We start from the raw sequence: 144179 nt of genomic DNA on the forward strand, positions 1-144179 counted from the left end.
TTAATTCGTACAAAACATAGTTCGCCTTAATTATCCGCTATGTGGTAAGTATTTTTGGCTCTTTTCTGACTTGGCTCTTGATATGTCGAAGCTGCTTCTAAGGTCGTTGTGGTGTCGTTGACTGTCGCTTCTGCCGTGGCTGGCGCCACATTTTATGACATTTCCCAAATATATGTATGCACAAGTATGTATGTATATCTTTGTGTGGAGATGGTTTTTATTTATTATTAAAAATAAGCGGCATTTGGCCACGCTCGTGGCCGTGTTCGCTGAGACGTATCTTATCAAACGGAAGAGAGTCTAACAGCCGGACGCGACGACAACGACAACGACGTTATAAAAGGCCATGCGTCATGGGCAGAACCGCATAAGAAGAAGGTTCGGAGAGGGGTGCACTGATTCGGCTGTCGGGCAGTCAGCCCGACTGTCTAATTGGTCTGTGGATGGAGTGTGGCGGGGGCAGAACTTAAATGGCTTTAAAAATGCCGAAAACGTACAAACCGAAGCCTTGGCCATAAAATTACTAATACGCGCCGCTGGCAGCTGCTGCCATACAACTTGCCACTCCACCTATTCTACTATCCTCGGTCCACTTAATTCCCCCTCCGCTGGTCAGCTGCCGCACGTTAAGCCAGCAGGCAGCGAAAGCAAATAAACAAAACGCCTCCCAGGCCAGGCCCCCCAGGGCAGTGCCACTTGATGCGAACGTGCCCCGTCAATGGTGTGGTCTGGCGCCGGATTCGGTGTAAACCACCTTCCCTTACCATCGCATCCCATGCAAGTCCATTCCCGAATCAAAGCTGGCTTTAAAGTTTTCAGCCAGAGTCCAAAGCAAGCAGACTGGCTGCCGAACTAAGCTGCGTTTTGATTTTGGGCAGGGACTGAATGGCTATGCTGGACCTCTCCTTGCACCTGGAACTGGACTGGCTCCCAAGTGCTGTCTGCTTTGATGTCACGGCGCCCGCTGACCACTTCCGCTCACGGCTTTGCCTCGAATAATGCAAATCCTATAAATGCGCCTAACGCTGCTGGCGGTCTCTTCGCGTGCGTTATTCACTCCAATGGAAAATGGCGGCAGGCACGTTTTGTTTTTAGATTGTACCCTAACTCGGGCTGCATCAACTGTTGACTGAAGTTGAGGAAAATACACATATGGTATTCTGTAAGGAATACCAAGTGTAAGTATTGTTGCAATACCCCAAAGGACTAATCCTGAATTATTCTTATTTTAGTTTACAGAGTCCCCAAAAGAATCCTATATGCTCTGTTTTGGAAAGAGCATCCAAAGAGCTGTTAATTGTTAGAGGCAAATGTTTTGCTTTGTTTCGTTTGATTTGCAGTTGCTTTGGTTGTCGTTGTCATTGCTGTCGCTGTGGATGTTGCTGTTGCTGGGGCTATTGTTGTTGCTCTTCCGCCTTCACACCTTGCCACGCCAGTGGCAGCTGCATTCAGGAATGGCCTGTACCCCAGATCATCCTCTGTCTCTGGTGGGACGCAAAGTCTGTTTGTTATTTAGTGTTCACGGAATCGTTTAGCCCTCCCCCGTCTGCTGCTGAATTTTGTATTGTTTGAAACTATTCTTTTTTCTTATTTTTGGCTCTGTTTGCACGCTTTTCACCTTATAAATGTTTACACATCACTGCGAATTCCCAGTGTTTTCGGGGAATATTTTGACAAATTGTGGCACTCCGATGTCTGATGCACGATGCACGATGCCCGATCCGACTCGACCCGTCTCTCCGCTCGCTCACTGCACGCGCAACTGTTTCGGCACGTTTAAAAATATTTTTCAATTTCAATCAAGTTTCGGGGAAAACTTTGGGCTGTCGGCATTGTCCGCCTCTGACAACGCCTCGTTGTGCGCTATTTTCGTTACGTTTTGTTGCCTCCGAGCACAATTTTCGAAATAATTTTTCCCGTTTTCCGCCGAGTTTTACCACGGCTGCAGGCGCAACATGAAGTCTGTGTGTTTACCTCGCTAAACTTCTTTGCGGGCTAATAATAAACCATGTTGTCCGGCCGGCAGAGGCCAGAAGCCATCATCAGCAGCCAGGAACCGGCATACAGCCTCATTCCATTCCAACTGCAACACAGCATTGGTCCATTAGCCCCAATTTGCTGGGAATGTGGGAGCTAATGGGAGTGGCGGTGGCCGTACGTGAGGAGAGGCAGGCAGGCAGGCACTGCGAGCAAAGAGCTCGGGGTTATTGCCACAGGTTGTTGCTGGCCAGAGGGAGAGCACAATTATAATTGTAATCTAAATCTGATAGCATGATCAAAAACTACTCTTTTTATGGCAATTAAAATTGTAATCTAAATATGATGATAAATAATGATACAAAAAATTACTAGAGCATGTAAATGTTCATCAGTGCTTTTTATATATCCAAACTAAGACTTAAGTCTCAAGAGTATTCGTTTTTAAAATATCTGCCTGCCCCTGCTGTTCTCTTTAGCTACAGGGAATAAATAATGCGCAACAATTTGGTTCGGAGTACTATATCCGAATCTGTTTTCTAAATCAAATGTCAGGTTGTACGTACAGTCACACCATTACTCCGATACCATCAATTTTAATCTAGAATCTATCAGATGTGATACACAAAAACTATGTTAATGAGCGCAGAACATGCTACCTTAGTTCCCCGTGGAGATTTGTATAAAAAGAGACACCGAAAGAAGTATTGAAAGTTGTAGATCATTATTTTCAAACCTATCAAGAGATGTTCTCGTTCTGGCTAAAGGCTCTTGTGCTCTTGCCCACATTGGTAGATCAATATTTATAATTTATAACATATAAATACGAAGCTAAGCCCTATTGCCTGCCAGTACTTTACAGCACAAAGCACCTACAAAGGGAGGTTCGAATCGATGGAGACCGTTCATGGAGTCGAAGAAACATTATTTGAATATAACCTAAAGCTGGTGGGACGCTAGCGGTTGGTAAATGGAACGATAATCCACCATGTTGATCTCAACGAGGACTATGAAATATGGATAGATATCTGGACATTTAAGAACGGAAATTGAACACCAAATAATATCAGTTTATGCCACAAGCCCTGCCACTTTATGAAGACCACTTTTGCGTCGTATTTCGAGCCATCCCTGCTTGACTCGAACATGCCCAAAGGCGACGACAAGTGTCCGTTCCGAAAGGGTGAATACTACGTGAAGAATGTTGAGCTCAACACTGAAAGCTGGTCAATATTTATAAACAGAGGTTTGAACAAATGCCGTGCTTCTATTAGGAGGAATGGCACAGTAGTTGGTGGCCTTACAGTGGTGATGGATCTTGTAGATCAAGGTACTTGATCTTGTAACAACTGATAAAGTAGGATACCGCATCGATCCTTTAATAAACATATGCAGACATTGTCTATATGATTCGATTTCCCACTGGGATTCCGCTTTCTCTCGTAGCCATCGACCTTGCTCTGCACATTCCACCCACACACAGACAGAACGATCGCGGATTGCTAGCTGCGATCGAGCAGTCTAGCATTTAGCCATCCTTCCAAATCAATTAGCTTGCCTTTCATCTCTGTGCTTTTAGTCATTCCATTTTTCAGCTGCTTGAGCTTGAGGCAGTTCTATTTTCTGGGTCATTAATGGAAAATGTGCAGAATGCGTAGACAAATGGCGGTATAAATTATTTAATTCGTACAAAACATAGTTCGCCTTAATTATCCGCTATGTGGTAAGTATTTTTGGCTCTTTTCTGACTTGGCTCTTGATATGTCGAAGCTGCTTCTAAGGTCGTTGTGGTGTCGTTGACTGTCGCTTCTGCCGTGGCTGGCGCCACATTTTATGACATTTCCCAAATATATGTATGCACAAGTATGTATGTATATCTTTGTGTGGAGATGGTTTTTATTTATTATTAAAAATAAGCGGCATTTGGCCTTTACACGGCTCGTTGACAACCGGAGATTAATGTTAGAGAGTGGCGGAAAGTGAGAATTTATAGTCGCAGGCCTTGCCGCTTGAACTTGTGTCAAAGTGGAACAATGACACTGCCGCTGATGAGATGCGATGATTAATCAGCTTAAGACCGAAGACTGGTGCCTCTCCCAAACAAATACATGAACATTCATGCTGATTAGATGATGCTGAGAGCGATGTTTGGCCCACTTCCAGCGAGACTTGTTTACGTCTAACTGACTGGTCGCGTAAACAAATGCACAGGTGAGTCCTTTTTATACCCAGACTCTGGCCAATTTGGATCCGATTGGAACTGATTTCGTGGCGTCAGTGTAGTGAGTGTTGTTCCGCCTAGTTCGCATCACTTGTAAATACATTTAATTGACATTTCTGCGCGGCAGCTGGGCACTCGGCTATCATCAAATTTAAAAATACACAAACATGTATTTCTGCTCAGCTTCTTTGACATTTGAACTGTGAAACGCTGACCAGGGAGCGGGACAGACTTGTGGAGAAAATGGAGAAGATGAAGTACTGTTGCGGCTAACCGCAAAACAATTAAATTTGATTGCCTTTTAAACCCTTTGAGAGGTTGGAACGTGCGTCGCAGGATGGGGTTGAGGTGGGGTTATATCCTCTGCCCTCGACTTCCTAATCCTTTTGGCAAGTTTTGTATCTCAGCACGTACGCTCCGCTCCCATCCACTGGTCCCACAGCTCTTCCGGACACCTCAGACCCAGCTGCGCTGCTGGAGCTGTCATGAGTTGCACAAAATTTATTTTACCGCAAGGATTGCTGTTTGATGCTGCTGCTCCCTCTGCTCCTGTTCTCCTTCCTGCTCCAGTTTTGGCCTGTTGTGGCTGCGGTTGGTAGGGATTGCGCCAACACAGACACCAACACAGCTTTATTTCTTTGTTTCGATTTAACTAAAAGGCGGTCCAAGCATTTCATTGATGAAAATTTCACATTGTTTAAAGGGAAAACGGCTCAATGTATTGGCATGCTATCTTCTCCCGGCTGCTGTGTACGCAAACAGGGAGAAATAAATATTTAAAGATTGCACACATGCCAGTTGATGACGTAACTCTCCACCCACACTCCCACGCACGGGCCTTGGTTGGCATGGCGTACGGAATATATGAGAGCCAGAGAGAACAAGGAGAGTGAGAGCACTAGAGCGAGCAAGATAAAGCGGAAACGACGCACAAAAGTATGCAGCAAAGAATGACTTGCCATTAAATAGTGCTGCAAAAGGGCATTGCATACTTTTCGGCGGGCGCGTTTAATATGGAAGAAAACATTTTATAAGGATTGCGTTGCACAACAAACTGAAGGATGGATGATTTCAATTGGAATGGTTAAACAGCTTTCATATATAATTAAATGAATACACAAATGTAAAAACCAGAAGACGACACAACCTTTTATGGCGTGAAAATGGGATTTCCATCTGAAATTCGTCTGCGTTTCTCCTTCTCAGGACCATTATTCTGCGGCAGCATATTTTAAATAATAGAAGCAGCACACAATTTAAGGCCAGTGCGGCAGTGCAGCAGAAAGCAGACAGCAGCGGAGCCATGAATATAATGCAAGGAAAACAATTTTAGCGTGGCGGTGCAGCAGCCTCGTGCCAGGGGAAAAAATCTCATCAACAAGGAGAGCAAAACGGGAAGAAATATTGAATGCAATTTTATTTGCCACACACTGTTACTGTGCTTTGGAGCAACTGCAGCAGACCGCTTGGCGAACTGCTGGGTGAATTATGGAAATGTTGCTGCTTCTGCCGCTACTCCTGTTCCTGGATAATACTACAAGGGGGAGTGTGTGAGAGCGTGCGTGTAACTATGCTACTTACTGTCTGTCTGTCTGATTATGTTTGCATAAGGGAAATCCACAGACAAACACACACACACACACACACACACACACAAAACCACTCTAGACAGCCACGTGGCAAACATTCTGTTCTTGGCCTGAAGAGATACTATACAGGAGAGGAAAATCCAGTGTTCCACCGCAGCCAGAGCATCGCGGGAGCCAGCCGCGACTTTTAGGGCAAACAATGCCATTCCAACACATCAGCGGAGCAGAGCAGAGATGCAACGCAGCAGTGGGAAAAATAACAGCATGGCTCACAGCGAACGGACTGTCTCTAGCGGAGAAGAAAACGAAGGCTGTGCTCATAAGTAGCAGGAAGGTGGTCGAACAGGCGTGCGTGATGGTTGGCAGCACTGCCATCAGGACCAAGCCCGCCCTAAAATACTTAGGGGTAGTACTCGACCAGCGACTTACATTCAAGGCGCACCTGGAGTACGTGAGCGCGAAGGCAGCCACAGCAACAGCGGCCATCAGTAGGATGATGGCCAGCACTGGAGGGCCAAGACAACGCAGCAGACAGCTCTTCGCCGGAGTGGTCACCTCCATAATCCTATATGGATCGGTTGTGTGGGCACCAGCAATGAGGGTGCCGTCATACAGCAGGGACAGCAGAGGCGCATACAGACGCTGCGCCCTCAGGGTTGCATGCTGCTTCCGGACGGTGTCAGAGGACGCCGCACTAGTGGTGGCTGGCATGGTCCCGCTGGACCTCCTGGCGGACGAGCGGCAGAGCGGCATTGCAGTCGGTAGCGAACGCCGCGAGGGCACTATAGCACGCTGGCAACGGCGATGGGACCAAGCCGAGAATGGAAGATGGACGAGACGGCTAATCCCCCAGCTGAGACCATGGATGCAGCGGAAGAGAGGCCAGATTGACCACTACCTCGGACAACTGCTAACGGGGCATGGCTGCTTCAAGCAATACCTATACCGCTTCAAGCACGCCGATGACCCGTACTGCAGCTACTGCGGGCCAGGAGTAGATGAAGACGCGGAGCACGTCTTCTGTTCCTGTCCCCGCTTTCGTCGGGAACGAGAGACGCTAGGAGAGGCGAGCCCAGGAGTAAGCGCAGACACCCTCACCGAGCGGATGGTAGCCGACGAGCAGACGTGTCACGCGGCTGCCAATATGGCAGCAAGCGTCATAAGGGAGCTGCGTAGGCTGGAGCGATGCCGAACCAACTAGAGCCATAGAAGACACGAAGCTCCGCACCGCGAAGTAATGCCTAGCGGCAGTCCCGCGGGAGCGGACCTACCCTCAACATTCCCATTCCAACAACCCATGCGTGCGAGAGAGACAGAAAATCAGTCTGAGCGTGACGTCGGGCGCTGCGTAGCCACTGCAAATCGATTTCTTGCTTATGGCTACAAAAATGATCCGATCTGATCCAGATTCAGCAATCAGATAGATATGGTCGTTATCTATGATTCTGCGTTTTTAGTTTTCTCGAATGTGCAATATTGTGGATGCAACAGATTTTCGTTCTTTGTGTGGGCGGAAGGGGGTGGGGCGAAATTTTGAGATACACGTTTTATAGTAAGATCTAACAGGAGTGCGGATACCAAATTTGGTTACTCTAGCCTTAATAGTCTCTGAGATTTTTGAATATCCCCAGATTTTCGTCCTTTGCGGGGGCGGAAGGGGGTGTGGCGAAATTTTGAAACAAACCCGTCACGGTCCGATATATTAGGAGTGTGGATACCAAATTTGGTTGCTCTAGCTTTTGTAGTCTCTGAGATCTAGGCGCTAATGTTTTACTCTAAGCAAAGCCGCCTATGCTACGTGTGTGTTAGAGAGAGACAGGGCGAGAAAAAATGAAATTGTTTTCTTGATGCTGGCTATAATAATAATACGATCCAATTCAGATTCCGCAGTCATAAAGATATGGTCATTCTCTACAGTTCTACGTTTTTGGTTTTCTCTTATCTTTAAAATTGTGAATGCCACAGATTTTCGTCCTTTGTGGGGGCGGAAGTGGGCGGGGCGAAGTTTTGACATATTTTTGTAGCAGTGACATATCACAGAAGTCTGGATCCAAGACATCGTTGCTCTAGCTTTTATAGTCTTTGAGCACTAGGCGCTGAAGGGGACGGACAGACGGACGGACGGACAGACGGACAGACGGACACACGGACAGACAGACAGACAGACAGGGCCCAATCGACTCGGCTATTGATGCTGATCAAGAATATATATACTTTATGGGGTCGGAAACGATTCCTTCTGGACGTTACACACATCCACTTTTACCACAAACCTAATATACCCCAATACTCATTTTGAGTATCGGGTATAAAAAAACAAAAAAAACGAGGGCGAACGTTGTGAGTTGCTGCGGACACCGCAACTCTACGGTTATACCCGATACTAAGTCAGTATGGCTCTCCTCCGGCAGACGCCGCTAATATTAAACGACACGACAAAGAGTGCGTGCGAGAGAGACAGAAAATCAGTCTGAGCGTGACGTCGGGCGCTGCGTAGCCACTGCAAATTGATTTGTTCCTATTGGCTATAAAAATGATCTGATCTGATCCAGATTCAGCAATCTGATAGATATGGTCATTATCTATGATTCTGCGTTTTTAGTTTTCTCGAATGTGCAATATTGTGGATGCCTTTGTGTGGGCGAAAGGGGGTGGGGCGAAATTTTGAGATACACGTTTTATAGTAAGATCTAACAGAAGAGCGGATACCAAATTTGGTTACTCTAGCTTTAATAGACTCTGAGATTTTTGAGTATCCCCAGATTTTCGTCCCTTGCGGGGGCGGAAGGGGGTGTGTCGAAATTTTGAAACAAACTCGTCTCGGTCCGATATATTAGGAGTGTGGATACCAAATTTGGTTGCTCTAGCTTTTATAGTCTCTGAGATCTAGGCGCTAATGTTTTACTCTAAGCAAAGCCGCCTATGCTACGTGTGTGTTAGAGAGAGACAGGGCGAGAAAAAATGAAATTGTTTTCTTGATGCTGGCTATAATAATAATACGATCCAATTCAGATTCCGCAGTCTTAAAGATATGGTCATTCTCTACAATTCTACGTTTTTGGTTTTCTCATATCTTTAAAATTGTGAATGCCACAGATATTCGTTCTTTGTGGGGGCGGAAGTGGGCGGGGCGAAGTTTTGAAATATTTTTGTAGCAGTGACATATCACAGAAGTCTGGATCCAAAACAGCGTTGCTCTAGCTCTTATAGTCTTTGAGCACTAGGCGCTGAAGGGGACGGACAGACGGACGAACGGACAGACGGACAGACAGACAGGGCTCAATCGACTCGGCTATTGATGCTGATCAAGAATATATATACTTTATGGGGTCGGAAACGATTCCTTCTGGACGTTACACACATCCACTTTTACCACAAATCTAATATACCCCAATACTCATTTTGAGTATCGGGTATAAAAACACATTTACGAGTATCTTTTTCCAGATCCATTCCTCCTCTCCACCTGAGGTCCATCGCTTTGGCAACCACATGCAGTTTGATAAAAGACACAGTCATGGCAACCCACCTGCCACTAAATGAGTTGGCCTGTGGCAGGAAAGTCTGGCACCACACCCGCACCACCGTCACTGCAGATATTTGTTTGTTTGGCTTTCCATGTTTTCGTGCAGTCATGCGAAGCTCCTGCCCCAACCCCGCCTCCATATGACGTTGGAAGGTGCTCCGATTGTTCGCTCTTACCCCTGCCATTCCCTTCCACCGTTTGGTCCTTTTTCTTTGTACGAATATCTCATCAAAATCCAGTTTGAGATTATTGATTTAATTTGGCTTGTTTTTACTGCTCATACCGGATGCAGACAGAGCTTACGTTTTGTTTAGCTTATGTTGGTGGTGGTCTGGCTTTTTGTCCTGTTGCTGGTACTGTTTACGCCTGTCAAAAGGCGCACTCTGCCAGAGACATAAACGCATACGAGCCACACCCACCGGCTGTGTGCTCTGTCCATCAATTTACAAATGGACTCGGAGCAGTGCAGTCCAGTAAAGTGTGCGAATGAAACCCAAATTGAATTTTTGTGGCAAATCAAAAGTGTTTGGCAGTACATATGACAAATAAAATGCAAAGAAATTAATTAAAGACCCTATATGAAATCATGTAAAATAAAAACAAAAACATACTTCCATTAATATTTTGCTAATACAGAGTAAATTAGTAATGAGAATTTAAGGGATCATAAAATGATTATGAAGTCATAGGTTTTTCCAACAGTGCACTGCAGCGTAAAGTATTTTGCAAATCAAATTGGGCAAAATGCAATAGGAAACAAAAACAGTGTGGCACGAAAACAAATTTATACAAAACGAAAAACAGTGTTTTTCAAAATTAAATTATAAACATTAGATGGGGGAACAAAATTAAATTTATGGACAACGCAGCACAAATCAAATCACAGCAAAATTAGTTATGATTCAATTGGCAACAGTCGCGCGCCCCTGTCCTAGTCAACTTTCCGCAACTTTCCACATGTTTGGGTCCTAATCCCCTTTAGAGAGCCATGCCACCAAAAGGCAAAAACTTGTTGATAGCCATGCGACCCCCAACAAGGGGCAGCGACGACTGTTGAACAGTTCTGCAATTCATAAAAACAGCGGACAGGGGGCTGGCCTGCAGGTGCTAGTACGAGTATATACTGGTGGGGACAACCTCCAGGTGTATCCATGCGCTGACAAATATTTGACGTTTTAGTCTAATTAAATTAGCCGCAACACCGCTGCCCGGCCTGGCCCTCGGGAAAGGTATAAATTTCCATGTGGCACGTTCTCTGTCGCGGTTCCCGTCTCGACATTGTCGCGCTGTGCCCCGCCGTGTTCGTCCCCAAAAATGGAATACTAATACAAAATATTACACTCGTACACAAAGAGCATAAAGAACGAGCAGTGCGCTTTGCCTTAACGTATGCAACGAGCGATTGTTATAAAATATATAAATTCATATTCAGAGTACCCTGCCTAAGCCGCGGCACATTCGTATACGTATGAAACTCCAGCGTCCATTGTGCGACCGTGCTGAACAATTGCACACGTTTTTATGCGCTGGAATGCAAGAAGTAAGTGGCTTAAGAGCAGTCCGAGAAGCCAACTGAGTTATGTGGCTATATCGCCCTGCCCGAAGGATAGGATCTGAGGGGGAGAGGAGACAGTGGCATTCATTTTGCTCCTTCCGTTCGGGAATGGCTGCAAAGTTATGCCAGGGCTTCCTCCCACTGAGAGTTGTCCGTGGAACTTGGCCACAATCAAGATTAGCACTTAGTCTCCAGATATTAGTTTATTTTTTGCATTTTTTATTAGTAAATTTATTTATTATAGTATTTATTCCACTCAACACTCTGCCTCAACGGATCTGACGCATCTGTATTTATATATCCTGAAAAGCGAACCACTATTAATACAAATTTAAACGCTGTGTATTTTTTCCTTCCCTTCCTTCCATCAACTGGCATGATAAAACCGAATTTATGGCGACACTTTTATGTCCGCTGTACACAATGGTATACCGCACAGGAAGGGAAGTGTTTTTGTGCCACAGCCCTCTCGATCGGGTCGGGTCGGGTCGGGACGGGTCAGTGCTTTTTTTCTGCTGCCTTAAGTCCGGCAGAATATGCAACGCGTATGCATTTTTTATGCGGACCGGACTACAAGCACTTTTAAATGCGTCTGAACATTTTAAGGCAAAAACATGTAGTGCGAATGACATTTTTTCCGATTGCGGCATTGGAAATACTTTATTTTCGCTCTGATGGAAAAATCCTCATTAAACATTCATTTCGCTGTGATCGCGAGATGGCAGGAGGGAACAGGAAGTGGGGAAAAATCCGACAATGAATTATAGAAATTATTTCCAATGGCCAACCGATTAAAGGGGCTGTAAACAATCAAATGAAAGCCAAAAGAAATATCAATCAAAATTACAGCAGCGGGAAATGCAAGAGAAAATCGTCGAGAGTGAGAAAATTTCAATGAAAACAAATGAAAATAATTCCGCTTGTAGGAAAAATAATAATAATTCGTGTGTACCTCTTCTGGAAATGAGTGAAATAAGTTCTTTGCTGAAATACATTCTGATGTTTGCTCTCCCGAGTAGTTCCGCGATTGATGCTGTCGGGGGCACGACGAGTGCGGAGTCCGATCTGATCCGGAGAGTTCTGTAATTAAGTTTGCAAATTCCTTAGTCGAGGCGGCCAACGAGAAAAACATTATAAACAGCTTAAATCGAAACTTTTTGCCAGCAACCAGAAACCATAAACCAAGACAAAAACATGCCCGACACAGTCGGACATAACTATAAAGGAAAAATCAACTTGAAAGTTGCATTTGCCGGGGCTTAGTGCTGGAGTTTTTTGGCCTAGCCTTTGTGTATTTAAATATATGTATTTAGCTCTGAATGGCTGTGTGGTAAGCCCCTGGCACTTGGCTGGAGCTGCAGTCTCGGATCTGGAACTTTGCCGACGACAGAAAACATTCAGGCTGCACACATGCACCGTATGGAATAGTAATTACAATCAGCTTTTTGTTAAGTGAATTATTAGCCAAAAATCACACAGAAAGAAAGACAGAGAGACCGATCCAGCATGGGGCGCATGAAGAAGAAGCTGCCGACAGGTGTAAGTACCAGCAGCAGATCAAATACTACTGCCTGCCAGTCGCCTTTTAAAGACGCCTTGGCATTAGTAGGCGCTAAGCTTAAATGTCGGAAATGGCGCATTTCATTTCCATGCCATTTAGTCGGCCGACTCTCGAGCCAGAGACAATCAGCCGCCGAGCAGCCGCCACTTTGCACTTAATTTTCTTGTAAAAGTGTGTTTATTTTTTATTTATTTGCAATTCCGTTTGCACGCACGCACACGAACAGCACCTACCCTTCTTACCCACCGCACTCACACCTGTATGTGTTTAAAATATGCCAGGTATCGTCTGGAGGCGCCACACGCAGTGGGAGCAGCTGCACTTCGGCCCCCAGGCTCTTGCCGTGGGTATAACAGGTGTCGACCGGGCCGGGCGGGCCATGTGGGTGGGGCAACATAAATCGCATCAATTGCTGCCGCTGAGGCATAGCGGGGTGGTTTCAATTATTTGCATAGCCGCCTGCCTAAGGGCCTCAAACGGTTACCTAATTTGTATATTACATGCCACTTAAAAAGTAATACGATGGGGTTCCAGCACATGTGCACATATGTACATACATTCATAAGTATATACGCTTGTTCGTTTACAGCATTATGACATTCACAATTAATGTCATTTCTCCCAATGTATTCAATGAAAGTTATTTTAAAAGCGTGGACCTCTCTACTTGATGGTCCGCCTCTGGGAACGTACTCCTGGAAGCCTTCGTCTTGGTCAATTTTGTTGATCCTACTTCAGGGTCTACCTCCAGCTGCAGATCCCCACACCTTTATGAAAGTGCGAGAATCGCATAAAAGCATGAGTCTCGCGCTTGCCACATAATATTAATCAATTCAATACAAAACTAGAAAACGAGAAGCGTGTGAAAATATTTGTTGTGCTCCTGTCAGCCAGGGCTGCCACACTCAGATTCCTATCGATTAATTGAATTCGTTGTCATTATTATTCTTATTATTATTTAATCGAAAGGGAAACGATGCATTTTCTATACGGCATTGGGTGGCAACCAAAAAGCACGGTTTGCTGTGTGTAGAGCCGGCATACGTGTGCTTTGGTGCGCTGATTTCTGGTCAAGCGTGGTATGGCTGTGTGGTTGTGGTGTGCTTCTGTATGGAGATGTCGAGTGTCGGTTTAATTTTCGTAATTGACTAAACGATAGGGATTGAGGCTCTTCATCTCCTCTAGAGTGTAGCGGTAGGGTGGCTGAAGTTCCTCCTTATCGGATGGCCCCGTCAAAAAGTGCTCGCGCAGCTGCAAGCATCCCAGACGGATTCCCTTCAAGCGGCAGGCCTGGCGGTAGAGCTGCTGCTCGCGGTGCATGTAAAACTGGCTCGACGACGATGATTGACGGGGCATGAATGCCTGGATAAGCCCCAAGGGCTGACCAGTGTAGCGCGGACCCACAGTCGGATAGGCTGCTACCTGGGGGAACCAGTTGATGGGGCACGGCTTCGCGGTCGTAGTCTGCGTCTCTGTTCGGAATGGAAGATGAGACTGTGGGTGAGGCGAGCCTATGCACCCACTGCTGTCCTTGCCAGTAGCTTACCCTTGTTCTTCTGGGTCATCTTAATGACTAGTTCTTTACCCTCGTCCACCTCCATCTTAAAATCAATTTGGAAAAATGGGTTACAACTAATTTAATCGCAAAAGGGTGTTTTTTTTTTAATTTCGTAGAAATTAATTTTTTTTTTTAGTTCCTCTGAATTTTTGACAACAATTTATGTTGACAAACGATCGTAAACTGAACATTTTCGTCTCCACAGCCTGAAGGGTAGACTCAAATTTTGACAGTCCAGAATCGTGGCTAACTTCGATTTCGGAAAAATTGTCTCTGCCAACAGTGTCGTCGGCAAACTTTGAATGGAAATGGGAGGGACTGTATTTCCACATACCCATATCGATTCCTTTGCTGGTTCTTTGCCCTGGGGCCCGCCCAGAGCTGATGGGAACTGAGCTGATTTTTTGGCACTCCATTAATTGGCAAAGTTTATTTTTGTTCCTGGACCAATGTCGAGAGCTCAGCCTCAAGGCCGTGCTAATTAGAAATTTTGGCTTCAACTTTGCAATGAAAAGAAAAACGAGGGGGAACGTTGTGAGTTGCTGCGGACACCGCAACTCTACAGTTATACCCGATACTAAGTCAGTATGGCTCTCTTCCGGCAGATGCCGCTAATATTAAACGACACGACAAAGAGTTCGTGCGAGAGAGACAGAAAATCAGTCTGAGCGTGACGTCGGGCGCTGCGTAGCCACTGAAAATTGATTTGTTCCTTTTGGCTATACAAATTATCTGATCTGATCCAGATTCAGCAATCTGATAGATATGGTCGTTATCTATGATTCTGCGATCTATCTATGATTTTTAGTTTTCTCTAATGTGCAATATTGTGGATGCAACAGATTTTCGTCCTTTGTGGGGGCGGAAAGGGGTGGGGCGAAATTCTGAGATATACGTTTTATAGTGAGATCTAACAGAAGTGCGGATACCAAATTTGGTTACTCTAGCCTTAATAGTCTCCGAGATTTGTGGATGCCCCAGATTTTCGTCCTTTGCGGGGCGGAAGGGGGTGTGGCGAAATTTGGACACGAAACGGTCAAGGTCCGATATCACAGGAGTGTGGATACCAAATTTGGTTGCTCTAGCTTTTATGGGTTTTGAGATCCTTGAACTCATATTTTGCAATTGGCAAAACCGACCATGAAACCTGTGTGGGAGAGAGAGACAGAGCGAGAAAGAATGAAATTGTTTTCTTGATTCTGGCTATAATAATAATACGATCTGGTTCAGATTTTGCACTCTAGAACATATAGTCATCCTCTACGATTCTGCGTTGTGGATGCCACAGATTTTCGCTTTTTGTGGGGGCGGAAGTGCGACACTTTTATGTCCGCTGTACACAATGGTAGACCGCACAGGAAGGGAAGTGTTTTTGTGCCACAGCCCTCTCGATCGGGTCGGGTCGGGTCGGGACGGGTCAGTGCTTTTTTTCTGATGCCTTAAGTCCGGCAGAATATGCAACGCGTATGCATTTTTTATGCGGACCGGACTACAAGCACTTTTAAATGCGTCTGAACATTTTAAGGCAAAAACATGTAGTGCGAATGACATTTTTTCCGATTGCGGCATTGGAAATACTTTATTTTCGCTCTGATGGAAAAATCCTCATTAAACATTCATTTCGCTGTGATCGCGAGATGGCAGGAGGGAACAGGAAGTGGGGAAAAATCCGACAATGAATTATAGAAATTATTTCCAATGGCCAACCGATTGAAGGGGCTGTAAAAAATCAAATGAAAGCCAAAAGAAATATCAATCAAAATTACAGCAGCGGGAAATGCAAGAGAAAATCGTCGAGAGTGAGAAAATTTCAATGAAAACAAATGAAAATAATTCCGCTTGTAGGAAAAATAATAATAATTCGTGCGTACCTCTTCTGGAAATGAGTGAAATAAGTTCTTTGCTGAAATACATTCTAATGTTTGCTCTTCCGAGTAGTTCCGCGATTGATGCTGTCGGGGGCACGACGAGTGCGGAGTCCGATCTGATCCGGAGAGTTCTGTAATTAAGTTTGCAAGTTCCTGAAAAGTTGGAGTGCCGAACTCAAAAAGGGCTTAGTCGAGGCGGCCAACGAGAAAAACATTATAAACAGCTTAAATCGAAACTTTTTGCCAGCAACCAGAAACCATAAACCAAGACAAAAACATGCCCGACACAGTCGGACATAACTATAAAGGCAAAATCAACTTGAAAGTTGCATTTGCCGGGGCTTAGTGCTGGAGTTTTTTGGTCTAGCCTTTGTGTATTTAAATATATGTATTTAGCTCTGAATGGCTGTGTGGAAAGCCCCTGACACTTGGCTGGAGCTGCAGTCTCGGATCTGGAACTTTGCCGACGACAGAAAACATTCAGGCTGCACACATGCATCGTATGGAATAGTAATTACAATCAGCTTTTTGTTAAGTGAATTATTAGCCAAAAATCACACAGAAAGAAAGACAGAGAGACCGATCCAGCATGGGTCGCATGAAGAAGAAGCTGCCGACAGGTGTAAGTACCAGCAGCAGATCAAATACTACTGCCTGCCAGTCGCCTTTTAAAGACGCCTTGGCATTAGTAGGCGCTAAGCTTAAATGTCGGAAATGGCGCATTTCATTTCCATGCCATTTAGTCGGCCGACTCTCGAGCCAGAGACAATCAGCCGCCGAGCAGCCGCCACTTTGCACTTAATTTTCTTGTAAAAGTGTGTTTATTTTTTATTTATTTGCAATTCCGTTTGCACGCACGCACACGAACAGCACCTACCCTTCTTACCCACCGCACTCACACCTGTATGTGTTTAAAATATGCCAGGTATCGTCTGGAGGCGCCACACGCAGTGGGAGCAGCTGCACTTCGGCCCCCACAACAATGGTGGGCGGCTGCTGTATTCCACTTGGATTACCGCAACCTTTGCTGCTCGAGGAGAAGAAATTCCTGCTGGCTGTGGAGCGCAGCGATATGCCGAATGTACGCAGGTGAGCAGCTCGCTTTTATGCCTCCTACAGGGTATTCCATAGGAATATTAGCCCCGTTATCGCTCTTCCAAACCGCTATTCTCCATGGGAGGTATCGCCCGCTCGATAGCTGCTCTTGCCGTGGGTATAACAGGTGTCGCCCGGGCCGGGCGGGCCATGTGGGTGGGGCAACATAAATCGCATCAATTGCTGCCGCTGAGGCATGGCGGGGTGGTTTCAATTATTTGCATAGCCGCCTGCCTAAGGGCCTCAAACGGTTACCTAACTTGTATATTACATGCCACTTAAAAAGTAATACGATGGGTTTCCAGCACATATGCACATATGTACATACATTCATAAGTATATACGCTTGTTCGTTTACAGCATTATGACATTCACAATTAATGTCATTTCTCCCAATGTATTCAATGAAAGTTATTTTAAAAGCGTGGACCTCTCTACTTGATGGTCCGCCTCTGGGAACGTACTCCTGGAAGCCCTCGTCCTGGTCAATTTCGTTGATCCTACTTCAGGGTCTACCTCCAGCTGCAGATTCCCACACCTTTATGAAGGTGCGAGAATCGCATAAGAGCATGAGTCTCGCGCTTGCCACATAATATTATTCAATTCAATACAAAACTAGAAAACGAGAAGCGTGTGAAAATATTTGTTGTGCTCCTGTCAGCCAGGGCTGCCACACTCAGATTCCTATCGATTAATTGAATTCGTTGTCATTATTATTCTTATTATTATTTAATCGAAAGGGAAACGATGCATTTTCTATACGGCATTGGGTGGCAACCAAAAAGCACGGTTTGCTGTGTGTAGAGCCGGCATACGTGTGCTTTGGTGCGCTGATTTCTGGTCAAGCGTGGTATGGCTGTGTGGTTGTGGTGTGCTTCTGTATGGAGATGTCGAGTGTCGGTTTAATTTTCGTAATTGACTAAACGATAGGGATTGAGGCTCTTCATCTCCTCTAGAGTGTAGCGGTAGGGTGGCTGAAGTTCCTCCTTATCGGATGGCCCCGTCAAAAAGTGCTCGCGCAGCTGCAAGCATCCCAGACGGATTCCCTTCAAGCGGCAGGCCCGGCGGTAGAGCTCCTGCTCGCGGTGCATGTAAAACTGGCTCGACGACGATGATTGACGGGGCATGAATGCCTGGATAGGCCCCAAGGGCTGACCAGTGTAGCGCGGACCCACAGTCGGATAGGCTGCTACCTGGGGGAACCAGTTGATGGGGCACGGCTTCGCGGTCGTAGTCTGCGTCTCTGTTCGGAATGGAAGATGAGACTGTGGGTGAGGCGAGCCTATGCACCCACTGCTGTCCTTGCCAGTAGCTTACCCTTGTTCTTCTGGGTCATCTTAATGACTAGTTCTTTACCCTCGTCCACCTCCATCTTAAAATCAATTTGGAAAAATGGTTTACAACTAATTTAATCGCAAAAGGGTGTTTTTTTTTTAATTTCGTAGAAATTAATTTTTTTTTTTAGTTCCTCTGAATTTTTGACAACAATTTATGTTGACAAACGATCGTAAACTGAAAATTTTCGTCTCCACAGCCTGAAGGGTAGACTCAAATTTTGACAGTCCAGAATCGTGGCTAACTTCGATTTCGGAAAAATTGTCTCTGCCAACAGTGTCGTCGGCAAACTTTGAATGGAAATGGGAGGGACTGTATTTCCACATACCCATATCGATTCCTTTGCTGGTTCTTTGCCCTGGGGCCCGCCCAGAGCTGATGGGAACTGAGCTGATTTTTTGGCACTCCATTAATTGGCAAAGTTTATTTTTGTTCCTGGACCAATGTCGAGAGCTCAGCCTCAAGGCCGTGCTAATTAGAAATTTTGGCTTCAACTTTGCAATGAAAAGAAAAACGAGGGGGAACGTTGTGAGTTGCTGCGGACACCGCAACTCTACAGTTATACCCGATACTAAGTCAGTATGGCTCTCCTCCGAGAGAGACAGAAAATCAGTCTGAGCGTGACGTCGGGCGCTGCGTAGCCACTGAAAATTGATTTGTTCCTTTTGGCTATACAAATTATCTGATCTAATCCAGATTCAGCAATCTAATAGATATGGTCGTTATCTATGATTCTGCGATCTATCTATGATTTTTAGTTTTCTCGAATGTGCAATATTGTAGATGCAACAGATTTTCGTCCTTTGTGGGGGCGGAAGGGGGTGGGGCGAAATTCTGAGATATACGTTTTATAGTGAGATCTAACAGAAGTGCGGATACCAAATTTGGTTACTCTAGCCTTAATAGTCTCCGAGATTTGCGGATGCCCCAGATTTTCGTCTTTTGCGGGGGCGGAAGGGGGTGTGGCGAAATTTGGACACGAAACGGTCAAGGTCTGATATCACAGGAGTGTGGATACCAAATTTGGTTGCTCTAGCTTTTATGGGTTTTGAGATCCTTGAACTCATATTTTGCAATTGGCAAAACCGACCATGAAACCTGTGTGGGAGAAAGAGACAGAGCGAGAAAGAATGAAATTGTTTTCTTGATTCTGGCTATAATAATTATACGATCTGGTTCAGATTTTGCACTCTAGAACATATAGTCATCCTCTACGATTCTGCGTTGTGGATGCCACAGATTTTCGTGGGGGCGGAAGTGGGCGGGGCAAAGTTTTGAAATATTCTTGTAGCAGTGACATATCACAGAAGTCTGGATCCAAAACATCGTTGCTCTAGCTCTTATAGTCTTTGAGCACTAGGCGCTGAAGGGGACGGACAGACGGACAGACGGACGGACGGACAGACGGACGGACAGACAGACAGGGCTCAATCGACTCGGCTATTGATGCTGATCAAGAATATATATACTTTATGGGGTCGGAAACGATTCCTTCTGGATGTTACACACATCCACTTTTACCACAAATCTAATATACCCCAATACTAATTTTGAGTATCGGGTATAAAAACGTTGTGAGTTGCTGCGGAGATCGCAACTCTACATTTATACCCGATACTTAGTCAGTATGGCTCTCCTCCGGCAGACGCCGCTAATATTAAACGACACGACAAAGAGTGCGTGCGAGAGAGACAGAAAATCAGTCTGAGCGTGACGTCGGGCGCTTCGTAGCCACTGCAAATTGATTTCTTGCTTTTGGCTACAAAAACGATCCGATCTGATCCAGATTCAGCAATCTGATAGATATGGTCATTATCTATGATTCTGCGTTTTTGGTTTTCTCGTATCTTTAAAATTAAGGATGCCACAGGTTTTCGTCCTTTGTGGGGGCGGAAGTGGGCGGGGCGAAGTTTTGAAATATTTTTGTAGCAGTGACATAACACAGAAGTCTGGATCCAAAACATCGTTGCTCTAGCTTTTATAGTCTTTGAGCACTAGGCATATCACAGAAGTCTTTGAGCACTAGGCGCTGAAGGGGACGGACAGACGGACGGACGGACAGACGGACAGACAGACAGGGCTCAATCGACTCGGCTATTGATGCTGATCAAGAATATATATACTTTATGGGGTCGGAAACGATTCCTTCTGGACGTTACACACATCCACTTTTCCCACAAATCAAATATACCCCAATACTCATTTTGAGTATCGGGTATAAAAATTTTAAAATGGTGGGACGCGAAAAAGAGGAAGATGTTTTTTCCATATTTATTTTGGCAGGAGGCCGAAATTTCCTTTATTAGCCACTCCCCTCCCCCTTCAATGTAATTTTTAATAACTGAGAAACGGGATATCTATTCTCATTCAGAATCCTGCAGAAGGCGCTGCGCCATCACCACATCAACATCAACTGCATGGATCCGCTGGGCGGGAGAGCCCTCACTCTGGCCATCGACGACGAGAATCTCGAGATGGTGGAGTTGCTCGTCGTCATGGGAGTGGAGACAAAGGACGCTCTGCTGCATGCCATCAATGCGGAGTTTGTCGAGGCCGTGGAGTTGCTGCTCGAGCACGAGGAGCTCATCTACAAGGAGGGCGAGCAATATGTAAGTAATCCCCTGCTCGACTGCTGTGCTCAGCTAATTTGTGGTCGGAGCCAGAGTGGGTGCCAGCTTAGGCACAGTAAAACGGGGCTTACACGATTTAATCAGTTTCCGTGTGTCGCTGACCCACACTCGGATCACGTACCGACATATTCTCCAGGCTCACGTGATTGGGAGTGCACGATAAGCGGCCAATGGCTCCCACTGCCGCCTCCTTTTCGTTTATGCTCCTTCCAAATGGAGTTGTCTGGGGCCCCCAAGTCCTGGTTCCGGCGGCTCATATTTATGCACACGAGCACGCTTCATTAGGCAGGCTTAATGCCATCCACAAATGAAGCGACTCGACAGTTCTCGACAGTTGTCCAGGGACTTACGCAGAAATCGATTATATTGTATTATATAGTTCTATCCCAAACATCTATTGTCGTAGTATAGCTGTTCCTAATCTTTTAGTTGATATTCCTGATTCTGATAAACCTAATTCATATTCTTCAAACTGTTTGAAATAACCGCCATATTAATGATGTCTTTTGAGGAATATGACAACCCTAGAACTATTCTGTAAGAAGGTCACACTTTATTCTCTGAACAAACAAAAAAAAACTTAAGAAACTTTCTCTGCAAGAATAGATACCTTGCGCTCCAACATACTCCCTAAGAGATCTAACCACTTAGCAACCATTTCTCACCGCAGAGCTGACAAAAGGTGGACATCAATACGGCTATGTTTGCCCCGGATATCACGCCCCTGATGCTGGCGGCTCACAAGAACAACTTTGATTTACTGCGCATTCTCTTGGATCGGGGAGCGGCTGTGCCAGTGCCCCACGACATTCGGTACGTTAGAGGCACTTTCTGTGGGATTGTGCGTAACATTTTTGTCCTCCCAACAGTTGTGGCTGTGAGGAGTGTATGCGCCTCATGGGCGAGGACTCGCTGAGGCACTCCCTGTGCAGCCCATCAGGAGCTAAAATTAATATAGATTGGCCTGGACGCTCACTCATTGCAGTTTGCCTTTCAGTCATCCTCATCCCGGTCTCGCAGCGAGCGGACGATGACTTTGTGCGTATCTTCGGCACGACGCGGATGAAGGCGGATCTGGTGGAGCAGGAGCTGCGTCAGCGGGGTCAGGTGCCCAGCAAGCTGGAGCTGGTCGTGGTCCTATACGTGGCGGGTTTTATGTGGGAGGATGTGCAGGAGATATTCGCCGCGGGCATGAAGAACTACCTTCGCAACATGTGGAACTTTATCGATTTCCTACGCAACACCCTCTATGTGAGTGTCATGTGTCTGAGGTGAGTCCCAGTCCGCCCAGAACCTCCCACTTTAGCTAACTGCTTTGATTTCACTCGCAGGGCCTTCGCGTACATCCAACAGGCCACGGAAATAGCCAGGGATCCACAGATGGCCTACATTCCGCGCGAGAAGTGGCATGACTTCGATCCGCAGCTCATAGCCGAGGGCCTCTTCTCCGCACTGAAGCTGGTGCACCTGTTCAGCATCAATCCCCATTTGGGCCCGCTGTAGATCTCGCTGGGCCGCATGGTCATCGACATTGTCAAGTTTTTCTTCATCTACTCCCTGGTGCTGTTTGCCTTCGCCTGTGGCCTCAATCAGCTGCTCTGATACTTTGCGGCCCTGGAGAAGAGCAAGTGCTATGTCCTGCCGGGCGGCGAGGCGGACTGGGGCTCTCACGGCGACTCCTGCATGAAGTGGCGCCGCTTTGGCAAGTAAGACAAGTCACCAAGCCAATTAGCAGGCCAGCCTTCATAAGCTTGTCCATTCATTCAGCTAATTATGGTCACTACTCTTCGTGGCCAAGAGTATATCGGTTTCTTGTAACAGGAAGAAGGAATTACTCCATTACTCCTGAATTTCAGAGGCTATAAGACCAATTGAAACTATTTTTAAATACTCTTTATCTTCCCTATCATCATTGTTTTCTCTTCTCCTCTTCCTTTAAGATCCCTGTTTCGTGAGCATCCCATAGTCTACTACTGCTTTCTCAACAGCTTACCTTTCCTTTCGTTTCATGTGTCAGCCTGTTCGAGTCCTCGCATTCCTTGTTTTGGGCCAGCTTCGGAATGGTGGGCCTGGACGACTTCGAGCTGAGCGGCATCAAGTCCTACACCCGCTTCTGGGGCCTCCTCGTCTGAATCTGCTCATCGCCATGATGTCCAATTCGTATACCATGATTGATGTAAGTAGCTGCGCCGCTCCCATTCCGCATTCCGTTCAGTATAGTTTTGTCTGGTGTTTGCAGGAGCACTCGGACACCGAGTGGAAGTTCGCCCGCACCAAGCTGTGGATGAGCAGGAGGAGTTCAACAAGTACGACACCATCATGCGCTCCCTGGTGTGGCGCTATGTGGCTGCTATGCATCGCAAGTTTGAGCAGAATCCCGTCTCCGAGGATGACATCAACGAGCTGAAGAGCGAAATCAACACGATGCGATACGAAATGCTGGAGATATTCGAGAACAGCGGCATGGACGTGTCCTCGGCGAAAAAAAGGAGCGGCGTAAGTAGAAGCTCGGATTTTCATGCCTTGCTGGGTCCTTCTTTGATCTCTCATGTGCGGAGCTTTTGCAGAACCACGACCCCGACACATCAAGGTCTGGGAGCGTCGCCTGATGAAGGGCTTTCAGGTGGCTCCGGTTCAAACAAGCGGGGAATCTTGCGGGGATGCTTTCTGCAATGTCAACGGCGAGGGCGACATGCGGGAGATCAAGGTCGAGAGCATACCCTCCAGGCCAGCCAATGAGACGGCCCGTGAGAGATTCCAGCGAGTGGCGCGAATAGTGCTGCTCCAGTCAACCACCCACAAGTGGAACGTGGTGCTCCATGGCACGCTGCCAAACTCCCAGATCGGACGCTGCACCAAGAACGAGCGCAAGAACCTGCAGAATCTAGGCAGGGCCATCGAAGAGGCCAAAAGGTGGGTCTAATCATATGTTGTGGGTCTCGTATTTCAAGGTGTTCCCTTTCAGGCTTATCATGCTCAATCCAGGCTGTTCCTCGGGTCGTGAGTCGCCCACCCGCATCGAGTTCGAAGATGAGAAGTCGAGCACCTTGCTGCAGCTGCTCAACCAGATCAGCGAAGAGATCAGCGAACGCGAGCGTCCGAGAATCAAACCAACCTGGCGGCCTCCGCTGAAATCCGTGGCCGCCCGGGCGTTGGCAGCCAATAAGGGCAGATCTTACACGGCGCCCGAGCTGAAGATCAGCAGGAAGTCCTTGCCAGCGCCGCCACCAGCCCCAGCACCAGCTGCAGCTCCTACTAAAACTGCCATTTCTCACTTGGCTAGCAATCGGTCACGAGAGCTGCCCTTGTGCCCAAGCAAACTAGTGACAACTGCTCCTGCTCCCGCTGCTACTCTCCTCAAGAAATCAGCACCCTTAGCTACGGATACATTCTCACGCACTCCCTTCTCCGTGGAGCGGAAGGAGCGAGGCCATATCTCAGATGGTGTGCAGGCGGGCAATCCAAACTCCTTCGATATCCACGTGGTCGATCTGGATGAGAGGAATAGGCGCCTCGGCGGGGATAATGTATCCGATATTAGCTCCATTGCCAGCACGAGTCCCCAGCGGCCAATGAAACGGAACTAAATGTGATTGTGGCACGGACACTGGCTCTGGCGATAGGTCTCCCTCCAAATGGGACCAGCAGATGCCTCACAAATCTACCTATCTACAAATACTTCACTTACAAGTACACTCGGCAAACAATAAAATTATTTAGGCAAATTCAATTGAAATGCTACTTGTTCATTGTAATTCAATACGAATGGAGCTAATTTATTCACACAGAATTAACATGAATGGCCGTGAATAGGCTGAAATGAACTAGGACAAGTCGAAGTAGATAATACCCTTGTTCGATGCATTTAAGTTCCAGCTAAAGACTGTGAAACTCCATCAAAATAATTTTGTTAATTTCCAGTTCGAGCCAAGTTTGTAACCAAACTTATAATAATATAAATTTGATTTTGAAGTTAACTGAATATTCCTTAAGGTAATTACCGGATCGATCCTTTATCTTTATTAGTATACCCGGCTACAATTTTCGATTAAACTGGAGTATACCCATCCGTTTATAATGCCCCTGACTTTGTCTCATAATGCCATTTACATACACCCAATGAAGCGTGAATAGACATGGCGGACCCTTGGGCCTTAGGGGCCTGTCCTTGTCCTGTCCAGAGCTTTCTGGGAAAACGTGCGTAAATTCGTGAGCCGGAAGCATCAAAGGCAATTGAGACACCAACATAAACAAGTCGCCGGCTAAACGCTCCCTGAATTTCGGGGGAAAAATGTGAAAGAATTATAAATTCAATTTGATGTCATATCAATTGATTTTGTACTACATCTTCCTCCACTCCATGGCTGCTGACAAGTCGGCTTCTTCCGCAGGCTCTGACAATGTGACTTGGTTGTTTTGGGGATTCTGATGGGATTGGGGCTGAGCTAAGGTCCTTGACTGACTTTTGGTCTGAACGGATCGGGAGCTGGGGCTGGGGCTCTGGGGTGGCTGCTGCTGGCATTTGATTTTGATGATGCGTGGCACTTTGAAATTTATGCGCCACTCTAAACACACTTTGTATGCCCCCAATGCCTTGGAAAGATGATGAACGTTTCAAGTTCGAGAGGGCCCTACGAGTACGTGTGTATGGTGTGCTTGTTTTTCCTGGAGAAAATGTTTTTCCCCTTTGCCCAGTGTTTGTCTGTGTGTGTGTGTGTGTTGGGAATTAACTTTGAAACTTGATGCTTTTTGTCTGACATTCACGGGGGATAAGCGCAGGTATTATTCTTCTTTCTTTAAGATAAAAATAAATGACCTTGCTTTTTATACCCGATACTCAAAATGAGTATTGGGGTATATTAGATTTGTGGTAAAAGTGGATGTGTGTAACGTCCAGAAGGAATCGTTTCCGACCCCATAAAGTATATATATTCTTGATCAGAATCAATAGCCGAGTCGATTGAGCCATGTCTGTCTGTCCGTCTGTCCGTCCGTCTGTCCGTCCGTCTGTCCGTCTCCCTATTAGCGCCTAGTGCTCAAAGACTATAAGAGCTAGAGCAACGATGTTTTGGACCCAGACTTCTGTGATATGTCACTGCTATAACTGTAAAGTTGCGGTGTACGCTGCAACTCACAACGTTCCACCTCGTTATGACATCGAAACGGTCCAATATAGGGCAATAAAGTACTTTATGTTAATTAACAAATTGATTTGTTCCTTTTGGCTATAAAAATGATCTGATCTGATCCAGATTCAGCAATCTGATAGATATGGTCATTATCTATGATTCTGCGTTTTTAGTTTTCTCGAATGTGCAATATTGTGGATGCAACAGATTTTCGTCCTTTGTGGGGGCGGAAGGGGGTGGGGCGAAATTCTGAGATATACGTTTTATAGTGAGATCTAACAGAAGTGCGGATACCAAATTTGGTTACTCTAGCCTTAATAGTCTCTGAGATTTGTGGATGCCCCAGATTTTCGTCCTTTGCGGGGGCGGAAGGGGGTGTGGCGAAATTTGGACACGAAACGGTCAAGGTCCGATATCACAGGAGTGTGGATACCAAATTTGGTTGCTCTGGCTCTTATAGGTTCTGAGATCCTTGAACTCATATTTTGCAATTGACAAAACCGACCATGAAACCTGTGTGCTAGAGAGAGACAGAGCGAGAAAGAATGAAATTGTTTTCTTGATTCTGGCTATAATCATTATACGATCTGGTTCAGATTTTGCACTGTAGAAGATATGGTCATCCTCACCGATTCTGCGTTTTTGGTTTTATCGTATCTTTAAAAATGTGGATGCCACAGATTTTCGTCCTTTGTGGGGGCGGAAGTGGGCGGGGCGAAGTTTTGAAATATTTTTGTAGCAGTGACATATCACAGAAGTCTGGATCCAAAACATCGTTGCTCTAGCTCTTATAGTCTTTGAGCACTAGGCGCTGAAGGGGACGGACGGACGGACGGACGGACGGACAGACGGACAGACGGACAGACGGACAGACAGACAGGGCTCAATCGACTCGGCTATTGATGCTGATCAAGAATATATACACTTTATGGGGTCGGAAACGATTCCTTCTGGACGTGGCACACATCCACTTTTACCACAAATCTAATATACCCCAATACTCATTTTGAGTATCGGGTATAAAAATTCATTTGAATCTCAGACAACATACGAGTACGCATTATTTTTCTAGGCAGACGAATTTACATTTACACAGAGACGGGGCTAGTTGATGTCCAATTGTACAGTAAACTTATCCTACAATGGTTCATGCACAAGCAGCTGGGGGAGTACCATGGGAAGTGCTATTAATTAGTGATTGGAGGAGCATTTTGGGTCCAGTGTGGGAGCTCAGTTTCAATCGGATCGGGCCAGCTTCAGTCGCACCGCTATCCTCCTGCACTTCCACATCAGCTGCGTTTCGAGGATGCTAAAGGACATGGCCACCAGGACGAGGCCGAGCAAGAGGTAACGAGGCTGCCGTGGCATTCAACAGGCCCCTCGAGCCACTGCCTCCAGTCCTTTCGCCCGATTCCTGGGGCACACTCAGGGGGCTGGCTATCAGCGGCACCCGAGAGGCGCAGCAGGCGTACAGCTGAAGCGCCGGTCCGTTGAAGCTGCGGACGGACACAAAATCCCCGTAGCCGATCGTCGAGAGCGTCACGAAGCAGAAGTAGGCCCCGTCCACCAGGGACCAGTCCTCCCAAAGTGCGAAGATCACGGTGCCTGCACTGATGTAGCACATGAGGATGAGCAGCACCAGACTAATGGGCACCCGGTGTTGCCACTCCTCGCACTCATCCTCCGTCTCCTCGTCCAGCCCGTCCTCGGACTCGCTGTGGTAGCGCAGCTTCCGCAGCACGAACTGCTCGCTGCCGCTGCCCTGCTGCATGTACTCCTCGTCGTCAGAGGTCTCCGTAGTGGTGGCCGTGCCATCGTAGAGGGCGGCCGCGGCATGCCGCTGGCAGCGACGCGTGAGCAGCATCTTCTTGCAGTTCAGTGGCTGCATCGTGTGGCGGTGGAACGAGGCTGCCGTGGCATTCAACAGGCCCCTCGAGCCACTGCCTCCAGTCCTTTCGCCCGATTCCTGGGGCACACTCAGGGGGCTGGCTATCAGCGGCACCCGAGAGGGCGTCCCATGCGGGCAGTTGCTGTTGGCGAGGAAACGAAATAAAAAATGGTAGGAAATATATATATTATTTTTACGCTGCAGCTGCCCATAAAATAAATCAATTAGGTATAAAAAACAATCCCCAAGACATCCTCAAGCCGGAATCCTGGGCAAAAGACGTTTGCCTGGACGGGGCCAATCAATAAGGCATAAAACGTCCTCTATACGTGCAATATTGGGCACACACGACGTATACGTATTGCCATGAGTGCCACACAAGTAGCCTTTTCCTTGGAAAAATATCAGCATTTTTTTTGGTAGCAACTTGCCCAAGTTAGCCCACATTCAATGGGAGGATGCCAAACCGAATTTGATTCCAGTCTGACTGTCAATCCAATAATCTGTTAAAGTAACAGTCTCCAGAATCAATTTAGCCAAACATTTATTGGTCTGGCCTCCTTTCTGCCAAACACTTGCTCGAGATGCACTTCAACTCCTGCCAGAAGGCGCACCCGATGGGGAAACGGCTTTGGGGCCTTTCCGGCCGGTAAACATGCATGTAGTTTGAATTTGACAGCAAACGGGATTCAATAGGAATTACTTTACAAATCTGGTGGGGGGGGGGGGGGGGGTCTGGGTAAGCCAATCCGGTCGAGATTAATTGACCCGCTTCAGTGCGAGTGAGTGCGCTGCTCGGCTTACCATTAATTACAGACAGGGCTGAAACTGGAGTAGTCGCAACTGCAAAGCCGCGGGCACAGGTTCACTGCCAAAATTAATTACCAGCTGACGCTCCTCCCGCTGGTTTTTATTAAATAAAATCCTCAAAATGCACGCTCAAAAGAGCGAAGGAGAGCACCATCATGCGAGGCGAGGTTCTCGGCACTCTGGCAGAAAATAGCACCTCCACAGCCACCACAGCGCAGATACGGAAGGGGAAGCGGAAGCAGGGATGAGGTGCACTGTGCCGCGTTCTGGTTCTGAAGTGTTGATTTAAAGCGTTGCTGGCACACGAAAAGTTTGTTTACGGAATTAAATTACCAGCTTGCCACAACATTTCGCTTCCGATTGGTGGATGCAACAGAGCAAAGAGTCGGCCTACGAGAGGCCTTGAAGGAGTGCTTAAATTTGTACACCAAAAGCGATTTAGGAATTAGCCAAAGCCTATTTCCGGCTGGCGACAGCGGCACTTAACCTCTGACCAACTCATTTATGTGGCCATTATACCGGTGGTCTGCCACATGATACATACCTCAGGCGCTCTCGCTCCTGCTCATCCTCGTCCTCCATGATGTCCACGTTTCCAGTGGCGCTAGGGCAGAGCAGGGTCGACAATGTGCCCGCAGCACTCGAGGTTGTTGATGGTGTTGTTGCAGCTCCTGCTGCTGCTGGTGCTGGTGCAGCCATGCCACAGACACCTGCGGCTATAAAAATTGTATCGGACATTGTTGCGGCCCCACCTCCACCTCCTGTGGCAGCTTTAATGCCGCCTGACAGTTGTGTGCTCGTCGCCGCCGTTGCTGCTGCCGTGTAGGTCAACAATGCAGGAGAGGAGGCTCCTGACGCCGCAGCAGCTGCTGCGGTGCTTGTTGCTGCCGTTGTAAGTGCATGTGGCAATAAATCATGCCTGCTGGATAAATCCACCGCTCCCGAAGCGGTTCCAGAGTCCATCAGAGCATTGATCTCGTGCGGCAACGGCTTGGTCACGAACTTTCCACGGCGCACAGCTGCACGGATTACAATTAAAGCTAAATTGAACACATTTAAATTTGATTCGGGGCACACAGAGGGAACAATATCATTAGAATTAACCAAAATATATAAAGCTCCACACAAAGCTGGCCAAAAAATTGGAGCAAATATTGGCAAAGCAACTTCCGACAACTGCCACACACGGTTAACCCCGTTAGCCGGCAATTTCGCCCACTGGAAGTGGCATTGGGAGTGGGGAAAGGGAGTGGGAGTGGAAGTGGGAGTGGCAGATGCGATGGTGCAAGTTTAGCTGCAGTTAGCGGAGGCACACCGAGGATGCACAACAAAAATTATTTGCTTTGCATTTGCAAAGTTCGCCGAACAATGCAACTGTTACGGCAGAAACCGCAGTGGCAGCTTTAAATATCACTGCGCCTAACAGCACAGACATTAACAGCGCAGACGTTAACAGCACAAACATTAACAGCGCCAAGCAAAGGGTTAATCAGGGCGAACGGCAGCTATAGGCAAGGAAGAGGAAGAACGAAAAGAAAGACAGCGGAAAAAGTTTACTGGAAAAACGTTGTTCAACACTGGTATGGCGCGTACCTAAAATTGTTTGCGGAAGGAAAAAATTAACATATTTCAAGACGTTCGCTGATAGCTTTAATCAAAAAGACATTTTCCGAAGCTTCTGGGGGTGCCTCACACGCCTACGAAGACGGCGCGAAGAAATTCCCAAAGCTTCATCAATTAAGTCGAAAAACCTGGAATTTACTGCATGGCGTTCCGGAATAACTCTTAAAACGGCTCTTGGAACTCCGTCTGGACCCTGAGAAGCATGGCAAGCATAGGAAAGACAAGGATGGCCACGGAGAAGGCGACGGGAGTTAAAATTCGCATGGAAACGCTGAAAAAAAGAGAAGGAGAAGCTAAATCCGCCATGCGGGTAGGAGTAAAGATGGCGGCAAAAACGGCTCCGCAGCTTTTGGCTTCTAAACTGCTGTGCAAGAAACCAAACTTGTCGACGAACGTGTCGACAAACATGTCCACGAACACGACAACAAGCATGACATCAAACATTTCTACGACGAAAGAGAGAGAGAAGACTGACGCGGTTTGTGTGGCTTCCGTGAGTACGAAAAACGGAAGTAACCGCAAAATCATCGTTAACAAGTATTATGAGCGGCATAAAGGCCCATACATTGTTTGTATCGACAAAATGAGTGCGAATAATGCCAGAATTGCTATAAACCAGTTTGATCTATCCGATCTACTGCTGAAACAGGGCATTAGCGATATCGAGGAGGTTGCTAGAATGGGCTATGGCAGGTGCAAGATTGTGTGCGGGTCGGCGGAGTATATATTCTTAAGTAGAAGTGAAACCTGTTGTTCAGCTTATTCAATGTTTCAGGTGTTTTAGGTTTGGCCATCTGGCGCAACATTGCAAGAGTGGAGCGAAATGTTTCAAATGCGGACAAGATCACAGCAAAGATATTATCTGCTCAGGGCTGGTCTGTGCTAACTGCAAGGGGGAACATGCTGCCACCCACCCGCAGTGTGAGGCCAGGAAAAAAGCGTACGCCATTCAAAAGTGTATGACACTGGAAAACCTAACTAGAGCTGAGGTCAAGGCTAGATATCCGATCCTTTTTGATAGAACTTCCCCCAACCTAAGGGATCAAGGGGAATTTCCTAGACCCAGTTGGCAATCTAACCGCTCCCCTGAATTCTTAAATAACAGCTTAGAGTCCGCCAGGGAAATTCATTCTGTCACCTCTTTCGCGGAAGTGACCAAATCCAATAGGGTTGCCGCCCGGAACGCAGAGGCGGCCAAGGCAGCAGCCAACATGGCAGAGTGGAAGAACTCAATAAACTCAGACTACGTCCAAATGAGCGAGAAATTTGTGAGATCTTCATCCGTGGCATCTTCTCTGGCCCAGGATAAGCTAAACGCACTAGGAGCCAAACTCACAGCGTTCCTGATTGATCCAAACAACATCATTAAAGGGGATTCTTTAGCGAATAAATTTATTAAGGAAATTAGAGAATTTGTCAATGCTTCCAACGCAGAACTAGATAGGCGTCAGATTGCCCAAGTGATGGCAGTTGGTTCTCAAAACATCCAACAATGAAGATTCTTCAGCTAAATATTCAAAGTCTGACACACAACAACAACAAACAGCTCCTCTCAATGTTCCTAGACAAGAACGCAATAGATATTGCCATCCTCTCAGAGATTTGGGTGTTGAACAACGCGGACTGCAGCATTTTAGACTATAACTTTTTCTGCAGGCCCAGAGAGGACGGCTACGGCTGGGTTGGCATCTACGTCAGGAAAAACATTCAATTCAGCATTTTAAAAATAGAGAACGACTTGGAAATTTTAGGAATAAAAAAATTAAACCTCAAGAGCAATTTCAATATTTTTAGCATATATGCACCGCCATCAACAACAGTTTCACAGTTTAAATCGGGCACAAAAAAGTTTTTCGAATTCGCGGCTTCGCTTGACATACCCTCAATAGTGGGCGGGGACTTCAACGCTAGGGCTTCTATCTGGGGAAGTCCGATCTGTGATCGCAAGGGTCGCAGCATTGAGAATTCCACCCGGGAGGCCGGATTTATCTGCCTAAACGACGGTTCGCCAACCTTCTCCAGGAGCCCATCTCAATTCTCCGTTCTTGACCTTTCTTTTTCGAACTACAGAAATGGAACTATTAACTGGCAAGTCCTCAAAACAAAAATTACGAACAGCAACCACTTCCCAATTGTATTATCAGTGCAAGGCCTAAATGCCCCCCTCCAAGGCAAGAAGATCCTTCACAACAGAATAGCCCGGATTCTGGGTGCAAGTGATTTCTCAAATCTGGAGGAGCTCAATGAAAAAGTGAAATCCCTGACCTTAAAAAACACGGTCACATTCCCAAGCAAGAACAAGTACGTTGCTAAGAAATGGTGGAACGAGGAAACGGAAAAACTTTTTCGCGTGAGAAACGCTTGCAGGCAAAAATTCTACCTCACCAAAAAATTGGCTGATGCCAGAGCAACCTTAGAAGCTGACAAAAATCTACAAAATCACGTAAAAAATCTTAGAAAGCGCAACTTTTCCAAGTTTATAGAAGAGGTCTCCTCATCGCCCTCTATGTGGAGCAGGGTGAAGAACATCAAAAACTACGGCCAAATCAAAAATGTAGGGAAGAAATGGATGAACGAAGATGACAAAAACTTTCTCAATATGGTTAAAGTAACCCCATCCACGTCAAACAGTAGGCCCCCTAAGAAAATTCCTGCCCCTTTGTTAGGACCAGACGACCCGGAACCCCTGGAACTGGAAGAATTCCTGGCCTTCCTAAAAACCAGGAACCCCAATTCGGCTAGAGGCCCTGATGGCATCTCGTTCAGGATGCTTCAAAAGCTACCAAGTGGGAAAAAACAAGACATTTTTGAAATTATAAATAAAGTATGGCTGAGTGGCGTCATCCCTGAAGTCTGGCGCAGGATAAAAGTGGTACCCATCCCCAAGAAGAATGCAGACCCTACTTCCTTCCAAAACCATAGGCCGATTTGTTTGATTAACACGCTGTTTAAATCCATAGAGGGGTTGATAAAGTTGAAGTTGGACGAGCACATAGCAAACTGTGACCTGCTGCCGGTCAGGTCCTATGCCTTCAGGAGAAACAGGTCCACGGCTCTTTGCATCAACGACCTTATCAACAAAGTTCTGGCGCTGAAGGCGAGGGGTTGTCAGGTTGTCGCAGCTTGCCTAGATTTACAAAGAGCGTTCGACTGCGTAAGAGTGGACACACTCGAGCACAGGATGAGGGATATGCGGTTCAATACAAGCCTCACGGCTTGGATCTCCAGCTTCCTTAACAGACGAATTCTCATAAAGGGCAAAAGCGAGGTAGAGGTGAACAGAGGTGTTAGCCAGGGTAGCTGTCTCAGCCCAACCCTTTTTAACCTTTACACAGCCGAACTACATGATATTAACAGTCATAACTGCTTACTGTTTCAGTATGCTGATGACTTTTTCATAGTTTGTTTTCATAAAGACGTATCCATTGCGAAAGGTGTGCTGGAAGACAGTATAGATAAGTTCGAAGAAAAATGCAATAGGCTAAACCTGTCATTCAATCCGGTGAAGTCTAAAGTGATTTACTTCAACAATCGTAGAGCTGCGCTAAATATCTCGCATCAAGGAGTTGAGATCAGACAAGTAGAGCAGATCAAATACCTAGGCAGGACTATCTCAGCAAACAACTCAGCCTCTGGTCAAATTGATCTGGCCATCTCGGAATCGAACAGAAACTGTGCATTTCTCAGATTACTCAGTGGGTCTCACTATGCTATCAGCCCCAAAAGAGGGCTTATATTTTACAAGGCATTTGTCAGAAGTAGTACGCGTAGTAGAGTACGCGTGCTCATCATTCTGCAACCTGTCCAAATCTGCCTTGGCCAAAATCAAATCCCACTGCAACCATCACCTCAGAAAGTCGCTGGGTCTGATAATCTGCACTCCCGTTCCTATCATATATCACATGGCAGGAGAACTTCCCCCGGACTACAGGATGAGATTCCTGGCGAAAGAGTTGGTTAAGGTGTTTGCATTTAATCTCCCAGCAAGTGAAACAGTGTCAGCAAATAGGGATTTAAACACGGGCTACGCTAAGGCATATCGGGAGTTTGGCAGCATAATAGATAGAGTTGAGGTTTTCGAGAACACAGCTTCATTTTGCACTAAAATTAGCTCCGACTTCGAATTTTTCAAGGGTTCTGCACCCAACAAGCACGCTATAGACCAGGCAGGTATCATGCTGCTCCACGGGGAAAAGAAGGATCAGCTGACAAAGGGTGGTTTTGAAATCTATTACACGGATGGGTCAGTCGCAGATGGGCATTCCAGCGCCGCTTTCCTGCACGATAGGACAGGTTTTTTAGATAGCTATTACACGCACAAAACCCTTTCCTCGTTGTCCGCCGAGCTCCTTGCTATCGAGAAGGCATTAGACCATGCTATTTTGTACAATTTTCCTCGCGTCGCGCTCCTGACAGACAGCAGAAACGGGGCCCTCATTCTGGCGAAGAACATTCAGGATAACTCTATCGCCTACAAAATCAGAGAAAAGATCCAACAAAATCCACATCTAAGAACTGTAGAGGTTCACTACATTCCCGGACACGCTAACATCCCTCAGAACACTTCAGTTGACGCAGCAGCCAAAGAAGCCCACAGACGAGGAAAATACACAGTGGTTAAATGGAACCTTAAAGACGCTATGTGCGAAATACACAGAATCTTAAAAGCAGAATGGGAGAGAGAATACGCCGAGTTTGCTAGTATCAAGCACCGAGGTTACTGCTCGCTTTTCCCCTCAACATCATCCAAACCGTGGTTCCTAAATAAAACTAAGCTTAGAGCCATTGACGCTAAAAGAATCAACAGACTGCTTAGTGGTAACGCATTCGATAGGCACACTCTCGCCAAAATGCATGTAGTTCCTAGTAACATATGTGATACATGCGATAGTATCGATAACGCCTCGCATTTAATTTTCAATTGTACAAAGTACAACACAACAAGGCAAAACTTCCCATCTCTAAGAAAATATAATGATATTTACAAATTCTTTGAAAAAGAAAACATCAGCGCGTACCAAACACTAATTGACTTCATCGACGAAATTGATGTAAAGCTATAAACAGTACTCCAACATCTTCTATTCTTTGACTTGGCAATTTCCACCTTCAAAAGGCGGGCGGCCAAATAATCCCACGCTACTCACGGGTAGTTTGGTAACTTAAATCCTAAAAAAAAAAAAGTTTACTGAAGCGGTACAAGTTTTTTAGCTCTCGCTCCCATAGTTTAATACCCCGCCCCGATATTGTAAATGAAACACCTGAATAAACCAACTTGAAGAACAAACCACGGGAGGCCTATTCAACGCGGGAGGCTTATCAAACGTACGGCCCCAGATTTGGAGGAGTTGCCCGGCGCGGCAATAGCAACAATGTGGCCGACGGTTTTGGATGCCACTTCCACTTTTCCACCGCCCAGCAAAAGTTTGGCGTTGACTTTCATTAGCGGCTGGTAGTGGCAGTGGCAGGCAGGATGTCAGAAGCTATATTAACATCTGGCGGTGCATACAGTGGGGCAATCATCGGAGGCATGAACTTCCAATGGCAGTCCACGTATTGAATGCATTTGATAAATACGCACAACCAAATAAAATAATTTCTGGGCTATAAGGAAAATTGTGTTTCCAAGGCTCTCTGGCAAATCTGAGCAGATTCATTGCCACAACCACATTGCCACGTTGATCCTTCAAGGAAGTGGAAACCACTGTGCCTGTCTCCCATTTGGCACCAAGGAGCGAACGAACGGAAGGAACCCTTGAAACATCTTTCACTGTGGATCTGTCAGCAGGACGCTGGCAAAACGCGATGCGGTTTCGGGTCCGGACATGGACAATTTGAAAATATTTACTTTAACTTGGATGGCACTCGCAGCACTCTGGCCCCCACACATACACACACACACCCACATCCACACCACCATGCACACCACAGAGTTGAGCGTTTTCAAGTGCGGTTGTTTTGAATCACGGGCTCCTGATTTTCCGTTTTTAGCATCCGCGCTGCGCGTGTTACCTGGAAGAAAAGCTTTTGAGAGCAGGTTGCTGTCGCACCGGTACGTACTGCGTATAAAAGCCGGCATCCCGCTCTGTTGCAGTGGCACAATCAGTGCGCTCCAGGCAGCAGGGGAAGGGGGGGTGAACCCTTGTTTTGGCGCCTTCCACTTCCACTTTCCACATTGTTGGTGGAGGGAAAAAAGGAATTTTCACTCAACTTTTCTTCTTTCTTCTTCTTCTCGTCCGGAGCTTCACACACAGCAGCTGATCGCGCCGCCAGACAGGTGATCGCGTAGAGTTGCCACACGAACGGTGCTGCCCCGATCGACCCAGAGTGTTGGAGAGAGCTGGAGTTGCGCGCCAACGGAGGGAGATTTTAATTTCGAAATTCAAATTCTAAAGTAAACAATAGAAATGGAGGAGGATGAAAAGCTCGCCTTCAGGAAGGGTAGCATGCTCGCCCGATCGCCGGCACGCGAGCCATCTCCATCTCCAGCAGCAGCGGCGCAGAGTCGGGACCTTGACTCTAGGGAGACCCACAAGAGGGTTCGGGACCCAGCCAGCCCGGGAAGTTCCCAGAGGCAAACGCCGCCCAAGAAGAGCAAGGCCCACCAGGAGGCTACCTGCCTTGAGAACCTCTCGGAGCTGGGAAAAATCCTTGATGAGGTTCAGACCAGGATGATGGACAAAAATACGCGCCACATCAACATGGCCACCAGAGCACTGTTCGTGCGCATGAAGGAGCTGCACTCGAACATCATCGAATCGAGCCAAGAGGCTGCAGCGGGTAGAAGCGCGCTGCAGGAAGGCTCCGACGCCCAAGGCCTGTGCCCGAAATGCTCACAGAGCACGCGGAGCGCAGACAAGGAGCAGCAGACAACGACCGTCTGGAGGAAAGATGCCACAGCGCAAACCGAACCGTGGCGTAAACTTAGCCAGCCATCCGTGGCCGAAGGTCCAATGGGGGAGCCGGGAACCCCACATACGCGCCCAAGGCAGCGAAAAGGAGCTATCGCAGCCAAGAGGACCCTTAAAAAGGCCCCGTTGTGGCCACACGGAGACGTGGCGACGACCAGCGCCATGAGGCAGCCCAAGAGCCCCGGAATCCCGGACAGCGAATGGAGCGTGGTGGCCAAGAGGCCGAGAGCAGCACGCCGCGCTCGCCCAGACGCGGTCATAGTTCAGGCCCCCGGGAAGTCGTACAGCGAGGTTCTGGCAATGGTCACCAGACGACACGACAACCAGCTTTCCGACCTGGGAAGCTGCGTCTCCAAGGTACGCCGCACCATAAACGGCAACCTTCTGCTGGAGGTCGCAAAAGACAGCGTGGAGAGTGCTGAGGGCATGAAAGCCAGCATCGCACGTGTCCTCGGCGATGGAGCGTCTGTGCGCGCAATGACGGAAGACTCGAAGGTGGTCATATTGGAGATACGGGACATCGACTCCCTCGCGACAGAGCAGGAGATCTGTGCCGCTCTAACTCGCCAATTCAACATTGACGAGGGTCGAGTAAGAGTCCGCAGTCTGCGCCGCGGATACGCGGAGTCCCAGCTGGCGGTGGTCAGCTTGCCCTTCTCCCTGGGCCAAGCGGTCCTGAAAGGCGGCAAGGTGAGGATCGGCTGGACCATATGTAGGATCCGGGAAAGAGATGGACTCCCAAGGTGCTACCGATGCCTGGAACCCGGGCATATCGCACGGAACTGCAAGAGTACAGTGGACAGGAGTGGCTGCTGCATCAAATGCGGGGAGAAAGGGCACAAAGTTGCCGAATGCAAAAAAGAGCCTGCGTGCTTCATCTGCTCAGCAGCTGGAAAGAAGGAGGTCACGCACCAGGCAGGCACTAAAAACTGCCCAGCCACGCGAAGCGGGTTCGGCAAAACCAGGACGACATGCAGTTGATTCAACTCAACCTGAATCACTGCAGGGCCGCACAGGATCTCCTGACGCAGACGGTGCGCGAGCTTGGCTCTGAGGTGGCACTCCTCAGCGAACCACATAAGGTGGGCAGCAGCAGCGATTGGGCCACGGACCTTACTGGCAAAGCGGCCCTGTGGCTCTGTGGCGTCGACGCGCCACAATTCCGCGACACCAAGTCGGCAGACGGGTTCGTCCGAGGGTATGTAGGCGGCATATGGTTCTACAGCTGCTACCTGGCACCCAGCCTCTCACTGGAGACTTTCAGCCTTATGGACGAGCTGAGCTGCGATCTGCGAGGACGGAACAACGTCGTAGTCGGAGGCGACTTCAACGCCTGGGCCCTGGAATGGGGGTCCTCCCGTACAAACGCCAGAGGCCGCACGGTGTTGGAGGCTTTTGCCTCTCTGGACGTCGTCCTTCTAAACGAAGGGTCCCAGCAAACTTTCAGCAGGGCAGGGGTAGGGTCGATCATCGATCTCACCTATGCCAGCAGCACGCTGGCCCGGAACGCCCGATGGAGGATCAGCGGCGTATATACTGCCAGCGACCACGAGGCCATACTATGCACCCTGGGCACCCTTGCCCGATCGAGAGGTACCCCGTTCCGGCATGGGAAGGCGTACCGCCAGGACACGCTGAGGGCCCAAGCCTTCGCAAGCGCCCTTGAGAGCTACTCTGCAAACGATGCAGACGGAGCCAACGATATGGCGACCAAATTGGCGGACGCACTTGAAGGCGCCTGCGACCAGAGCATGCTACCAAGAGGGACGTTCCGGAAGCACAAGGATCCAGTTTTCTGGTGGAGCGAAGCGATTGCGGTTCTCCGTAGAACCTGCCACCGGGCCAGAAGGCTGCTCCAGCGAGCCAGAGGCACACCGCGCTTGGCCCGATGCAGCGAGACCTACAAAGCGGCGAGGAAGGATCTGAAGACCGACATAAGGAACAGCAAGAGGGAATGCTTCCTAAAGCTGTGTGATGCCGCCGAAGAGGACCCCTGGGGAGGCGCGTACAGGATGGTGGTGAAGAGGCTGAACGCGGGCAGTAAAGCTCCAACAGATCCAGAGGCACTGGAGGGTATAGTCAGGGCACTGTTTCCTCGAGGACGACAGATCCCTAGCTCCCTGCGGGTCGAGCATAGCCCGAGCGACATCTGCGAAGTTACGGAAGCCGAGGTGTTGCAGGCAGGCAGAAACCTGATACCTAGGAAGGCTCCGGGTCCGGATGCGATCCCCAACAGCGCGTTGAAGCTGGCACTTCTTCTACTCCCGAGAGAAGTTGCGGGCCTTTTCAACAAATGCCTCCAGGAGGGGACGTTCCCCGAGAGGTGGAAAAGGCAACGGCTGCTACTATTAATCAAGCCGGGCAAGCCGCCAGGGGTGGCCTCTTCCTACAGGCCCATCTGCCTTCTGGACTCCATGGGAAAAGTCTTCGAAAGGGTGATCGGTGCGAGGCTGAGCGCAGCCATCGAAGTAGCAGGCGGTCTCTCCCAGAACCAATACGGGTTCAGGAAAGGGAGGTCGACGCTGGACGCCATCTTGCGGGTCGTACAAACGGCGGAGGAAGCCATTGCTGGGACTAGGTGGAGAGGCGGAACCAAGTCCTATTGTCTGGTGGTGACACTGGAAATAAGGAACGCCCTCAACTCGGCCGACTGGACCCGGACGCTGGAGGCACTGAGGTCCTTCAACATCCCGGGCTACCTACTGAATATAGCGCGCAGCTATTTCAGCAATAGGGTGCTGACAATGGACACATGTCAGGGCTCTAGGGCATACGAAGTCTCAGCCGGAGTCCCGCAGGGCTCCGTTTTGGGACCTCTGCTCTGGAACGCCATGTACGACGGGGTCCTACGGCTCCCGATGCCAGCCAACACTAGCCTGGTGGGTTTCGCTGACGACGTCGCAATAGTGGCGGTAGCGAAGGAACTTGCCGCAGTGGAGGAGCTAGCCAACGTCGCCATACAAGCCGTCGAGGCGTGGCTAGCCGCCGCGGGGCTGGAGCTGGCGGCCCAAAAAACGGAGGCGGTCCTGATATCCAGCCGTAAAGTGGTCGAGACCGCCAGAGTGCAGGTCGGTGGGACCGCGATCAAATCGCAGAGGTCCATCAAGTCCCTTGGAGTCCTCATCGACACGCGCCTGTCCTTCAAAGAGCATCTGGAATACGTCCACACGAAGGCCGGTGGGACCGCGGGAGCGCTATCCAGGATGCTGCTAAACACCAGAGGGCCAAAGCAGGCAACGAGGAAACTGCTGACGAGCGTCGTGACGTCGCAGATGCTCTACGCCGCACCGGTGTGGGCAGAAGCCGCGAAGGTGAGGAGCTACATGCGAGGAGTTGAGGCAACGTACAGACTGTGCGCCATTAGGATTGCGTGCTCGTTCCGGACCATCTCAGACGAAGCCGCGTTAGTCATTGCCGGGCAAGTTCCGCTCAGGGAGCTGATAAGGGAGAGGAAGGAGATCCATGATGCCATGACGGACAGTGCAGCCGATGCCGATGGACCCACATCCCAAGCATAGCATGCTGGGTTGAAAGGAAGCACGGCCAGGTGGATTTCCACCTTACCCAGGCACTGAGCGGACATGGCTGCTTCCGCGGCTACCTCAAGCGCTTCGGCCACGAGACAGAGGACTGGTGCCCCGAGTGTGGCACAGGCATAGAGGAGGACGCTCGCCACGTCCTCTTCGACTGCCACAGGTTTGACCTCGAGCGTCAGACATTGGAGACAGCAGCAGGGTCTAGGGTCAGCACCGAAACTCTGGTGCCGCTGATGCTGGCAGACCCGAAGGTGTGGGAAGCGGCCGCGGAGTTCGCCTCTAGCGTGATGCGAACGCATCCTTGGAAGGCGGAAGGAGCAGACGGAGTAGGTGTCCACGCCACTGCGAAGCAATGCTTTGCGGCAGTACCGCAGTCCGCGGGGCCCCTAGTCCCAACATACTCTTGTCCGTTAAATTAAGTTAAATATAAATTGTACAGTATATATTATAGAGCAAATAAATAAGTATATGAATATAAAAAAAAAAAAAAAAAAAAAAAAAGAACACCACACTCACAAAGATTCATTAGAGTGCATGGAATGAGGCGCCTGAAAGTGACTTTGGTCATGTGGCATGGCTGCAGCAACTTTGGCAGTGCTTTAATGGTGTGGTCTGCCACGGAGGGTCGTTGTTGGTGTTGCAGCTGGTGCTGGTGTCGGTGTCGGGGGGGCAGGATGCACTGTGCTCTGGGGATGGATATCCCTTTTGATCTGTGTCCGGGTGCCAGTTGAGGACAATTAACATGCATAATGGAATCAATGGAACACTCCGTTGACAAATGGCCGAATCTCACGCTGCAATTTGTTGCGGAATTAAACAGAGTTCTCCGAGGAGGAGTTCTTGCTCAAAAGCGTCACGTGCCGCAGCGACTGGCACACGAACTGGACCAACAACAAGAGCTGTTAACTTTAATGAGTTTTGCATGCGTCGCACAAGCTGAAGACGAGCAGACCGAGGACACCCCACATTCACTCCACAGTCGTTGGCTTTGTCGTTGCTGCTGTCGTCTTCATCGTCTTTATGCCAAATGCCAAGTCATCATTATCGTCAATAAAACTGTCGCACATGTCGAAAGTTGCCTCAAGTGCATGTTGTCCTTGTCGCCGTCTTTTCTCGGCGTGTCAAGCGGCTTAAGTTGAAAACTTTTAATGCCACAGTGGGTAAAGTATGTCATTTTAACACGCTGCTGCTGATGCTGCTGCTGTGGCTGCTGCTGCTGATGATGATGCTGGCAACAAATTGTTATATAATTGAACGCGTAAATGAGCGAAGGGAGGGATATGTAGAGGGGCGAAAGTGCACAGCATTGCTGGGGACAACTGGGCGTATGATTGATTGATTACAGTTCGGGCTTGTTTCTGGTCGCAGGTTAGGGCTAAAAGCTGTCAGGAAAAACATTTTGCGGGCTTTCCATTGCCATGTGCACAACTCTGGCACAAATTGTTGATCCAATTAAATTCAGTTTTCATTGTTCGATTTATGCAAATTTTCCGCCCGACTATCATTATCGTTCATTAGCTGTTCTCCAGCCTATTCCGGCGGAATCGAAGCATATTGAGGTAAACCGTAAGCCGTAAAGCGTAAGCCGTAGAGCTATAAGAATGGAACAATACTCACCATGAATACTGGCTGTTTGGTAGGCAGGCGGCGGTGGCAATGCTATGCCCTCCAGTGTGACCGTTGATTCAGTGCCTTGGCGCGCAATGGGTGGCTCGTCCCGAGCCGGTGCCAGCAGTCGGTGCTTCGCGGAGGCAGGCTGCATGTGAATCGTGTGATACTTGACCAGCGGCTGCTGGCCAAGACCAGGCCCAGAGCCAGGCCCGTTGGCTGGCTCTGCCGTCCCAACCAGATGCTGCGAGTGCTGTGGACTGCCCGCTGCAGACGGTGCAAACGGAAAGTAAATCGTGGCGGTGGCTGGCCCATAACAACTGGGCGGCATAGTCAGAGGCATTGACCGCAGCAGGCTGCTCGGCACGGCGACAAAATTCTGTTGCAGTTGCTGCTGGGGATGTAGATGTTGGTGATGTTGCCGCGGTAGAGTCGCTGTCGATAATTGCTGCTGCTGCTGTTGTTGCGGTGCATATTTCAACATTGCGCTACCCGTTGTTGTTGTTGTCATTAGCATGACATCCGGATGCTGCTGCTGCTGTGCCATCTGCTGCTGCTGATTCAAGTTGTGCAACAATTGACAGGCATCTGGTGACCGAAAGGAGTGCAAACAGGAGCGAACGTGTTAAAAGATGATTAACGATAGGCCAATTGTTAAGCTGACAGTACAATTTGCATACGTTGAGTCTTTCACTTACCTTCTCCCTTATCCGGTGGCAGCTTGCCCCTGGCCGCCGCCTGTCCTTGCCCGTATTCGTAGCTTTCGTTCAGACTCGTCTCCGTGTTGGCCGCATCGTATTTACAGCTCCTGCAATTGGCCTGTTATTGGGTGGGACATGGCTTTATTAATTGTGCGTATTCATCGGAGTAAAATATGGCCGAGTGGCATAGTAATCAGGGAATGGATATTGTTCCCTTGATTGCGCAAGTGTTCATTGCGGCTGCCTTTCAAGTCTGTTTTCGGTTTTGATGGAATATCAATAAAACCCGTAATTTGAATGCCTTGTCCCAGTCCCAGTCCCTGTCCCTGGCGACTTCGGAGGCCTGAATGACGTTTGCCCGCAGGGCACCGCAACGCAACGCCCCGCCCCTTCCCCAACGACGACTGATGTCATAGTCGTGGTCCGACCACAAAGCTGTTTGCGGCTGATGCCAGCCATCATGTTCGTTGCGGTGCTGTGGCATCATCATGATTTGCCAGAGCAATCTGATGGACACACACAAACGAAACGTCTCTGTCCCTTGGCTTGTGGTTGGACGGCGACCGGCTACAGCATGACGCATGCTGATAATTGCAAAAGACGAAAGCCAAATGCCAAAATGGAGAGTGGCAGCAGCCAACACGATGACGATAATAAGTCAGCCCTTGGGACGAATCCCCAGAACAAACCACAAGCTCCGGTTCAAGTCTTATCGTTTTACTTACACGCAAGCGATCCACATTTGTGAATTTCCCAGGTGGGATTACGCCCTAATGAGTCGCTAAATGCATTCGAAATCAGAACATGGGAGCCCCAAGTTCTAGCTAGCCTGACAAATGCAAAAATCTTGTTCAACAAGTCTAAAAAAAAAAAGCCGGAAGGAGTGGCATTTGACAGGCTCGAGTGGCTTCCATGGCAAATGCATAAAGTCTTGAAAACTATGCTGTTCACCGGATGCCACTTTACAGTTCCGTAGTAGTTGTTTTTGTCTTTTACTTGGCCAAAAATTGAGAAATTCCATGGCCCTACTCCACTTTAACAGAGTCCTATATATACGAGCGTATATGCATGTATTGTACATATTTAAGTAGAATTTAAGTAGCTTTCAGCGACTGGCGTGTAATTGTTTATGTGGCGGAAAAAGTTTTACCCTCGTGGCATTAAAGTGACTCGCACTCATTTCAATTTACTTAGCACGAGCCCTGAAAGGAGGAAACTTTAAATTTATGCGGCAGGCATTTGACCCAACTCAAACAGCAACAGGCGCCAAAGTTTTGGCCAACTCTTAAAGTGTCGAATGGGCGAAAGAAAAGACCAGTGAAGTTTTCTGGGGCCAAGAGCTTCCAAAATTCGGGGCCGAGCTAAAGTTTGCAGTTCATTAAAATCGACAGAGTTTGCTTTTAAAATGTTAAGTTATGAAATGAACTTTTTGTTTGTCCGCGCCGTGCGCGTCCGTCGTCAGATGACAATCAGGCGACTGGCATCGCGATCAAATTTGCTCTGGCGACCGCAAACTCACTTATTTATTTATTTAACCAAATTATGATGACCTTTTTTCCAGTTACTGTTTTTCTGTTTTGCCATTCGTTTTTGCCAGACGACCATAATGTGGCAATTAAACAGAAATTTGCCTAGGAAAACCGGAACCGGGACGAATAATTGAAAGACCTGTGAATGCAAAATACATTCGTTCTTAAAGCTTTAAAGAGTGAAAGCTGATAGTGTAAATCTACGTACATGGAAATACTGGAACTTCTAACTGGGGGCTCTGGCAGAAATGTCATTACGGGAGGCCAGCAAATCACTTACAAAACTTATGAACGAATGCACAGAACACGCAAACACAACAAAAAGGCTCGGGGCACCCTAAAAAATATATATTTCTATACTCTATACAGCGATAAGGAGCTCTGTTAGCACAGCAAATAGGACGCAACGAAACTGGGAAAAAATCAAAGCTCAGTCCCGACCGGAACGGAAAAGAAAAACAGTCCGCCGCACTCTGCAGAAAAAGTATAACAAATACAATACAGAACAACGAAAAGCAAAAAAAGTTATGTTGTTTTTGCCCAAAATCAATTACAAACTTTCAGTTTTCCGTTAATAGAACCCGGGCTTACAACCCAGAAACCCACTCTGGGGACCGCGATCCACTTAAAAGGCTTCTGGTGTCGTAATTAAAAGTCGTAATAGGAAACCCGAAATGCAGTTCGATTTTCCAAGGATACTGGCGCTGAGAACTAAATCATGGGGAAAAGGAGAAGAAGAAATCGAGGGAAGAAAAGGCATAATCGCAGCATTTAGGGAATTTATAAGCAGACCCCCTCCCCTGCCACAACAAGGCCACCATTTCTTTGGGTGTTCAAAGATCCCTATCACATCCTGGTAAGATTAGGACTACCATACATCGCCATACAACAGTGCAGAGTAGAGCAGAGCAGAAAGCAATGCTACAACCAACCCACGCTGTCGCAACTTTATTTCTGGATAAGTTTGGGAGGCAGAACTACAACCAGAGCAAGGAAAAACACTTGGTAAGTAGTGGGAAAAGTTGGTGCCAGAAAATAACAGTCAGCTAAACTCTTGGCCCTGCAACTCTGGACACACAAAACAATGTCGGAAGTTTGCTTTGCAATGGCAAATAGCTTGATTTCCTTGGTGGATCGACGTCGACGACCAGCAACAGTTGCTGCTGCTCCTGCTCCGGCTCCTGTTCTGAGTGGGTGGCGAATCCTTCCAGCCATCGAATTAAAATCCATAAAAATCATGTCAACTTTGCCACTGCTCTTATAAACTGCAGCTGTTGCATGCACTTAAATAATATCAATCATACGCCATGTTTGACTTACCCCATTGCCAGCTGCCGCTGCCGCTACCTGACGCCGTTTTGTCGCTGTCGCTGTAGCTGCCATCGTCGTTGTTGTTGGTGTCGCTGGGCAAGCTGCGTGCCCAGACTGGACAGGCACATCAGCATCAGAGGCACTCCGATGAGGGCGTAGAAAATGGTGGCCAGCTTTCCAGCGGATGTACGGGGTGTAAGACTGCTATGACCTGTGGCAGCGAAAGAAAGTGTTGGTGTGTGATGGAGATAAAATATTTACTTTACTTATAAAAATGGGGAGCACGAGCGAGCTGTGATATGTATATACATTTATATAGTTTTAATGGGAAAGCTGTGGAAAACCCCCACGATCCTGAGCGGCGAATTGTGATTCTTTGGAATTCCAGGAATATAAATAACCGTAGAATTATGAGTCAACGAAATGATAAGGAATACTTAGGATAAGTAAGAGGATTCACTGACTAATCGAATGCTTAACTTCTCGTTCAATTAAGTATTTTGCCCACGATGCACATTAACTTTTCAGATTTAGAAAATGTATATTTATGTCCCGGGGTTCGCTTTGAATTTCAATCTTCAACCACTTTAATTGTTGGCATAACTATTCTCACGGTTAATCCTTGCTTAATCATTTCTTACAGTTGATTTACGCCTCCTTCTCCTGTTTCCCTGACAACGGACGCAGCTAATGGCCACTACATACAGTTAATTTGTAACAACAAGCCCATGCCATGCCCCACGCGCCCTTCACATCGTTCGGCATATGCAAATATTTGGAATGGGCCTACGGAGCGTATACACATTGTGTCTGCTTCTGCTTCTGCTGCCGCTGTAGTTTGCACTCGAAGGCGTCGGAATGTTGTCTATTTGCCCTCATTGCCCGCAGAGTAAATGTTTGCAGTCCCGCCCTCCCTCAGGATGCCCCAAATCATAATAAGCAGCTCCAGCTCCTGCTTGGACGTTCCCCTAAGATGAACATCAAACATAAATCTAAACAGCTTAGTCGTCGCCTTGGTGAGGAACGGCAGGAACACGCTGAAAGCGAAAGCGTAACTTACCAATGGTCGTTATCACAGTGACCGAGTAGAGCAGGGCTTCGCTAAAGGTCCAGATCTGTGTATCGCCTGCATCGTAGCCAAAGTGTCCCAGGGCACTGGTGCTGGCTGCCTGGAAGCTGGCTCCGCCACCGACTCCGGTGGCTCCTTGGCGCGTGGCTGCCACAATGGATCCCTCGAAGCGGCGCAGCTGCTCGTGGATCAGCATCGTCCAGTTGCGTTCGTACAGAACGTTTAGTTTCTCTGCAAGACGGGCGAAGAGAAGAAAATGTTAAGTGTCATCGAAAGGATGTCGAGGACAGGCCGAAACCCTTGTGGCAATTATGCAATTTCATACCAAGTGCAGTGATAACCTCTGTCAGCCTTCGACCCCCCATCGACACGGCCGACAAGAGCTTGCAAATCCCTTATCCTTTGCTCACCTTTTCCCCACCCACATTCAGCCTCTCCCCCATTGACTTGGGCCAAATGTCTTGCGGCATTTGAGACTAGCATTTGATGTCGTGTTCGGGCCTGGCAAATTGCAGAGGTCGCTTGCTAACAACAACGATAACAGTTCCGAGACTCGTGTGCTGGGTGCTATGTGTTGACGGCCTCTGGCCTTGAAGGGGCGTTTTTCAGGCATACCTCGAGGACACAGAGCCTCCCGCCCATCCATGGGCCCTCTCCAATCGAACACTGTTACACACTGAGAGGAAAACATTCAGAGCAAAGGTTCCACCTACTATGAGCATTTCAGCAGGATCAAGTGCCTTTGGCCTCTGGAAATGCTTCTACCTTTTCCTTGCATAGCTGATTCTTTCGAGAGTGTTTAATTAAATTCATGTTCCGCGCTCTGCCAGCTTCCTCAAGAACGGATTACGGGAATTTCATTAATGCACTCGTATCAAAGAATTTGCGATTGGATTTCTTTCCTAATTATTGACGAAGTGCATTCCCAAGAGATGGCGTCTGATTAAATATTGATTAATTTAACAAATGATGTGATGGGAAGAGAAAATCCTGAAAAATCCCCAGCTCGTGCTCGCGCGAAAGATAAATGAACTATGTAATGGGTAAGCAGATGGATGGATGCTACACATCATTAAGCTCGAGGCAGAGGGCTCGTCAGATTAATCATACGCCAGGTGGTACTCTCCACGGAGACTAATGCCTTAGAGCTAAGGTTAATTGGTTTATTTATGATGTGGAATTTTAATTAAACAAATATAAGCTCTAGTGCTCATGAGCAGAGCTGCTCAAAGCCACCATCGCGTGCCAATGGCAGGTGCGACAAAGTTATTAGTTTCGAGTAAATCAATTCCGTGCAACAAATAAGCCGCAATAAGCAACACGATAGCAGAACGCAAATGGGTGGAAGAATTATTGAAATTTGGCGCTTGACCAAACATTTGGCTATGCGAATATTTTGGCATTATTCAATTTCGGGAATACGACTAGAAAATTCAATTTTATGCGATTCAGCCGAGCGGAGTGGAATGGCGTGGAGTGGGGTTTGGTTTGTGGTTTATTCTAATTAAAATATTTGCACTGGCTCTATTTGCTCGGCACTAATGGGCAAACTGTGTCGCTTTACAATTACCATTTACCGACATTAAACCTTTTGGCTATTTAAGCAATTTATGGACAATGCGGCAGAATGCCGCATGGAATGCTAATAGGGGGGACTCACCCGTTATTATCCAGAGCTCACGGAGACAGTCCTCGCGGCTCTTGGCTATGGCCGCCGACTTGCTCAGGTCCTGGGGGGCCTCCAGCAGCGGGAAGATCAGGGCGCCCAGCACGGAGTAGGCCGTCACCAGCAGCATCAGGCCGGGCGTCGAGAGCACCAGCTTCAGCAGCTGTCCGAGGCAGCGTCGCGGGCAGCTCTTCTTCTTGGCCATCAATGTGGCCGTGGTCTTTACCCCCACGCCCGAGCACGGCCCTGTGCCTGCCCCTGACCCCGCCTCATCAGCCACATCTCCGTCATCCTCTGGCAGGCGCTGCTTGCCCCTAATCTGAATCGCCTTCTCAACGTCGGACATGATCGCGTGCCGTTCCATTAGTGGCCTCCTCCGTCTCCGCTGAGTGGGCCGTCTGTCGCCTGCATTTCCGCTTCCGCTGCGGGCCAGGCTTTTGATTCATACGCGCTTTGGCAGCACTAATTACACCAACGATTTCTCGTCACTCCCAATGTCGCTTTCTTCTCGCCCATCACTGGGTAGCGGTCTCCGTCCGACTCAGTCTTGTCCTTCTCCTTCTTTGTTTCTCTGTGTGGCTCTTTCACTCTCTGGTTTCTCCTCTTTCGTGCTGTCTCTCTATCCGCTTGTTGCCTTTAGACAGCGGACTATGTTTTAAGCTGTTGTTGACTCGTTTTTACGGTCGTTGTTGCACGTTCTTGCTGTTGCTGCTGTTGCTGTTGCTGCTGCTGCTGCTGCTGTGGTTGTTGCCGCTTCTGGTGCTGCTGCTGACGTGGCATTTACTATGGTTCCTGGTCTATGCACTTCTCATGATGGCTCTTCCTCCGCTTGTACTTTTAAAGTTGTTGGCCCAGTTTATTCCCCTCCGTTCTGTTCTGCTCCACCAGCTCCTGCTGCTGCTGCTGCTGCCGCCTGTAAGTGAAAACATTTGTACGCTGTAGTAGTGGCAGTATTCATCATGTTGCATAGTTCCCCGCTGCCCATTCCCCGCTAATCATTCATTTAACTACCAAAATATTAATCGAATAAGTTAAAAGCAATGGTTAAAGACCCTCTAGCATGGCTAGTAAGGGTTCGCTTGGTGTTTTTTTTCTAATTTGTGATTTTCCCTACTGGTTGTCCCTTCTCCCATAGTTTACTCGTACATGTGCTGATTGAATTGATTTCCCTTTTCTATATAGCGACTCCATACAAATCACTCTGCTGACTTAAATACTTGGAAGAATTCTGCACATCCCATCCTAGCACTTCCCTGAAGCTAATTGGCTCGGCTTCTACTCCATTTGAATGTCGATTTGCACTTCACACACACACACATATTGTTCGCGGTTCATTTAACCAGCCTCAGCCACAATAATCTCATTATCCCAGCCCATCGATTAAGCCCATAAAAATGATAACAATGCTCCCAGTCCCAAGACCACAGGGGCATTATGCTATACAAATTGGATGAGCGTCTGGCAAGAGCAGTGACAGACAGACTGTCAAATTGAAGTTCTCGACTCCGTCCTCAGTTTTCATCTACATCCAGCTTTCACACATCAAAGTCCATTGAATTGAATCAATTAAAACCGAGCCACAGACTCGGCGATTAGTTATTGTAGCCCTCGTGGTTGACGCGGTTGCCGTGGTAGGCCGCCACACGCGAAATTTATCGATGTTCAGCGCCAAGAGCACACACAAACGTACATACACTGAGGAAAATCTGAGATGAATGGCGATGAATGGCAAACCCTAGCACATTAGAGAAGAGCGGATCACCTGGATGTCCAGGAACAAATTTTTCGATTGAGGATCTCACACTTATTTTTAAACTTTATTCTGTGGCATAATTTTTCGCAGTGTAGGTGAAACGAAACACATTCTCTTTCCTCGCCACCCGCCTGTGATGTATGCCACAAAAGGAGAGGCGTCTCCATCTTTGTCTGACTCACGCAATTTACTTAATTGGAAAATAAAATAAGCCAAAGCAGGGTCTGGGCCTTGGACTGAGATTGAGACTGGGATTGGAGCTGGGGGAGTCAAACCGGAAACTGTTTGGCCACTGAAACAATAGCCTCTTGAGTTGCCTTCTTTTTATGGGTTGCGTGCATAATTTAATTCGGTGGATAGCCGGGCGTATGAGCGACGTACAGAAGTGGGCTAACAGGACGGCAGACTAATGCAAAATTAATGTCAATCGCCGATTACGCCCGCCTCCTGGAAATGCCAATGCCCTCTTAGTTGTGCCCTGGCCGACATTTGAACTCCGATGGAGACACGCACAAACACCCACACACACATACCCACACAAAGGCCACACGAGGACGGAGAAAACCGAGGCACAGATGAGGGCAAAGTGTCTACCGGAAGTTATCCTTTTAGCCAGATTGAAATCAGTTTGGAGTCGCTGCTTAATTGAAATGTTTGCATTTCACTTTAATTAAAGCGTTCCTCCAGCCTACGATTCCAACTGGCAAAAACCCTTTCAGGGACAGGACACTAGCGATGGACTCTCTCTCTCTCTCCCTCCCGTACCTTAGTTTGTCTTAGTCTCTTTCATTCATTTCGCTTATCCGCTCTTCGCACGCCTTTTTATGAAGCTCCCTGCAAAAGTTTTTAATAGCTAAATATATCAACTTGGTGGCTGCTGCTGGCAGCTTTCCTTGCCATTCCATTCATTTCCTCACCGCCTTTGTCCTGCCTTTCCCTATTATGCAATATTTATGATGATTATTTTTAAATGCAATGAAAGCAAACGCAGTTTAATTACAATTTTCAAGTCATTAAATGCAGATCCAGCACCACCCCCCGTCTGTGGCTGGGGCTGGTGCTGGCTGAGGGGGAAGGGGAGAACAGGACAACGGGGACATCCAAGCAAAATGGCGCTAATGGCACTAGCATTTCCTTCTCGGCCCTTTGGGATCAGGGGAGCCAGGGGCTGTTCTTAAATCCAATTTCGCTTCATAATTTTATAGCTCCGCCTGCTCCTGCCACAACTCCAGCTCCTTATCCAGCTGCCACCAACATCTCTGCTCTCGGCTCTCATCGTTGGTCATTCCCGATTTAATTGCATTGCTGACATTTAGCACCCAGCGCAGAAATCCCATTCAAAAAAAAGTAAGCAAAAACAGGAGAAATGGTAAATGGAAAAAAGGACGACTGCTTCAGGGGCAGATGTTTTGTCCGCCTCCTCCTTGGACCAAATAATATTTGTTCGTTGGTTTTGGTAATTAAAGCCACTCTTATTGGTAGTTCTGGCCAGCTATAGAATCCCCTGCCGCCCCACAATAGAGATCTTTTAATTGGTTTAAAGCTGGCGATAGAAAGCTGCTGCCCAAATGAACCGAATGGAGATTTTCCGCCCAATTTAATGGCATTCTATTCCAAATTTTTTTCCATAATAATACTAATACAAAATAATTTAAAACGTCACAAACTGCAGCCCAACCATAGACCACGTTGTTTAAACTAAATAAAACTTTGACAAAAACCAAAATTTGAATGAATTTGAAGATACTAAGAGGGAAAAAAAATAAATCAGAAAACAGAGGGAAAACACTCGCTAATAAGCTAAACAATATTTATAAGTAACAGAATACAAACAGAATATAACAACAAACAATTGCGCAGTCAAGTGACGATAATAAAAATTAAATGCACCACTATTAGAGGGGGCTGTGGGTGGGTCTGCGAACTGGCAGCTTCCACTGCCGGGTGGCCATAAAGGCAGTGGAGCGTGCAGCAGAGAAGTTTTAGCACATTAGAGCCAGACGATTACGAATGGGAGTAGAGGGTATTATAGTTCCTAAGCGGGAGGTGCGAAACAAGGAGAGAGTTTCAGATAAACAGATGCAGATATGGATGCAGTGGGATATCCGCACGGAGCCCTCGACAGCCATGCACATGATTATGCAATTGAGGGCAGTATGAAAGGAAGGAAACCACTTGAGAGAGTGGCGGACATAATTCATAAAGGAGCAAGAACAAAGAGCAAAGGAGCGAGGGGCCAGGAGCCAGGAGCTCCAAAGAAAGTGGCTGGCAGATGCAGGCCAACGCCACGGACATTAGATGCAGCCGCCAGGAAGGCAGGATACACATAATGACCATGTTAATGCCCAACACAAAAGTGCACTGAAAGGAATTGAGCAAGATAAGTAACGAGCCCGAAAACTCTTCAACTGCACCTCCCCGGCACCTCGGAAAAGTTTCCACAAAACAAACGATTCTCCGGAGGGAGGAGGAGAGGCAGTGGCTCGGCTGGATTTCTTGGTCGGTTCCTCATTAAACGCACTCAAGTTTCTTGCAACATTCTTAATTATGTTGTAAACTCCTTTGGCCACTGCAGGGAGACGAAAAACTGCCCGGCATCTGAAAAAAGAATGGGAAAAGGAAAAGTTGGCCAAAGCTGATTAGTTTTTCGAGTGCCTCAAGTGCAAGTCAGCCAGTCAAGCGTTTTCCCTCAGTCTGTCATCGAGTCAGTCGCTGGAGCTTCAATAGCAGCAGGAGCAGAAGGAGCAGCAGCAGCTCTAAGAAGGGAACGTGCAAACTTCTCCAAACTGCCTGGGAAAACAACAAAAACTCATTAAAAATAGCACAACTGCAGCGAAGCTTGCCCCATAAATACAGAGCAGCGGCGGTGGGCAGCAGAACAAGATCTGGCCGGGAAGGTCAGGCCAAGTCAAGCAGGAAAATGCAAAACTGGCCAACAAATGCACAATAATTAGACGCAAATTTTAAGCTCATTTTGGCTGCTAATGAAGGCTTCCTTTGTGGCCCAAAACTTAATGGCGAGCAACAACAAGGCGATGGGCTTAGTTGCAAAGATGCCAGCCATAAAGAGCCCCACAATAAATTTTGAGAAAACTTATAAATTCCCTTTGCGGTAATTGTAATTTCACGTTCACATATATAAAATCATCCCTGGCCTTCAACTGTTGCCGAAGAGGGGTGTAAGTACCTTTAATTTATAACCTTTAAAGTTTCATTAACAACTCGGAAAAGTTTAAGGAATTAACGAAAAGTATGCACAACTCTTTAATTCTTTGAAAAGTATTTGAAAACGAATATTTATGAATTATTTTGAATATTTCTAAGCTAACAAAACTCAAGCCCAAGCAGGCCAACAGTTGACGGAGGCCGAGCCACAAGTATTCCAAGTATATATAGCCACAAGTATTGGTCTGTTGAAATGTATATCAATATACGAAAAAAGCAACTTAAAGTGGCCCAGGGCGGTTTTTGGTTTTCCCACTCGAATGGCAAAGGAGATTCTGCCCTTGGCCGTTGCCTTTGGGCGGTAGTTCAACTTAAACTCGTTAACTTTCATAATTAAATTATTAAACATCAGTTGGGTTTTAATTGACAGTAGTCGCAGTCCGAGGAGTCAGAGGAGTCCGGAGGCCTAAAGGCCAGCTCAGCACAAAATTTCTTAAGTGCCAATTTAGTGGCAATTTGCCTTTGTCTTAACACTTTTCGGACTGCTGCAGGGTACCCTGGCAACAGCAAAGGGATGTACTCTGTGGTACGAGTACACGACAATTTAATGTTAATTAAGCAGAACGTTGCCAATGCCGTTTTCCGCTGGCTGTGAACTCGATTGGGACTCGTCGAGTCCTGCCACTTTTCTGTTTCGACCAACGTGTGAGTGTGCAAACAAATATTTGAACAGTGGGCCTAATTGACTTTCCCAAGCAGCAGAAGCAAAAAGTTTTCATCCCCCGAAAGAGACAAAAAATTAAATCGAACAAAATCGAATTGTTATTCAATCGAACGGGGGATAAAAAACAAAAAAACGAGGGGGAACGTTGTGAGTTGCTGCGGACACCGCAACTCTACAGTTATACCCGATACTAAGTCAGTATGGCTCTCCTCCGGCAGACGCCGCTAATATTAAACGACACGACAAAGAGTGGGTGCGAGAGAGACAGAAAATCAGTCTGAGCGTGACGTCGGGCGCTGCGTAGCCAGTGCAAATTGATTTGTTCCTTTTGGCTATAAAAATGATCTGATCTGATCCAGATTCAGCAATCTGATAGATATGGTCATTATCTATGATTCTGCGTTTTTAGTTTTCTCGAATGTGCAATATTGTAGATGCAACAGATTTTCGTCCTTTGTGTGGGCGGAAAGGGGTGGGGCGAAATTTTCAGGTACACGTTTTATAGTGACATCTTAAAGGAGTGTGTACCAAACTTGGTTACTCTAGCCTTAATAGTCTCTGAGATTTGTGGATGCCTCAGATTTTCGTCCTTTGCGGGGGCGGAAGGGGGTGTGGCGAAATTTTGACACAAAATGGTCAAGGTCCGATATCACAGGAGTGTGGATACCAAATTTGGTTGCTCTGGCTCTTATAGGTTCTGAGATCCTTGAACTCATATTTTGCAATTGGCAAAACCGACCATGAAACCTGTGTGTTAGAGAGAGACAGAGCGAGAAAGAATGAAATTGTTTTCTTTATTCTGGCTACAATAATCATACGATCTGGTTCAGATTTTGTACTCTAGAAGATGTAGTCATCTTCTACGATACTGCGTTTTTCGTTTTCTCGTATCGTCGAAATTGTGGATGTCACATATTTTCGTCTTTTGTGGGGCGGAAGTGGGCGCGGCAAAGTTTTGAAATATTCCTGTAGCAGTGACATATCACAGAAGTCTGAATCCAAAACATCGTTGCTCTCGCTCTTATAGTCTTTGAGCACTAGGCGCTGAAGGGGACGGACAGACGGACAGACGGACGGACGGACAGACGGACAGACAGACATGGCTCAATCGACTCGGCTATTGATGCTGATCAAGAATATATATACTTTATGGGGTCGGAAACGATTCTTTCTGGACGTTACACACATCCATTTTTACCACAAATCTAATATACACCAATACTCATTTTGAGTATCGGGTATAAAAACAAGGAAAAGAAAAAACCAATGGTCGGCGGAAGGGGTAGAGCGGACAAGGGCGTGCATAACATGCATGCAAAGGTTGCCGCTTAAAATTTGCATAAAAGCTCCCGGGGCACGTACTCAGCTTGGGGTCCTGGGCCAGACCCCACATGTCTGTGTCTGTGTGTGTGGGGTAGGGGCTCTGATAATGCCATTTTGAATGCACCTTATGCGCACTTTGTCTCAGGGTCTCGCTATCATTAAAAACATTCCCATTTCGCAGCTAATCCCATGATATACCGAGTGTCATTGCGATTTGCATGGATATGAAGGGATATATGCTCGTGTATGGATGTGGGAATCCTCCAGCTGGGGCTGACCAACGAGGGGTAGGGTGTGGGTCTCTTCAATGGAGCCAACTATCGCTGTCATGTGTCATGCGGCCGGATTTCGCGGCAAGTGGCAGGCTGCGTGTGTGTGGTGTTGGCACTATTACTGCTGGCGCACCATAAACACCGCACAAACAACAGAAACAACAGAAACGGAGTTTACAGTGGAAATGAAGAGAGCTAAGTATGTGGTTTACTGCGGCCCCTCTCTTTGGTGGCTCTGCCTGGAAACAGTCAAGTTAATTACGTTTTGCGTGTGAATAAAATGCTGTCGTGCTGCTCAAAGGGAAATACTTAATAATTAGACAGAACACTGGCAGTCCCCGCTTCCGACAAGTTCATCGAACTTCAGCAAACCTCAAACTTAATCGCAAGTGTAATCGATTTCCTGTTAGCGAGTGTTGTCCTCCTGCTGCCCGCCCACACTCCTGGTGGTGGCATTGTAATTGCCTTGTTTTGCTTACTAATTGTTTTGTGGCTAGAACGGCAAATTGACTTGGCACGGTCACGTTGCCGCCGACACTGTGGACAAGGCGGCTCCTTGCGGCCGGCCACTCAGAGTCTCAGTCGCAGGTCCTCGGACGGCAGACAAGTGTTATTGATGTCATTCCCGTTTTATATTGCGTATTAATTTGATGCACGAGTGGCCACCCGCCGCCTATTGACTGGGTGCTAATGGAGCAAACGTGTGGCTCTCGGGTTGGGTGTCCAGTCGGAATGGGCTTTCAATGCGCTGCTACGGCGGCCGTGGAGGAGTCATGACCGACCCGACACATGTTTGCAGAGGGGCGGCTGCAGGGGTCACAGATGCAAACACTCAGATATGCAACGGAAAGCACACTCACGCACACAGATAGACTTGTTGGCACTAGCACACAGATTCCCGAGCAAGTGTGTCATGGACACGGCTAGGCTGTTGGAAGAGCAGGAGACGACGAGGAACACATGTTCCACCAGCAACGGCAACGACAACGACAACGATTATGACAATGATGATGATGGCCAGGATTGCGATGGCGATGGAGATGGCTGCCTGGGATTGCTTTTACTGTTGATGCTGTAAAAAAGACGCACACTAAAATGGCGATTCGAAGGACAAACAAACATGCCCAATACACATACACGTAATTTTGCATCAAAAACTCGGGCGCACGCATTTATGCAAGATTGCAATTATGATTTAAACCACCGGTTGGAACGATAAAAAACACAGATACTCGCACAGAGAGCGAGCGATGGTGAGATGGAGGCAGGGGGAGAGGTGAGCTCTTCTGAATGGATGTGGAATGCTCGTCCATTGTCCGAGATCCACATTGAATGCCATGCCCCAGAGCCGCTGGCTGAAGGTCGTTAAAGATTCAAATTTCTTGAAATATTTACCAAAGAACTCGTACACCAAGAGAAAAAATATCCGAGAATTGAACTTGGATTTAAAAATGTAGACCAATCCATTAATTTATGAAAATATTTATTTATATATATGTATATTATAAATATATTTACGTATAAATCGAAGTGCTTTCCATTGATTTTGATTATTTCAATTTGGTTCTGTTTCTTTTTCTTTTGTATCTTTTTTTCTCTGAGTGTAGTTACACAAGAAAATTATCGAGCTAAATAAAAGAATAAAAGCTTTCAACATTGCTTGCCTGACAACTAATCCGTAATGTAATGTTCTTAAGGATCCCTGAAAAGAATACATACATATGTTATACATATGTACATCGACTGCAGTAGAAAATTCCATTATCGATAATCAAATGCAACCCGCTCTCTACTCTAACAATTGCACCTCCAGTGCACCTCCATTGCTCGACATCAAAACGTTTTCTGAACTTGAGTTGACCGCTGGCCTGAACCCGCATTCGCCGGCCCCAATCCCTTGCTGGTGTCGAACTGTGTCCGGACGGGATGCAGTGACATCGACAGACTTCCATTTTGGCCCTGCAAAACTGTCAAAGCGTTAATTGAGTTTGACACTAATGAGCGTGCAATCGCTGCATAATTGATTTATAAATGGTGGACCATCGTGTCACGGCCCCGCCCCCTGCTGTCATTTGCCACTTGAGTTTATGACGTTGTTGCAAATTTCGACTAATTGGGTCAGGCAAACACAATGGATGGTTGGATGGCTCGATCTGAGCAGAATTAGCATTTCATTAAAATAGGAATTGAAGAGGACAGACACAGCCACAGCCAGAGACACAGACCACCCAACAAAATCTCTCTCGAAATGTAGGCCGAGCATCGTCGACAGCATCGACCCGTCTTGGGCTGAGATGGGATTCGAGAGTTGGGGACTGGGATGGGGAGTGGGGACTAAAACCGGGGTCTGGGCCCTGCCACAAGCACTATTTTCACACAAATTGTAATTAATTTGAATTAATTATGTTCCACTTTCCACATGCAGGTTCAGCTACCAAGGCAAACAGTCCCGGCCGGGCCACCAGACAAACATCACGGGTGGGCGGCGAAGGGGTGTGGCTTGCGGCATATTTGTTGACTCAGCCAGAGCCACAAATCTGCCGCCAAGCGGAAGGATAAAAAGGGGGAACGGAGGCGAAGTCGTCTGTCTGCCTGGTGGCTGCTTTCGTCTTCATTTATCTTCCTTGTTTCCGTTGCTTGCTTCTGGCGAACATTCAAGCTAATGAATGGAAGAGCCAGACAGTAAAAGAGAGAGAGAGAGAAAGAAAAACCGCTTAAAGGTGAAAGTAAAGTGCATTTCGGACACACACAAACAGAGAGCCAAGTAGGCTCCAACTTTTTGAGGGCTTTCCAAATATGGTTTTCATTTTAGAATTCATTTAGCATTTAGAAAAAATTAAACATTTTAAACATTTTATTTTGGCCCACATTAAGTTTGGCACGGGCACAGGCAAAGGCACCCAAGAGACCGCCAAATATGCACATAATAGTGATAACCCCGACGGGGAAGACCGTGAAAATTGAAGTGCCTGAGGATGAATCGGAAAAAGTCGACGGAATTTGGAAGCAGCCAATCCGTAGGACTCTGGGCAAGGAAACTGACGACGAGCTTCCTTGCACCTCGAGTCAAGCGAATCAGGATCAGAATCAGCAAAAGCCATCCCCCAATTGATTCATCCAGATTCCAGGAGGGAATCGAGAGAGGGAGGAGCAGAAAGCAGCCTAGCGGCGGGCGAGCCACTTAACAAATCCAAATGTTATGTAGAAAATTGCATGGAAATTGTTTCTTAAATACACATTAGTATCCAAACCCGATTGATGGAAAGTATTAGTTGCAATTAGAATAAAAGGGAAGCCGCTGTTTCTCACATTCTGTGGGAATATTTCACAGCACTTCTCATCTCTTCAGTTCTCTAGCAGTCGAAGAGTAATTGCTAGAATTTGCTAAGAATATTCATTAAATGCCATATAGAGTGTCGCTATGGGTTCCAGCAACTCATAGCTCCGTATTTCAACTTAAACGGAGCAGCCAGCACGGCACGGCACGTAAGCAGTAATCTCTAAAGCATCAAGTCAAGGACTCTACCACTTAAGACAAATGCAAACAAGCACACAACACACACAGGCATAATCACTGGGGCCCACGTGCTAGGGAAATTAATTTGGATTCCGGCAGTGGATTTTCCAGAAGAGCAGAAAAAATGGAAAACACCAAAATATCCCTGTAGCCGGAAGCAGGAAACTGGAAGCCGGTATTCGAGAGCAGGAGCAACAGACAATATACTCGTACTCTCGCAGAGGAGTGAGCGGAATGAGGGTACGTTGACAGCCAAAATTTAACGCTTAAAATGCCAAACACACAAATATTTTGACATTCAAAGCACAGATATAACACTCACACATGCATATGCATATGCATGGAGAGGAGTGAACCCATGTGTCAGTTGTGTTGTGTTTGCTCCTCTCTCTCTGCCTCTCTCTCTTCTGGCTAAGCAAATTTTCCATGAAAATTGCATGAATTGCAGATTTTCTTGCCTTTCTTTTTCCATACGCACGAAATGCGCTCCGAAATGGACTCGGAATGGGAGCCCGGACTTGATTCCGGACCCGTACTCCCACCCGAAGTCGAGTTGCGTGTGCTGTAGTCATTTTTATGGCCATGCACTGTAACAGCCAGAGCCAGATGGCAGCTGCCGTCTGGCACTTGGCGTCAAGTATGGGAAAAAATGCTTTTCAATATAATAGAATTTGCCAGAAATGTGACTTTAACAAGCTCCGTGAGTCCATGCTCCGACCCGCCTCCTCTCCAAGCGATACAGCACGACAGAATGACTTAATATACTGCAACGCTGATATGTGGACAATGCGACGTAGCGTGATATGCTAGGAATCCGGAGGAGGGAGAGAAGAAATAGCAGTGGCCGCAGCACACAGCTCAATTAAATTGCAAGTCGCACACATGGCGTATGATTAATATTCTTTATATTTAAATTAGTCGCCGCCCGAAAGTATGCAACAAAAAAGGCCCCTAACACTTGTGGCATGTCGAGTGCAGCGTGCATTTTCACCCAATTTGGAATGCAGCCAGAGAAGATGCAATTAAAATGAGTATTTTCTATTCCAGCTAAACTGTGGGCCTCGCAGATCTATAGAATTGAAAATAAATTGAATTTCCTAGGCATTCCAAGGAGAATGGAGAAAAGAAGCGATGAGTAAACTGGTAAATTGGCCAATTGCAACACAAGCTGCCCTATCTAACCCATCTGTAAACTAATCCAATCGGGAAAGTGGCTAAGGTTGCACAGGACTGCGAGTAGATTTAATTAAGCCTGAAGCCTCGCTCGGTTAGTTGCAGAAGTTTTAATCAAGTAAACACTATCCAGGTGCCGAGGCAGGCCAGTGGCTGGCCACGGATAATCATCAAATCAAATCAAATCCAACACACTTCACGCTCGGAATGGCATCCGGAAGAGGCATTTGAAGGAAGCCTTCACCTCCTCAGATTGAGTTGGGATTTAATTCATCAATTTTGCATCTTTCTGAACTGCATAAATCAAATGCCGAGGGCTGACAACGTGCCAGAATGCAAGGATGCCGTGTTGCCAAGCTGCCACGTGCCATATGCCGCAAACACTGACCCACAACAGCAATAGCAACATTAACCTGGCTCATTGTCCTTTGTCCTATCCGCTTGTGCGACATTTGTTGTCTCTTGTTTTTAATGTCCAACAGCCAACAGCCAAATGCCATAAAATTTAATGCCTGGCAAAGACTGCTTTCCTGCCTTTCAGCCAGAGACAATTGCGTACCGCGAAGCATTTTGGTTACGGCCTGGATTTGACTCTTAGCCAAGGCCCTTCCTTGGCTTCCTTGGCTTCCTTGTGTGTTGTCATTGCGATTTGCTTAGACAAGATTTATGCCCCGCTAGCGCTTGATAAATGACTGGGAAAATTTGTAAGTGGCTTTTACTTTTTGTCAACTCGAATCCGACCTGCTCTTGGGCCATAAATTTACAGTTCGTTGCTCTCTGCCTATTTTTGCTCCCAGTGGCTCATTAAAATAGTAAATTAGTACAGAAAATTACAAAATTGGGGATCTTTGGTGTAATTGCTGTTATTTGGCATGGAATTAAGCCCGGGTCAGACAATCCAAAATGAGAACCTTGAACCTTTGGAAACAGCTAATTTGAAAAACTTTCTCCTTCAAGATTAGCAGTGATCGCATATCAAAAATCAAACCAATTCATGCATTTTAAAGGCAATCAGTCGAGTATGCACCCACGCAGTATTTTATTGATTGAGTTTACAGCACATTTTATATTGAAACATTGCCGCTAAGCCTTTCAGCCGAACAATTACCGGTGGGCGAATAAAAAAGCCACAGAAACACAGTCGAAAGCAGATAGGGGAGAGGAAAATCATCCATAAACAGAAGGATGAAACACATCAATGTCAAGCACCTTTGGGACTGGCATTTTTAATTGAATTGTTTGCAGCACCCGCCCCCTGCTGCTCACTGCTGCTCTCTGGCGGTATTTCGGGGCTTTGTTGCGGTCAATTCTGTGTGGGTTAACGTTAGCCCCAGCAAAACCAAAATTTGCTGCCACTCTGAGTACATTACGGCCCCCCGCTACTTTTTCGCACGCTCGCTGTCTCCTCTGAGCCGCAGTTGGCAAACGAACCGCAAACGGCTGCAGCCAAGTGTCGAAAATTTGCATCCAATTAAAATGTTTGCTCTGCCACACATATCTGCATGAATGTAGTATGTGGACTCACAGCCACAACGCTTTTACTTTCACGGCCAACATTTTGGATGGGGCTGCCAGCTTTGCTACACTTTTCAACGCAAATTGCATTTAACTAGGTCCACCATTCGCCGTATCACAATAAATGAATAATAATAAATATTCTGTCTCCGAAAGGGCAGAAAAACAATGGTAAACTTTTTATTGTTACCATTTCGAATGGTAACAATTCATTTGATAATTCATTCGCTTCTTTTCGTAGAATCGCCCTGATAAACAGTACCAATACCATGTTTTTAGTTTTGATCAGCCCCTCTAATTGGTGCAGATTATACAAAAAGAGAGCGTCAAAGGCAAAACAAGCTAAGCGAAATAAAAGTGAATAGGCGGCGAATTAAAGCATGCACCGGCTCGAGGCGAAAAAAGGAGAGACTGAGATAGCCAATTTGAGCTTTTGTGATAGTGCAAGAGCAGTACGACCAGGCGAATTTAATCGAAGTGCAATCCGGAATGAGAACGAATTGATGGGAGCAGCGAAATTGCTGAGAGCAAGTGTAAGTTGCGGCGAAAATGCAAGGCAGAAAGTGAGAGTAATTGTGAGAGCATGCCTAGGCCTAAGCTCGGTGCGAATGCAAGGCAGAATGAGGGCAAAGCAGATGAGAGAAATGGCAAAGCACGTGCGCATGAGCAGCCGCAGAGAAGCGATTGAGACAGAGAGCAAGGAACGACATGTCAACAGCGTAAAGTGTTTTTTGGCATCGAACAGCATGGCGCATAACTTACGAAACTTAAAACAAGGGAAAGCCCAGCCAAAGCAATTAATAAAACTTCTCAAACAAGCCAAACAAAAGCTTGAAACATCTATAAACAATCTGTTATGTCATTGCCTTCTTTGTCCGCAGGCACGTCTACGTCTACAGGCATGGCCACCTACATAAGTGCGACGCGCAGGCACTACCATAACGATTATACATATTGTAATTTGTCACCTACCTTGTCTTATGTCAAGTCCAAGCGCCGGTTCCCCCAAATACCCAAAAAAACACCTTTTACACGTTTCTGTTTTTGTTTTGGCAGTTTTGTTTTGTTTCTTTCTTTGTTTTTGGTCCCGTCTACGAGTGCGAGTCGGAGTACAGACGCCGCTGGGCCTGAGAGCCTACCTCAGTGAGCTTTTGACATTCGTGGTGAGCGGTTCGCTAGAGTACTTTATCGTTTTGCGGAACTAAATCAATTGTTTACGCTCCGAGCGTGCTATAAAGAAAAAACAAGAAATTAAATAGAATACACGAATACATTTATTGCAATAGCACACAAGTGTATCTGAAAATGAGAGCTGCCCATAAAACGCTGCGGTCACAGTCCTGAGCAACGAGATAGAGTGATCGGCAGAAAGTGAACAAAATAATAATGTAATAACAACAACTAGAATTAAGCTTAACAAAATTCCCATGTGCTGACGACACTGTAATCCCACAGATAAACAAAACGTAAAACAGATCGCGTGCGCAAAGCCTAAAAATTTATGATCGGGCTACAATCATATTTAATGAGTTTTTACAGCCACAGCTGGCTAATCGTCCATAGTATTCATAACACCGAAAGCAAAGAAAGGAAACTGTTTGAGATGCCAAGCTTTTTTGGCACCTATGTGTTTCAAAAATGAAAAGAGATTTCGGGTTAAACTTTATAATTCGTATTTAATCTTGGTGGCTTAGCGGAAGCCGATTGCTTGCTATTGCCAGATAAACCTTATGCGAGATCGATATGCAACCAATGCGCAGAGGGGTTAGCATAGAACTAAACTATAGACGACGGCGTTAGATCAAAGTGATTGCCGAAGTGGCGGCAGCAGATCAAAGTAGTTGCCGACGTGGCGGCGGCAGAGAGCCCCTTTAGCGGGAGAGCGCAGCAGCTCTGCAGAACGTCAACGTTTTACAACATAGGCGGCTCTCTCTGCTCATACAATAATAATGTTAAAGTTACGGTTATTCTTCAGCGGCTGGCCCGAACATACTCCCCCCGTTGGGAGCTAGTCTCTCAACAGATTCCTTAAGGGGCAGCAAACATAGCCGAGTGACGGCCCTCCTGATGTTTCCTGAGGATGTCTTCAGGTCAGCGACGCGACACACTCCGTCCTTGCCCAAAACGACATCGAACACTCTAGCCAGTGGCCAACGCATTGGAGGAAGATTTTCGTCCTTCACCAACGAGGTCGTTCTTGCAGATGTTTTGCGCGGGGGTACGCCACTTCGCGCGCTCTTGCAAAAGAGTGAGATACTCTTCGCGCCAACGGCTCCAAAATATTTGCTGTAGTTGAGTGACCCGCTGCCAGCCATCCAGACGATTGTAGTTCAGCTTCGTTAGGTCAGGCTCGAGGATTTCCTCATGGGGGCCGCCTAAAAGCAGATGAGCAGGAGTCAAAACGTCTAAATCATCAGGATTTTCTGAAAGCGAGAGCAAAGGGCGAGAGTTAACAATTGCAGTGATCTGACAGATCAGAGTGCGCAGCTCGTCGAAGCTAAGCACAGATGGTCCAACTGAGCGGTACAGGTGATATTTTGCGGTCTTCACGGCCGCTTCCCACAACCCGCCAAAATGCGGAGAGCGAGGTGGGATGAAACGCCAGTCGATCGAGTCAGACAAGCAGGATTCGTGGACCTCCTTCATATGCGGTTCGCTCAGACAAAGCTTCTTTAGCTCCAGAAGCTCGTTCTTGGCCCCAACGAAGTTTGTCGCATTGTCCGACCAAATTTGACTTGGCCTTCCTCGAGTGGAAGTAAAACGCTTTAGTGCGCCTAGAAACGATGCGGTGGTCAAATCCTTTACGAGCTCCATGTGTATAGCCTTAGAAGTGAAACAGATGAATACGCTAAGGTAGCACTTGATCGGAGGCCTCGTGCGGATTTCTGATCGGTAGAAAAAAGGTCCACAGTAATCTACTCCAGTGACTTCGAAAGCTCGAGATCCTTCCAAACGTTCCTTAGGTAGGTCTCCCATGATGTGTTCGACCATGCGCGGCCTAGTCCTGAAGCATCTCACACATCTGCTGACGACCCTTGACACTGCCTTAACACCTCAAATGGGCCAAAATTCCAGCCGAATTTTGGATAGCAAGGCGCGAGGTCCGGCATGGAGGTGTCTTTCATGATAATATCTTCAACTCCAACTCTAAGTAGTCCAGAATGATCGATGAACGGGTTGAGCGAACTAATAGAACTGGATTTCATGACTTGACCATTGCGCCGAATCTCCTTTATGTCCATCCACAAATTTGCCAGCTGAATGTGTCGAATTAGAAGATGCGTTCCTTGCCGAATATCAGAAACGGTGAGTCCTGGATGCCTAAGACGATGTATAAATTTATGCATGTAGGCGAATGTGTGCTGCATGCGAAAGAATGAATTCGCAAATTTGCATCCGGACGTGAGATCGGCATGTGGAGACGTGATTAGCAATCCGCTCTTGCGAAGCTCCAAAGTTGCTATGTTGTTAGATGGAGATACAGGCCACTTATCCTTGGAGCCTAGCAAAAAGGATGGGCCGTGAAACCATAGCTCTGACTGGATAAGATGGTTGGGAAGCGAGCCTCTCGAGAGAATACCAGCAGGATTTAAAGATGTGGGAACATAGCGCCATTCCATGGCTGCCGTCAACTCCTGAATTGATGCCACTCGATTTGCCACGAAAACTTGAAATTTAGCTGGCTCGTCCCTAATCCAAGATAATGCTGTTGACGAATCCGACCAGCAATAGAACCGACCTGTAAAGATTCCCATGTCCTTTACATTCTGCATGATTTTCGCAAGCAAATGGGCTCCACTTAATTCCAGCTTAGGAATCGATATAGTCTTTAGCGGCGCCACTCGCGACTTTGAGCACAAAACGTGGCTCAAAGACTGGGCTTCCCTGGACACGACATACACGCAAGCGCCATATGCTTCCAAGCTGGCATCACAGAATCCATGAACTTCTGTAGCCACACTAGAACGAAGAACCAAGCGAGGAAATGAGATCCGAGAAATGCTTGCCAAACTATTTCTCAAGTCCATCCAAGTTGAATGCAACGCTGAGGGTAGGCTTTCATCCCAATCCAAATTTTCTCTCCAAAGATGCTGAAGGAAGATTTTGCACCTGACAATGACTGGATTTATCAATCCAAGAGGGTCGTAGAACCGCGCAATCGTAGATAAAACCGACCGCTTTGATGGCTTTGAGTTTGTGTCCAGTGCGGACAAGGCAAAAAGCAGCTGATCCGAAGCAGGGTCCCACGCTAAGCCGAGAGTTTTGGCAATGTCGCTTCCATCATTAAACTTTAGGAACTTCTCTATGTCATATTCAGGGGTTCCCTCAAGTACTTCCTGGTGACTGGAGCACCATTTCCTAAGTCTAAAATTACCACGGGACAGTAAAGCTGATGTTTGGTGCATCTTGTCCATGACCTGTGCGACCGAATTACCGCCCGAAATAAGGTCATCCACGTAAAACTCCTGCCGCAGAGCAGCTGAGCCAAGAGGGTAGGACTGGTGCATATGATGCAAATCAATGTACTCCCTCATAAAGGCGGAATCCCGCTCCTTGAGTGTAGGATTACGCTCCAGTTTTCGCTCCAGACTGATGAACCGTCGATAAGCCTGAGCATAAGATTCTCCTAAACGATCAGTATTGTTATTTAGCGGCAGACGAACTGCATACTCCCCGGATGGCAACCGTGAAAGGTGGCTTACGAAATGTGCTTCACAATCGTCTTCTTCTTTGGTATTCAAACCAGCCTCCACACAATTCTCGACTTCCCAAAACTTACGAAGAGTTTTATCCAACCTTGCTTCCATCTCAGCTATCGAATCTGGACAATTGTGCGTAGCCAAAAGCGCCGAGCTTGATACCTTCTGTCCACCGCCAGATACGATCCACCCAAGCCGGGTCTTCTGCAGAAGAGGCAGTCCATCGGTGAGTTTGATTTGCCCTACGCAGAGGAGATCATAAAAAACGCTCGCACTAATGAGAAGATCAACCCGTTGAGGATTGAAAAATGCTGGATCAGCGAGCTGAATGTTAGATGAAATACGCCAATCGGATACATTTACTGTCATACTTGGTTGAGAATCGGTAATCGTGGGGGCGATGAGAGCAGTAAGTGTAGTTGTGTAAGCAGAGGTGCGAGAATGCATACAAATGCTTATGGTGGATCCCTCAGTAGAAACGCTGGTATCGCCCAGCCCAGACACAAGTGCAGACGATTGAGTTCTCCTAAGCTGAAGCTGCTGGGCGAACCTGGATGTGACGAGATGCAGCTGCGATCCTGAATCTAAGATGGCACGACAAGGAACTAAAACGCCAGACCGATTCTTTACGAGAACCACGGCTGTAGCCAGAAGCACGTCATCAGAGTGAAGACCTTGGGCAGCAAGAGAGGTAGACGAAGGTAGAGACGAGCTGCTAGCAGAATTTTGAGCAACGGAAAGAGTGTCCGGTTGAACGGCCAGATCGGGAGGAGTAAGACCTGGGCAGCCTTGTGTTGTGGGCTGTATACTATCGAAGTGCAACAAACTATGATGCCTACCGCGGCATACTCGTCATTTTCCACTATTGCATGCGCGGGTCCGGTGCCCCGGCTTTAGGCAATTGAAGCATAGGGAAAGCTTCTTCACTTCTTTGTGGCGCAGCAACGGTGAGAGATTTCCGAATATCTTGCACGAGTATATTCCATGGCCCGCTGAGTGGCAAAAGACGCATACAGACGGGTCGGCGGAAGAGGTGGAAGCTACAAACGTTTTCTTAACCTGCGTATAGGAATGGTTTTTTCCCACCTGATCGCTAGTAGCGTGTGTCGCTGTAGCATATTCCAACCGCTCCATTTTCTGGCAGCGTTGCTGCAAGAATTCGAAGAATTCCTCTGCGGTAGGTATAGCATCCGACGATGTGTGCTCCTCCCATTTGGTTTGCGTCTTCGAATCCAACTTCTGCAGCGGCATGTTGATGACCATGAATCCTGAAATCTCCTCAGCAGTTCCCAATGTCTGCAACGCTCGCATGTGTAAATTGACTGCATCCGAAAACTCCCGAAGCCTTTTAGCAGAAGGCGAGTCTACCCTCTTTAGCCCAAGAATCTTCTTGATGTGTGCCTGGAAAACAAGTCTTTTGTTATTAAAGCGTTTATTAAGTATATCCAGAGCCGCACGATAATTGGCACTGGAGAGCTCTAACGATCGAACCAAATCCAAAGCCGCATCAGCGAGGCAAGAGCGAAGGTGCTGGAATTTCTCGATGTCACTGAGATCCGCATCCACTTCAGTCACCGATTTGAACATTGCCATAAAATCCGAGAACTCGACGTAACCACCAGAAAATTTAGGCACCTTCAGCTCAGGAAGTCGCTGCTTGTGAGCCATGATGATGGTACTATGTCCGGAATGGCTTGGCAGAGTCGTGGGCAGCGGCGTGTGACTGGCTTACTTCAACAGCAGCCAGCAACTCAGCCTTCAACGATATGAAAAGAGTATCGAAGATTTCGCGCAGCTCACTCCCAATCTCGTTTTGATCGAGAGCCTCCAACTCATTATGGGCCTTATTAAATTCCTCTCGAATTTCTGCCAACATATCAAGGCGCACCTCGACTTCCGCGGCGGTCAGCTTATCGATTTTATTCCCCGCGAAGGATTCGCCAAGCCTGTGCAATCGATCATATAATGACTGACTTTTACGCTTATACAGTCTGGAATCAGCCACCACAATATTTCCGCCCGCGCCTGTATTCGGATCGTTGTCCATGTTAACCGTTGTGCAATTCGACACAACAACGGAAAATGAAATACCGCTTAAGCGACGATGTATAGACGCGAGAGCGAGAATGCAAGACACGAAAAGTCAAGAACCGCGGCTGCAGCTGCGCAGAGAATGAGAGATTCGACGCTTAAAGTACCGGAATTTGTCTGTAAATATTCCACCCGCACTCTCACTGAATTTGCACTTTAAACTGTTTTTCAACGTGCACCCAAATGTATTTGTTGGTAGTTAAACTACCCAACAACAAAATATTGTATAAATAATAAGTGTTTTAACGGAACGCGATTAAGCAATGGTTTTATATCACGTCGGGGTCACCAATCACGTCGGGGTCACCAATGTTTGAGATGCCAAGCTTTTTTGGCACCTATGTGTTTCAAAAATGAAAAGAGATTTCGGGTTAAACTTTATAATTCGTATTTAATCTTGGTGGCTTAGCGGAAGCCGATTGCTTGCCATTGCCAGATAAACTTTATGCGAGATCGATATGCAACCAATGCGCAGAGGGGTTAGCATAGAACTAAACTATAGACGACGGCGTTATATCAAAGTGATTGCCGAAGTGGCGGCAGCAGATCAAAGTAGTTGCCGAAGTGGCGGCGGCAGAGAGCCCCTTTAGCGGGAGAGCGCAGCAGCTCTGCAGAACGTCAACGTTTTACAACATAGGCGGCTCTCTCTGCTCATACAATAATAATGTTAAAGTTACGGTTATTCTTCAGCGGCTGGCCCGAACAGAAACTTTCATCTTCTGTCGAATAACTAGCGTGAAATATTTTATCATCTGTTACACGTTTTTGAGCAATAAAAAGACTGCACTAGAACAAAGGAAACTGAAAGCGGGCTCTGGGCGCAATTAAATAATTGACTCTTGCCAATATAAAATAATAACGAGGGGTAACGAGAGGTGAGTTGCTGCGGACACCGCAACTCTACAGTTATACCCGATACTAATTCAGTATGGCTTTCCTCCGGCAGACGCTGCTAATATTAAACGACACGACAAAGAGTGCGTGCGAGAGAGACAGAAAATCAGTCTGAGCGTGACGTCGGGCGCTGCGTGGCCAGTGCAAATTGATTTGTTCCTTTTGGCTACAAAAATGATCCGATCTGATCCAGATTCAGCAATCTGATAGATATGGTCGTTATCTATGATTCTGCGTTTTTAGTTTTCTCGAATGTGCAATATTGTGGATGCAACAGATTTTCGTCCTTTGTGGGGGCGGAAGGGGGTGGGGCGAAATTCTGAGATATACGTTTTATAGTGAGATCTAACAGAAGTGCGGATACCAAATTTGGTTACTCTAGCTTCAATAGTCTCTGAGATTTGTGGATGCCCCAGATTTTCGTCCTTTGCGGGGCGGAAGGGGTGTGGCGAAATTTGGACACGAAACGGTCAAGGCCCGATATCACAGGAGTGTGGATACCAAATTTGGTTGCTCTGGCTCTTATAGGTTCTGAGATCCTTGAACTCATATTTTGCAATTGGCAAAGCCGACCATGAAACCTGTGTGTTAGAGAGAGACAGAGCGAGAAAGAATGAAATTGTTTTCTTGATTCTGGCTATAATATTTATACGATCTGGTTGAGATTTTACACTCTAGAACATATAGTCATCCTCTACGATTCTGCGTTTTTGGCTTTATCGTATCTTTAAAAATGTGGATGCCACAGATTTTCGTCTTTTGTGGGGGCGGAAGTGGGCGGGGCGAAGTTTTGAAATATTTTTGTAGCAGTAACATATCACAGAAGTCTGGATCCAAAACATCGTTGCTCTAGATCTTATAGTCTTTGAGCACTAGGCGCTGAAGGGGACGGACGGACGGACGGACAGACGGACAGACAGACAGGGCTCAATCGACTCGGCTATTGATGCTGATCAAGAATATATATACTTTATGGGGTCGGAAACGATTCCTTCTGGACGTTACACACATTCACTTTTACCACAAATCTAATATACCCCAATACTCATTTTGAGTATCGGGTATAAAAACTCATTTAGCACTCCTGGCGCTGGCAGCCAGGCTTTATAGCACCTCAAATGCCACACAAAGAGGTGGAGAATGTGCGCTATCGGGTCTTTTTGTCTGGGCCCAAGTTGGCGAAGCGCGTAAAATTACAGGCTGCACGTTGCTCTGACATTTTCAGGCAACAACAGCAGATACACCTTCACTTTCCAATAGTTACGAGAACAATCAGGCAACATTGTGGCAGCTGCGCATGCGCAACATGCGACAGAGCCATGAGAGCTCCAAAAGTGTGCCAGTGACGACGGCTGTATACCCTCTCCCAAAATATTTAGCATGAATAAATAAGTAATGATGGGCAGATGCCCTAGATTGTTACTTTTTGACACCTGTCGTACAAAAGACTTCAATGATCGCATATCTGTTGAATCGTATCTTACAATGACACGAGGCATTTCTTATACACACGGAATTATCTCTAGGAATTCCTGTACGGGTATGTGGTGGGATGGGGAAATCTTTCAGCTTCTTTCAGCACTACCATTTGAAGTCTTCAAAGCCTCGCAAATGTCCATATATCGGAAAATATGGCCTTAAGGATCATTGCGACATGATCTTGGCAACAGATGAAGAAATATGCACCTAGGCACAGGCATACAAATCAATGGGTTGGCATCGACAGAGTCGAAATACCAGAGGGCCTTAAGCAAAACGTCAGGCAGACAATGGAGACGAGACCTTTCCCTGAATGGGCCAAGAAACTGGTTTCTGGCCACGACGGGGTGTCCACATTGCATTTACCAGTTCGATGCAGTTTTCGCTGATTCAGTGGCGCGGCGGCACCTCTCCATTGTATTCTTTCTTTACGTGCATTACGTAAGTGTCTAAGTCAGTGGGTCAGTGACTTCCCGAGCCCGTGGAGCTGCGGCTGGCTTGGCTATGTCCCACTGAACCGATAATCGCAAGGGCGGGCTGGCACTTGGCACCGCACTTTTTTCCATCAACGGCATAATTGGGAAGTAAGCCACAAAACTTGACCACCAATCGTGCTAACCTTAATCTGAAGCCTTGTCAGTCACCTGCGGCTTGTTGAAGGTTAGTGCAACTGCATTTTTGATTGATTTGCAGCTGCCATGGGGAGCAGAAACAACAACAACAACAATAATAATGGCTTCGTCAACCAGTCATTCGTTGGCTCACTGAATGCCTCGACCATATCTATACCTGGGGCGTACAAAACGAAAGATCTCACAAATGGCAGCAAGCCAGATCCAGTTGCGCCACCGGCAGGAGCAGGAGCAGGAGCTGCAGACAGCCCGAGGCGGAAGCGGGTGTGGGCCAGCAGGGGAAACAGCGCGCCAGCTGGAACACTGATTATAGTGATTATAGTGATTATAGCCGGCATCATGTTCAAGGGTGTAAAGAGCTCTGGCAAGGCCTCCTATTTCCTCGCACTCTTCCCCTACGTGGTGATGCTCATATTGCTGGTGCGCGCCCTCACCCTGCCAGGCACCTTCGACGGAGTGCTGTACTTCCTGCGGCCGCAGTGGCACAAGCTCCTCGAGGCGCAGGTGTGGTACGCAGCCGTCACGCAGTTCTTCTTCTCTCTGGCCATTTGCTTTGGCAACATTATTATGTATTCCTCGTACAATCGCTTCGGTCAAAACATTTACAGGTGAGTGCGGACACAGCAACAACATCCTGGAACGCAGGGCTTATCATTTCACCTGCAGGGACGCAAACATTGTCACCACCTTGGACACCTTCACGTCGCTGCTGTCGGGTGTCATTATCTTTGGGATCCTTGGCAACCTGGCCTACGAGAACAACACGACAGACATTGCGAGCGTGGTGAATGGGGGGCCGGGGCTGGCCTTCATCTCGTACCCCGATGCGATAGCCAAGTTCAAGGTGTTGCCCCAGCTCTTCTCGGTGCTGTTCTTCCTCATGCTCTTTGTGCTCGGCATCGGCAGCAATGTGGGGATGGCCTCCTGTATCACGACGGTGATCAAGGATCAGTTTGGCCACATCAAGAACTGGATGATTGTGGTGGCCATTGCCGTAATTGGCTATCTGCTGGGTCTGCTCTACATCACACCCGGCGGACAGTTCGTCCTCAACCTGTTGGACTTCTATGGTGCCACGTTCGTGGCTCTGGTGCTGGCCATCTTCGAGCTGGTCGCTATCGGCTGGATCTACGGAGTGAAGCGGCTCTGCCGCGATGTGCAGTTCATGCTGGGCATCAAGACCTCCTTGTACTACCGCCTTTGCTGGGGAGTCATCACGCCGCTCTTAATGTTTACCATTCTCATCTACACGCTGGTTCAATACACCTATCAATCCGGTGTTTACGGTACCTAAGATTACTTTCTTCACATGCCCTTCCCAGCTAATCGAATCCATTTACAGTCTTTGGCTGGTGCCTGCGCGCCTTCGGCGTGGGCCAAGTGCTGTTTTGGGCCATACCCGCTGTTCGGCGGCAGCCGTCTAATCTCAGCCTCTGGGCCCGCATCCGCAAAGCCTTTGAGCCACTGCCCAACTGGGGACCCGCCGACCCGGGCACCCTCAAGCGGTATCAGCTGTACGTGCAGGAGGGCCAGGCCGGCGCCATGTTTCTGGCCAGCGCAGCAGTATCTGGCACAAAATCTATGACAATATCTTCGGTTGGCTTTGAATTAGCAATAAAACTATTATTGGCGCAAAAGGTCCACGGATGTTTCGTGCTTTTTCTGATTTTATTTTTACTTAATTCTTTTCAACCTCCTCGTCTTGTCCATACCGCCAAAAGTGCTCATTGAACCCCAGCTCCGATCACTCGTTCTCTCATAGTTCTAGTTCGCAGAACTAGAACTATCGGATGATAATTCATATCGATACTTACGATATTTCGTACAACGTTAATAGTAAATACAATTGTAGAGTTATAATACTAAACAATCTAACAGCTCGGCCATCCTGACAATTAGATCGCCCTCGATCGTAAATATGTAATTAAGAGTAATTTTAATTTAATGTGTATATATATAAATTGTTAACTATTTAAGTAGGAGTCACTTTCACACTGATTACGCCAATCTGCCCATTTCCTTAATCGGCATGCCTCTATAATGCCCTCATACGGGATTTGACTTATTTGTCAGTTTTCAATGTCATTTAACACATATCTGTCGTTCGGCAATACCTTTTTGATGATGTACGGACCCCTGTACTTCGGAACAAATTTTTTATTTGTATCTATTGTGGTGTCAATGTTTCGCATTACAACGAAATCGCCTTCCAAGAACTCAATATGATTTTTGTGATTCCTTTCAAAATACTCTTCACTCTTCTGCTGACAATGCTCGATTTTATCCAAAGATTTCTTACGTACTGATTCTAAATTGCTTTAAGTTCGGTCTTGTTTATCATCTAAGTATTCTGTTAACGCGTCAATATTACAACCCCTCTGTTGGACTCCGAATAACAACATTGAAGGCAATTCTTTCGTGGTCGAATGGACTGAGTTATTAATTGCATATTCAGCCTTTATTAAAAGTTTGCTCCAATCTTCGTGTTTTATTGGCTCAGTTATTTTGGCGAGCATAGCTTTCATAGTTCTGTTAACCCGTTCTACCTGACCATTCGCTTGGGGTGAAGCATTTGCCACTTTCACGTGTACTATATTATTTTCTAGCAAAAATTTACTAAATTCTAATGATGTAAAACACGTTCCTCTATCGCTGATAATTCTACGTGGACGACTATAAAATTGAAAATACTTTGAAAATCATGTGTTGACTTCTTTAGTGCTTGTCGTATTTACAGAAAAGAATTTTACAAATTTCGTAAAGGCGTCAATGATAACTAATACATGCTTCTTCTTTGATATAACAGCGGGAAGTGGTCCAAAATGGTCTACGTGTAAGGTGTCGAATGGGATTGGTCGCTTAGGAATATTGTGAAGTGTTCGATTATTCGCATGTGTGGGGACTGAAAACATGATACAATTTAAACAATTTCCTATAAACAAATCGATTTTAGATCTCATATTCGGGAACCAATAATGTCTTAAGATTTCTTTCATACATTTCTCGGTTCCTAAGTGACATAAGTTTTCGTGAACTCTTCTGATTATTTGCGTTTCCATTTCAGCTGGGACATAAAACAGATCAACGTCGTTCTCACCTATTTTATAAACAATTCCGTCGCTCAATGAAAATTTCTTAACAGGTCCATGCTCCAATTGTTCTTTTAATTATACCCGATACTCAAAATGAGTATTGGGGTATATTAGATTTGTGGTAAAAGTGGATGTGTGTAACGTCCAGAAGGAATCGTTTCCGACCCCATAAAGTATATATATTCTTGATCAGCATCAATAGCCGAGTCGATTGAGCCCTGTCTGTCTGTCCGTCTGTCCGTCCGTCCGTCCGTCCGTCCGTCCGTTCGTCCCCTTCAGCGCCTAGTGCTCAAAGACTATAAGATCTAGAGCAACGATGTTTTGGATCCAGACTTCTGTGATATGTCACTGCTACAAAAATATTTCAAAACTTCGCCCCGCCCACTTCTGCCCCCACAAAGGACGAAAATCTGTGGCATCCACATTTTTAAAGATACGATAAAACCAAAAACGCAGAATCGTAGAGGATGATTATATGTTCTAGAGTGTAAAATCTGAACTAGATCGTATAATTATTATAGCCAGAATCAAGAAAACAATTTCATTTTTTCTCGCTCTGTCTCTCTCTAACACAGGTTTCATGGTCGGCTTTGCCAATTGCAAAATATGAGTTCAAGGATCTCAGAACCTATAAGAGCCCGAGCAACCAAATTTGGTATCCACAATCCTGTGATATCGGACCTTGACCGTTTCGTGTCCAAATTACGCCACACCCCCTTCCGCCCCCGCAAAGGACGAAAATCTGGGGCATCCACAAATCTCAGAGACTATTAAGGCTAGAGTAACCAAATTTGGTATCCGCACTTCTGTTAAATCTCATTATAAAACATATATCTCAGAATTAGGCCCCACCCTTTTCCGCCCCCACAAAGGACGAAAATCTGTTGCATCCACAATATTGCACATTCGAGAAAACTAAAAACGCAGAATCGTAGATAATGACCATGTCTATCAGATTGCTGAATCTGGATCAGATCGGATCATTTTTGTAGCCAAAAGCAAGAAATCAATTTTCAGTGGCTACGCAGCGCCCGACGTCACGCTCAGACTGATTTTCTGTCTCTCTCGCACGCACTCTTTGTCGTGTGGTTCAATATTAGCGGCGTCTGCCGGAGGAGAGCCATACTGACTTAGTATCGGGTATAACTGTAGAGTTGCGGTCTCCGCAGCAACTCACAACGTTCCCCCTCGTTTTCCTATATGGTTGTCCCTGTTTTGTGTTATCTGAAGCTGAAGATTAATGTCGTCGCACTCAATCACGGAAACTATTCGGTCTTTGTTATCACTTTCATGAATTGTCACTATTGGTTCATATTCAAAATCTTGATTAAGCGCTGAAGGATATCTACTTAAGGTGTCCACATGGGACATATATTTTCCACTACGATGTTTTAAAGTGTAATTATAATTTGCTAGCTCTATGGCCCATCTGGCGATATTTGAATGAAGACGTCCCTTTCCTAAACATAAAACTACTGAGTTACGATCTGTTATAGTTCTAAACGGAATCCCTTCTAAATAAATTCGAAATTTCCTCAATGAATAGATCACAGCTAACGTTTCCAGTTTGAAACTTTCGTATCTTGACTCTAGTTTTGTCGCTCTCTGTGAAAAATATGCTGTTGGGTGAAACTTATTGTCATCTTGTTTCTGCAACAAAATTCCACCAAAGCCTTCACTACTTGCATCACAATGCAATTCTGTTTCTCAATTTGGATTATACAGAGCTAATACTGGTGACGAAATCAGTTTTTCTCGAAGATATTCAAAAATTTGTATGCATTTGTCTTGAAGCTCAAACTCAGTTCCAGGTTTTGTAAGTTCTTGTAATGGTTTTGCTATTTTTGAGTAAGCAGGGATGAAACGCCTAAAATAAGAGAATAATCCCAAAACCTTTTGCATTTCATGGCGATCTTTTGGCAATGGCAGATGCTTAATGGTTGCTGTGTGTTCACAGTTTGGGCTTATTCCCCTACCAGAAAGGGTATATCCCAAGAACTCAATACTTTCATAACCAAATTGACATTTACTAACCTTAATTTCTAGTCGATATTCTGCGAGAATTCTTAAAACTCTACCTACTGTTATAAAATGTTCGTTCAACGACTTGGAACCTATAGCGATATCGTCTATATAAACTACTACATTACCCTCGCGAATTAATGGTTGTAAAATGAAATTAATAAATCTCATAAATACTGCTGGTGCATTCATAAGTCCAAAAGGCATTCTTGTGTATTCATATTGTCCGCTAGGTATGACAAATGCTGTATACTTCACCGAACTCTCTGCTACTTTTACTTGGTGATAACTGTGTTTAAAATCTAAAAGTGTAAAAAATGTGTTCCCTTCTAATCTCTCTAAGCAGTCGTCTATTAGTGGCAATGGATATCCATCACGAATGCAAATCTTATTAAGCTGTTTGTAATCTACACACATTCTTTTTTCCCCTGATTTTTTCTTAACTAATACTATTGCAGAGCTGTAAGGCGATTTACTTTTTCTTATGAAGCCTTTTTTCAATAGTTCATCTATTTGTGTATCTACTTCTTTTTTCTCCTGATATGAAAGTCTTCTCGGAACAGTGCGTACAGGTTCTTCTGATATAAGTTTGGGATTCATTTCGTAGTTATGTTGAATTGCTGGAATGTTAGTTAAGTCTGAATAGTTAAGTTTTATCAATTCTGTTAAGCTATTAAGCATTTTTAACAACTGTTGCAATTTGAAGTTTATGAAAGTCGAGAGGCTGTTTATAATTCACAATTTATTTGCATATGTAAACCAACTTATCTCGTATGTACATATGGGGATGATTGGGGCGAACGATTGATGCGAGGATGTTAGTCTAATAGCTGCGACGATTAGCTCAACACTGCTCATGCAAGGGCTGACGGGCCAAATTGCCGGGCCCTATGCAGCAAGCTTAGACGCGAGCGAGAGCGTATGATAGCCCGAGAGCGTTAGAGCTGCTCGGGGACGCTGTTAAGCCGAGTCCGACAGATTGCGACATAAGGAGACGAAAGAATTCCGCTGCATGCGCATATGCGGTAGCAAATGATCTTTGCAGTGGGGGCATTGGAAACGACAACACCAAAATGCATTTCCTTTGGGCCGCACCACTGGCAATAATTTAAAATATTTAAGCTGCTTGACCCGACATACTCCCCCCGTTGGAAGCCTGACTTTCAACAGCATCTTTAAGGGGCAGCAGGCACAGCTTGTTGACGGCGCGCTTGGTGATTCCAGATGACGTCTTCAGCACAGCAACTCGGGCAACGCCATCTCGTCCAGGCAAAAGCTCGACCACTCTCGCCAGTGGCCACTTCATGGGAGGAAGATTCTCATCCTTGACAAGAACCAAATCTGCGACTGCTAAGCTAGGCTTCGCAGTGCGCCACTTTGAGCGCTGCTGCAGTGACGTTATGTACTCCTCCTTCCACCGCGACTAAAAGAGCTGCTGCAGGTACGAAACGCGCTGCCGTCCAGGCGATCGAAGTTTAGCTGCGTGACGTCAGGCTCAGCGAACGAAGCAGGAGGGCCACCATTCAAGAAATGCGCTGGAGTTAGAACATCTAGATCGGCAGGGCTCTCTGAAATTGAAACTAAAGGTCTTGAATTAATCACTGCCGTGATGTGGCACAACAGCGTCCGCAGCTCGTCAAATCCAAGAACCGAGTTGCCTATCGCACGGTAGAAGTGGTACTTGGCCGTCTTCACTGCAGCCTCCCATAGACCACCAAAATGAGGGGAGCGCGGAGGAATGAAATGCCAGTCTATAGCCTCGACCAAGCAAAAATCCAGCAGCGCCTTCTGATGGTCATCGCTGAGGACCAGGCGCTTTAATTCCATCAGCTCATTCCTAGCGCCGACAAAATTGGTTGCGTTGTGTGAAAAAATTTGCCGCGGCTTCCGTCTGGTCAATATGACGCGCTTTAGTCTATGTAGAAAAGCAACTGTGGATAAGTCCTTTATAAGCTCCAGATGAACAGCCTTGGTAGCGAAACAAATGAAGACGCAGACGAAGCACTTGATTGGAGCCTTGTTGCGTGCCTCAGGTTTGTAGAAAACCGGCCTACAGAAGTCCACGCCTGTGATCTCAAAGGCATGAGAACCATCGAGCCGCTCCTTTGAAAGATCCGCCATAATATGCTCCAATACCCTGGGCTTCAGTCGAAAGCATCTTACGCACTTGTTTACTGCCTTGTTTACCGTCTTCCTCCCCTCAATAGGCCAATATTGGGATCGAATTAGTCCAAGCAAAGCTCGAGGACAGATTCCGCTCATGAAAATGGGAGATTATTGCAAGAGTCAGTGGATGGCTGCTGGGCAAGATGATTGGATGACGGCCATCAAAATCCAACGAAGAGTTTTTCAGTCGACCATCTACCCTGAGAAGTCCAAACTAATCCATGAATGGCGATAACGATGCGATTGAGATCGATGAGGAGACTGCTCCCCTTGCCCGCAGTGACTTCATGTCCTCCCATAGCTGAGTACGCTGGACTAGTCGTAGCAATACCTGGGTTCCATGTTCAATGTCTGAGACAGTGAGTCCGGGGCGCCGAATTCGGTTGCAAAACTTGTGAATGTATCCGAAAACGCGTTGCAAAGAAGCAAATGAATTCGCATACTTGGAATCAGCAATAATGTCCATGTAGGGCGATTTGACCAGAAGAGCCTTCCGACGAAGTTCAAGGGCTGGCTTATCAGGTAGCACAGTGGGTGGCCAGTCATCTGAGGAGCCGCAAAGAAATGGAGGACCATGAGCCCAAAGAGGTGACTCATTCAGCTCAGTCGGATGAGCCCCTCGAGACAGAATGTCGGCTGGGTTTAAAGCTGTGGGAACATAGCGCCATTCCATTTTTTCGGTCATTTCCTGAATCGTTGACACTCTATTTGCAACAAAAATATTAAATCTTGACGGCTCGTCCCGAATCCAAGAGAGCGCAACGGCAGAATCACAACAACAGTACCACCTTCCCTTGAATACATTCATTCCAGCTATCTCAGATATGAGCCTAGCCAGCAACTCCACTCCACAAAGCTCCAACTTTGGTACTGTAAGTGTCTTCAAAGGAGCCACATGAGATTTGGCACAAAGTAAAAGACTGCTGAAATGCTGACCCTTGGACACGACATAAATGCATGCACCATAAGCCCCGATGCTGGCATCGCAAAATCCGTGAATTTCCAGCGTAGAGTGTGGAAGGAGCACAAGCCGAGGAAATTCATGTCGACGAATCTGACCAAAACTGGTGCATATTTCCTGCCACTCGGTGTTCAGTGCGACTGGAAGGCTTTCATCCCAGGACAACTTCTCTTGGCACAAACGCTGGAGAAAGATTTTGGATTTAGTAATTACGGGACCAGCTAGTCCGAGAGGATCGTAGAATCGCGCTATGGATGACAAAACAGAGCGCCTGCAGGAATTCAAAGAAGATTGAAGGGCCGAGAACGAAAATAATAGTAGATCAGAAACCGGATCCCACGCAAGTCCTAAAGTTTTAGTCACATGGCTGCCATCGTCGAACTTCAAAAATGTTTCCTTGTCCTCTTCCGGAACTCCATCCAGCACAGCAGGGACGTTCGAACACCATTTCCTCAATCTGAACTGACCTCTAGACAAAATTCCAGTAGTTTGCTCCCTAATCCGGATAGCCTCCTCCTGCGAGCTGGCTCCAGATATCAAGTCATCCACGTAGAAGTCACGGCGAAGGATTTCAGCTCCAACTGGAAACGCCATCTGCTCGTCTATTGCCAACTGATGCATCGCTCGCACAGATAGATAGGAGACAGGCTTCGACCCATAAGTAACGGTGTCCAATTGAAACACACGCAAGTCTTCTTCCCTGGAGTTTCTCCACAGAATACACTGCAAGTTGCTATCCTCGGTCGAGACTCTTACACAACGATACATCTTACAGATATCTCCCTTAATCGCAACGGCGTATGACCGAAATCGAGCAAGAATATGAAACAGTTTGGGTGGGATTCCGGGACCAGCCATTAAAACGTCGTCCATGGAATATCCAGATGAGGTTGAAGCGGATCCATCAAAAACGACGCGAAGCTTGGTCGTAGAACTATCTTCCTTCATGACGCAATGGTGAGGCAAAAAATATCGGCAGTTGCTGATTGACCGGGTAGGAACCTGAGACATATGGCCTAAATCAAGGTACTCCTTTATAAATGCTGCATACTGAGATTTAACCTCAGGGCGACGATCTAACTTTCTCTCAAGGGTCAGGAATCTACGAAGCGCTTGATTGTAAGATTCTCCAAGGAGATCCAAATTATATTTTGCTGGCAGCCGAACACAATAATCGCCTTTATGTAGTCGACGGAAATGCTGCACAAAGTGTGCTTCACAATCTAGCTCTTCTTTGGTAGACTTTATTATTGGTTCGATGCAATTTTCTACCTCCCAAACCCTCCGAAGAAGCACCTCAAGCCGATCCTCTGGACTATTATCCTCAGCAGCTACGGCCCGAGCGCGAGAGACCATCAACGAGGAACCTTTTAAACGCGTACAACTTCCAGACACGACCCATCCCAAGCGCGTTTTCTGAATTGAGGCAATCCTGGCAGTAGCTTGACCTGACCAACACTCTTGTGCGCGAAAAACAGACTTGCGCCAATTAGCAGATCGACGCGCTGCGGCTTATAAAACTCCGGATCAGCTAGTGGTATGTTAGATGGAATGTTCCAGTTTTGAGTGTCAATTCCAAAGCTTGGCTGTCGATCGGTTATGCTAGAGGCTACAATGGCAGTGATGAGAGTTGAGTAATCCGATGAGCGAGAGTGCAGGCTAACGTTGACCGAAAATCCATCCGTGACGAAGCTAGAGTCGCCTATTCCCGAGACTGCAGTCGATGATTTCATTTTTCGAAGCTGAAGCTGATTCGCGAAACGAGAAGTTATTAGATGCAACTGGGAGCCGGAGTCCAGCAACGCTCGGCAGGGAACTAAAACTCCGGAACGATTTTTGACTAAGACCGTGGCCGTGGCAAGTAAAACAACACCATTCCTGAGATCTTGGGCAATAAGGGCAGACTAGGTAGCCGCTGAAGTAGAGGGCGCAGTGGTATGCTCAGACGGCGTAGACTCAGACAGTGCACACTGAGATGGAGTATACGGCGCTGATTTCCCTTGGACTGCGGTATCTTCAGGGCTACCAAAATGAAGGAGGGTATGGTGTCTACCCCGCAGGTACGACAGTTGCTCGAGGTGCACTGAAGTAATCGATGCCCTGTTCTGAGACAATTTATACACAACGAAAGCCGCTTGGCTTCTTTATGGCGATTTGTGGGGGACAGCGCTTTAAACTTCTGGCAGTGCTGGACCTCGTGAGCACCATCGTTGCACAGCGCGCAGCGTGCTACGGTTTGGTTCGTTGTAACCAATGTGGACCTAGAATTATTATGCTTTCTACTTCTGCCCACCTGATTGCTCAACGCATAGCTTGCCATAGAAAAGTCCATCGTCTCCAATGATCTGCATCGCTGCTCCAAGAAAGAGGCCATAGATTCCCACGACGGAATTAAGTTTGCGAATGCAGGGTCGTTGAATCGTTCCTCCCACTTCTCATGGCTCGCTGGATCCAGTTTTCGGAGAAGTTCCTGCACGACGATGCATCCTGCGATCTGCTCAGTGGTGCCCAAACCCTGGAGCGCGCGCATATGTGAATTGAACTTGTCTGAAAGCTCCCGAAGCATGACCACTGACCCAGGTTCCACAGCCTGGAACGCCAAGATCTCATTGATGTGTGACTGAAAGACCAATCGCCGATTATTGAATCTGTTTTCCAACAAATCTAATGCCACAGCATAATTCCTCTAGCCAAGGTAGAATGAAACGGCATGCGGCCGCTACTCTTAGCCATTTCCCTCATAATCGCCGCCTTCAGCGAGCTTGCAAGTGACTCAAAAATGTCACACAAACCACTGTGAATTTCGCTTCGATCCAATTCCTCAAGCTCGCCGTGAAACATCTCAAATTTGCTGATCAACTTCTCGACTTGCTCTTGCTTTACCACGAGCATGTAGTAGTCACAGTCTGACGACTCATTCTGCTAAGCGGTAGCTAACCTTTTCATTTTCTCGCATAATTCCGTTGACTTAAGCTTCAAAAAAGACACCCTGTTTTGCTCACTGGTGATTGGAATTTCGTTAGCAGCATTAATTTCCATGGTAGCGGCAGCGTTAGCAGAAAGACCAACGTCTCTAGCGGGAAGATGATCGCAAAGAGTAACACGAGCAATAGACGACAAGAACCGAGCCCAGCAAGCGAACAGCTATGTACGAACTGTAGATACCAAGGCGACCGGTGTAAGAAACGTTTCTTGCGGGAAGATGACCGAAAAGAGAAGCGCAAGCCAACTGCTCCGTGCACTACCGAATATGCAGGGGAGGCCGGTGTATATATGTATGGATAACTTATGTGGTCGATGACACTGGTTGAGATGGCAATTAGTTAAGATCTTTGAATGCTATATTAGTTTGAGATTGCACTGATGGATTATTTATTGCACAATCACGTCGGGGTCACCAAATGTTAAGCTATTAAGCGTTTTTAACAACTGTTCCAATTTGAAGTTTATGAAAGTCGAGAGGCTGTTTATAATTCACAATTTATTTGCATATGTAAACCAACTTATCGCGTATGTTCATATGGGGATGATTGGGGCGAACGATTGATGCGAGGATGTTAGTCTAATAGCTGCGACGATTAGCTCAACACTGCTCATGCAAGGGCTGACGGGCCAAATTGCCGGGCCCTATGCAGCAAGCTTAGACGCGAGCGAGAGCGTATGAAAGCCCGAGAGCGTTAGAGCTGCTCGGGGACGCAGTAAAGCCGAGTCCGACAGATTGCGACATAAGGAGACGAAAGAATTCCGCTGCATGCGCATATGCGGTAGCAAATGATCTTTGCAGTGGGGGCATTGGAAACGACAACACCAAAATGCATTTCCTTTGGGCCGCACCACTGGCAATAATTTAAAATATTTAAGCTGCTTGACCCGACAAATTCCATGAATTTACTACGTTCTTTATCAGTTTGCTTTGGGTCGATATTATAGCTGTCCTCTTCTTTTGTTATTTCAATACTATATATATACGGTATATCTATGTCGGCTCTTTCTAATGATTCACTTGCCATATGCTTTTGCTCGTTATCTTTCAATAAAAGGTCAATGTTATTACAATTCAATTGTTCACCAGTCTTATTCTCATAATTTTCATCCTTTAATAATCCATTATTATTGATATCTGATTGATTATTGATCTGATTGCTTTGCGTAACTCGCTTTACATTTTTAATTTCATTTTCAAAAATTAATTTTATTCCATAATTTTCAAGGAAACTGCGACCCAGAAGGACATTACACGAAATATAGTTGTTTGGTACAACGAAAAATATAAGTTCTTTTTCAATGTTATGAAAAACTAAATTGACAATTATTTTTCCAAAAATGCTTATTCTCGAACCGTTAACTCCAAAATACTCTGTCGGTCTTAGTACACCATCAAAATTTTCATAAGGTATCGCCGAGCGCTGCATCAAATTAATAGCGTTACCGGTGTCCAACATGTCAGAAAGAAATTTAATTTGATACCTGCGTTTTATATCAGTGTAAAAATATACCCCTACGTGATTAACAATAGGAACAAAAATATTGTTCTCCTCTCTGTCGTCCATTGGCGGGTTGCTGGCTGTACCCACGGATCGCTGGGTTGGCATAGGCTTCTGTTGGCAATCCTTCACCTGGTGCTGCATGGATCCACACTGGAAACACGATCCCTTCTCCCGCTTGGGTGCGGGACACGATGAAGCATAATGGCCATGTGCTGAACAATTATAGCAGCGCACCTGGCTCCGGTCATTTCCGGAAGCGGTCATCCCAGTGCGCTTAAAATTCGTCTGGGTACTCTTGCTCAAAGCCTCGTATTGTCGAGCTAGCTCCTTAAGTTTTCCGATGGTCGACGCAATAAGGCGATACTGGAAGATCGATCACGAAAACCATCAATGATGAACTGCACTGTCAATTTCTCTTCGATGTCGGCACGCTTAGCAATTTCTTCCATGCGAAGAATATATCCCATTACGGAGTTTTTCTCCGGGTTGAAAAAGGTTTCCTTCAACAGAAGTACCACGTCGGCAGTTGAATTGCTGCGGCGAAAAGTTTTTAGGAAGTTTCCCTTAAACTCGTCGTAAGTCTTTGATTTGTCGACACGCATGAACAAGTCCGCCTCTGTTCCCGACTTCATCAACATGCGCACACAACGAAGCTTAAAATTGCTGCTTTCGTTCACGCCTCCGCAAATCCGTTCAAAATTCAAGACCCATTCAGAGGCTTCATCATTTTCACTGGCAGAAAAAGGGGCAATAAGTTGCTTGACCATTCGGATGTCATCGGTCATATAGTTGTCCATTACCATTAAGGCAGCCAGTTTCTTCTTTTTCTCAGCCACCCTTATTGCGGCGTCAAGTAATTCTTCTTCTTTCATATCGTCGATCTGCTCATTTTCAGACACTTTTCCATCCGATTCAATATCCGATTTATTCACCGGACTTTTAGAAACTTCGTCCATTCCACCACTTATGGCAAGCTTACGAAGTTGCCTTAGTGTTGTTTTCGTGCTTTTTATGATTTTATTTATACTTAATTCTTTTCAACCTCCTCGTCTTGTCCATACCGCCAAAAGTGCTCATTGAACCCCAGCTCCGACCACTCGTTCTCTCATAGTTCTAGTTCGCAGAACTAGAACTATCGGATGATAATTAATATCGATACTTACGATATTTCGTACAACGTTAATAGTAAATACAATTGTAGAGAAATGTGAATGTGTCTCCTATGGGTGCATGCTGTACAACACTTCCGCGTAACAGCGGGCGCAAAGTATTAAAGTAATTTGTAGCAAGGAAACCACGTCCTTGGGCAGGAGAAGGACTGAGAGCCTGCTGTGCAGATAAGCAGATATGGCAGCCGGTCTTTCGAGTTAACAAACAATACAGAGTGCTCTCCCCGAATACAGACCCAAGATGAAGAATATAACCAATAAATCAAGTAGATATTTGGGGCGAATCGTTCGTCATTGGCCTGCAAGCCGACACACCTGAAAGCAGTTATATTTTTGGGTCCTCGTCTTCCTCGTAGTCTTCCAACGCCGCAGGAGCCGTCACCTGCACAGATGTCAGCTTAATGAAGATGGCAGCCTTTAATGGGATGGATGGGACGGCCTGTTTTGGTCTGTTCTCTTCTGTTCTGTTCTGTAAGCAGCATGGGTGCGTAATTGCACTGATAAAAGGCATTTCAAACAGAACAGACACTCGCTCCCTCTGTCATGAGCACAGCAGCGCGTATGTGCAACGCCCGTGCGAAAAGGCAATGCATTTCGAGTTATTTGTCAAGCCATTGTGCCATGTTAATGCGTTTTTAATGGCGAAACTTGAACATCCACACGCAGCAGACAGGCGAAGCATCAGTGAGCTCTTTGAGCTGTCCGCTGAAGTGGTCGCTTGAGTGCCTGCCTGGCTGTCTGCCTCCCCATTCCTCAGTCCGCACAGCCGCTTTCTGCTGTCCGTTTCGGTATCAGCTTAATTACATTGTTTTCCAGGGCAAGTCAAACATAATGGGACATTATGGCCGCGTCAACAGCACGTATGGTTAATTGATATACACTGCCATCGATCCGAAACGGAACGAGTCCCGCCACGACCATTATTGAATTTAATTTCAATTCATTTGTCCGAAAGAGTTCGTGATTTAGCACTGAGCGATTTGGGAATGAAAACAAAAAAAAGCCATAATTTCCATAGTTTCACAAATATCATTGATTGCGTAACCCTGGTGAGCGCCAGATAATTATTTACTGATAAATATTTAAATAATGTGCAAAATATATGACTGCAAAGGGAAACCGAATACATTTCTTTTGATTCCTTACCAAAATCGTACGTTTCCCAATTTATAAAATATTTAAATTGATTAAAAACCTTTGTAGGACAGAGACAGTCTCTTTTCCTGCTCCCTTTGTAGGGTATTGGCGCCATTGACCCTTGATAAATAATAAATAATTAATCAATAAAGGCTTGTTCAGTATCCATTAGCCATTAGGGTCCGGGAAAGTGGCCTCTTGAACGTGATTGTTGTGTCAAAGATGCATTTTTAATGGAATTAATCATTAAGTATGAAGGTATTTATTGCGGTAAAATAACTTGTTGAGAGCTCTCATCGGGCTTACTAAAAGAACAAGCTTTAAACATTGGATACAGTATATTTAAATATATATTTAAGAATCGTCTGGGAGTCCCCACTTTCGGTAAAACCCCGTCCATGCTGGTTTATTATAATTTACGTTTAATATTGAATGGATGCGATGATTTATGGCCACGTAATAACAACGGAAAATCATAGAAAACAGTTAACTGAAGAGGAGGAATCACGACAGAGACAGAGCCAGAGCCAGAGCCCGAGCAAGCCCGAGAGGACGGGAATATAAATCAGATGTCGAGGCAAACAGAAAATGACAGCACAGGTACACACCGTTTACCTTTAACGCACATTTCCCCAAAGTAATCAACACAGTGGCCGCAGACAAAGCAACCGATCCGGGAAGAGACGGAATGGGACAGGGTCGGCACAGGGCCGGACCCAGGCAGGAGACGACAGGAGATAGGATACGGCAGTCGGCAGTCGGTAGGCGGCACTTGGCGGATGTGGGCCATTTGGACGCCTGCGGCTTCCCCTCAACGGGTGGGAGCCGTGCCAGGGGTCGTCCATGTGGCTGCTACTTAGGCACACATTAACTTTTGTCCTTTTGTTGGCCCCGGGTCCCTTTGTCTGGAGGGCCCTGTTCTTATCTTACGGCAATGACTTGACTAGACACAGCTGCTTTTATTTCGTTTTGTTTATTCTTGGGGCGCGGGGTCGACTAAATTTTAAATTATTTAAATAAATTAGACCGCATTCTTCTGCTGTCCGAACAGATTGCCGGCAATTTAGCATGAATGGCATTTAGGTGGATTTGTTTTTGAGCCACTCGCCGAATGTCTGCCACGGGATGCATCCTGTGGCAGGTGGCAGGTGGCAAGTGGCAGCCGCAGATCCTTCTCGCCTCAGACTGAAGGTTGTAAAAATTTACAGCCAAAGTTTACAGCCCACAAATGTGCACCGAATGCCCCAAACTCCCCGAACTTGTATGTAGCACGGAAATGGGTGCCTAAATGCCACCTTGAATTGTTCTGGAGGCCAACTTAAGCGAGCCTTAGCTAACTCTAATCGCTCTGCAATTGTTAAACATTTACATATAAATTGGGGAATAATAAAATGAAAATAAAAAGGTGGGAAGCATACACGTGCTACACTCAGAGAAAAGTGGCATAGTAAAAAGAAACACAACAATATTGAAATAAAATATTTCTTTTTTAAAATAAAAGCATGGGGAAATGGAACATAATTCACTTTGATTCAAAAATAAATGTTGCTATTAAAAACACTTTAATATAAATATATATAGTGACATATCCATAATTCCCCACATCCCATACACATTATGTTTCTGTACAATTCATCCACCCCATCCACACAAGTAACAGGACCCCACTCAAGAATCAATAACTGTTTCTTCCCATACTCCAAGCTAGGGCCCCCCATAATATAAACAATGGACCACATTGTTTCATCAACATTAGAATCACGCCACTCTCGAGAAATCGATTCTTTAGAATCACGCCACTCATGAGGACCAATCAAAGCTAGACATAAAACCAAGGAGTATCACATTCCTAGCTCCGTCATGTAATGCAACACCGATCGCCAGCAGTGGATGCCTTTCATCAAAGCCGACGTATCCCCAAATATCGATCCAGGCACGTACGCCACCGACACGAAGATGCAGCCGAGGAAAGCAACGCCCGAAGCCAGAGTCGGGAGTTCCAAGAGAAGGGCTCATGGAAACTAGCCAGCAGCAGAGAGATCAGTTCCGTTTGAGACAAGCAGACGTAAAGTTAAGTCGGGGAATTCAACCAATCTTGTGACATAAAGAAATTAAGTATTAAAAATAAAATCTTTTTTAAAAACTAAATTTCGAGTTGCGGATATTTAACTGGCGCAGCCGGTAGGATTTCGTTTAAAATTAACTCCTATATTTCGGTAATGGTCCCGGAATCGTTAATAAAATTGTGAAATCCGCCAAAGAACCTATGTGTTACGAGCACATACGATTTGCAAAACTAAAATTAAGTGAACTGAAGTAAGCGGAGATAGTGATCCACCAAGAACAGTGAAACACTAAATACAAAATCAAAAAACTTACAAGTGAACCAAAATAAAGTTAAAAACTACTGAACACAAAACAAAACCCAATCAACACCAACAACATGGCGTTACCACCACTATCATTGAGCGAAATCCACTTGAACCAGGCACTGCTGTCGATCAGACAAATACCTGCTTATGACGGTTCATCTGGACAGCTAAGCTCATTTATCAAACGATTCGAATATGTATGCGGATTATATCCAACTGAAGATCTTCGCCAACAAAGGATCCTATTTGGAGCGACCGAGATCCAACTGTCAGGAGAGGCACAACGCATATCGCAAATGATACACCACCAGATTCAACGGCAGTCTTCGTAAGTTTATAGAAGAATTAGAGATAAAAGCATTATTAATAAACAATAAGCTAAACTTAGAAAACATACCAGAAAATAATGTCATTTATAAAAACGCTTTGAACAACACAATTAAAGATGTCATTACTCGAAAACTTCCTGACAGAATGTTCATGACCTTAGCAAGAAAAGATATTACCACATTGTCTAATCTTAAGAAGGCAGCACAAGAAGAAGGATTGTACGAAGCTAGTACAACAGATTCAGCTACAAATAAAGATCAATCAAAATCGTCTCAATCAAATCGAAAGAATGTTGGAAACTATTATCCAAATTATAATACTTCTAACTATCACAGTCAAACTCAGAGTTCATCTGGAACAGGTCAGACTAATCGAACAAATCAAAATCAAAATTCCCAAAATCCTGGATTATACAATGAGTTCAAAAATTCCTTGAATCAAGGTAGGGCTCAGAATCCATTCAATCAGCAAATATCTCAAAACCAAGCTAGTGGGAGTGGACCCAACCAACCTACTAAAAGAGGGAGGGAGAGCCAGAGTGGCCAAACTAAGATGGACGTAAATTTTCATCAAGCCGCCTCGGAAGAAACCGAGGAGGACCCTATATAAACATTACCATTAATAAAAGAATATTAAGGTGTATCGCTGACTCGGGATCATCGATCATAACCTTACGGTCCATACCATCAATGGACCTGTCCGTTTAACTAAGAGTATAATGAGGAATGCGAACAAAACATGTCCGTCCGAACAAAAGTTCTACATACATAACTTTTCCGAAAATTATGATATTTTATTAGGAAGAGAATACTTGATGGCAAGTAAAGCCGTCATCGATTACAGAAATGACACTGTAACACTAGGAGCTAGGTCGAACCCAATCATTCAGAGTGGAGAAGCTATTGAAGCCGGCAAGACCGCACAGAAGTGCACTGATCCCTCTACAAAAGAAGATAAGATCGCACCTAAGTGCCTTGACCCATCTCCAGAGGGAGATCAATACTTCGCTTCCGCTCTAGACAGTGAATTAAGGGAATGTAATCAATTAAGATTGGAACACTTAAACGACGAAGAGAGGGAAGAGTTAAAGAAGGTCTTATATGAGTTTAAGGATGTGCAGTACAGAGAAGGTGACAATTTGACTTTCACAAGTACAATCAAGCACGAGATCAAAACTCAACATGAAGACCCGGTCTACAGACGACCATACAAATATGCCCAGATACATGATCAGGAGGTAAACCAGCAAATCAAAGATATGATCAGGCAGGGAATAATTCGAAAGTCGAATTCTCCTTACTGCTCGCCCATATCTATGATTCCGAAGAAGATAGATGCTTCAGGAAAGCAAAAATATCGAATGGTAGTAGACTTTAGAAGTCTAAATGAAATAACAGTTAAGGACAAATTCCCAACTCCACGAATGGATGAAATCCTAGACAAACTAGGTAAATGTCAGTATTTTACGACAATCGATTTAGCAAAAGGTTTCCATCAAATACCCATGGAACCTAGCTCAATCCCCAAAACTGCGTTCTCCACTAAGCATGGACATTACGAGTTCACTCGTATGCCTTTTGGGCTAACCACTGCCCCAGCTACCTTCCAAAGATGTATGAACAATCTGCTAGAAGAGTTAATCTTCAAAGATTGCTTTGTATACTTAGATGGCATCATTACATTTTCCACTTCATTGGAAGAACACTTGTTGTCACTAAGGAGAGTATTTGGAAAGTTGAGAGACGCCAACTTGAAGCTACAAATGGATAAATGTGAATTCATGAAAAAGGAAACTGAATTCCTAGGTCATGTAGTCACTACTGAAGGAATAGTACCAAATCCAGACAAAATCTCTGCCATTGTCAAATTTCCAATACCAGAAGCGACTAAACAAATAAAGTCATTCTTAGGTCTGTGCGGGTTTTACAGGAAATTCATTCCTAATTTTGCAAACATAGAAAAACCCATGACACTCAAACTAAAGAAAGGAGCTGTCATAGACCCCAAGGAAGAAAAGTACGTCGAAGCATTTGAGACACTAAAAGTACTCATCACCTCAGACCCTATCCTTGCGTTCCCAGACTTTGACAAAATGTTCACGGTAACAACCGACGCTAGTAACATAGCATTGGGAGCGGTTTTGTCACAAGAACACAAACCGATCTGCTACGCTAGCAGAACCCTAAATGAACATGAAATAGATTTGTCATAGATTTCTATATGGTTGGTAACCAACAGTTCCTATCATGTATTGACGTATACTCGAAGTTTGCCACTCTTGTAGAAGTAAAAAGTCGTGACTGGTTAGAAGCAAAAAGAGCCATCATGAAAGTTTTTAACGAGATGGGCAAACCAATTGAAATCAAAGCCGATAAAGATTCAGCTTTTATGTGCACAGCATTGCAAGCATGGCTGAATGCGGAAAACGTCAAAATAGAGATCACTTCCAGCAAAAATGGAATATCTGACGTAGAAAGCTTTCATAAAACAGTAAATGAAAAATTAAGAATAATATCTAGCGAGGATAACCCAGAAGATAGATTCACGAAGTTTGAATTGATTCTTTATACTTATAATCATAAAACCAAACATAATACCACAAATAGGAGACCAGCTGATATATTCATTTATGCAGGCTCACCTGATTATGACACCCAACTAAATAAAGTGAATAAAATCACTCAATTAAATAAAAACCGCATAGAGTATGAAGTAGATACCCGCTATAAGCTATCACCTCTAGTTAAGTCTAAGGTAACAAATCCTTTCAAAAGGACGGGCGAAATTAGACAGGTAGACGAAAAACATTATGAAGAAAAGAATAGGGGTAGGAAAATAACTCATTATAAATCAAAATTCAAGAAAAAGAAGAAATCTAATAGAAGCAAATATAATAATTCCAGAGAAACCGAGGAAGTTAATGGAATCGGCGAACTTCAACACAATTAAAATCCTCATCTTCCTCATAATTACCATCGTAATGGCACAGGGCCAAAACATAGAAATAAATCCTATAAAATCCAAAAACGGATATATGATATTCAAAACTGGATCGATTAACATACCTATCAATTACGAATACCATTATCTAACTGTTAATGTAACTAAAACCGAAGAACTATACCAAAATTTATTAATGCAAGCCACTAATTCCAGGACATAATCCAAATAAAATATCTAGTAGACAAATTGCAAAGAGAAATGAACGGGCTAAAAATAACCAAAAGAAATAAAAGAGGCCTAATCAATATAGTAGGAACAGCCTACAAATATCTCTTTGGAACACTAGATCAGGAAGATAAAGTCGATTTGGAACAAAAAATAGAAAATTTAGCCAGCCATAGCATTCAAATGAATGAACTAAATTTGGTAATAGATGCAGTTAATAGCGGAATAAACGTTATAAACAAACTAAATGAAGAAAAAGACAGGAATCAACAAATAGAAATTTTGATATTCAATCTACAAGATTTCACAGAATATATCGAAGATATAGAACTAGGTATGCAATTAACTAGGCTCGGTATATTTAATCCAAAATTATTAAAACAAGACTACCTGGAAAAAATAAATTCTGAGAAAATACTAAATATAAAAACCTCCACATGGCTAAAATCCGATACCAACGAAATTCTAAAATTTCCAACATTCCCAAAGACATTACAAAAGTACCAATCTATAAAATCGTTCCGTATCCAGACGAATTAAATAACATGTTAACAGATATGACATACGACAAGTACTACATAAAAAATTAAGAAGTATTTGTTAAAGAAACTAGATTGAAAACCAATGACAATTGTATAAAAGGAATTTTAATGCAAATTCCCACTAAATGTCCATATTCCAAAAATTTTCAAAACTTTCAAATAAACTTTATTGAACCCAATATACTAATCACATGGAATCTTCCAAAAACAACGCTAAACCAGAATTGTGTAAACCAAGAAATCATAGCGGAAGGAAATACCATTATAAAAATCTACATCTGTTCAATCCAATTAAACGAATTTACAATATCAAACACAATGTTAGATTTTGCCCAGAATGTTTATGTCAACAGCAACATAACTAAAACAAAACCACTGCCGTATGTCCAAACTAATGAAATAATTATGCAATACACCAAATATAGTAACCTATTACAAATAAGTCTACTAATTTCATTTGTCATAATTATATTAGTACTACTAAGTTATGTAGCTGTTAAATTTAAGAAAACTTCTAAAAGAGTCACGGTTAAATGTATTAACCCTATAATAGAAGCAGAAGAGGAACCAACCTCAGCCACCGCACTTGACACCCCGTCACTATACCCGAGGGTAATCGCCTAGGGACAGGCTAATAACAAACGTTGGGGGAGTGACATATCCATAATTCCCCACATCCCATACACATTATGTTTATGTACAATTCATCCACCCCATCCACACAAGTAACAGGACCCCACTCAAGAACCAATAACTGTTTCTTCCCATACTCCAAGCTAGGGCCCCCCATAATATAAACAATGGACCACATTGTTTCATCAACATTAGAATCACGCCACTCTCGAGAAATCGATTCTTTAGAATCACGCCACTCATGAGGACCAATCAAAGCTAGACATAAAACCAAAGAGTATCACATTCCTAGCTCCGTCATGTAATGCAACACCGATCGCCAGCAGTGGATGCCTTTCATCAAAGCCGACGCATCCCCAAATATCGATCCAGGACACGAAGATACAGCCGAGGAAAGCAACGCCCGAAGCCAGAGTCGGAGTTCCAAGAGAAGGGCTCATGGAAACTAGCCAGCAGCAGAGAGATCAGTTCCGTTTGAGACAAGCAGACGTAAAGTTAAGTCGGGGAATTCAACCAATCTTGTGACATAAAGAAATTAAGTATTAAAAATAAAATCTTTTTTAAAAACTAAATTTCGAGTTGCGGATATTTAACTATATATATATATACATATATAATCGAAATTAAAAATATGTATTTTAGATATGAAATTTGTATGATGATCAAATACACATTATTGGCAGGGAGTATACATGTATTCTTAAATCGAAATGTAAATTTTAAAATTTCAACGTTTTGTTCGCTTTGTGTAGAGCTGTAAATACTGCATTCAATATATATAGCTATAAGTATTATGGTTTTTTAATTGATGTAAAAGCGAAGCTCAAACTTCAGCTCAATTTTTGTTCTTAATGATGGCTAATTAATTATATCAGTATTTCAGGGGACAACAAGTTGAAGCCATCACTCGCTATGAATCGAAGCGGAAAAGTTATGAGCCGGAGAGACGTTTGAGAGACAGACATTCCATCAAACGTTGCCTTGACGAGGGACAGGCTGTATCGTGTACCTGAACAGCTTGCTATGTCGATGGTCGAGTCGACGATTCGAAGCCTGGATGTGATGTCAACTCATGTATTCTTTCGGTACCCCTCGTATTCGAGTGTGTTTGTATGTACATAGTTTTTGGCCTGCCATTTTGTGTGTGTTTCATATTTATGGCAGTCTGTCAATGGCAGCACCAGCGAAAGCAAACAAATAATACGACATACAATGAGCAAGTACTATACCCCCATACGTATATATGTATGTGGATAGATATTCTCGGGTACATATGCACATGTATGTACTATATATATGTAGTAGTTTAAGTTTCTTGATGGCAACGAGTAACATTTATTTGATAAGTATGTTGGACTTAAAATTATAACAGCTCCAAGTTTTACAAGTATGTTTGTGACTAATTATATGCGTGTACGTCTGATGCGTGGCTGAACTGACAACTGACTGATCTCTCTCTCTTGCTATCGGCTCTCTCAGAGCCGATTACTGCTCTATCCCGACGACACGACGAAAACACGACCGCTTCGTGTCTCTCTCTTTCCTTCGTTTCCTACATTCGGCTGTCCTGACGGACCATTCGCCTCGGATGGGTCTAGCCAAGGTTTCATATATTCTGAAACTGTAGAGGTCTTATAGGGACCCTCAGTATCCCCAATCTTCTCGACTTCGTACCTTCTATGATTCTTTACCCTAACCACCTTATACGGCCCTAGATACTTCCATTTTAGCTTTAATCCAGTACCATACTGAGTACGCTTGATAGCTACTAGCTCATTAACCTCATACTGTCCATCTAGTTTCCTTTTTAAGTCAAAACTCTTCTTGTTTTCCTGCTGTAACCGTGCAATGTTTTCAACTACTTCCTTTCTAATTTTTTTCCAATATTTCTTTTATTTTTGGATCCATTCCTATACGCTTGTCTAGCCCAGTCAACATCTTGTAAGGTGTTACCTTGGTACTTCGCGGCTCAACACTGTTGATCATTTGCTGTACTTTTCCTAGATGATTATACCAACTACCGGAATTACCCTGACACAATTTCGACAACATAGGCACCACAATCTTGTGCATCCTTTCGACTTGACCATTCCCACGTGGAACGCCTGTGGCAATCATTAAATGCTGTATTTTCTCTCTCTCATAATATTCAAGAAACAAATTGGACATAAACGCTGCACCCCTATCCGTCACTATTCTGTTCGGATTACCAAAACTAGTCCCCTGAATCTCCAAACACTTAACGACCTCTTCAACGCCTGTACTACGTGTAGAATATAACCAAACAAACTTAGAAAATCCATCAACGACAACCAGTATATAATTGTACTGTTTTTTAGTCATTTCCATTGGTCCAACGTGATCAATGTGATACGTTTGTAACGGCCTATCACCCTTGTCTATTGGTTGCAAATAACCCTCACGTTTTCCTGTCTTTTTATTTATTTATTACGCGCCATACTTTGTCTTTTAACTTCGGAATATAATACGACTTTTCAATGATATCTTGTGTCTTTTTAACTGAAAAATGCTATTGATATAATCTCATTTTCCAACTGAGCTGGTACTACGATAAGCTCCTTATCCGGATCCTTAAACAAAATCTGATTCTGAATATAATAATCCTCATATTCCTTGTCCTCCTAAACTTTCGGAAATAAGAAGTCAATCCTATGAAACGCTGCACTGCTTTTTTATCAACTGGCACTGGGAACTTTTCGACTGCCCTCGTCTTCTCATCACTTGGTCTTATCGTATTCTTTTCTATTATATACCCCAGAAAATTAACCTTTTGTCGTAACAGCTGACACTTTCTCCAATTTATACGTAGCCCATTCAATTCCGCTATCTTCAGTACTTTTCTCAATTTTAACAAACTCTCTTCTATATCTTGACTACAAATAATAACGTCATCCATATAGACTGCTGCTTCATTATTCTTTACCAAATCTCTCAACACAGCCATTATAAATCTGGTAAACACCGCTGGAGAATTTGAAATTCCAAATGGTACATATAAAAATTCGAACTGACCATTCTGAGTCACAAAAGACGTATATTTTTGAGACTCGACTTCTACAGGCACATGGAAAAAACCATTCGTTAAATCCAACGTGGTGAAATACTTTGCACCCTGCAGTTTCTCCAACACTGTATCCATATGTGACATTGGAAAGTTATCGCGAACTATTTTCTCATTCAGCTTTCGGTAATCACAGTATAGTCTCTTGCTACCGTTCTTTTTGGGTACCAACACTACTGGTGATGCATACTCCGATGTACTTGGCTTTATAATCTTCTGAGCCAGCCACTCTTCCACTTGCTTGTCCACGATTTCCTGTTCACACAACGGTAATCGTCTCGGATGCTGGAAAACTGGTATCTCATCCACTAATACAATTTTCATTTTTATCGGCGCTTCTACATTTCTCTGAGGTTGGTACTTTCCTACCATACCCCTAACCTCTCTAGCATGTGCTTCACTGAGATGACCAACATAAATTGAAAACTCCTTCTCAACTTCGTCAATACTTGACATGCAAATGCCTTTATATTCATTAAACAATTCCACGCATGAGGACGATGCTACCTGATCAAGGTTCTTATCTTTATCCTCGCCACAAACTCTACGAACAAATCTTGTTCCTGTCTTAGAAACTTGCATGTCAACATGATCCAGAATAGTCCTTCCTAAAATGGCTTGAAAACCAATATCCTCGTCTGGAATGACATGAAATTCTACCTCCATTTCAATCTCATCGATTTTCACTGGTATCGAAAAGCTACCAAAAGTTACAACTTGACTATCTCCAATACCTGTTAAACATTTCTCCTGGCCGATCAGTTCAAGATTTCCAAATTTCAAAAATACCCTCCTGCGAATTAAACACAAATCTGCTCCAGTATCAATCAAACCTTGGAATACCAAATTCGCGTACTTAATATCCTTTAATTCCAAACCTGATGGAGTGAAAATACCTGACGGCTTATCAACGACTTCCTTATCTCGAATAATGTTCGTATTCGATCTCTTTTCTTGTATGGTTTCGACCTTGACATTACAGCTTGCAGCACGGTGTCCTGGTTGGCCACATTTGAAACAACAAAAATCATTTTTGGGACAATCTTTCCTCAAATGCGATTTGTCTCCACACTTAAAACAGGAGGGTTCTACAGGAAATTCATTCCTAATTTTGCAAACATAGAAAAACCCATGACACTCAAACAAAAGAAAGGCGCTGTCATAGACCCCAAGGAAGAAAAGTACGTCGAAGCATTTGAGACACTAAAAGTACTCATCACCTCAGACCCTATCCTTGCGTTGCCAGACTTTGACAAAATGTTCACGGTAACAACCGACGCTAGTAACATAGCATTGGGAGCGGTTTTGTCACAAGAACACAAACCGATCTGCTACGCTAGCAGAACCCTAAATGAACATGAAATAGATTTGTCATAGATTTCTATATGGTTGGTAACCAACAGTTCGTATCATGTATTGACGTATACTCGAAGTTTGCCACTCTTGTAGAAGTAAAAAGTCGTGACTGGTTAGAAGCAAAAAGAGCCATCATGAAAGTTTTTAACGAGATGGGCAAACCAATTGAAATCAAAGCCGATAAAGATTCAGCTTTTATGTGCACAGCATTGCAAGCATGGCTGAATGCGGAAAACGTCAAAATAGAGATCACTTCCAGCAAAAATGGAATATCTGACGTAGAAAGATTTCATAAAACAGTAAATGAAAAATTAAGAATAATATCTAGCGAGGATAACCCAGAAGATAGATTCACGAAGTTTGAATTGATTCTTTATACTTATAATCATAAAACCAAACATAATACCACAAATAGGAGACCAGCTGATATATTCATTTATGCAGGCTCACCTGATTATGACACCCATCTAAATAAAGTGAATAAAATCACTCAATTAAATAAAAACCGCATAGAGTATGAAGTAGATACCCGCTATAAGCTATCACCTCTAGTTAAGTCTAAGGAAACAAATCCTTTCAAAAGGACGGGCGAAATTAGACAGGTAGACGAAAAACATTATGAAGAAAAGAATAGGGGTAGGAAAATAACTCATTATAAATCAAAATTCAAGAAAAAGAAGAAATCTAATAGAAGCAAATATAATAATTCCAGAGAAACCGAGGAAGTTAATGGAATCGGCGAACTTCAACACAATTAAAATCCTCATCTTCCTCATAATTACCATCGTAATGGCACAGGGCCAAAACATAGAAATAAATCCTATAAAATCCCAAAACGGATATATGATATTCAAAACTGGATCGATTAACATACCTATCAATTACGAATACCATTATCTAACTGTTAATGTAACTAAAACCGAAGAACTATACCAAAATTTATTAATGCAAGCCACTAATTCCAGGACATAATCCAAATAAAATATCTAGTAGACAAATTGCAAAGAGAAATGAACGGGCTAAAAATAACCAAAAGAAATAAAAGAGGCCTAATCAATATAGTAGGAACAGCCTACAAATATCTCTTTGGAACACTAGATCAGGAAGATAAAGTCGATTTGGAACAAAAAATAGAAAATTTAGCCAGCCATAGCATTCAAATGAATGAACTAAATTTGGTAATAGATGCAGTTAATAGCGGAATAAACGTTATAAACAAACTAAATTAAGAAAAAGACAGAAATCAACAAATAGAAATTTTGATATTCAATCTACAAGATTTCACAGAATATATCGAAGATATAGAACTAGGTATGCAATTAACTAGGCTCGGTATATTTAATCCAAAATTATTAAAACAAGACTACCTGGAAAAAATAAATTCTGAGAAAATACTAAATATAAAAACCTCCACATGGCTAAAATCCGATACCAACGAAATTCTAAAATTTCCAACATTCCCAAAGACATTACAAAAGTACCAATCTATAAAATCGTTCCGTATCCAGACGAATTAAATAACATGTTAACAGATATGACATACGACAAGTACTACATAAAAAATTAAGAAGTATTTGTTAAAGAAACTAGATTGAAAACCAATGACAATTGTATAAAAGGAATTTTAATGCAAATTCCCACTAAATGTCCATATTCCAAAAATTTTCAAAACTTTCAAATAAACTTTATTGAACCCAATATACTAATCACATGGAATCTTCCAAAAACAACGCTAAACCAGAATTGTGTAAACCAAGAAATCATAGCGGAAGGAAATACCATTATAAAAATCTACATCTGTTCAATCCAATTAAACGAATTTACAATATCAAACACAATGTTAGATTTTGCCCAGAATGTTTATGTCAACAGCAACATAACTAAAACAAAACCACTGCCGTATGTCCAAACTAATGAAATAATTATGCAATACACCAAATATAGTAACCTATTACAAATAAGTCTACTAATTTCATTTGTCATAATTATATTAGTACTACTAAGTTATGTAGCTGTTAAATTTAAGAAAACTTCTAAAAGAGTCACGGTTAAATGTATTAACCCTATAATAGAAGCAGAAGAGGAACCAACCTCAGCCACCGCACTTGACACCCCGTCACTATACCCGAGGGTAATCGCCTAGGGACAGGCTAATAACAAACGTTGGGGGAGTGACATATCCATAATTCCCCACATCCCATACACATTATGTTTATGTACAATTCATCCACCCCATCCACACAAGTAACAGGACCCCACTCAAGAACCAATAACTGTTTCTTCCCATACTCCAAGCTAGGGCCCCCCATAATATAAACAATGGACCACATTGTTTCATCAACATTAGAATCACGCCACTCTCGAGAAATCGATTCTTTAGAATCACGCCACTCATGAGGACCAATCAAAGCTAGACATAAAACCAAAGAGTATCACATTCCTAGCTCCGTCATGTAATGCAACACCGATCGCCAGCAGTGGATGCCTTTCATCAAAGCCGACGCATCCCCAAATATCGATCCAGGACACGAAGATACAGCCGAGGAAAGCAACGCCCGAAGCCAGAGTCGGAGTTCCAAGAGAAGGGCTCATGGAAACTAGCCAGCAGCAGAGAGATCAGTTCCGTTTGAGACAAGCAGACGTAAAGTTAAGTCGGGGAATTCAACCAATCTTGTGACATAAAGAAATTAAGTATTAAAAATAAAATCTTTTTTAAAAACTAAATTTCGAGTTGCGGATATTTAACTATATATATATATACATATATAATCGAAATTAAAAATATGTATTTTAGATATGAAATTTGTATGATGATCAAATACACATTATTGGCAGGGAGTATACATGTATTCTTAAATCGAAATGTAAATTTTAAAATTTCAACGTTTTGTTCGCTTTGTGTAGAGCTGTAAATACTGCATTCAATATATATAGCTATAAGTATTATGGTTTTTTAATTGATGTAAAAGCGAAGCTCAAACTTCAGCTCAATTTTTGTTCTTAATGATGGCTAATTAATTATATCAGTATTTCAGGGGACAACAAGTTGAAGCCATCACTCGCTATGAATCGAAGCGGAAAAGTTATGAGCCGGAGAGACGTTTGAGAGACAGACATTCCATCAAACGTTGCCTTGACGAGGGACAGGCTGTATCGTGTACCTGAACAGCTTGCTATGTCGATGGTCGAGTCGACGATTCGAAGCCTGGATGTGATGTCAACTCATGTATTCTTTCGGTACCCCTCGTATTCGAGTGTGTTTGTATGTACATAGTTTTTGGCCTGCCATTTTGTGTGTGTTTCATATTTATGGCAGTCTGTCAATGGCAGCACCAGCGAAAGCAAACAAATAATACGACATACAATGAGCAAGTACTATACCCCCATACGTATATATGTATGTGGATAGATATTCTCGGGTACATATGCACATGTATGTACTATATATATGTAGTAGTTTAAGTTTCTTGATGGCAACGAGTAACATTTATTTGATAAGTATGTTGGACTTAAAATTATAACAGCTCCAAGTTTTACAAGTATGTTTGTGACTAATTATATGCGTGTACGTCTGATGCGTGGCTGAACTGACAACTGACTGATCTCTCTCTCTTGCTATCGGCTCTCTCAGAGCCGATTACTGCTCTATCCCGACGACACGACGAAAAGACGACCGCTTCGTGTCTCTCTCTTTCCTTCGTTTCCTACATTCGGCTGTCCTGACGGACCATTCGCCTCGGATGGGTCTAGCCAAGGTTTCATATATTCTGAAACTGTAGAGGTCTTATAGGGACCCTCAGTATCCCCAATCTTCTCGACTTCGTACCTTCCATGATTCTTTACCCTAACCACCTTATACGGCCCTAGATACTTCCATTTTAGCTTTAATCCAGTACCATACTGAGTACGCTTGATAGCTACTAGCTCATTAACCTCATACTGTCCATCTAGTTTCCTTTTTAAGTCAAAACTCTTCTTGTTTTCCTGCTGTAACCGTGCAATGTTTTCAACTACTTCCTTTCTAATTTTTTTCCAATATTTCTTTTATTTTTGGATCCATTCCTATACGCTTGTCTAGCCCAGTCAACATCTTGTAAGGTGTTACCTTGGTACTTCGCGGCTCAACACTGTTGATCATTTGCTGTACTTTTCCTAGATGATTATACCAACTACCGGAATTACCCTGACACAATTTCGACAACATAGGCACCACAATCTTGTGCATCCTTTCGGCTTGACCATTCCCACGTGGAACGCCTGTGGCAATCATTAAATGCTGTATTTTCTCTCTCTCATAATATTCAAGAAACAAATTGGACATAAACGCTGCACCCCTATCCGTCACTATTCTGTTCGGATTACCAAAACTAGTCCCCTGAATCTCCAAACACTTAACGACCTCTTCAACGCCTGTACTACGTGTAGAATATAACCAAACAAACTTAGAAAATCCATCAACGACAACCAGTATATAATTGTACTGTTTTTTAGTCATTTCCATTGGTCCAACGTGATCAATGTGATACGTTTGTAACGGCCTATCACCCTTGTCTATTGGTTGCAAATAACCCTCACGTTTTCCTGTCTTTTTATTTATTTATTACGCGCCATACTTTGTCTTTTAACTTCGGAATATAATACGACTTTTCAATGATATCTTGTGTCTTTTTAACTGAAAAATGCTATTGATATAATCTCATTTTCCAACTGAGCTGGTACTACGATAAGCTCCTTATCCGGATCCTTAAACAAAATCTGATTCTGAATATAATAATCCTCATATTCCTTGTCCTCCTAAACTTTCGGAAATAAGAAGTCAATCCTATGAAACGCTGCACTGCTTTTTTATCAACTGGCACTGGGAACTTTTCGACTGCCCTCGTCTTCTCATCACTTGGTCTTATCGTATTCTTTTCTATTATATACAGCTGTCGTAACAGCTGACACTTTCTCCAATTTATACGTAGCCCATTCAATTCCGCTATCTTCAGTACTTTTCTCAATTTTAACAAACTCTCTTCTATATCTTGACTACAAATAATAACGTCATCCATATAGACTGCTGCTTCATTATTCTTTACCAAATCTCTCAACACAGCCATTATAAATCTGGTAAACACCGCTGGAGAATTTGAAATTCCAAATGGTACATATAAAAATTCGAACTGACCATTCTGAGTCACAAAAGACGTATATTTTTGAGACTCGACTTCTACAGGCACATGGAAAAAACCATTCGTTAAATCCAACGTGGTGAAATACTTTGCACCCTGCAGTTTCTCCAACACTGTATCCATATGTGACATTGGAAAGTTATCGCGAACTATTTTCTCATTCAGCTTTCGGTAATCACAGTATAGTCTCTTGCTACCGTTCTTTTTGGGTACCAACACTACTGGTGATGCATACTCCGATGTACTTGGCTTTATAATCTTCTGAGCCAGCCACTCTTCCACTTGCTTGTCCACGATTTCCTGTTCACACAACGGTAATCGTCTCGGATGCTGGAAAACTGGTATCTCATCCACTAATACAATTTTCATTTTTATCGGCGCTTCTACATTTCTCTGAGGTTGGTACTTTCCTACCATACCCCTAACCTCTCTAGCATGTGCTTCACTGAGATGACCAACATAAATTGAAAACTCCTTCTCAACTTCGTCAATACTTGACATGCAAATGCCTTTATATTCATTAAACAATTCCACGCATGAGGACGATGCTACCTGATCAAGTTTCTTATCTTTATCCTCGCCACAAACTCTACGAACAAATCTTGTTCCTGTCTTAGAAACTTGCATGTCAACATGATCCAGAATAGTCCTTCCTAAAATGGCTTGAAAACCAATATCCTCGTCTGGAATGACATGAAATTCTACCTCCATTTCAATCTCATCGATTTTCACTGGTATCGAAAAGCTACCAAAAGTTACAACTTGACTATCTCCAATACCTGTTAAACATTTCTCCTGGCCGATCAGTTCAAGATTTCCAAATTTCAAAAATACCCTCCTGCGAATTAAACACAAATCTGCTCCAGTATCAATCAAACCTTGGAATACCAAATTCGCGTACTTAATATCCTTTAATTCCAAACCTGATGGAGTGAAAATACCTGACGGCTTATCAACGACTTCCTTATCTCGAATAATGTTCGTATTCGATCTCTTTTCTTGTATGGTTTCGACCTTGACATTACAGCTTGCAGCACGGTGTCCTGGTTGGCCACATTTGAAACAACAAAAATCATTTTTGGGACAATCTTTCCTCAAATGCGATTTGTCTCCACACTTAAAACAGGAGGGTTCTACAGGAAATTCATTCCTAATTTTGCAAACATAGAAAAACCCATGACACTCAAACTAAAGAAAGGAGCTGTCATAGACCCCAAGGAAGAAAAGTACGTCGAAGCATTTGAGACACTAAAAGTACTCATCACCTCAGACCCTATCCTTGCGTTCCCAGACTTTGACAAAATGTTCACGGTAACAACCGACGCTAGTAACATAGCATTGGGAGCGGTTTTGTCACAAGAACACAAACCGATCTGCTACGCTAGCAGAACCCTAAATGAACATGAAATAGATTTGTCATAGATTTCTATATGGTTGGTAACCAACAGTTCCTATCATGTATTGACGTATACTCGAAGTTTGCCACTCTTGTAGAAGTAAAAAGTCGTGACTGGTTAGAAGCAAAAAGAGCCATCATGAAAGTTTTTAACGAGATGGGCAAACCAATTGAAATCAAAGCCGATAAAGATTCAGCTTTTATGTGCACAGCATTGCAAGCATGGCTGAATGCGGAAAACGTCAAAATAGAGATCACTTCCAGCAAAAATGGAATATCTGACGTAGAAAGATTTCATAAAACAGTAAATGAAAAATTAAGAATAATATCTAGCGAGGATAACCCAGAAGATAGATTCACGAAGTTTGAATTGATTCTTTATACTTATAATCATAAAACCAAACATAATACCACAAATAGGAGACCAGCTGATATATTCATTTATGCAGGCTCACCTGATTATGACACCCAACTAAATAAAGGGAATAAAATAACCCAATTAAATAAAAACCGCAGAGAGTATGAAGTAGATACCCGCTATAAACTATCACCTCTAGTTAAGTCTAAGGTAACAAATCCTTTCAAAAGGACGGGCGAAATTAGACAGGTAGACGAAAAACATTATGAAGAAAAGAATAGGGGTAGGAAAATAACTCATTATAAATCAAAATTCAAGAAAAAGAAGAAATCTAATAGAAGCAAATATAATAATTCCAGAGAAACCGAGGAAGTTAATGGAATCGGCGAACTTCAACACAATTAAAATCCTCATCTTCCTCATAATTACCATCGTAATGGCACAGGGCCAAAACATAGAAATAAATCCTATAAAATCCCAAAACGGATATATGATATTCAAAACTGGATCGATTAACATACCTATCAATTACGAATACCATTATCTAACTGTTAATGTAACTAAAACCGAAGAACTATACCAAAATTTATTAATGCAAGCCACTAATTCCAGGACATAATCCAAATAAAATATCTAGTAGACAAATTGCAAAGAGAAATGAACGGGCTAAAAATAACCAAAAGAAATAAAAGAGGCCTAATCAATATAGTAGGAACAGCCTACAAATATCTCTTTGGAACACTAGATCAGGAAGATAAAGTCGATTTGGAACAAAAAATAGAAAATTTAGCCAGCCATAGCATTCAAATGAATGAACTAAATTTGGTAATAGATGCAGTTAATAGCGGAATAAACGTTATAAACAAACTAAATGAAGAAAAAGACAGGAATCAACAAATAGAAATTTTGATATTCAATCTACAAGATTTCACAGAATATATCGAAGATATAGAACTAGGTATGCAATTAACTAGGCTCGGTATATTTAATCCAAAATTATTAAAACAAGACTACCTGGAAAAAATAAATTCTGAGAAAATACTAAATATAAAAACCTCCACATGGCTAAAATCCGATACCAACGAAATTCTAAAATTTCCAACATTCCCAAAGACATTACAAAAGTACCAATCTATAAAATCGTTCCGTATCCAGACGAATTAAATAACATGTTAACAGATATGACATACGACAAGTACTACATAAAAAATTAAAAAGTATTTGTTAAAGAAACTAGATTGAAAAACAATGACAATTGTATAAAAGGAATTTTAATGCAAATTCCCACTAAATGTCCATATTCCAAAACTTTTCAAAACTTTCAAATAAACTTTATTGAACCCAATATACTAATCACATGGAATCTTCCAAAAACAACGCTAAACCAGAATTGTGTAAACCAAGAAATCATAGCGGAAGGAAATACCATTATAAAAATCTACATCTGTTTAATCCAATTAAACGAATTTACAATATCAAACACAATGTTAGATTTTGCCCAGAATGTTTATGTCAACAGCAACATAACTAAAACAAAACCACTGCCGTATGTCCAAACTAATGAAATAATTATGCAATACACCAAATATAGTAACCTATTACAAATAAGTCTACTAATTTCATTTGTCATAATTATATTAGTACTACTAAGTTATGTAGCTGTTAAATTTAAGAAAACTTCTAAAAGAGTCACGGTTAAATGTATTAACCCTATAATAGAAGCAGAAGAGGAACCAACCTCAGCCACCGCACTTGACACCCCGTCACTATACCCGAGGGTAATCGCCTAGGGACAGGCTAATAACAAACGTTGGGGGAGTGACATATCCATAATTCCCCACATCCCATACACATTATGTTTATGTACAATTCATCCACCCCATCCACACAAGTAACAGGACCCCACTCAAGAACCAATAACTGTTTCTTCCCATACTCCAAGCTAGGGCCCCCCATAATATAAACAATGGACCACATTGTTTCATCAACATTAGAATCACGCCACTCTCGAGAAATCGATTCTTTAGAATCACGCCACTCATGAGGACCAATCAAAGCTAGACATAAAACCAAAGAGTATCACATTCCTAGCTCCGTCATGTAATGCAACACCGATCGCCAGCAGTGGATGCCTTTCATCAAAGCCGACGCATCCCCAAATATCGATCCAGGACACGAAGATACAGCCGAGGAAAGCAACGCCCGAAGCCAGAGTCGGAGTTCCAAGAGAAGGGCTCATGGAAACTAGCCAGCAGCAGAGAGATCAGTTCCGTTTGAGACAAGCAGACGTAAAGTTAAGTCGGGGAATTCAACCAATCTTGTGACATAAAGAAATTAAGTATTAAAAATAAAATCTTTTTTAAAAACTAAATTTCGAGTTGCGGATATTTAACTATATATATATATACATATATAATCGAAATTAAAAATATGTATTTTAGATATGAAATTTGTATGATGATCAAATACACATTATTGGCAGGGAGTATACATGTATTCTTAAATCGAAATGTAAATTTTAAAATTTCAACGTTTTGTTCGCTTTGTGTAGAGCTGTAAATACTGCATTCAATATATATAGCTATAAGTATTATGGTTTTTTAATTGATGTAAAAGCGAAGCTCAAACTTCAGCTCAATTTTTGTTCTTAATGATGGCTAATTAATTATATCAGTATTTCAGGGGACAACAAGTTGAAGCCATCACTCGCTATGAATCGAAGCGGAAAAGTTATGAGCCGGAGAGACGTTTGAGAGACAGACATTCCATCAAACGTTGCCTTGACGAGGGACAGGCTGTATCGTGTACCTGAACAGCTTGCTATGTCGATGGTCGAGTCGACGATTCGAAGCCTGGATGTGATGTCAACTCATGTATTCTTTCGGTACCCCTCGTATTCGAGTGTGTTTGTATGTACATAGTTTTTGGCCTGCCATTTTGTGTGTGTTTCATATTTATGGCAGTCTGTCAATGGCAGCACCAGCGAAAGCAAACAAATAATACGACATACAATGAGCAAGTACTATACCCCCATACGTATATATGTATGTGGATAGATATTCTCGGGTACATATGCACATGTATGTACTATATATATGTAGTAGTTTAAGTTTCTTGATGGCAACGAGTAACATTTATTTGATAAGTATGTTGGACTTAAAATTATAACAGCTCCAAGTTTTACAAGTATGTTTGTGACTAATTATATGCGTGTACGTCTGATGCGTGGCTGAACTGACAACTGACTGATCTCTCTCTCTTGCTATCGGCTCTCTCAGAGCCGATTACTGCTCTATCCCGACGACACGACGAAAAGACGACCGCTTCGTGTCTCTCTCTTTCCTTCGTTTCCTACATTCGGCTGTCCTGACGGACCATTCGCCTCGGATGGGTCTAGCCAAGGTTTCATATATTCTGAAACTGTAGAGGTCTTATAGGGACCCTCAGTATCCCCAATCTTCTCGACTTCGTACCTTCCATGATTCTTTACCCTAACCACCTTATACGGCCCTAGATACTTCCATTTTAGCTTTAATCCAGTACCATACTGAGTACGCTTGATAGCTACTAGCTCATTAACCTCATACTGTCCATCTAGTTTCCTTTTTAAGTCAAAACTCTTCTTGTTTTCCTGCTGTAACCGTGCAATGTTTTCAACTACTTCCTTTCTAATTTTTTTCCAATATTTCTTTTATTTTTGGATCCATTCCTATACGCTTGTCTAGCCCAGTCAACATCTTGTAAGGTGTTACCTTGGTACTTCGCGGCTCAACACTGTTGATCATTTGCTGTACTTTTCCTAGATGATTATACCAACTACCGGAATTACCCTGACACAATTTCGACAACATAGGCACCACAATCTTGTGCATCCTTTCGACTTGACCATTCCCACGTGGAACGCCTGTGGCAATCATTAAATGCTGTATTTTCTCTCTCTCATAATATTCAAGAAACAAATTGGACATAAACGCTGCACCCCTATCCGTCACTATTCTGTTCGGATTACCAAAACTAGTCCCCTGAATCTCCAAACACTTAACGACCTCTTCAACGCCTGTACTACGTGTAGAATATAACCAAACAAACTTAGAAAATCCATCAACGACAACCAGTATATAATTGTACTGTTTTTTAGTCATTTCCATTGGTCCAACGTGATCAATGTGATACGTTTGTAACGGCCTATCACCCTTGTCTATTGGTTGCAAATAACCCTCACGTTTTCCTGTCTTTTTATTTATTTATTACGCGCCATACTTTGTCTTTTAACTTCGGAATATAATACGACTTTTCAATGATATCTTGTGTCTTTTTAACTGAAAAATGCTATTGATATAATCTCATTTTCCAACTGAGCTGGTACTACGATAAGCTCCTTATCCGGATCCTTAAACAAAATCTGATTCTGAATATAATAATCCTCATATTCCTTGTCCTCCTAAACTTTCGGAAATAAGAAGTCAATCCTATGAAACGCTGCACTGCTTTTTTATCAACTGGCACTGGGAACTTTTCGACTGCCCTCGTCTTCTCATCACTTGGTCTTATCGTATTCTTTTCTATTATATACCCCAGAAAATTAACCTTTTGTCGTAACAGCTGACACTTTCTCCAATTTATACGTAGCCCATTCAATTCCGCTATCTTCAGTACTTTTCTCAATTTTAACAAACTCTCTTCTATATCTTGACTACAAATAATAACGTCATCCATATAGACTGCTGCTTCATTATTCTTTACCAAATCTCTCAACACAGCCATTATAAATCTGGTAAACACCGCTGAAGAATTTGAAATTCCAAATAGTACATATAAAAATTCGAACTGACCATTCTGAGTCACAAAAGACGTATATTTTTGAGACTCGACTTCTACAGGCACATGGAAAAAACCATTCGTTAAATCCAACGTGGTGAAATACTTTGCACCCTGCAGTTTCTCCAACACTGTATCCATATGTGACATTGGAAAGTTATCGCGAACTATTTTCTCATTCAGCTTTCGGTAATCACAGTATAGTCTCTTGCTACCGTTCTTTTTGGGTACCAACACTACTGGTGATGCATACTCCGATGTACTTGGCTTTATAATCTTCTGAGCCAGCCACTCTTCCACTTGCTTGTCCACGATTTCCTGTTCACACAACGGTAATCGTCTCGGATGCTGGAAAACTGGTATCTCATCCACTAATACAATTTTCATTTTTATCGGCGCTTCTACATTTCTCTGAGGTTGGTACTTTCCTACCATACCCCTAACCTCTCTAGCATGTGCTTCACTGAGATGACCAACATAAATTGAAAACTCCTCAACTTCGTCAATACTTGACATGCAAATGCCTTTATATTCATTAAACAATTCCACGCATGAGGACGATGCTACCTGATCAAGTTTCTTATCTTTATCCTCGCCACAAACTCTACGAACAAATCTTGTTCCTGTCTTAGAAACTTGCATGTCAACATGATCCAGAATAGTCCTTCCTAAAATGGCTTGAAAACCATGAAAACCATGAAATTCTACCTCCATTTCAATCTCATCGATTTTCACTGGTATCGAAAAGCTACCAAAAGTTACAACTTGACTATCTCCAATACCTGTTAAACATTTCTCCTGGCCGATCAGTTCAAGATTTCCAAATTTCAAAAATACCCTCCTGCGAATTAAACACAAATCTGCTCCAGTATCAATCAAACCTTGGAATACCAAATTCGCGTACTTAATATCCTTTAATTCCAAACCTGATGGAGTGAAAATACCTGACGGCTTATCAACGACTTCCTTATCTCGAATAATGTTCGTATTCGATCTCTTTTCTTGTATGGTTTCGACCTTGACATTACAGCTTGCAGCACGGTGTCCTGGTTGGCCACATTTGAAACAACAAAAATCATTTTTGGGACAATCTTTCCTCAAATGCGATTTGTCTCCACACTTAAAACATTTCCTAAAATTCTCTGCCATCGACCCTTTCACCGAACTCTCACTTTTATTACTCAGCGGCCAATTCTTACTCATCGGCTTGGATCCGCCTCTAGCTTTCTGGTAAACATCTATCTGAAATTTAAGCTCCTTTAAGTTTCTAGCTTGGTACAGCATTGCCTTACTTGCCCTAGCGTCTGGTATACCATCCACAAAATATTCGATTAAACTCTCATCATCTAGTTTAATTGGCTTGGCTATCTCCATTAACGCATACAAAAACTCATGCAACGACTCTCCTTTTTTCTGCTGGCGCTTTTGCAACATTCTATGTACTTCTACGGACGACAGTTTAACACTAAACTCATCCAACAGAGCTGCCTTCAACGAATTCCAGTTACGAATATCACGCAAACTACGAGCGAAAGATTTTGCTGCACCAACTAACAACTGCTTGGCATAAATGAATAATTGTAATTGACTCCATTGAACAGTAGCTGCGCATTCTTCTAATTCCTCTATCCATTGATTGATGTCGGGGTTATTAGAACCAGAAAATTGTGACACAATACCTTCCACGTCTTTTAGCGTAAACCAAGATTTATACTCTGCCTGTCGCGTACCTGGTTGAACTGCTACGGTATCATCCACTGCTGTTACTACGGACTCATTCTCTGACTCTTCTTCATCCTCAACTGGAAAGCCGTGATGTATTAATGGGCTATCTTACAAATCGCGCTTTCGTCCCGTCGTCTGCAACGCAAGCTCTCTTAACTTCTCTCGCAAATCTGCGACTCTCAGTGTCATTATCTCTTCAACTTGCATCGTGACGATTTAAATACAAAATAATTGATATGTAATTAAATCAACTTAAACAACCTTATTACTGCTGGCCTGTTAACAATTTTCCAGTTAACATCGACTCTGAAAACGCCTTTAAAGGCGTCACTGTTAACGATCGCTTCTCTGTTAACGCTCACCTTACTATGGGTTTACCCTTGTTAACTCTCGCTTCTGCGCAGAACTTTCCAGACTCCAAATTTGACGCACACACACCACCACATCCAGATCTCGCTTGCCTAAAGCGGCAGGTCCAGATGGAGTCCCTAATGCAGCACTAAAATGCATAATTAGAGCCCATCCGGAAGCATTCGCCACAATGTACACCCAGTGCCTAGCGGAGCGGACAGTCCCACGAGCATGGAAACGGCAAAGGCTGGTTCTGATACCCAAGCCAGGCAAAGAGCTCAACGACCCATCGTCATACCGGCCGCTGTGCATGCTGGATACCATGGGCAAGATTTTCGAGAGGATGGTATGTAACCGACTGGAGGCGGAACTGGCTGAGCGTCGCGGACTTTCCGACCTCCAATTCGGGTTCCGCAAGCAGAGGAGCACCACTGCCGCCATCGAGATGGTGACAAACCTTGCCAGGGAAGCCATGGCAGGAACGCGATGGGCTGGAGGCGACAAAAAGTACTGCCTAGTATGTACACTAGACGTACGAAACGCCTTCAACTCTGCCAGCTGGAAGAGCATCCTAGAGGCCCTGACCAGGAGGGGCATATCTGAGCAAATCACACGGACTCTGCGAAGCTATTTCACGGACCGCGTCCTGATCTACGACACGGAAGAAGGAGCAGAACATCACCAAATCACCGGAGGCGTCCCACAGGGCTCGGCCCTAGGGCCGATACTGTGGAACGTGATGTATGACGATATCCTGCGGCTTACATTACCGGAAGGGTGCACCCTGGTGGGCTTCGCCGACGACATAGCACTGGTGACAGTGGCGAAACACGTAAGAGACGTAGAGGAGAAAACCAACGTAGCAGTCGGGTTGATAGTGGCCTGGCTCGCAGCCAACGGGCTAGCATTGGCGGAGAAGAAGACGGAGGCTGTGCTAATGAGCAGCAGAAAAAAGGTCGAGCAGGCATGCGTGAGAGTCGGTAGCACGATCATCAGGACCAAGCCTGCGCTAAAGTACCTAGGGGTAATGATGGACCAGAGGCTGAACTTCAAGGCCCACCTGGAATACGCCAGCGCAAAAGCGACTGCAGCAACGGCGGCCATAAGCAGGATGATGGCCAATACAGGGGGACCACGGCAGCGTAGCAGGCAGCTCATCGCTGGGGTGGTCACCTCCATAATCTTATATGGATCAGCAGTGTGGGCACCAGCAATGATGGTTTCCACATACAGCAGAGACTGCAGAAGCGCATATCGACGCTGTGCCCTGAGGGTTACATGCTGCTTCCGGACGGTGTCTGAAGACGCCGCACTTATTGTGGCAGGCATGGTCCCACTGGATCTCCTGGCAGCTGAGCGGCAGAGCGGAGTGGAGGTAGCCAGCGAGCGGCGAGAGCGCACTATAGCCCAGTGGCAACAGCGCTGGGAGCAAGCGGCAAAAGGGAGGTGGACCAGACGTCTCCTTCCCCAGCTTAGCCCATGGCTGCGAAGAAGGCACGGCCAAATGGACCATTATTTGGGCCAATTGCTGACGGGGCATGGCTGCTTCAAGCAGTACCTGCATCGCTTTAGGCATGCTGACGACCCGTATTGCAGCTGCTGCGGGCCTGGAGTCGACGAGGATGCAGAGCACGTCTTCTTTGTATGCCCCCGCTTCTCGCAAGAACGAACGAGGCTAAGGGAGACGCTTGCAGAAGTGAGTGTGGACACCCTCACCGACCAGATGCTAGCCGATGAGCAATCTTGGAACGCGGTCGCCTACATGGCAGCAAGCGTGATCAAGGAGCTGCGCAGGCTGGAGCGAAGCCGGACAAACTAAGCCAGAAAGATGACCCCACAGCCCTCACCGCGAAGTAATGCCTAGCGGCAGTCCCGCGGGAGCGGGGGTATATTAGATTTGTGGTAAAAGTGGATGTGTGTAACGTCCAGAAGGAATCGTTTCCGACCCCATAAAGTATATATATTCTTGATCAGCATCAATAGCCGAGTCGATTGAGCCATGTCTGTCTGTCCGTCTGTCCGTCCGTCCGTCTGTCCGTCTGTCCGTCCCCTTCAGCGCCTAGTGCTCAAAGACTATAAGAGCTAGAGCAACGATGTTTTGGATCCAGACTTCTGTGATATGTCACTGCTACAAAAATATTTCAAAACTTCGCCTCGCCCACTTCCGCCCCCACAAAGGACGAAAATCTGTGGCATCCACAATTTTAAAGATATGAGAAAACCAAAAACGTAGAATTGTAGAGAATGACCATATCTTTAAGACTGCGGAATCTGAATTGGATCGTATTATTATTAGAGCCAGCATCAAGAAAACAATTTCATTTTTTCTCGCCCTGTCTCTCTCTAACACACACGTAGCATAGGCGGCTTTGCTTAGAGTAAAACATTAGCGCCTAGATCTCAGAGACTACAAAAGCTAGAGCAACCAAATTTGGTATCCACACTCCTAATATATCGGAGCGAGACGAGTTTGTTTCAAAATTTCGCCACACCCCCTTCCGCCCCGCAAAGAACGAAAATCTGGGGATATTCAATAATCTCAGCGACTATTAAGGCTAGAGTAACCAAATTTGGTATCCGCACTCCTGTTAGATCTAACTATAAAACGTGTATCTCAAAATTTCGCCCCACCCCCTTCCGCCCACTGTAACGGACCTGCTTCTTGGTTCGCTTGAGTTTGCTGGGCTCGCTCAGCGGTCGGCCGATTCGTCGCAACGTATTTTTATTGTTGCCCCCAACGACAAATGATTAGACCTTCCTTTTCTTTAATCGAATCTCTCTTTATTCGTACTTATATTAGGACTTAGGGCTAGATGCTACAATTCAGCTTGTCTATGGATCTCCACCACGCGTGGGCTCTCGTCGGGTGTGGCAGCGTTGAGGCTGTTGATTGGGGCAGTTTGCCCTCCGCTATTGCTTTGGCCCGCCACGCAAATCCGCACTCTACGTCTCGCACTCCCCTCTTAGCTTCCGCCGGCAACTGTGGATCACCTCTTAACTTAGACTCACTCTGGGGGCAGGCGGGGCCTGTCTTCCTGTTGTTATTCACTTCACTGCACTTCTTCGAACCGTACCGGGTATTACTCTCACGTTTCGACGGGGTTTCAACGTGCGCGCGCGATCACTTCTCCACGGAAAAAGAGAGCCGCTTCGTTGCCGCCGCCTCCTTTTATAGCCCCTTGACGGGCCCCGGTTCGGCGTTGGTAGTTTTCCATCGCCGTCTCCTGGTTTCCACGGCCTTCGTAACGGGGCCTGGCCGGTGGCGTGATCCCATGCCCCTATTTGGTCATGCGTCGGATCGCTGCCGGCCCGATCCCGCCGTCTCCTCTGCCTCTCGCGTTTCTCTTGCTCCGAGAGCGGGACACTTCCCCTCTCGGGGCCCTTGGCCTCTTCGCCGCATCCGGCTATCCGTGGGTATCTGGGCTCACCTTCGCCTTATCCAGCCAGCCATCAGCCTTTATCCGATCGTCCCACCGCCTTTATCCGGCTATGCCTTGGTCGAATTCGGCCTGTGGGAACCACGGTTCCTCACACCCCCCTCTTTCTTCCCGCAGCGGAATACTCCCGTTTTCCGCGACCTTGCGACGGAGTGTGCTTTCCTCATTCAAACGGCCCCATTTTACGCGCGCTCCCTACGGCATCTGGGATCACGGGCGCCCTGGCGCCCTCTGCCGCCTTTGCTCGGGCGGCGCTGCCAGCCCTTGCAATTTTCTGGCTGGGGCCGAATCCCCACTTATCGATAAGGTGTGGGGGTGCTTAGGCGATCCACTCGATATCTCTCCCCCGTACATATTCCACTTTTCTCTTTTTCTTCTCTCTTTATTCATTTTCTCTTTTTTTTCTTTCCCCCTTTTTTTCCTTACTTGTGCTCGCGGAACACCTCCGTGCGCGTGGCCGACATCGCAATGCGGTACCGGGTACCCCGCTCGCTCACCAGCTTCTTCACCCTCCTACCCACGAGGCGAATCTGGGCCTGCGCGCGGATCACCGCCGCCGGCCACTCCTCCCGCGGGATCGCCCTCCAGTGGACCGTGGCTGCTGGTGCCGAGCTCTGCCGTTGCAGGGCCGGTCGCTTCGGTCCTGCACAGGGCTCCGGGCAGGAGGCCTGTCGCTTCAGAGCCGGGCGCTCGGCCGCCGTCGACCTCTCCGGTGCGGGCCACACCCACGGTCCGCGCTCCCACGCCTCGAGTTCCACCTCCGTCGGTGCTGTCGCCGCCGTCGCCGTTTCCGCGGCCCGCGTCTCTGCTTCTGCCGCTGCCTCGGCCGTCGCCGTCTGGGCCGCCGTCGCCGTTTCCGCGGTCTGCGTCTCTGCTGCCGCCGTCGCCGCCTCTGCCGCTGTCTCGGCCGTCGCTGTCTGGACCGCCGTCGCCGTTTCCGCGGCCCGCGTCTCGGCTTCTGCCGCTGCCTCGGCCGTCGCCGTCTGGGCCGCCGTCGCCTTTTCCGCGGTCTGCGTCTCTGCTGTCACCTTCGCCGCTTCTGCAGTCCGCATCGCTGCCTCCGCCGTCGCCATTGCTGCCGCTGAGGTCGTGGGGGCGGGTCCGGGGTCCCTCCTCCGCGGGTCCCTGCTGTTGCTGCCGCGTGGACTCTCCTCCCACACCCGGGCGCCGGCCTCTGGCTGGGCTTCGCTCGGGGCGGGCCCCGAGGCCCACGTGATGTGCAGGGTCTGGTGGTGCCACACCATCCCCTGGCGCACGGCGGTCCGCACCTCCTGCGATACATACGGACCCATTACGGCCGCCTCCGGTCCCCTCCACTGTGGTTGCTGCTGCCACTGCTCCTGCCCCTGCTGCTGGTGATGCGGCTGCTGGTGCTGCTGGTGCTGGTGCTGCTGTTGCTGCTGCTGGTGCTGCTGCTGCTGCTGCTGGTGCTGCTGCTGCTGGTGCTGCTCCTCCTCGGCCTGCGGCTGCCGCCTCTCGGGGCCCTCGTCATCCTCGGCCGGTGGCGTAGGCTGCCACAGCTCGCCTTCCTCCTCCTCGGCCTGCTGCAGCCGCCGCTGCCACTCGGCCTCTGGGTTCGTAGCCTGCTTGCCCGTGGCCTGGGGCGGCGTTCCCTCGGTCTCCGCCTCGTCGGTCCGGGGCTGCATCGGCGGCAGCACCACCCGGAATGGTGGGGGTGGCGGCGCCTCGTCGCTCTCTTGGCCGTGCTCCTCCGTACTGGCGGCTCTTTCCGCCTGTCGCCGCCGCGCCTCCATCCGCTCGTCCCTCCGCCGCCTGATCGCCCGCGCCCTCTCCAGCACTTGGTGCATCCGGCGCTTCTCCTCCGGCGTCGCCTCCTGAAACCTCCGCCTCACCGCCTCAATTTTGTCGCGCAGGGTCAACGGCCTTCCATTCCTCGTCTCCGGCTCCGCCCTTTGCTGCCGTCTCCATCTGGCCTTCTCCTGAGCGGTTGGCGCGCGCGGGCCGTCGGTGCATATGACCTCGTCGTCTTCCTCCTCCTCCTCATCCGATGACACCGTCGGCGACACCGAGTCGTGCCCCGATGGCGCCGGTGACACCAACGGCGAGGCCAGCAGTTGAAGGAACTGGGAGCCATCGCACCAATCCTCCTCGTCGCTACGCGAGAGCAGAGACGCCCGTCGCTGACGAGAAGTACCGGCGCGATAGCCCCCTCCTCCCACGATCGCCTGTTGCTCCTCCAGGAAGGCCCTCATATCATCCATCTTTTTCCTGCCATCCTCGTGGTTGAGCCCGCGTTTCATCTCCATTTTTTTTTTGCTGCCTTTCTTGCGTTCTTTCTGGTGATAACTACCTTCAAGTGTTCGCTGTTCCGTTTTCCACCCGCCTATATACACGCGTTGCATTGCCAATCGTTCCCTCTACCGGTGCCGGTGCTCCGTGTCTCGGTCTCTCCCGCCTGGTTCTAACGGTTGTTGCGTCTGTACTCATGGCCCTCAGCCTCGTCTCTCTGCCGGCCGCGCTCTCTAACGGCATCTTTCCCCTGGTTGTGCGAGTGCCGGCGCGCTCTCCGCTCTCTAGCCGATTTCGCCTTATCCCTTCTTTTTTGGATACTGTTGTGTTCTCGCCGCGTTTCTCTGTTGGCTCATGGATAAAACTTTTCCATCTTTGATGGACCCACCCCCTTCCCGTTCATGATTATTTTGCTTTTTATTCCCCCATTTTATTTTTGCTTATTCACAACTTTTATTCAGCCCTTTATTCTTGTTTATTTTAATTGCTATTTAATGGATTGATGGATTGCTAATTATTTACTTTTAATTGTTATAAAAAAATTGCTATTTATTCTTACATGCTACCGCCGACCTGTCTTCTTCATCCCGTGCTGCTCGGACCCTCCTTGGCCTGGGTGAGTTCTCCCGACCCGGATGACTTTTACTCCATCCTTTCTCCCTTTCCAGCTCGCCCTCTGCCCTCAATGCGGGCCGCTTGCCGCGATTCCGCTCGTGAACAATGGGTCATCCGACCCTCCGCCCGGGCTGGAATCCTGGGCTCACATCCCAGGGCAACTCCTTTGCGCCACCGGCCGGACTCTTTTGACGGGTGTCTCCCTCACACAGTGGCTCGGACCCGAGGATCATCCGACTCCTCGCCCGGTAGTCCACGCATGAGCGGCACCCGTCGTTCCGGCCCGACGCTCGTAGTTGCCCCGTGAGTCCGCGTTGAGGCGTGAACCTGGCCCCTGGGTTTTTCCTGGTCATCCGCTGTCTGAGATTACACTCCCCGACCCTGGATTCGCCTCCCAGCTTTGGGTGACGCGTTTCCTGTTCAGGTTTGCTGCGCTTTTCCTCTTCTCGTTTTATTTTCCTTTCTTTTTACTAATCTTCGCTTCTTTCAGATTTCTCCAAACACAGTCTTCCTGTTCGCCTTTTTTTTTTTTTTTAATCTAAGTGCACAAGTCCATCACCCTGCGTGCTGACGAGTCTCGTGCGTGTCCTGCGCGGCACCCTTCCCCAGTGTCCTGCGTGGCACTCTACCGTTCCTGGTCCTGCGTGACCCTTTAGGGCGACCTATTACAGCCATTCTCCTTCACCCCTGTGTCTCTCGCTCCTCGGGTTGGGGTTTCAGATCTCGTATGTGTGCCGTTCTCTTCTTCCTGTCGCCCTCCTTTCTTAGGTTGCAGATAACCGGGGATATAAAGTCCTCTATCTGGTATGGCCCATCGTACCTTGGTGCCAGCTTCGCGGCGAATCCCTCCGCTGCATTGGAAAGGTGGTGCTGTTTGGCCCACACGACCTCTCCCACTTTGGGTCTCCACGGTCTTCTTCTCAGGTTGTAATGCCTGGCCTGATCCTGGGCTGCCCTTTCCAAGTTGCGTCGAACCAACTGAAACAGCTCCTTTAATTTCTTCGCATTTTCATCCGGCGTCTCTGTGCCTTGTCCCGTGCCTACCGTCTCCTCGTCATATAGGGCCTTTGGCAGCCGGGGTTCCCTTCCTTGCACCACGAACGCCGGTGAATATCCCGTTGTATCCGACACTCCCGAATTCATGGCCAGCATCAGCTCCGGCCATTTTTCATCCCAACACCGTTGATCACCCTCGGTAAACTGAGCTATCATGGTCTTTACCGTTCTGTTCGTTCGCTCTGTCGGATTCTCTTGCGGCGTGTATGGCGCCGTAAACTGGTGACGAACTCCTAGCTGCTCCAGGAATCTTGTAAATGCCCTGCTTGCAAACTGCACCCCATTGTCCGTAATGAAGACTTTGGGCGTGCCAAAACGGGCTATTATACGCTCCCGACAGGCCTTTATTAGTGCCTCTGCTGTGGCCTTCCTCAGCGGCACCAACTCGGTCCACTTGGAGAATCGATCCACCAGCACCAACAACATCGAGTTCCCATGTTTCGACCTCGGCAGAGGACCCACAAAGTCCGCGCATACCGTTGCCCATGGTTCTTCCGGCACCTGTGTCAACATTTCTCCTGCCGCTTGTAGCTGACTTGGCTTATAGCGAAGACATAGTTCGCACTTCCGCACGTAGGCCCTCACGTCCCTGTACATCCCTGGCCAGTAATATCTTGCCGCCACCCGTGCCGCGGTTCTCCTTCCGCCGGCGTGGCCTGCTTCCGGACTATCGTGGCTTTCCTTTAAGACCCTTTCTCGGGCATATTTCGGCACACATAACTTCCACGAGGCGACTTCTTCGCTCCCTGCCCGGTGAGGAATGTGCCTGTACAAGTTTCCCCCCTTCTCCACATAGTCGGGGTACTTCGGGGATTCTTTTCTGATCTTTTCTACCATGCCCTCTAACCACTTGCAGGGCGGCTCGCCTACTGGCTGTGTTCCCTCCTCACTTCTTATCCGACGGCCTCGCTCCTCCACCGGTTGTCGGGAGAGTGCGTCGGCTACCACGTTGGGCTGTCCTTTCCTGTACGCAACTTCAAAGTCGTACTGCTGTAACTCTAATGCCCATCTCGCCACTCTTCCCGACGGACTTTCTATGCTATTTAGCCATTTCAGAGCCATGTGGTCCGTGACCACCTTGAAGCGATATCCTTCCAAGTATGGCCTCAACCGGCGGATGGCCCACACAATGGCCAGACATTCTTTCTCGGTCGCCGAATAGTTCCTTTCGGGTCCATTTAGCGTCCTGCTAGCATATGATATTACCCGTTCGCCCCTTTCCGTCTCCTGCGTGAGAATCGCACCCAGCCCGTAATCACTGGCGTCTGTCTGCAGAATGAACTTCTTCGAGAAGTCGGGGCACGCCAGCACGGGGTCCGCCACTAGTCGTCTTTTCACCTCCTCGAACGCTTCTTGCCGTTCTTGTGTCCAGACCCATTCCGTCTTCTTCTTGAGGAGCCCGGACAGGGGCTGCACGAGGGTGGCGAAGTCGGGCACGAACCTCCGGTACCATGAGGCCACTCCCAAGTACTGTCTCAGCTCCTTGACATTTGTCGGCGGTTTCAATTCGGCTATGGCTGCGACTTTCTCGGGGTCTGTACATATCCCCTCACCGGTCACCTTGTGGCCTAGATACCGCAGCTCTTTCCTAAAGAACTCGCACTTGTCTGCGTTCAGCCGCAGGTTCGCCAAGCGCAGCCGTCGATGTTCTTCGGTGTTCTTCCTCTGTTCGCCCGATGACCACTATGTCATCCTGGTATGCGAACGCGTGCGGCATCATTTCTGGCCCAATCACCTGGTCTAACGCCCGTTGGAAGGTGGCCGACGCGGAGTGTAACCCAAACGGCATCACCTTCCATTGGTATAGCCCCTTTCCGGGCACCGTGAACGCCGTGATCGGCCGGCTGCTCTCGGCCAGGGGGATCTGCCAATATCCATCCTTCAGATCTAGGCTACTTATGAATTTCGCTTCCCGCAGTTGATCGAGGATGTAATCGATCCTGGGCATTGGGTACGCGTCCTTTACTGATCTCGCGTTAACTTGACGAAAGTCCACGCACAATCTCCATTTGCCATTTTTCTTCTTTACCATCACTATAGGCGAACTGTAGGGGCTCTTTGACGGCTCTATGCATCCCATTTCTACTAGTTCGTCCACTTTCTGGTTAATCTCGGCCTGCATTTTGGGGTTCTTCGGGTAATATCTTTGCTTAATCGGTTGCGGGTCACTCATGGTGATTGTGTGCACCGCCACATTAGACACCCCCTTGATCCTGGAAAATGCCTCTAACTCTCGGGCTAAGAATTCCTCCACTGGCTCTTCCCTCGCCCCCTTATTCTGCCTCATGCCCGCTGACACCCCTCTGGCGGCCATTCTTAGGGTCGTGTCCGTTTCGTTGTCGGACTCCGGAGCCGTGTCTCCAGCTTCGGCCTTCGCCACGGACAGTCTTTCCTCCTGGTCTCCTCGTTCCCGATCTTGGGCAGGGATCACCACCCTGTGCCCTGCACAGGTCACCACTGCCCCGACCGCGCGGAGAAAATCCCATCCCAACACTAACTCATCAATCACACCCGGCAATACGAGTAGCACCATTGGGATCTCCTTGTTCCCAAAGCATACCTTCGTTTCAATCTGGCACGTGACCTCCTGGCTATGGCCATCCGCCAACCTCACCCTTTTCCTTGCCGCCGCCTCCCGGCCTTCACCCTTTAGTCGGTCCGCCAGCTCGCGGCTCACGAAACTGCTGGTAGCTCCTGTATCCACCGTGGCTTGCAGCTCCATGCCCGCGACCTCCACTAATGCGGATAACTGTTCCTCCTCGCTGGTCAGCCTGCCGACTAGGCTTGAGGGACCGTTTCTTGCGACCCTGGCACGGCCCTCCGCGGCGTGGGTCGCGGGGCGTTTCCCGTCTTCCTGCAGCATTGCCATGCCGAGATGCCCACTTTTCCGCATCTCCAGCAGTAGGTGAGAGGTCGGCCATTGCACTCCCGGCTCCAATGATCCGCGCTCCCACACCTTCGGCACGCCTGGGCCGGATTCTTGACATATCCGTTCTCGATATTGCCGTTGGTCGGTGTCGGCTTAATGACACGCTCTCCCCTCTCCTCAAGTGCTGCTCCGTCCAGCGGGCCGTCCTTGCATCGCCGACAGGCCGTCGTCTCGGCTGGCTTTTGGAAGGGATTCGCTGCCCGGGCTTTCACGGTTGGATTCTCCCGTTGGAACTCTAGGCGGTCCCTCTCCAACGCCTCGAACTCGTCTGCCAGTTCCATCATGGTGTCGAGGTCCTTGCACCGGTGCGGCCTCATATACGCTCTCAGATCGGGCATGCTATTCTCACGAATCAGCTCCGTCTGCTCCTCTTGGGGACATTTCAGGGGTCGCATAAGTGTCTGCATCTCTACCATATACTCTTTGAATGGCTCGCCCCATTTCTGTTTCCTCATCCTCACTTCCTGCAGCAACTTCTCAAAGTATCCCCGCGGCAGAAAGTAAGCCTGGAAGCTCGACGAGAACTCTTTCCACGTTCTCCACTGTCGATTGTTCGCCACGAACCACATCAGCGCCCGCCCTTTTAGCAGCTCCGGCATCGCCCTTGGGACCAGATCCGGATCCAGACCGTACGTCTCGGCGGACCACTCGACCTGCTCCAAGAACTCGAGAGGCTTCGTCGTCCCGTCGAACCGGAACGACCACTCTCTCACCTGTTTCGCCACTCTAGCGTAGTCCAGGTGTGCTGGCCGTATTGTGGCTGGTTCGGTTCTCCCTCTTTCGGTCTCTCGGCTTCGATCCCTTCCTTGGTGGCGGGGCCTGCTAGGCGTCCCCGTGTGCGAGCGTTCCGGTATTGGCACAGAGAGACTCGCTATCAATTCTCTCTGTATGTCGACTGGGGACCTCCACAGCGTCGCCGCGGTTGCGCCGGGTGGGGGTGCCGGGTGCTCGTACGCGGCTTGTTTGTCGTCCGCCCGGGGTGTCGGCGAGGACCTGTCCGCCCGACACTCCCATACCTCAATCAGATCGGCCCACTCCGACTCATCTTCGTGTTCCCTCATCCACTCCTTAAATGTTCTTCTCATTTCGTCCACTGTGCCCTCCAGCCGCACGCCGAAGGCGTGGCCGCATTGGACAAGCTCCTCCTTTCTCAACCGGTGGATCCATTGTCCCTTCCCCATTCTCTCATCTATATTTCTCCTCCCTTTGTCCTACTATTTGTCGTTGTAGGCCCCACGTTGGGCGCCAGTTGTAACGGACCTGCTTCTTGGTTCGCTTGAGTTTGCTGGGCTCGCTCAGCGGTCGGCCGATTCGTCGCAACGTATTTTTATTGTTGCCCCCAACGACAAATGATTAGACCTTCCTTTTCTTTAATCGAATCTCTCTTTATTCGTACTTATATTAGGACTTAGGGCTAGATGCTACAATTCAGCTTATCTATGGATCTCCACCACGCGTGGGCTCTCGTCGGGTGTGGCAGCGTTGAGGCTGTTGATTGGGGCAGTTTGACCTCCGCTATTGCTTTGGCCCGCCACGCAAATGCGCACTCTACGTCTCGCACTCCCCTCTTAGCTTCCGCCGGCAACTGTGGATCACCTCTTAACTTAGACTCACTCTGGGGGCAGGCGGGCCTGTCTTCCTGTTGTTATTCACTTCACTGCACTTCTTCGAACCGTACCGGGTATTACTCTCACGTTTCGACGGGGTTTCAACGTGCGCGCGCGATCACTTCTCCACGGAAAAAGAGAGCCGCTTCGTGGCCGCCGCCTCCTTTTATAGCCCCTTGACGGGCCCCGGTTCGGCGTTGGTAGTTTTCCATCGCCGTCTCCTGGTTTCCACGGCCTTCGTAACGGGGCCTGTCCGGTGGCGTGATCCCATGCCCCTATTTGGTCATGCGTCGGATCGCTGCCGGCCCGATCCCGCCGTCTCCTCTGCCTCTCGCGTTTCTCTTGCTCCGAGAGCGGGACACTTCCCCTCTCGGGGCCCTTGGCCTCTTCGCCGCATCCGGCTATCCGTGGGTATCTGGGCTGACCTTCGCCTTATCCAGCCAGCCATCAGCCTTTATCCGATCGTCCCACCGCCTTTATCCGGCTATGCCTTGGTCGAATTCGGCCTGTGGGAACCACGGTTCCTCACACCACACAAAGGACGAAAATCTGTTGCATCCACAATATTGCACATTCAAGAAAACTAAAAACGCAGAATCATAGATAATGACCATACTGACTTAGTATCGGGTATAACCGTAGAGTTGCGGTGTCCGCAGCAACTCACAACGTTCCCCCTCGTCTCTTCTTGTAGTTGTAGTCTCCGTCCGACGCAGTGCAACACAACAACAATCAATGTTCTTTGATTCTTGCTGTTTGCTGCCGTCGTTTTGTCGCTTCTGCTTCCTTTGGAACGAACGCACTCAGATTGTCGTCTCTGTTCCGCTTGTCTCCTTGTAGCTCTAGCCTCTCAGACGCAATGCACAACAACAACAACGAAGGTTTTGATTCTTGCTGTTTTTGCTGCCGTCTGCCGTCGTTTTGTCGCTTCTGCTCTCTTTGGAACGAACGCGCTCAGATTGTCGTCTCTGTGCCGCTTGTCTCCTTGTAGCTCTAGCCTCTCAGACGCAATGCACAACAACAACAACGAAGGTTTTGATTCTTGCTGTGTTTGCTGCCGTCTGCCGTCGTTTTGTCGCTTCAGCTCTCTTGAATGTCTGCTCACACTAATGCGCCTTCTCCGACAAGTGTCTCTCTCGCACTTATAGGCCAGACTGCAATTCAATTTCGCACCGCGACCGATCTCTTGTGTCAGCAGTCTCGTGTTCGCCAAAATTTCCAAATACACGCACAAAATTTCACTTGCAAATGTTGTTGTCTTGGGCTTATTTTCGGACGAGCCCCAAATTTGTAGTAGTTTAAGTTGCTTGATGGCAACGAGTAACATTTATTTGATATATAACAGCTCCAAGTTTTACAAGTATGTTTGTTACTAATTATATGCGTGTACGTCTGATGCGTGGCTAAGCTGACAACTGACTGATCTCTCTCTCTTGCTATCGGCTCTCTCAGAGCCGATTACTGCGCTATCCCGACGACACGACGAAAACACGACCGCTTCGTGTCTCTCTCTTTCCTTCGTTTCCTACATATATGTATATTCGAACTGTTTTTATTGCTGCTTGGAGTGGGCCATGGCTCTTTTTTATTTTTGACGTTGTGGACGTTGACATGCAATGACTGCATCTTTCAAGAGGCGATGCAGTTACTGCACCGTCAAGTGGCCCGTGTGACACCAGCAGAAGGCTGTTACGCGCGGATCCCAGGCAAAACGCAGCCCTCCTCCCGCCCAACCGACCGAGGGGCGCTGCCGCATGACGCGCGGTGCGTAGCCGAACCAAACGCGAACATGCAAGAAATATAGCTATTAGACTAACATTCGAGGAAAATTAGTATTAAACTTACTAAGAAACTAAGCATGCAATCAAAGTACAAATACCACTACAGTTACTAATTAATAGAAAGGTGTGTAAGGATTAATAATTTAATAAGAGGAAGAGAATTAGTGGTGGATATAATATGGTAGAGGGAATTATAATCCGAGCATAAGACCCTAAACGGTTCATGCAAGGAATAATTCGATCTACAAAGTGGAAGGAACAACGGTATAAAATTTCTAGTCAGTCTAATAGGAATCGTGAAGTTTATGCGGCTCAACAGATCAGGGCTGTCTATGTCACCCCTGATCAAGTTGTGCATAAATATCACACCAAGCATTTTTCTACGGTTAACTAAGGATGGGAGGTTTACTAATAGTAGTCTACTAGAGTAAGATGGGAGTCTTACACCCGCATCCCAGTTAAGGCCCCGCAGAGCAAAGAGTAAAAAGTTTTTCTGTACTGATTCTATACGGTCCTGGTGTACTTTGTACTGAGGGCACCATACACAGGAGCCGTATTCTAAGATCGGACGAACAAGCGAGGTATAGAGAGTCTTTGTTATATAGGGGTCGTCAAATTCCTTTGACCACCTCTTTATAAACCCAAGCACGCTCATGGCCTTATTTACCATGGTAGAAATGTGTTCGGAAAACTTTAACTTGGGGTCTAACATAACACCCAGATCATCCACCAGGGTAATTCTCTCAAGAGAACCACCAAATAGGGTGTAAGGAGCCAACAAAGGGCTAGAACGATGAAATGTCATAACTTTGCATTTCGAGGCATTAAGGTGTAACAAGTTTGCACAACACCATGACTGAAAGTTATTGAGATCGGATTGCAAGCGAGGATGAAATGAAATGTCCTTGTACTGGACACAGAGTTTAACATCATCCGCATACATAAGTACTCGAGAGTATGTTAATACTGAAGGTAAGTCATTAATAAAGAGTGTGAAGAGTAAGGGGCCTAGATGGCTGCCTTGTGGTACTCCCGAAGAAACCTTTACTGGGAAAGAGAGGGAGTTTTTGAAGAGGACTCTTTGAGACCTAGAACAAAGATAGCTAGAAATCCATCTCAGGAGGTTGGGCGGAAACCCTAAAAGGTCAAGTTTATGCGCTAAAAGGGAATGGTTTACAGAGTCGAATGCTTTACTAAAGTCGGTGTAAATAACATCCGTCTGTAAGTTACCTTGAAAGCCTTTAATAATGAAAGAGGTAAACTCTAACAAGTTCGTGGTGGTTGATCGCCGCCTTATAAATCCATGCTGAGTTGGAGATATAAGTGACTTGCAGAGATGTTGCAAGTGCGGAGTTAAAACCTTCTCAAACATTTTAGGAATAGCGGATAACTTTGCTATACCTCTATAATTTTTTGCATCAGACTTGCTACCTTTTTTATGGAGAGGAATTATAAACGATTCCTTCCAGATCGGGGGGAAGCAAGAAGAATCAATGGATAGGGTGAATAGTTTAACCAAAGGTCCACACAGAGCCTCGGCGCAGTACCTGAACAACCTGGAACCCCGTCTGGACCCGGTGAAAACACCGGCTTAACTAGTCGAAGATCATGAAGTAGGGAACATTCATTTAACAAGGGACTGAAAATGCCGTTCGACCTCGGTAAACCGTATGGGTACGGGTGACCAGAGTAGCTTTCCTCAGAATAGGTGGTTTGGAAGAATTGGGCAAAAAGATCGGCAATTGCCTGATCATTATTTGCCGACGTATTACAAAATGATAGCGAGGATGGGTGTGCGGACGTTCTACGCTTACTGTTTACGAAGCTGTAAAACTGTTTAGGGTCCTGAGAAAAACGTATCCTGCATCGAGATAGGTAGTTCTTATAGCATTGAGCATTAAGAACTGAAAAGTTTGACCGAGCTAATACATAGCGAGAGTGAGAACTAGGAGAACCCACTTCTTGAAATTTTTTATATAGTCTTGATTTTAAGTTTTTTAGACTGGATAACTCTTTGGTAAACCAAGGGGGTTTTCCAGATCTAGTCGGACAAGAAAGCGGGACACAAGAATCGAAAAATGTGCCAAGAGCATTGTAAAAAATGTTTGTGCCTTTTATGATATCAGTGCACAAGTACAAAGCGGACCAATCAAAATCCCTAATGAGGTTATTAAGCTTCGCAAACTCGGCTTTACGAAAGCAGCGGACACGTTCGGGCAGCCTACTCGACCGATCCAATACAGTTGGTCCTATATCTAGCGACACCTCGAAAGTAGGGTGGTAGGCGTCTTCAGGTATAGTGAGCGGAAGGGCTCGGGTTAACAACACTATGGTCGGATCCGATACAAAGCACAGATCAAGCAATCGATCCAAGGAATTATTCACATGGTTGACTTGAGACAGGGATAGGTCAAGCAAGCCGTCAACAAAGTCATGTCGTGACATGGGCACTAGGATACTAGACTCGTTTACCGAAGACCAAACAGTTCCTGGCAAGTTGAAGTCACCAAGAACTATCATACGATCTTTATCAGATAGCGAGGAAGAAACAGCGGTTAAAGCGGACAAGTGTTGCTCATAAATTGAAATATCCGAAGAAGGTGGGATATACGAGCAAGTAATGAATATAGCGAAAGCGGGAAGAATCAGTTTTACACACAGGAATTCCAGTTCCTGTTGAACTTGGACTGTGAAGTGTTCCGACGTGAAGTAAGAGTCCACTGCAATTAGAACCCCCCCTGCCCGTCGAGACGAACGGTCCTTTCTAAAAGTTGTGTACCGACCTGCCAAAACCTCGGAACTAAGAATGTCCGGCTTTAACCAGGTTTCAGTAAACACAATAACGTGGGAAGCAAATGCAACACTATCCCGGAAAAGAATGCTGAGCTTACTACGCAAGCCTCTTACATTCTGATAGGTTACTAAAAGAGAAGTGGAATGTCTTTCTCCGTGAACTGCCGATTTTATTAGCTGTTTATAGTGCCAATTAAACAGGGCAGGGGCAGCCAAGCGTTGCAAAAACTGACATCACAATGGTTGACTGTCATCCCATTCTGCACTATGGGTCAAAATATACCACCAACTGGCACGCCACACTCAGCTCATATCCAAGGAATACAATACCTACAGATGGGATGGGAAGCCTGCCGATTTCCATTAGACGACTGTACAAATTGGTCATTTGTTTTTACATTCCTTTGGGAGAAAGGGCCTGTGGATAGGTAGTTCTTAACCACCTTAAAGGCACCATTTAAAGAACAAAATCAGATGCCATTGGTTACGCACCAGAAAGAAGAATGAGAAGAGAATTTAATTACATTTATGGTTCTATATAATTGAAAGCAAACATATGTACGTATGAATGTGTATATTTGCTTTTAAAATGCAATGCGCCCACAGTGCCAGTGTGAGTGCCAGTGCCGCTTTGACGTGCCATCTGGTGCGGCGGAGACGAGTGAAATGCCTATGAAAGGCAGAGCAGACGCAGTGAAAAGAAATGTCTCCGGATGTCGTCAACGCAACAACGACGATGAAGGCACGGAAAAATTGTGATAGCCGCAGATGTCAGGCGCACGGAAACCGAACGAACCCACACTTACTAGCCACACATACTAGCTGAAGTTCATGAACACGTGTAGTTGGGTGTCTTTGAAGCGCAATAAGTCAGCAACAGCCCAGGGAAACTTTAACTCGAGGCAGGGCGATAATTGGGAGTCGCAAGTCAAATTACTGATTTAAAATTACCGACATAAGCGTGTTGGCCCTAGGCTGGCATTCAGATACTTGTTTTCGTTTACTTAATTTGATTTTAAGCAAATGGCCAGCGGCTCTGGCACATTTCTGGATTGGCCCAGTAACCCTTTTGTGATGGGAACTACTTCAAAGTTTGCCCCATGCCGCCTCAAATCTCCTTCCATCTAAATGGCACAACTTCCAAGTCAAGTGGAGCTCGGTGCAAATTTATCTTTCGTAAATTGTGCTCGTAAACTGCTATGAAAATTCTGCTGCACAGCCCAGAGCCAGACAGCCAGAGAGACGGATCTGTGTGCCCCGGTTCTTTGGCCTGGTTATAGACAGGCAACAAGCAAAATATTTCATGACCCCTTCGGGGGGGTCTTTGGCATAATTTCTAGGACATTACACCGCCTGGCTGGTGGGGCCCCGACTGCCGTCACGAGTCAAAAAGTTGGGAACAATCAACATTAACATTCATGCGTGCCTAACCGCAATGTTCTCTCCATGTCCCCATGTCGTATAAGTAATGCTCTGTGAACCCATAGCTCCCTAGACCTCTTCCAACCACATCATTGTATTGTGAGGACAGCCCTCGGGTTCAGGTAAGTGTCCCTCTTTCAGCAGTTAAATTTTCGTCTATCAACACACAATTGTAGCATATCACATACAACGATTGTTGTGTGTGGCGGTGCCACTCGAGCTGGTCGGGGGTGTATCGGGCAGGACTGGTGCACGCGCTGGCTCCGGCTGTATGGTCGGTAGTATGGGGGGCTCCTATACTGGTCCTTTTCTTTACGTGCTCGCGTCGATGCCTTATCCTATTATTTTTGTTCGCGTGCAATACCCTGCGTATGACCGTATAACTACTGTCAGGGGGTTGGGGAAGGAGGATGAGGAGGCTGGGGGAATTAGAAGGGACAAAGGAATTAAGGGGAAAGGGAAGTTGGCTTCCGCCATGCATATCCGAACCGACAGGTAGCTGTGCTGGTGTTGGATGCAACAGCCATGGCCCTCCCAACCTTGATCATCCTAATTCCGGAGAAAATATGGCTTATGGATGATCCCTTTTCTCGCCTGGGGTCATACTCCACTCTCCCTCATCGATCCCTGCATGGCTCCTAAACAAAAATCTTCTAACAAATCATTTCCAAATCATTAACAATATTTATTTTTAACGATAGGGCCTAAAGCTAAATACATGGGTAGAAAGAAAATTATATATAGTTAAAGGTTGAGTATAAGCTAGGGCAATAAGAGAATTAAAAATATAGGAATAATAATTTTAAATAATATGAATAATATGTATGATCTCAAAAACAGATGGTAGGGTACTGGGAATAATTTCATGAATATTTAACTAGGAACTTTTGTAATTTAAGATTTCTTCATTTTCGTTATTTTCGTATTAATGCAAAAAGTAAGGGTAACTAATCACAGTCGCATAGGTGTGAAGCACCTGCTGCCGCTGATCTGCGCTAAAGCTTAAAGCTTTCAAAGCTCTTGAGCTTTTCGTGGGCTTAAGGCCTCTTTACAACAAAAACGAGGGGGAACGTTGTGAGTTGCTGCGGACACCGCAACTCTACGGTTATACCCGATACTTAGTCAGTATGGCTCTCCTCCGGCAGACGCCGCTAATATTAAACGACAAGACAAAGAGTGCGTGCGAGAGAGACAGAAAATCAGTCTGAGCGTGACGTCGGGCGCTGCGTAGCCAGTGCAAATTGATTTGTTCCTTTTGGGTATAAAAATGATCCGATCTGATCCAGATTCAGCAGTCTGATAGATATGGTCATTATCTATGATTCTGCGTTTTTAGTTTTCTCGAATCTGCAATATTGTGGATGCAACAGATTTTCGTCCTTTGTGGGGGCGGAAGGGGGTGGGGCGAAATTCTGAGATATACGTTTTATAGTGAGATCTAACAGAAGTGCGGATACCAAATTTGGTTACTCTAGCCTTAATAGTCTCTGAGATTTGTGGATGCCCCAGATTTTCGTCCTTTGCGGGGGCGGAAGGGGGTGTGGCGAAATTTTGAAACAAACTCGTCTCGGTCCGATATATTAGGAGTGTGGATACCAAATTTGGTTGCTCTAGCTTTTATAGTCTCTGAGATCTAGGCGCTAATGTTTTACTCTAATCAAAGCCGCCTATGCTACGTGTGTGTTAGAAAAAGACAGGGCGAGAAAAAATGAAATTGTTTTCTTGATTCTGGCTATAATAGTTATACGATCTGGTTCAGATTTTGCACTATAGAAGATATAGTCATCTTCTACGATTCTGCGTTTTTAGTTTTCTCGTATCGTCGAAATTGTGGATGCCACAGATTTTCGCCCTTTGTGGGGGCGGAAGTGGGCGGGGCAAAGTTTTGAAATATTCTTGTAGCAGTGACATATCACAGAAGTCTGGATCCAAAACATCGTTGCTCTAGCTCTTATAGTCTTTGAGCACTAGGCGCTGAAGGGGACGGACAGACGGACAGACGGACGGACGGACAGACGGACAGACAGACATGGCTCAATCGACTCGGCTATTGATGCTGATCAAGAATATATATACTTTATGGGGTCGGAAACGATTCCTTTTGGACGTTACACACATCCACTTTTACCACATTCATTTACCACCATCATTTTGAGTATCGGGTATAATTAAGACGTCGATGCAAACTATTTTTTTCTTACAACAAGCGCACTACACAATCCATCATCGGGTGCGGGTAGACAGAACATCGTTTTTTTCCTTCTTTTTGGTTCATCCGCTCGGAAATGTCAATACAAACTGGGGTCTGTCCTAATTATGTGAGCTGTTTTTTTGTTTTCCCTCGAAAAAATATACCACAATTTATTTGTTTAAGCGAGGGCATGCCACTGACCCCGTTGACAACCACATTTAGATGGCTTTCTGCCATCGAATTACTGCAATGCGATGCCAAGTTCGGGTGCGGGTGAATTATCTGAGAAATTGATTGATGGCGGGTGCCACATCGGATGAAATATAGACGCAGACACCTAGCAACGGAAATCAAAAGAATCATTTACTTAAGCCGCTCCTTCTTTCTACCTCTATTTTTATACCCGATACTCAAAATGAGTATTGGGGTATATTAGATTTGTGGTAAAAGTGGATGTGTGTAACGTCCAGAAGGAATCGTTTCCGACCCCATAAAGTATATATATTCTTGATCAGCATCAATAGCCGAGTCGATTGAGCCATGTCTGTCTGTCCGTCTGTCCGTCCGTCCGTCCGTCCGTCCGTCCGTCCGTCCGTCCGTCCCCTTCAGCGCCTAGTGCTCAAAGACTATAAGAGCTAGAGCAACGATGTTTTGGATCCAGACATCTGTGATATGTCACTGCTACAAAAATATTTCAAAACTTTGCCCCGCCCACTTACGCCCCCACACAGGACGAAAATCTGTGGCATCCACATTTTTAAAGATACGATAAAACCAAAAATGCAGAATCGTAGAGGATGACTATATGTTCTAGAGTGTAAAATCTCAACCAGATCGTATAATTATTATAGCCAGAATCAAGAAAACAATTTCATTCTTTCTCGCTCTGTCTCTCTCTAACACACAGGTTTCATGGTCGGCTTTGCCAATTGCAAAATATGAGTTCAAGGATCTCAGAACCTATAAGAGCCAGAGCAACCAAATTTGGTATCCACACTCCTGTGATATCTGACCTTGACCGTTTCGTGTCCAAATTTCGCCACACCCCCTTCCGCCCCCGCCAAGGACGGAAAACTGGGGCATCCACAAATCTCAGAGACTATTAAGGCAAGAGTAACCAAACTTGGTGTCCGCACTTCTGTTAGATCTCACTATAAAACGTATATCTCCGAATTTCGCCCCACCCCCTTCCGCCCCCACAAAGAACGAAAATCTGTTGCATCCACAATATTGCACATTCGAGAAAACTGAAAACGCAGAATCATAGATAATGACTATATCTATCAGATTGCTGAATCTGGATCAGATCGGATCATTGTTGTAGCCAAAAGCAAGAAATCAATTTGCAGTGGCCACGCAACGCCCGACGTCACGCTCAGACTGATTTTCTGTCTCTCTCTCACACGCACTCTTTGTCGTGTGGTTCAATATTAGCGGCGTCTGCCGCAGGAGAGCCATACTGACTTAGTATCGGGTATAACTGTAGAGTTGCGGTGTACGCAGCAACTCACAACGTTCCCCCTCGTTATCTCTCAGGCATGCAAAAAAATCCAGCGCAGCTTGACAGCACAGGGAAGTCATCGGGGAATACTACTCAAGAGCCAAAGCCAAAATATATATATTCCAGGTATCAATGTCAGAAAATGAGAAGGTTTTCTTAACGATTGCTAAATTAACAGGCACTATAATTTTTTTTTTTTTCAGACGAGACTCACCAGAGATGTTTGCTTGAAGGCCTATAGAAATTTCTCAATAGTATTCAGAATGTATAAGCTATCCAATAAAAGTTCAACAAATTATTAAATGCCCCGACAAATACCTTTACAAACGAGCCAGCCACAGCTTCTGTTCCAGAAGGATACATCAACATTTAAATTAAATGAAAACAATGTTTTTCCATCCGATTGCAAATCTGCAAGGATAACTCTTCGAATGGCAGAGGCAAATGCGGAAGGCCCAAGGATAAACAAACAGCAGAAGGAGACGGGCGTGTGGCTATGGGTGGGGTTGGCCTGTCTCAAGGACTGAGAGCAAACAAACCAAGGAATAGGCTTGGAGATGGAGATGGGGGAAACAACCGCAGAAACAATTTATTATTTAATGATTCGCCTCCCCGGAAGGTGGAGAGGAAAGTGGCAAAATGCAAGTTTGCTTTTACGAACTTGAATAAATAATGAAATCGGTGAGCAAGTGGTCCAAGATGGCACAAGCTGGGACTTACTTGGCCAGGCTCTGGCTTTCTCTGGCCAAATGGCCGCAATATTGACTGGTGTAGTATGTTGTATGCCAAATAAGCATATGCTAACCGTATTGTAGTGTATACAATATGTCAAGTGGTCATATGCCCAAAGTTAATGTAGAGTATCACGCTCATAAACATAAAGACACTTTGTCGCAATGTTTACGTAACATAGCCACACTCAAGAGCCGTAATACGATCAGTCCCTTATATGTGGACTGGCCTGCAGCGTGAGAACTGCAGTGTCGGCAATATATTCCAAGTGGCCAAATGAGCATTCCAATGTATATGCCTTCTGCATATACATTCTTACAAACATAAATATACACATACATATGGCATGCTACATGATCCCGTTCTGCCGCTGCCCTTAGCGACAGAACTCAACCAAGAACATTATGTACTTTAGGCTAAATAAGTTTATGAAGAATAAATTGAATTCATTCCGAATACAACCCGAAGAAAGAACAGAAGTGTTTTCGCTGTTTCTATTCGATTACGATTCCATTTCTACATGGCGACCGTGACAGGACCCTTTGTGAAAAATAAATTAGTGAAAAAATTATAAATACGCAACCGGAAGGAGCACACGCTAATAACCATTCTTTAACTACAATGGAACAATTAACCAATGGACAATTAAAATTAAAAGTGAATTAAAAGTGCGACAAAAGAAAACGGAAGAAGATAAAGACCTCAAAAGGCACCGACAACGCTACAAAGAGCGTGTGTCACTATAAGCACCTGTGCGATGACCAGCACCGGCACCGCCTGAGCTTATAGGCCTGAAAGAAGAAAATAAACTACAAACATAACATACTTACAAATATAACTTGACCTGTGCGATGACCGGCACCGGCACCGCCTGAGCCCATAGGCCCATGGAAAAGGAACCAATGAAAAATGCTGTTCCTATTGAACAAAGGGACGCACCGACGCTGAAAGAGGCGCTTGAGGTGTGTCCAGCTGATGGACCACGCCCCCTCACAATAGCTGAGTACAGGGCTCGCCAGCAAAAGAAGCTGAAATCCAAAACCCAACGAGGAGGAGAAGTAATGAAACTTCTAACCCAAAAACATTTAGAAGAGGACATCCTGAAGTCGTTAACTGAAGAAGAGGACCGACAACGCTGCATAGAGCGTATTGCAAATATAAAGGCAACACTTCGCCAAAGAGCGAAGAAACGCAAAGGGGCCGCAGAAATGCGCAAGCCTTAACTTGCCTTAATATCCTACCACAAAGCAAGCTGATGCATGAAAATGCAGCTTGCGAAATACTAATTCTGTTAGGCTTTAACTAACAAACGTGCTGTTAGCATTTTTTTTAAAAAAAGATTGTAAACAATTATGTAAGCTAACAGCCGTTCACTAAAACTACTCACATTTCATTTCTCAGAATAGGGTAACAAATCATCACAAAAAAAAAATTGTTTATACCCGATACTCAAAATGAGTATTGGGGTATATTAGATTTGTGGTAAAAGTGGATGTGTGTAACGTCCAGAAGGAATCGTTTCCGACCCCATTAATTATATATATTTTTGATCAGCATCAATAGCCGAGTCGATTGAGCCCTGTCTGTCTGTCCGTCTGTCCGTCCGTCCGTCCGTCCGTCCGTCCGTCCGTCCGTCCGTCCGTCCGTCCCCCTCAGCGCCTAGTGCTCAAAGACTATAAGATCTAGAGCAACGATGTTTTGGATCCAGACTTCTGTGATATGTCACTGCTACAAAAATATTTCAAAACTTCGCCCCGCCCACTTCCGCCTCCACAAAGGACGAAAATCTGTGGCATCCACATTTTTAAAGATACGATAAAACCAAAAACGCAGAATCGTAGAGAAAATTTGCTCCTAAAACTTTACCTCCTATATAAAAAGACCTTGAAAAAGAGGTACCTTAGTAGGGCTATGGACCTTGATAAAGCTTAGGTAAAAAAAAAAAGAGGTTTTTTTTGTCACATAACAAAAAAAAAAACGAGGGGGAACGTTGTGAGTTGCTGCGTACACCGCAACTCTACAGTTATACCCGATACTAAGTCAGTATGGCTCTCCTGCGGCAGACGCCGCTAATATTGAACCACACGACAAAGAGTGCGTGCGAGAGAGACAGAAAATCAGTCTGAGCGTGACGTCGGGCGCTGCGTGGGCACTGCAAATTGATTTCTTGCTTTTGGCTACAAAAATGATCCGATCTGATCCAGATTCAGCAATCTGATAGATATTAACATTATCTATGATTCTGCGTTTTTAGTTTTCTCGAATGTGCAATATTGTGGATGCAACAGATTTTCGTCCTTTGTGGGGGCGGAAGGGGGGGGGGCGAAATTCTGAGATATACGTTTTATAGTGAGATCTAACAGAAGTGCGGATACCAAATTTGGTTACTCTAGCCTTAATAGTCTCTGAGATTTGTGGATGCCCCAGATTTTCGTCGTTTGCGGGGGCGGAAGGGGGTGTGGCGAAATTTGGACACGAAACGGTCAAGGTCCGATATCACAGGAGTGTGGATACCAAATTTGGTTGCTCTGGCTCTTATAGGTTCTGAGATCCTTGAACTCATATTTTGCAATTGGCAAAGCCGACCCTGAAACCTGTGTGTTAGAGAGAGACAGAGCGAGAAAGAATGAAATTGTTTTCTTGATTCTGGCTATAATAATTATACGATCTGGTTGAGATTTTACACTCTAGAACATATAGTCATCCTCTACGATTCTGCGTTTTTGGCTTTATCGTATCTTTAAAAATGTGGATGCCACAGATTTTCCTTGGAAAGTTGTGAGTTGCTGCGGACACCGCAACTCTACAGTTATACCCGATACTAAGTCAGTATGGCTCTCCTGCGGCAGACGCCGCTAATATTGAACCATACGACAAAGAGTGCGTGCGAGAGAGACAGAAAATTAGTCTGAGCGTGACGTCGGGCGCTGCGTGGCCACTGAAAATTGATTTCTTGCTTTTGGCTACAACAATGATCCGATCTGATCCAGATTCAGCAATCTGATAGATATGGTCATTATCTATGATTCTGCGTTTTTAGTTTTCTCGAATGTGCAATATTGTGGATGCAACAGATTTTCGTCCTTTGTGGGGGCGGAAGGGGGTGGGGCGAAATTCTGAGATATACGTTTTATAGTGAGATCTAACAGAAGTGCGGACACTAAATTTGGTTACTCTAGCCTTAATAGTCTCTGAGATTTGTGGATGCCACAGATTTTCGTCCTTTGCGGGGGCGGAAGCGGGTGTGGCGAAATTTGGACACGAAACGGTCAAGGTCCGATATCACAGGAGTGTGGATACCAAATTTGGTTGCTCTGGCTCTTATAGGTTCTGAGATCCTTGAACTCATATTTTGCAATTGGCAAACCCGACCATGAAACCTGTGTGTTAGAGAGAGACAGAGCAAGAAAGAATGAAATTGTTTTCTTGATTCTGGCTATAATCATTATACGATCTGGTTCAGATTTTGCACTGTAGAAGATATGGTCATCCTCACCGATTCTGCGTTTTTGGTTTTATCGTGTCTTTAAAAATGTGGTTGCCACAGATTTTCGTCTTTTGTGGGGGCGGAAGTGGGCGGGGCGAAGTTTTGAGATATTTTTGTAGCAGTGACATATCACAGAAGTCTGGATCCAAAACATCGTTGTTCTAGCTCTTATAGTCTTTGAGCACTAGGCGCTGAAGGGGACGGACGGACGGACGGACGGACAGACGGACAGACAGACAGGGCTCAATCGACTCGGCTATTGATGCTGATCAAGAATATATATACTTTATGGGGTCGGAAACGATTCCTTCTGGACGTTACACACATCCACTTTTATCACAAATCTAATATACCCCAATACTCATTTTGAGTATCGGGTATAATTATTTTTTTTCAGCATTAAATTCACTTAATACTTGTTTATTACACGCAGAAAACGAATAAAATATTATGGAATGGCCAGTATTAGCGAAAAAACTTATAGAAAGTAAACAACTTTTTGAAAAGTCGTATAAATGTATGAACAAGAATACAGTAATAACGAGGGGAACGTTGTGAGTTGCTGCGTACACCGCAACTCTACAGTTATACCCGATACTAAGTCAGTATGGCTCTCCTGCGGCAGACGCCTCTAATATTGAACCACACGACAAAGAGTGCGTGCGAGAGAGACAGAAAATCAGTCTGAGCGTGACGTCGGGCGCTGCGTGGCCACTGCAAATTGATTTCTTGCTTTTGGCTACAAAAATGATCCGATCTGATCCAGATTTAGCAATCTGATAGATATAGTCATTATCTATGATTCTGCGTTTTTAGTTTTCTCGTATCCTCAATATTGTGGATGCAACAGATTTTCGTCCTTTGTGGGGGTGAAAGGGGGTGGGGCGAAATTCTGAGATATACGTTTAATAGTGAGATCTAACAGAAGTGCGGATACCAAATTTGGTTACTCTAGCCTTAATAGTCTCTGAGATTTGTGGATGCCACAGATTTTCGTCCTTTGCGGGGGCGGAAGGGGGTGTGGCGAAATTTGGACACGAAACGGTCAAGGTCCGATATCACAGGAGTGTGGATACCAAATTTGGTTGCTCTGGATCTTATAGGTTCTGAGATCCTTGAACTCATATTTTTCAATTGGCAAAGCCGACCATGAAACCTGTGTGTTAAAGAGAGACAGAGCGAGAAAGAATGAAATTGTTTTCTTGATTCTGGCTATAATAATTATACGATCGAGTTGAGATTTTACACTCTAGAGCATATAATCATCCTCTACGATTCTGCGTTTTTGGTTTTATCGTATCTTTAAAAATGTGGATGCCACAGATTTTCGTCCTTTGTGGGGGCGGAAGTGGGCGGGGCAAAGTTTTGAAATATTTTTGTAGCAGTGACATATCACAGATGTCTGGATCCAAAACATCGTTGCTCTAGCTCTTATAGTCTTTGAGCACTAGGCGCTGAAGGGACGGACGGACGGACGGACGGACGGACGGATGGACAGACGGACAGACAGACAGGGCTCAATCGACTCGGCTATTGATGCTGATCAAGAATATATATACTTTATGGGGTCGGAAACGATTCCTTCTGGACGTTACACACATCCTACTTTTACCACAAATCTAATATACCCCAATACTCATTTTGAGTATCGGGTATAAAAACAGAAACGCTAATACACCATATCAATAACATAGTAGCACAATATAATATAATCACACAATTAGTAAGTTCTCGAGATAACAAGCTAACTAGTGAAAACCAGCATCAATGCCAAAGGCTATTACGATCTTTGAATGCAAGGTTGACAACCATTGCAGAAAGAAGAGGTATTGAGATACATGTCCCAAAAAGTCTAGTTTCGTTAGCTCATTTTGATGAAAGTCAACTAGACAATATAGATGAATCAAAGCCGATAATAGACACTGAATAGACACTAAGCGACACAGAATTAAATCCTCAATTAGAAAGTATAGACCTTTGCAAAGATATAATAGAAGCGGAAGCGACTCGGAACTAAAAACCGAAATAACAATATCAGACAAAATAAACCAAGTAGAAAAAGATCGGCAGTACGTGAAACTAGTCTCATCCTCTATCCCAGAGTTTGACGGCAGTAAACAGTCTCTTCAACGTTTCTTAACAGCGTTAAAAATCACGGATAGGACTAAAGGAGATCAAGAAGATCTAGCCATTGAAGTTATCAAATCAAAGATAACGGGCTCTATCCTTTATAAAGTCCAAAGTGAACAAACGATCAATGGCATAATCCAAAAGCTTAATGATAACGTCAAGGGAGAATCCTCTGACGTTATTAAAGCAAAAATATCCAATATTAAACAAAAAGGAAAAACGGCATCTCAATATACCACCGATATTGACAATCTGCGCAAGCAGCTCGAAGCATCATATATTGATGAAGGGCTAGACGCAGAAAACGCCAACAAATTTTCGACGAAAGAGTCCATAGCAGCCATGACTCGCAATTGTGAGCATGACAAGCTGCGCCTAATACTTGAAGCAGGCAACTTCAATACTTTCAACGACGCAATGGGTAAATACATCCATTGCAGGACCGAAATAACTGGAAATTTCTACATGGCGACCGTGACAGGACTCTTCGTGAAAAATAAATTAGTGAAAAAATTATAAATACGCAACCGGAAGGAGCACACGCTAATAACCATTCTTTAACTACAATGGAACAAATAACCAATGGACAATTAAAATTAAAAGTGAATTAAAAGTGCGACAAAAGAAAACGGAAGAAGATAAAGACCTCAAAAGGCACCGACAACGCTACAAAGAGCGTGTGTCACTAGAAGCACCTGTGCGATGACCAGCACCGGCACCGCCTGAGCTTATAGGCCTGAAAGAAGAAAATAAAATACAAACATAACATACTTACAAATATAACTTGACCTGTGCGATGACCGGCACCGGCACCGCCTGAGCCCATAGGCCCATGGAAAAGGAACCAATGAAAAATGCTGTTCCTATTGAACAAAGGGACGCACCGACGATGAAAGAGGCGCTTGAGGTGTGTCCAGCTGATGGACCACGCCCCCTCACAATAGCTGAGTACAGGGCTCGCCAGCAAAAGAAGCTGAAATCCAAAACCCAACGAGGAGGAGAAGTAATGAAACTTCTAACCCAAAAACATTTAGAAGAGGACATCCTGAAGTCGTTAACTGAAGAAGAGGACCGACAACGCTGCATAGAGCGTATTGCAAATATAAAGGCAACACTTCGCCAAAGAGCGAAGAAACGCAAAGGGGCCGCAGAAATGCGCAAGCCTTAACTTGCCTTAATATAAGTCCTACCACAAAGCAAGCTGATGCATGAAAATGCAGCTTGCGAAATACTAATTCTGTTAGGCTTTAACTAACAAACGTGCTGTTAGCATTTTTTTTAAAAAAAGATTGTAAACAATTATGTAACTACGTTCACTAAAACTACTCACATTTCATTTCTCAGAATAGGGAAACAAATCCTCACAAAAAAAAAAAAATTTTTTATATATACATACATGCAGAGAAAAAAAATTAATAAAGAAAGAACCAAACAGAAGTGTTTTCGCTGTTTCTATTCGATTACGATTCCATTTCTACATGGAAATTCTAATTTATTGATTTATATACACATATATATATATAAAAAAAAAAAAGAAAAAAAGAAGAGATAATCAACATACAAGATATTCAAAAAACAAAAGGATTAAAAAAAAAAAATAAATAAATAACTACATAATTATATTACGTTATTTCTCTAAAAAGGGAGGTGTAGTATGTTGTATGCCAAATAAGCATATGCTCACCGTATTGTAGTGTATACAATATGTCAAGTGGTCATATGCCCAAAGTTAATGTAGAGTATCACGCTCATAAACATTGTTTTTGCTGTTTCTATTCGATTACGATTCCATTTCTACACTGGAGTCGAGCCAGCACAAACAATTTCATATACTCGTAGACTGGCTGTCACACTGCCCAGGATGGTCTAGAGATGGCCCAAAGATCGACCACGAAAAGCGAACGGAAGTGTGTGAATGTTCGCCCTCTGTCTCACCGGACACTCTTTCGTCATCTCAGCCAGCAAGGGGTTGCTGGAGCTAAGGTTAGGCTCCAATATCTGCCACTGCGTGTACAATTTCTCAATCACTTTTGTGCACTGGCCAGCGGGCCAATTCCGACTGCAGCCCAGCAACGTCAATCCCTATTAGAACCTTTAACCATCGACCTTTTTTTCGCCCCTGAACTTGATAAAATATGAAAAACCTCGCCGAAAATGGAGAGGGCGGGGCCGGGGCCGCGTGGAAATTCATGCAGCAACACCAGAACAGAAGCTCAAGCCACTTGGCCTTTGGGAGTTTATGGATGAGCTTAGCAAACAAAATTATATTCAATTTCGTTTAATGGCCAACATAAAATAGCAGTCAGCAAAAGTAAAGCCGGCCCAAAGCCGCCAGAAAAAAAGTAGGCGTTGCGCCGCGAACTTTCCCAAGGAGCAAATCAGGGCACGAGAAGTTTTTCCCACTCACCATCGTCGTATCCCAACAGTCTCCTCTTCGCAGCCTGCCATTTGCTTTTTGTTAGGTAAGAAACTTGTTTGAAGCACTGCCACTGCTAGTACTTCACAATGGATTATGTTTGGATGTATGTTTATCACCAGATATGAATATTCCATATTGGAGTAGCAGCAGCAGGCGCTGCCAGATGGTATAGGCTGTATACGTGGAAACCGACTAAGTATACGCCATGGTGTGCGGTCCATTCAAGCATTGCATTCGTAAGTGTCCCTCTCGAAGTGGTAGCTGAGTAATAAATTAACATACACTCATATTTCACTTGTCCGGCAGTGTGCCAGGCAATTTGTTGAAGATGATTATTGTTAATCGACACATGATCAAAATTATGAACACTCCACGTTTCAGGGAGTCGGCTACGGATTGAATCCTTAGCGAAAGGATAAGCTTGAGCAAGAATATATCACGTTTTTTCTGAGCTAAATCAATCGCAAGGCGTGAATCATGATGAAAAGGAAATTCCGCAAAACTTTGACAACAAGAAGCGAAGCCTTTTTAAAATGTAATTTTTAAATTATGGGTTAGATAGCCACGTTTATGGCATTCCAATAATTTCATTCCCTTGCCAAAATCATTATATTTTAGGTTGCTGATGAAGGTGTGGAATGCTTTAAGTATTTCTCCTCCCAAGTCCTCCCTTTAGTCCAAGTCCTAAGCTGTTAAGCTTCGTGTAGGAGACAACCTAATCCCACAGATAGAGTCAACAAAAGGAGATGTTTACTATTAGGTTTAACGGCAGCCAAATAGGCGAATTTAATGCGGCTCGTCCACAGTTTTATGGTCGATTTCAGGCACCAAGCGAAGTCTGAAGTTAGTGCAGACAAGCCCAACGGTTAATACATCAAATTCCAGCGTCTTGACAGCGAGCGTTCCAGTTCTTTTCACTGGTGCCTTTTGTGTGCCGAAGATAGCGACACTTGTTAGAGGAAGCCTCAGCCACAGCCACAGCCAGGGACAATTCGATTGACATGAAATGAATTGTGAAATTAAACAGACTTGCACAATGACAGCCGAAGAAAGGAAACCGGGAAAGTCTGAAAAGGATTCCCCACAAATTGCTTAGAGATGTCTCTTGAATAAACTGTACGGAGAGTGGAGTGGAGTGGCAGGTGGAGTATGCCAATCAGCTGCCAGTTTCCTGGCTATAAAGATGTGGCGCCGATTAAAAGTCAACTGCGACAACTATGAAAATGGTCGCACGCTATCTATCGATTCATGTGGCATCTTAGCGACGATCATCGCCTGTTTGCTTAACCCCTTCTACACACTTACCGTATGCGAATCACAGAAGAATCACAGAATCACAGAAGCCAGATCCAGATCCAGATTCGGGCCGAGCCGAGCCCCATTGAGCAATTAGCGAGATTTGGAGCATTTATGCATAAAAGAAGATTTTCCGATTGCATAGAAATAGAAAGCGATTCACGCGCGGGCTTTAATGAAAAAGGATTTCAATCATACACACACACAGTAACAGATGCACCGCCAGCAAATATCAATCAACAATGCGCCGCCTAGAAGCA

At 45.5% G+C, this 144179-nt stretch overlaps 2 protein-coding genes and 3 pseudogenes across 2 annotated transcripts; 2 read left to right on the forward strand and 3 right to left on the reverse strand.

The window, feature by feature from the left end:
• Positions 1 to 13368: 13368 nt before the first annotated feature.
• On the reverse strand, positions 13369 to 14170 carry LOC117192250. The gene is made up of 2 exons (XM_033396914.1): positions 13976 to 14170; positions 13369 to 13901 (listed from the first exon to the last, which is right to left on the reverse strand). Exons 1-2 carry the CDS (start codon positions 14028 to 14030, stop codon positions 13561 to 13563), a joined length of 396 nt encoding a protein of 131 aa, XP_033252805.1. The 5' UTR covers positions 14031 to 14170; the 3' UTR covers positions 13369 to 13560.
• A 2238-nt stretch (positions 14171 to 16408) lies between these two features.
• On the forward strand, positions 16409 to 24719 carry LOC117193807 (annotated as a pseudogene).
• Positions 17661 to 18468, reverse strand: LOC117193806. The gene is made up of 2 exons (XM_033398522.1): positions 18268 to 18468; positions 17661 to 18193 (listed from the first exon to the last, which is right to left on the reverse strand). Exons 1-2 carry the CDS (start codon positions 18320 to 18322, stop codon positions 17853 to 17855), a joined length of 396 nt encoding a protein of 131 aa, XP_033254413.1. The 5' UTR covers positions 18323 to 18468; the 3' UTR covers positions 17661 to 17852.
• Positions 24720 to 27082: 2363 nt separating the features above from the next.
• LOC117193258 lies at positions 27083 to 63410 on the reverse strand (annotated as a pseudogene).
• Positions 63411 to 71985: 8575 nt separating this feature from the next.
• On the forward strand, positions 71986 to 73556 carry LOC117193704 (annotated as a pseudogene).
• The last annotated feature ends 70623 nt before the right edge of the window (positions 73557 to 144179 follow it).

The sequence above is a fragment of the Drosophila miranda genome (genome assembly GCF_003369915.1).
Source record: "Drosophila miranda strain MSH22 chromosome Y unlocalized genomic scaffold, D.miranda_PacBio2.1 Contig_Y2_pilon, whole genome shotgun sequence".
Lineage (NCBI taxonomy): Eukaryota > Metazoa > Arthropoda > Insecta > Diptera > Drosophilidae > Drosophila > Drosophila miranda.

Excerpts from the sequence above, each read along its gene's own strand:
- LOC117192250 (XM_033396914.1), bottom strand. The coding sequence starts at position 14,030 with ATGGAGGTGGACGAGGGTAAAGAACTAGTCATTAAGATGACCCAGAAG. Across the intron at positions 13,902-13,975 it reads GATGACCCAGAAGAACAAGG|AGACGCAGACTACGACCGCG; the intron begins GTAAGCTACTGG and ends CATTCCGAACAG.
- LOC117193806 (XM_033398522.1), bottom strand. The coding sequence starts at position 18,322 with ATGGAGGTGGACGAGGGTAAAGAACTAGTCATTAAGATGACCCAGAAG. Across the intron at positions 18,194-18,267 it reads GATGACCCAGAAGAACAAGG|AGACGCAGACTACGACCGCG; the intron begins GTAAGCTACTGG and ends CATTCCGAACAG.